Source organism: Protomyctophum parallelum (genome assembly GCF_964188405.1).
Source record: "Protomyctophum parallelum genome assembly, chromosome: 9".
Taxonomy (NCBI): domain Eukaryota; kingdom Metazoa; phylum Chordata; class Actinopteri; order Myctophiformes; family Myctophidae; genus Protomyctophum; species Protomyctophum parallelum.
This window is the reverse complement of record NC_139706.1, coordinates 28,288,001-28,424,726: the sequence shown is the minus strand read 5'-3', so window position 1 is coordinate 28,424,726 and position 136,726 is coordinate 28,288,001. Positions and strand designations below refer to the sequence as shown.

The 136,726-nt window shown below is 38.5% G+C and overlaps 3 protein-coding genes across 6 annotated transcripts in view; all 3 read left to right on the top strand.

Moving 5' to 3' along the window:
- Window positions 1–2,949, top strand: part of postnb (periostin, osteoblast specific factor b) — a 19,404-nt gene extending 16,455 nt beyond the window's left edge. Inside the window, exons 20-22 of one of the 2 annotated variants that reach the window (XM_083773561.1) lie at window positions 1,552–1,638; window positions 1,796–1,831; window positions 1,927–2,949. In XM_083773561.1, coding sequence (XP_083629687.1) covers window positions 1,552–1,638; window positions 1,796–1,831; window positions 1,927–1,973 — 170 coding nt within the window. In that variant the 3' untranslated portion in view covers window positions 1,974–2,949. The remainder of the gene's footprint in view (window positions 1–1,551; window positions 1,639–1,795; window positions 1,832–1,926) is intronic. The other variant, XM_083773562.1, reaches the window with a different exon arrangement.
- Window positions 2,950–31,944: 28,995 nt separating this feature from the next.
- Window positions 31,945–46,057, top strand: spartb (spartin b). Of its 3 annotated transcripts, XM_083772675.1 has the most exons (9): window positions 31,945–32,063; window positions 33,372–34,201; window positions 39,598–39,795; window positions 40,979–41,129; window positions 42,810–43,004; window positions 43,625–43,783; window positions 43,932–44,022; window positions 44,188–44,264; window positions 44,736–46,057. In XM_083772675.1, the coding sequence occupies exons 2-9, from the start codon at window positions 33,374–33,376 to the stop codon at window positions 44,840–44,842; spliced, it is 1,806 nt and encodes a 601-aa protein (XP_083628801.1). In that variant the 5' UTR covers window positions 31,945–32,063; window positions 33,372–33,373; the 3' UTR covers window positions 44,843–46,057. The 3 variants fall into 3 exon arrangements, with proteins under 3 accessions (XP_083628801.1, XP_083628800.1, XP_083628802.1); XM_083772674.1 differs by lacking the exon at window positions 44,188–44,264; XM_083772676.1 differs by having other exon boundaries at window positions 44,188–44,877.
- An 8,820-nt stretch (window positions 46,058–54,877) lies between these two features.
- On the top strand, window positions 54,878–80,662 carry dclk1b (doublecortin-like kinase 1b; the record flags this gene model as incomplete). The annotated part of the gene is made up of 15 exons (XM_083773326.1): window positions 54,878–55,238; window positions 55,540–55,886; window positions 70,145–70,244; window positions 70,584–70,703; window positions 71,641–71,735; window positions 71,879–71,966; window positions 74,377–74,546; window positions 74,814–74,933; window positions 75,034–75,180; window positions 76,386–76,519; window positions 76,917–76,994; window positions 77,638–77,728; window positions 79,545–79,625; window positions 80,020–80,133; window positions 80,418–80,662. 15 exons carry the CDS (start codon window positions 54,878–54,880, stop codon window positions 80,637–80,639), a joined length of 2,268 nt encoding a protein of 755 aa, XP_083629452.1. The 3' UTR covers window positions 80,640–80,662.
- Window positions 80,663–136,726: the final 56,064 nt, after the last annotated feature.

Genomic DNA, 136,726 nt, shown 5'->3' with positions numbered 1-136,726 from the left:
CATATCTTCAGAATCTTGGACCTAACGCCATCCTCCAGGATGCCAACGCTCGCCCCGTAGAGCCAGGATCACAGAGTACCTCCAAAATGTAGGAGTGGAAATGCTGTGAGTCTAGACCTCAACCCAATTGAACACTTGTGGGATCAGCTTGGGCGTGCTGTACGAGTGCATGTGCTGTACATGCAACCAACAGAACCAAGTGTTGTTTTTTCCTTATTACTGTGGGAGAGTGCAATCATCCAATCCACTAAGCAACTCAAAGCAAGGGTTGGTAGACCAACCATTTGCAATTTTGGCACATTGTTTGGGGGCGCTACCCACACGTTTAGCTGTGTTGATCATTCCACGAATGCCCGATTCTTATCGTTGTACAGGTGACAACGACCAACGATTAAAATGATATAAAACACAATACCAAATGGTATCATCAAAGTGGAGAAATAAAGGACCAAAGTTACGTTTCTGAACTTTTAGAGCTTATATTTTTAAATGGTATATCATTTAGGTTTTATTACACAATAGTTATTGATCTTTTTTAATCCTATACCTGACAAATAAACCAAAGTACGAAAAAAAAACTAAACTAAAACTAAACTAAAACTAAACTAAAACTAAGCATTTCAACTAAATAAAAACTAAATAAAAACTAGCAAACCCGCTCTAAAAACTAACTAAAACTAACTGAATTAGAAAAAAACAAGTCAAAACTAACTAAAACTAAACTATAATGAAAAAACCAAAACTATTATAACCTTACGTGCCTTCCTATACAAACCCATTGTATCGTCAAACTCCAATTTAACCATGATAGATTTATCGAAAACTGATATTGGTGACTGATATTGTCCTTCTAACACTTGAGGAGACTGTGTTGTGTTTGTTTCAATTACTTTTTTCGACCCAATGACCTAAAACATCTTAATAAGTTTATAAGTGCCCCTAAAAGAATAAGTTTAGGGGCACGGTGGCACAGTTGGTAGTGCTGTCGCCTCACAGCTAGAAGGCCCTGGGTTCGATTCCAGCTGGGGACGCTGTGGGCACTGGCGGTGTGTTCCCTCCTCCGCGTCATCAGTGCCCATACCCGAGGCGGGGGTTGGCAATAGGGCCTTTCTGTGTGGAGTTTGCATGTTCTCCCCGTGTCCCCTAGGGTAGATACCCTCACAAAAACATGCCGTAATCCTGGTCTCTAAAACTACCTCCCCCTGGCCAGCCGGGGCGGCCTGATGGAGGGGAAAGGAACTGGTCGGAATAACGTGTCCCTTCCACGCGCTACGTCTGGCTGGAGAAATTCCCCTCTGTCAGGTGAAAAGAAGCAGCTTGGACTCCTCATGCATAGAAGGAGGCATGAGGTCAGTCCGCTGCCCCCCCAGGTTGACAGAGGAAGTGTAGCGCCCAGGATTACATTAGATAATTGGCACTGGGTGAAAAGAAAACTGGGTTACAAAATCGTGGGATACATTTTTTAATTAAAAAAAAACTAAAAAAACTAAAACATCTTTGAAAGTGAAATATCCCTTTAAACAATAAATAATGATTACATCTCTCCATAAGGAATTAACCTTTCCCATATCGAGGGGGACTCCGACTCTGGGATGTATGGACATGAGGACTCTGACAAACTTACCAAACTCATCCAAGGTGATAATCTTCATGTTGCATGCACGTCTTGTTGATTGGACAAAAACGAGTCATGGTATGACACATGATACATGTGTATCATGTATCATGTGTCATATATGACACATGATACATGTGTCATATCAGACATATGATACATATGTCTGTTTGCCTATAGGGGGTAATCCAAGAAGGGTGCCTGTCCGAAGACCAGGTAAAAAACATCCAGCCATTGTCAAACCTCAGGAATTGTTAATGTCAACGGAAATGATGATGGTATTGTTTTAACTATTCTGTTTATGACTATAGCTGGTGTCCGGAGGAGAACAAGAATGACTGACAAAAGAGAGCAGTGAACAGGGATACGCCGGAAGACAAGGATAGACTCTACACAACCCAGATGTTCACAGTGATCATACAAATTGAAATTTGTTTTTCAAATATGAAAGAATAAGTTTAAGTGACATACGTACATCAATTTTCATACATAATTCAATGGTGCTTTTCAATATATACATAATAATATTATGTATTTACGTAATATGTCTGTGTCAAATTATGAGGGGGCGATGATGATGGAAGAGAATATTAGTAACTGTCAGTACCTGTAAATAGTGTTCCACTGAGGGATTTTGCAAGACATTAAAGACAAAAGCAAGTCAGGGTAGAAATGAAATATTTCAAAACCAAGCTGTTTTTTATTCTAAGCCATTATTTTGCCTTTGCTAGAGGTGAATGTTGATGCAAGGTGGTTTTTACAAGCTGTTTTGGAATATTTTATACTTTTTTGTAAGAATGATAAGGATTTTGTGTTGCACACACTGCAAAAAGGTCACTGTTTTTTATAACTTCATTCTTTTCTTTGTGTTAGATGTTAATTTCAACATTTTAATCTTAAATGTTTGTATTTGGTCTGGTTTTTGTTTTGTTTTGTTAACACAGTCTTTTCGTAGTTCTACACTTAGTTCAAATGCAATTGGATTCACTTCTTTGTATTTCCAAAATATTTTCCAATAAGGTTTTTATTTTTTGATAATAAAAATGCCAACATGAGAGGAACCTTTAAGGGACATAGTTTAGGAGTCATTTCCAGTTGAACACAATTCAGCAGTAATTCAGTTATGTGAAATTCTTCAAGACAGTCAATATGCAGAGCAGTTGGTGTCTTTAATTGAGTTTAATGTATACGATGTTGCAAAATCCTTTACCGAGCAAGGGAGAGTTTAGGTCAAAGAGTTTGAAAGAAAGAAAATAAATGTCAGTCATTGTGTTATTAACATTAATACAAAATGTCTGTGTTTCACACTTTTAAATAAAAGCTCTGAAAAACAATTAGTCGGTCAGTGTAATCTTTAACTTTTTTTAAAAGTGCCGGTCAATATTTCATCAGGTCTCTTTCTACATAGACATTGACAGTTATGGCAGTTTTGAAGTAGAAATGATGCTAAATCTAAAACAAATGTTTTCATCTGTTGTAATGGTCTGAAAGGACTTCACATTCTTTGAACATGAAGCACCTCTAAATGATGGTCAATGAAGCCTTGATAATAGTGCTGAGAATATTTAGCTCATAGTAAGAGTTAGAGACTCAAAAAGCGTTCTACTACTTATGTGAAACGAGCAAGAGACAATATAGTTCATGCTGTATTTCCCTCATGTTGTGAATGCAGATCTTAGTGCATGAACAGTAATGTTAAAATGATGGTACAACAGTGTCACATACCAAAAGTAGCCGATTTAGGCTAGGATGAAGTATACATTGGACATAAGCGTACATTTGTCAGCATACTGTATAAGGAGTCGAAATGCTGGTCAGGGAGATTTACTGAGTTGGCATGTGTAGACATAGGAAGGTTCTAACTGGGGACTGGCTTCAACCACTTACTGATGGAGCCCATGTGTAGAACAGCGCATTGCAAAGTTTATGACCTTTTGGATGGGTTAAATTGGGTGAATGTATCTGTGATGAAATCAGCCTGCAATGTAAGAAACAATATAACGCAAGACCAATTATTATACATTTGGTTGTAAATCTATTTTAGAAATCGTTGATATTTTTCCAGAATATTAGTTAGGAAGGCTGCAAAAAAAACGACTTCCTTACCTAAATTAGATTAAGATCAAGTGATCATCACTCACTTCATCATTTTAATCTAGCCTGTGCTTCAGTTGTATTGCAAATGCATGTTTTTCCATATGTGGAAATGGTCTGTTTATAAAATCAGTAGCTTGTGGAAACTCTTGTAAGTGAACAGAAAAGGAACTGTGAGGGAAATGCATTTTCACGAAAAAAATACATGAAAAAAATGGCATGCGTGATTCTATTAAAACCTAATAACATGCTATAACAAAAGCAGAATTGTATTTGCATCTTATTGTTGCATTTGCTTCACTACCAAACATCTGTTATTTCAACTATCACAAAGGTAGGTTACAAAGAACATTTACACTAAAAGGCATATTGTTATTAAATGGTGCCTTTGAGTTCATTCTATGCAAATCTTTCAAAAGCTTGTGAGGGCTTCACTAGCTGGCAACCAGCATGAAGGGGTTTCTTTGCATGTCACTGCAAAGAACATCTGCTTTGTGAAATTTGGCATTTTACCAATGAAAATAAATCTAAATCATTTGTATCACATCTACTTTCTATACTACACAAAACTATTCAGATTATTCGTGGAGTGAATAGAGACATATAGCAGGGGGGAAGGAGAATTGAAGTGGTCAAATGCCTATAGAGTTGTAATGGCAAAACATGAATCTGACTAAGTTTATTGTAGTTGATCATTTCTGCATAATCTGAACTCTCTCTGCCGGTGAATTGATCATTTAAAGGTTTAATGTCTCAAGTACAGAATTGTTTAAACTAAATAGTTTCCCAATTGCATTCCTCACCTAGAAAGCATGATTTTTCAATCATGCTTGTTAACAGAAAACTTGATGTCCTCGGATTATATTGCTTGTGGTCAAATGCAACACCTCTTGACTCTCAATAACCATTTGTCTCCATAACAATGGGAACTGTGTACTAATTATTCTATGATAAGACATTATTTTGAATAATAACATTCTGTCTTATGTATCTATGTACATTATCAAGCTAATCTAGTAATGACACACCTCATGTACAATGTAAACATCATATAAACATTGAAGAAAATAGAAATAAAGAATATCCTTCATGAGACTACATGCTGCAAATTTCCTGTGCTAGGAATGGGTTTATCATCAATTACAATTGACTGCAGCTTCACCTTGTGGGCATGTGCACGCACGCACACGCGCATGCACGCGCGCACGCACGCACGCACGCACGCACGCACGCACGCACGCACGCATGCACGCACGCACACACACACACACACACACACACACACACACACACACACACCCACACACACACACACACACACACACACACACACACACACACACACACACACACACACACCTGTTTCTGACGGGTTCAGGTTCAGTCAAGGTCATGCTGTGTTTCTCACTTCATTGCTTGTGTTTGAGATAGGCTTGGGATCAAAAATGCGGGGTGAGGTCACAGGAATCTGGGCTTTTAGGGCTCGGCTCAGGTTGAGACAATTGATATAATCAATCTGATTTAATTTGACTTCAGGTCTTCACTCTTCAGTCAGGCTTAATTAAATCAAGCTACACATGTCTTATATTTATGTCTATGTTATTATGGAGCACTACGGCATAGGAATTTCACAATGAGTGTACGTCCAAAGTGACAATAAACTTTCTGAACTCAGGTCTTACCAGTCAAACATAATTAGTTTCTACGTCCTCATAAAATACGTTTTCCTGCTATTCATTTCAGCCGTGCCCTCACCAATGTGACCTAGGAAGCCTAACAGATCTCAGATGTGATTCTTACAAGCATACCATTTGCACAATATGCAAAACATGGCAATATAGTAACAATTCATGGTCCCATTATTTTTGGAAAGAACTTCTCAAAGTTGTTAAGAATCAACCATAAATGCTTTGTCAGTGGAAGATTCACTCATCCACTCTGGGAACCCATTTAGGTCACATTCTCACCTAATACTTCGTTAGACTCGATGCGAATGGGCGGAGAAGTTGGGATTCTTGCATATTTAATTTGCTGCGGTTTGCCTTCACACTGTCATCCGCAGCAATTGGAAACGCAGCAGGGGGGACCTTTATCAATGTGTTCCATTCAGAAACTAGCCTACACAGTGAAATCTATGGTGATAACATTATACTCATAACGTGCATGTGTCGTGCCGTCTAGGACTGGACCCCCCCCCCTCTCTCACTATACGCACGCAGCCATGCACTGTTCTTTTGGGCATCGAGGCACAGCGCTGAGCGCACTGATATACAGTAACAGACAGACAGACAGAATATTCTATAGGCTATACACTGCAGTGTTTTTATGTGTTTCCTTAAGCAATTGATTAATGTACTATTGTATTCATCCTCATTTCGATCAGGGCTTCAGTCTCCTCATTCGACCACGTCTATCCACAGTAACGGGACATCTTTGCGCTGCGTAAAATATGCCTTCTCCGTCTCCAACTGTGTTCAGCTTCTCACCCACCACATTGTTTGCTTCATTTCCTTTATTTGCTGCGGATTGCATTCCCACCTGCACCGAATCGAAATCAAGTGCGATTGGAAGCGAAGCAAAACCCCCGTTTTTGGTCGAAGTAGCCGACTAAGCCTAGAATGCGGTTCTTTGATGCGCATTAGGATTCGAATGATGCTTCATACCTGCCAAACGAAGCGCAATTCCTGACAATGTGCAGCAGGATTCGTTTTAATCGCAGTAAAGCTTTCTGGTGTGAATGTCACCTTAGTTTTAAAAAATTAATCAGGCCTGGGCTGTGACTCAGCGGTCCAGGCACCTTGGCCAGTAGTCCGAGCCTGGCAGTGTGCCGCAGGTTCGACTCCCGATCCCGACGGCCTTTACTGCATGTCACTCGCCCATCTCTCTCCCCATTTCCTGTCAGCCTACTGTCTGTCCCTCTATAAAAAATATAAAATAAAGGCGAAAGCCTAAAAAAATAAAACAAGAAAATGTGTTTTGAGAGATTACTTTAAAACTTAAGTGTCAGTTGTCAATAGAGCAGGAGACTCGTCAAGTCTGCCACGGTAATGGTCATTTTATACCCAATGGTTGGGTATAAAAGCCATCGGCTGGTATTTCTGTTACATTTAATAGACTGACAAAGCAGCAGACAATCTTAGATTGTGGTCACGACCAGAGATTATTTAAGTAAAATAAACTGTTCCTATAAATCTAACCATAATGGGAATAACGGCAGTGCTTCTGCTAGGAAACACGGATGGCAATATTTACAACTTTCTCAGTTTTTGTACAAAAACACATTTGTTAGAGGATCCATGGTTATGTTTTTTGTTTTAGTTTTCCTTTGACTATCGGCAATGACAATCAATTAGTAATTTATGAGGAAAGATGAGATCACCAACATTGCATTCACAACACATTTTTGTTAATGACTTGGCTTGGCAATTTCCTATGTATGATAGATTCATTTATTTTCCGGGCTGGCATTCTCAGACCCCATTATACTTTGAGACCAGTTGCTATATAAAAATGCCTCATTGCTACTTTCATGCACGTGTGGTCTAAAAAGGCTTAGAGAAGAGGAATCAGGGCTGCCTGGTGGCTCAGCTATGTTAGAGCACTGACCACATGCTCCTTGTGAGTCGTGAGGACCCAAGTTTGAATCCAACTCCCTGTCTTGCATGTTTCCTTTAAATTGGTCTGTGTAATTGTGGATTATCCATCCAGCTGGTGATGGATATGAATGCATAAAGTCTTTCTGGTTTGCGTGCTATATTATCAGCACAGTTGCATCTTAGTTGCATCTAAGTCATTTACCTATTCGAACATACTTTTAACTGAAATAGGTATATGGTATTATGGATAACATGAATAATAATAATAATGTAGGCCTAGTCCTTATATTGTTGGCTATTTGGATAGTCTGTTTCTATCTCAACTCTCCCACAGCCTACAAGAATGGGACTCAAGGATGAGCTCAATGTCTGTAGTTTAATTAGTCCCACATGAACGATATTGGCAAATTGGAGGGACTCATTGGCGCAAGAAATAGTTAGTATTCATGTTTTACAGATGACACCAGGGGTTGCCTCACTATATCTTCGAAGCAGCTGTGTAAATGTAATTAGGTAGCTGAACGTTTAACCTCCCAGCATGCTCCTGGTTCAAAACTCACTGTTGGATGAGGTTCTACAGCGGTGTCATGTAATACCTCAGCAAAACAAAAACAGGAATCCAGTGAGTATAGTATTAACCACTTAAGCTAAGCTCTATCTCACTTTGTCATACAATGGTGTCTTGGGGAAAAAATACAAGCTCACTTCACGTGGCATTGTGAGCTTATAGAACAGCTATTGTTTTATATGAACAATGTGAATAGTGAACACAGTCCCACTGAAGACACAGCTATGGTCAGCTGTGTCTTTATTCAGTTGTGTATTAGTTATATGGTCCATAACTAATATATTCAGAGGGAGGCTTACACAGATCAACAATTGGCAGGTCAACTTATTCTTACCAAAGCTGCACATCATATTATGGCCTACTTTCAACATGTAGTACCGGCTTAGAATTAGACATACTGTTAATAATGCAGTTAATGTAAACAAAATAAAAAAATAAATGTGCGATCTATTGAATGGCATGATTAACCATTATTTAAAACTAGCAGGTAATTATGTAAAATGATAATAATGAAATTGTTTTGACTTAATCTGAGGCTTGCACTGTTTTGCATAGGCCTGTATTCCTAGTTAGAAAACTGAGTCTAGCGACTGTATGGGCAACAGTTAATTCATCATGTAAACTGAGTCTACCGACTGGCCGGGCAACAGTTAATTCATCATGACAACTTCAGTTGAGAAGGACTACAAAAGGTTTTCACATCTGATAAGGATTTATAGAATTGTAACTTGAATGTTCCGTTCCTCTGGCACGTGTCATAGGCTACAGAGAAACAGATCCATGAGTTGCACAACCTATCATGGTCCGACGCATTGCCAGGAACAATGGCCAGATCGAGCAACACAAATTGAACCCAATAAATAACCCTCTCATCAGGCGATTAATGTCTAATTCAAAGGAGGTCTTTACCCTGTTGCTACGTGGCTTAAAATTTGGGTCAGATTCTTAATTTCCTCCTCAAATCTCACGTGATGTTTAAGATGTATTGTTATAACTAATGTTTTCAGTGAATGCTTATTCTTACAAATATCATCAAAATAATCTTGTATCCGAATGTTGACATGGGATCTGATATTGAAACACACGGTAGCTCATACAGTAATATACCAAACACATGTGGGATTAAAGTTGTGTCACAAGGAAAAACATATTTTTTTCTTAATTCACTTTGACAGTCTCCACTGGTGAATGCCAAAATGTTACATAATATTCAGTCTGCTAAAGTCTGCTATGAACATACATCAATGACTTTAAGCACAAGAACACACAACAAACCCCCTCAATACATGCCTCATGGCAAATGAGGAATAACGCATATAACAGAGCAATAGCACACCCCAATGCATGCTGGGAAGTCTCTCCTTAGCCACAAATCACCTAATAAATCATGGACTGGGTCAGTGGAGCCAGTACCCAGGAGCCCTTGACTTGACAACGGCCTGGTTCCGGCGAGCCGCCCCACGTCCGTAATGGTTGAGAACGGTGCATACACATCAAAAGTGGCGGGTTGGCTGGGACGGTGCATACGAGTCCCGGGCGAAACTATTACTTGCACGCTCTGCTTGCGCAAGTAATATGTAATATGTACGCACACACGCGCACCCGCACACGCACACACAGGTGTGCTGCCCCGTGGGAGGTTAGATTTAGGGTGAGGGTTTGAGATAGGTTGTAGTTGTAGGACTAATGACTGTCCTAACCAATGACTAGTGTTGTGAATTATCTCATGCTGTCTGAATGGCAGCCTCTGGTGGACATCTCCCTTTCCCTGCATCCATAATGAGACACCTGATTGCCATCACACCACTCAACTCACTAGCCAATCACAGTTTAGGTGTGCCATTATATAACCAGCAACTCACCCCACACTCACTCAGTCTCCAGCCTTCACACAGGCAACAATGCATGCAGAACCTGCTCTCACTGAGTACTCCACACATCACTTCTATGCAGCCGTGCGTCCTTGAATAATGTAAGCCCTTGTTCTTTGTATCTGCATTGACTATGTGCTGTTTATACTAGTATGTATATTGTCATTCCATATGGTCTACTGTTATGTTCTACTGCTTGTATGATATGTTCTGAGTTTGTTCATAATTATGATGTTTGAGTTGCTAACGCATTCCACCTATTTGCTTTATTTGTAGAAACCACGTCGGTTTCATGGCAAAATAAACTTGCACATTGTTGGATTATACTTCAACTGTTAACGAGATTACACAAAACGGAGGGTGAAGGCGAGATTTATTGCAGACAGATTTATTACAGTATGGAGCTGGGATTGAGTGAATGGACAGAACAGGTGATGCATGATAAACAGAATGATGAGGAGGAGACATGGTGAAGGAGCTTTGGCGTGAGCCCCCGTGGGGACGGGCCGGAGCCTCGGCTCGGATCCTGCCTGGCGAAGGCAGGGGGGCTCTTAAGCCTGCCCCCCTGGGGCCGACCTGGTGGAGCCTGCTGCTGGGCGGCGTCGGGGAGGTGGCGGGTACCTGAACGGAAGTACAGATGAATGATGGTTGGTGTCAAGAAACCGCTTTTATCGGAGAACCTTGGGTGGTCAGCTCACAACCTACTAACAACCAGCAGAGAATATTTAATAACTAGTCTAAACCAAAAACTGTCTAAACTAAGTACTGCACCCATCAAGGAGTGCACCGGCCTTGGTGTCCATATAGCTGGCTATGGTTGTAACAGGCTGTATCAACTCTGTAATATAATAACCTAGATGAGACTGGCGTGTATCCTCATGTGTGGCTTTATTGACAACTCTTATTAATGTAACACCTGAATAGCTGGGTGCACACCTGAATAGCCGTACCTGCACACATAGGTTCCTATGCATATCTCCACAATGGCCATGGAAACAATGAAACATCAACATTAAACAAGGCTGGGTTTATAATTGTGCCTTTTGTATCCCTGGTGATTTTATTGTATACATAAGCTCTGTCAAGGCATCATCATCATCATCATCCTCAGGTATTTGACGTAGAACTGTGTTGGTTTGAAGATGCATTACAAGTTTCTGCAGGAGCAGGACACAGTAGATTTGAGTAGAACATTTTCCAGGATGCCTATGCACGCATAGCAGGGGGGCTGCTCTTTATATCTGCACCAGCACAATTATCCTTGATAGTTTACAACCAACACGGTTGTCATTTTCACCCACAATCTGTAATTACCAAATGTACTTGGCTCACCTGTGTTCTGATGGGCGTTGTTGGTCTTAAAATGAGGTGTGGTCTAGTATAGCCTGGGAGGAATACCATTTTGGGTTTCTGATCCGGTCTGGAGCGGATGATAAGTTACGTCATGTTGTAGCCTGGTTTGTAATCATCTGTCCGGAACCCCCAAACTGGAATCAGAATTACCCAAAATAATTCCCTGCATCATAATTTTAGAGCCTATGGGGGGACCAAAACAAAGCAATGCAGAGTTTTTTCTTCTTCTTTTTGAGGGGCGCTTATCCCTCCTATGTCCAGCTTTGAGGGTTTGTGTAAACACAAACATTGTCCTAAATCAAACATTGAATGCCTTTGACAAAGAATGGCTATAGTTTTGAGTGTTTGTCCGACTCCTAACACAAACATTGAATGCGATTGACAAAGAATGGCCAGTTTTGAGTGTTTGTCCTAATACAAACATTGAATGCCTTTGACAGTGAATGGCCAGTTTTGAGTGTTTGTCCTAACACAAACATTGAATGCCATTGACAGTGAATGGCCAGTTTTGAGTGTTTGTCCTACTCCTAACACAAACATTGAATGCCATTGACAGTGAATGGCCAGTTTTGAGTGTTTGTGTAAACACAAACATTGAAGACGAAAGTGAGGACACATATTGTGATTGGCCGGAACGAGATGATGTATGATGATAAGAGCGCCCCTCAGTTCCCCACTAGATGCGGCATATGAATCTGACAAGTTTATCATATACCGATTTGCTCAGTGACAGACAAAACAAACATTAAACTCTGTTCCTTGTTAATGGCATTTGTGTTAGTGACAAAACAATAAACTCTGTCCATTGTCAATGGCGTTTTTAATGTTTATCTAGGATATAATATCCTAGATATAAGAGAGGCTAGTGCCCCTCAAAAATAAGAATACACACAGTAAACATGTCTGACAGTGTCCTTTAATTATATACTGTATTTTACTTTGGGGCTTATTATTGACCAAGCAGAGCAACCATTGTGTGCCTCATTGTAGATCTTCATGGCTCTTTAGGGGAGATGAATATATCATCGTTCAGCTGCCTCACAGACTCCATGTGGGTGGGATGGGTTGGCTGCTATCTCACCTATAACCACCTCTGATATTTGAAAGATGTCTCTTGTTTTCAATGCTAGACCAGCTGCATCTGATGTGTGCACCATAATTCATGAGGACAGGACTGCATGCTGAGACAAGGATTTTGCACCTTTCAGAGGAAACTGTATGGACCACAGTCCCATTACTGACATGATTCCATTTTATTCTATTTGTCCTAAATCACACTATCCGTCTCTTCAAGCCGTCATTTCTTGATGATATCGTGGGAATTCTTTTCCCCATATTACAGCATGGCTGTATGGCCACTAGCAGCTGCAGCTCTGAGTTTCCCAGATTCCATGGAACAGTTAAAGCTCATAGGGATCAACACAATGTTACAATGTCCAGAACATCTTGTGTGTTAGAGACAGCAGGTGGATAGCAGAGTGTGACATTTTTTATTACATACTGTATGGATATTTAAGAGTGCTATACATGATATCTCTCAAATTGTTTAAGATTACGGTTTAACCCAAGGGAAGGAGGACATACAGTTTACAGACTTTGACAAATACAATATTTACAATAACATTACTAATACAATTATTATAGACATTCAGCAGACAGTTATCCAACCAACAAGATAAATGGTCACGTAAATAGAGTGCAAAGAAAACAATACAGGCGTGCTTCAAAGAAACTAGCACACCAGCCAACATCGGGCGTGGCCCCAAATAATAATAACTCACACGCTTTACACCCATTCACCTATGATGTCACAATAAAGCAGATTCTGATTCCGACTGAGTGAATGATTGTGAATTCCTGTCTGCCACCTGGCAGACAGGAGGTAGGCCATGATGAAAGGGCATTTAAGGCGAGTGTTCAAGTCCGTATTATTCTTGCTCATGCAGTCAATCACACTCAAGCCTAGCTGGTTTAAATCACTGGGCCAATCCAAATACACTGTGAGTTGCATTACTTTATATGAGCCCTGTCTTGGAAGAAGGTTTCCATGACACAGAACAGAGGAGGTTAAGTTATGCAAATAGACAGTCCTTGCATGAATATGACACAGATATTATATGGATGGCCTTAAAGTGACGTACCTCTAGAAGGAAAAATGTCTGTCTGTGTATGCAAGACTGGACGCTCGACTGTAGTGGTATAATATGGTCAATATATTGATTAATAATCTACTCATTCTACTGCCTCATATTCTTACAGTTAGGCTAATGCATAAAATCTCTGTAAGTACTGTAGGCCTACATCCGCCCGTCAATCTATCTGTAGTTCACTTAGTAGCCTAGAAGTAACCATCCGAACGACTGACTTCAAATTTGGCAAGTGTGTCGCGGACAACCTGAGGGACTGTAGAATCTCGGCGTTCAATCGGCTCCCAAGTATATTAAAACTTGTAAAACTGATCTAGTAGTAGGCCTACTTCCTAGAGGAATTTGGTCATTTTAGTGTTAGTCAAGAGAGTCCAGTGTGACGTGCCGTGGAAGATTCCACTTTTCTCTGGAGTTGTGTTAAACTCTCATATACATGATATACTGACTAACATTTAATTTACTGCCAAAAGATATATTGGACTATTGAGACATAACACACTAGTTTTATTGTCTCCACCAGGCCAAGGGCATGGGAAGAGTATGTTTTGCACTCCGTCCGTCCTCTCCGTCTGTGTGTCCGTCCATCCGTCCGTCCGTCCGTCCATCCATGTACAGCTAATCTCCGGCACCGCTTCCCCGGTCGATGCCAAACTGTGTACACACACTTCCTGGGTGCCAACGATGAACCTCTGCCCCAATTTTTCCAGAGCGGCCTGTTATAGCGCCACCATGAGGCAGATTTTTGCAAAAAACATTTCTTTATATTACTTTTACACATTTTATCCATACATCGGGGTGCATACTTAGACTAGTCATTGGTTAGACATGGGTTAAGGTTAGGTTTAGGTGTGCTGCCCCGTGGGAGTTTAGGGGGGTGCAGTACTTAGTTTAGACAGTTTTTGGTTCAGACTAGTCATTGGTTAAATCTGCAGTCATTAGTCCTACAACTACAACCAATCTCAAACCCTCACCCTAACCTCCCACGGTGCAGCACACCCTAACCTTAACCCATGTCTAACCAATGACTATAGTCTAAACTAAGTATGCACCCCGTTTAGGGTTAGGGTGAGGGTTTGAGATAGGTTGTAGTTGTAGGACTAATGACTGGTCTAACCAAATGACTAGTCTAAACTAAGTACTGTCTAAACTATACTGCACCCCATACATCAAGCCAATCTGTATACACCATCTATATAGTCATGTGATCAACACGGACTTGTCCAGCCCCCATATTCCATCCCCAAGATTGCCTTCTAAAGTTTGCAAGATTGGTCCATTTTGAACAAAATGCCTCAAATCATGAACGCAGAGTGCAATTTGAGGGAAACCTTTAATGCACATTCCCACTATGCTAAGGAACAAATGCCACTTGAAAATGTACACATCAGCCTCGTGGTGGCGCTAGAACTGGCCCATTTGTGTTTTTACCGATCTGTATGCACACAACTTATGTAAAACACATTTTTTGTTATTACTCCATTTTATCCAAATATCACGCAAATCGCTACACCTGATCTCTGTAGTCATGTGATCAAGACGGGTCTGTTTTATTTCTCATATTCCATCCTGATTGGCTACGATTGGCTTTCAAAGTTTTCAGGAGTGGCCCGTTTTGTCATGAACACAGCGTCCAATTGGGGTGAAACTGTGCACGCATATTCCCACTAGGCTGAGGAAGCAATGCCACTTGACATTTTCCCCAAAACGCTCCTATCCTGGTGGAGACCTGTTCCCCGAGGGGCATATGTACTGCAATTGGCTAATGTGACACAGTTATGACAAAATGCACAATCCAAATAGATGAAACGCCCACATGCAGTGATGAGGTGCCGGCCAACAAAAACAAGCATAAAGATAATATAGTTGCTCCACACTTATTAAGACATGGATGGATGGATGGATGGATGGATGGATGGATGGATGGATGGATGGGATCGGATGGAATGGAATGGAATGAATGGAATGGATGGACCTGACAAAATATAATTCTGAGCAAGTGAAATAATGGATAAGCTGCATGCAAATTAAAATGATTTGTATGCTGTCCTTACCTCATAGCTCATACCCGTCCTCAGGCGGAAAGCATCCAAACATCTGGTGAGTTCATAAGGTGGCACAACAAGAGCCACATTCTGGCAAAACAAAAGTGAATTGTACGTTATTTAAAAGCAGCACAATAACAATTACCTTTTGGGATCACTAGTCTATAAGGAGGTGGTGTAAACTAATTCTACCTTATATGGTTTGTCTTATGATTTAAGCTGCTGGTAAGTTTACTGTAATTGCTCTTAGTGGCCATAACTCTTCTCCTGGCCACATCTAACCACAGCCATTTCATTAACATGACAGTTTTGGGTTTATTAGAATGAGGTTTTAATTGACATTAATTTGACACTTTCTTCCTTTAGCTTACTTTTACACCATCTACTTTTCACTCGCTTCAATGAAACATGAATGCTTGTCTTTTATTTAACCACATAAATCCTAGCATCCTCTGGGACGAATGTTTGGCAAAACATAGCACTCCTACATGTTGCTATGTTTCACAAAGCTATGCATTTTGAGCTTGTAGATCAGCTATTTTCTGCAAAGACATTAGTGTGAAAATAGAAGAGCGTCTAGTATAGAGCCTGGGGGGACTCCAGTCATCGAAGTGGGCCTACCGGTATATGTTTTTTTTAATGGTTAAATGAGGCATAAAAAAGGATTAGTAAACACACCAGCTTCCCTGACCTGGGAGTGCACAATGGTATTGAGGAGGTAATATGTATTTATTTATATCTTTACGGAAAAGTAAACCATTGTATGCGAGATTGTACAAAATGCTTTGCTCCATTATACTCAAGCCTTTGCCTATGTGTTCTAATGGAGAAAGGAATAGAAAGTAGTCGTCCTACTAGCTATTTTCCGTCAAGAACCAACCCCCGCTGTTCCCAAAGGTTCTGGAAACCATGAGCCACGTAGATGGGATTCCCTGTACAATCATGAGCCAGCTTTCCATTCCTGCTGCTTCCTGCATGGCCAACCGATGTAGTACTCTATGATAGTCCAATGTTTCCCTGTCTACACAGGCAGGTTACAGTCGGAACTACCGGAAACTTGTCTGGCTGTAAAACGCCATGACATAATATTGTTAACCCAACACAAAAAACACAACGCTTTTCCAGTAGTGGTGCCCAACAGGCCCTAATAACATTCTCATAGTTTTCTTTTCCAAATTGATGCATATTATGATATTTTTAATATGTAAGCTGTTAAACATGATAATTAGTTAACAAGAGGCAGTTGTTATGGACAACATGTTTCATTGTTAAAAAAAATAAGAAAAAACAAACAAAACTGTATGTAATGTATTGTAAGGAGCTGAGGACACATGAGGACATTTGAAATAACAAATCCCCCCTGGGATTTTGTCTCACACAAGACATCACGTGTGGGATTCAGAGCAGTATTTAATATATTACCTCATGTGTAGTGTAGTCACAACTTGTCTTGATGTAAGCCTACGGCATAGATACAATTTTCACCCCTGTGCACGCATGCATGCGGGTGGGTGTGTCTTCAGGGATACTCTCACAAACGTCTGTATAAAATACATCAGCACCACATTTCTAATGAACACAGCCAGTAGGCTATAGGTAAATATGGCTGTATGTTCATGGGTAACCAGGACACATATGAGACTCATCTAGAGTTGTGTGAGTATACCTCCATCGCAATTCCTTTTTTCTGTTTTTTCATTTTCTTCAAAACAGACTTTTTGCTACTACTCATACAGATTACTGTATGTGACAGACTGACCGTATGTCCAAAACACATTACTGGATGCCTGGTGGCTGAGTCACTTAGTGCATAGCCACAGTACAGACCATATGGTTTATGCATTGAAAGTCTGTGCAACTCACAGATTCAAACTGTTCTCTCGAATCTGAGAGTCTTCTCTGCACAGCCCTTGGTTTGCTGTGTCTCCAGTCTGACCTATCTGGAAAAAACTAAAACTAAAAAATAATAATAATGGACACATTGTGATGTGACAAACATGAATCGTAAATAACGGTATTTGTCATATCCCACATTGATTGGCTATAATGGCTTCCAATGTTTGTAGGAAGGGCATATTTTTACAAATAAAACGCCACAAATCATGAATGCATAATCTGATTGACCCCAAATTTCACTGTTTGCTGCAGAAACATGATTTCTTTCTACAAATCTTCACCACATTGAATACACCTGATCTAGGAAGTCATGACAATGAGCCTGTGATGCCTGAAATTGGCTCCTAAAATGGTTGCATATAACATAATCAATCAATCTATCTTTCTTTCTTTCTTGAAGTAAAAATTATGTAAATATGATCTTCTTGAAAGGCTCAAATTTGCAGCATTTTATCTGCAGTATTGGCTTTATTTCTGGACCAATGCAACCAAAACAAGAAATGCCTTCCACATCTGTCATTGTCTGTGGAAGGAAATTAATGAACCCCATGTTATTAAGTGGGAGTAGCCAGACAACTATTCCACAATTAAAAAACACATAGGCCAAGGGGGTGCTCACAGGAGATAAAAATGTCTTTAAAGTGTTTGAAGGTGCTTCTAGGATCAGTCTGTGGGAATATAGACATACAACGGAAGAGGACATCCAAGCACTCAAACAATGTGGAGGAGAGGATGTAAAGTTAAAACTAAAAATGCCAACATGTTTCGACTGGTTATGGTCTTCATCAGGGCGAGGAATGGACCAACAAACCGATTAAATAGTGTCTATACACATGACGTTACAAGTGAACAGGCAATTGATAACCACGGTGTCCAAAGATACACCCAACACCGCAAGTGTGTGCGTGTGCAAACAATCAGTTCCTACTCCGGTAGGTCAGACCATGAGCATACTACAAAACAAATAAACCAAATAATACAAGGTAAAGGTATATAATGTCATTCCAAAAATAAAGCAAAATAAATCATAAAAGGGATATAAACAATGCAACAATAATAAGATAGACCTAAAGGAAACACATGGTCAATATTTTGCATTGTAGTTTTTTAATGCGATCTCCATCTCTGGTGAGAGGTTTGATGTTTTTGATTCATGTGTGAAAGGTCAACACTCACTGGACAATGTCCCGACATTATTCCCACCGGAAATGTTCCTGAGCTCAAAGAGCTTTGCACGGTGCTGGTAGCTGGCTACCCGGCCTGACAGTGTTATGTGCTCCATGGAGCTCCCCTTTTGAATATATTAAGTTAAATGAATAATAAACGGAAGTAGGCCTACACAACATACTTCTGAAACAGGGGGATATCAGTTATTTAAAGGAGTAGTTCACACAAACGGACTACGTATTTATTTATCAATTACACAACAGCAGACAGACAGACAGACACATTACATGTACACATTACAACAACAATAATAGTGTTGTAGTAGTTGTAGTAGTAATAACACATTCTGTGAATTCTATAATTTAATGCAGTGGTTCTTTACATTTAACTGACTGTATACAAATGGAACCAAATTGACCCGTTAGTGTTTGTATAGGGGGTTGCAGTGGCTCAGCGCCAGTGGTAGAGTGACCGGATAGGAACCGCAAGGTTCCCAGCTCCAACCCGCGGGCTCCTCCAGAGTTGGTGTTGAAGTGTCCTTGAGCAAGACTCTCAACAGCTAATTGCTCCTGTTGTCCAGGTTGGTGTCTTGCCCTTGTAAGGGAATTCACAAAAAGGAAGCCTGATAGAGGGATCAGCACTAGGGCAACCGCTAGAGGGGATTGTGAAGTGCCTGACCTAGTGCGAAGTGCCTGACGTAACAACTTTACCTTACTGAGGCCTCAGGTTGTTCACTTGTCAGTGTCATGTGTCAGATATTGAGCAATTAATTATAGCCTAAGGTCAACCTACAACCTTTGTAGTTGATTGATTGATTGGGTTTCATTATGTTTAGACATGTACAGTACACACTGATGCTTGTCTCCTCTCTGTTACATGGTTTTATAACTGCAATTCCTCTTTATATAAAATCCTCAGTGATAATGTATTCCATGCATAGCTCTGAGATTGTACAAATGCAACCAAATTGACCTGTAAAACACTGATGATTTTACAGTGTTCTTTGCCAAATCTAAACCAGGCATGGTTGTTAAAATGGTGACAGGGCATTTTCCCAGAAATTATCATCTGAGCATAGTTCAGAGCTTGGCAGTTTCTTGGATTTGGCACAGAAGACGCGTAACATCTCATAACATTAATCACTGAGCAGAGATGGGTTTATGATCCACTGTGCTCCCTTGTACCTCACATAGCATCACCAGCCATACTGTGAATTGTCATCAGATAGATTCCATCATAGGGAAATACAACAGAGACCAATCAACATGAGATCAAATAGAATATAATAACCATATTAATCATTAGTATCTGGTGCCAGCCATTTCATTTATTGGTAACACTATATGGAACTGTTTTGCAAAGCCAAAGTTTGTTAACTGTTTTATCTTGAGGTTCCTTGATCTAGAACTAAACTGGGATATTGTCTTCTCAATTTCATCATGAATCTTGAGGAATATGACAGAATGCATGTATTTTTCCAGTGCAAACAACACATGAGACCAGCTTCACACAAAGCCTGGTAACGCGAGGTTACACCTGTGCTATAAGCCGGGGTATGCACACAATGGCCTGTGACTCTGAGTCAAGACATCAAATCTAGTAATGGCATAACTTTCCTGTCCAATTTGTATCTATAGTTATTGTCTCCACCAGGCCGAAGGCATGTGGGGAGAGTATGTTTTGCACTCCGTCCGTCCGCGTGTCCGTCCGTTTGTGTGTCCGTGTGTCCGTGAACAGCTAATCTCGGCCACCGTTAACCCGGTCGATGCCATATTTTGCACACACACTCCCTGGATGCCAACCATGAACCTCTGCCCCAAACTTTCCAGAACGGCCTGTTATAGCGCCACCAGGAGGCCGCTTTGTGCAAAACAAGTTTTTCCATGCCATATTTTGCACACACACTCCCTGGATGCCAACCATGAACCATTTTTTTCGCCATCGCTTTTTTTTCGCCATCGCTTTTTTCGCCATCGCTTTTTCGCCATCGCTTTTTTCGCCATCGCTTTTTTCGCCATCGCTTTTTTCGCCATCGCTTTTTTTTCGCCATCGCTTTTTTTTGCCATCGCTTTTTTCGCCATCGCTTTTTTCGCCATCGCTTTTTTGGCCATCGCTTTTTTCGCCATCGCTTTTTTCGCCATTGCTTTTTTGGCCATCGCTTTTTTGGCCATCGCTTTATTCGCCATCGCTTTTTTTTGCCATCGCTTTTTTCGCCATCGCTTTTTTCGCCATCGCTTTTTTTTGCCATCGCTTTTTTCGCCATCGCTTTTTTTCGCATCGCTTTTTCGCCATCGCTTTTTCGCCATCGCTTTTTTTCGCCATCGCTTTTTTGGCCATCGCTTTTTTGGCCATCGCTTTTTTTGCCATCGCTTTTTTCAGCTTTTTTCGGCTTTTTTCGGCTTTTTTCGGCTTTTTTCGGCTTTTTTGGCCATCGCTTTTTCGCCATCGCTTTTTCGCCATCGCTTTTTTCGCCATCGCTTTTTTGGCCATCGCTTTTTTCGCCATCGCTTTTTTCGCCATCGCTTTTTTTCGCATCGCTTTTCGCCATCGCTTTTTTCACCATCGCTTTTTTCGCCATCGCTTTTTTCGCCATCGCTTTTTTTTGCCATCGCTTTTTTCGCCATCGCTTTTTTTCGCCATCGCTTTTTTTTGCCATCGCTTTTTTCGCCATCGCTTTTTTTCGCCATCGCTTTTTTGGCCATCGCTTTTTGGCCATCGCTTTTTTCGCCATCGCTTTTTTCTGCCATCGCTTTTTTTTGCCATCGCTTTTTTCGCCATCGCTTTTTTCGCCATCGCTTTTTTGGCCATCGCTTTTTTCGCCATCGCTTTTTTCGCCATTGCTTTTTTGGCCATCGCTTTTTTGGCCATCGCTTTATTCGCCATCGCTTTTTTTTGCCATCGCTTTTTTCGCCATCGCTTTTTTCGCCATCGCTTTTTTTTGCCATCGCTTTTTTCGCCATCGCTTTTTTTCGCATCGCTTTTTCGCCATCGCTTTTTCGCCATCGCTTTTTTTCGCCATCGCTTTTTTCGCCATCGCTTTTTTCGCCATCGCTTTTTTCGCCATCGCTTTTTTCGGCTTTTTTCGGCTTTTTCGCCGAAAAAAGCGATGGCGAAAAAAAGCGAATCGCCATCGCTTTTTTCGCCATCGCTTTTTTTCGCATCGCTTTTTCGCCATCGCTTTTTTTCGCCATCGCTTTTTTTGCCATCGCTTTTTTGGCCATCGCTTTTTTGGCCATCGCTTTTTCGCCATCGCTTTTTTTCGCCATCGCTTTTTTCGCCATCGCTTTTTTCGCCATCGCTTTTTTCGCCATCGCTTTTTTGGCCATCGCTTTTTTGGCCATCGCTTTTTTTGGCCATCGCTTTTTTCGCCATCGCTTTTTTCGCCATCGCCTTTTTCGCCATCGCTTTTTTCGCCATCGCTTTTTTCGCCATCGGCTATCGAAAATAGCCGATCTACAAGCTCACAACGTGAGCTTGAATTTTCACCCGAGTGCAACCAAACATAAAATTACTTGTCTTTTAGCTGTTCTGGATCTCTTCTCCACCAGTAGTCCTACTGTACCTCCCTAACATTTTAGTCTAGTTTTAATTAGTTGACAACATTTTTTAATTTAGGCTTATTTAGTTTTCGTTTTCGTCAGTGAAAATAGGTAGCATTTTTGTCTCCACCAGGCCGAAGGCATGTGGGGAGAGTATGTTTTGCACTCCGTCCGTCCGCGTGTCCGTCCGTTTGTGTGTCCGTGTGTCCGTGAACAGCTAATCTCGGCCACCGTTAACCCGGTCGATGCCATATTTTGCACACACACTCCCTGGATGCCAACCATGAACCTCTGCCCCAAACTTTCCAGAACGGCCTGTTATAGCGCCACCAGGAGGCCGCTTTGTGCAAAACAAGTTTTTCCATGCCATATTTTGCACACACACTCCCTGGATGCCAACCATGAACCATTTTTTTCGCCATCGCTTTTTTCGCCATCGCTTTTTTTTCGCCATCGCTTTTTTCGCCATCGCTTTTTCGCCATCGCTTTTTTCGCCATCGCTTTTTTCGCCATCGCTTTTTTCGCCATCGCTTTTTTTTGCCATCGCTTTTTTTCGCCATCGCTTTTTTTTGCCATCGCTTTTTTTTGCCATCGCTTTTTTGGCCATCGCTTTTTTCGCCATCGCTTTTTTGGCCATCGCTTTTTTCGCCATTGCTTTTTTCGCCATCGCTTTTTTGGCCATCGCTTTTTTGGCCATCGCTTTATTCGCCATCGCTTTTTTTTGCCATCGCTTTTTTCGCCATCGCTTTTTTCGCCATCGCTTTTTTCGCCATCGCTTTTTTTCGCATCGCTTTTTCGCCATCGCTTTTTCGCCATCGCTTTTTTTCGCCATCGCTTTTTTTTGCCATCGCTTTTTTTTGCCATCGCTTTTTTGGCCATCGCTTTTTTGGCCATCGCTTTTTTGGCCATCGCTTTATTCGCCATCGCTTTTTTTTGCCATCGCTTTTTTCGCCATCGCTTTTTTCGCCATCGCTTTTTTCGCCATCGCTTTTTTTCGCATCGCTTTTTCGCCATCGCTTTTTCGCCATCGCTTTTTTTCGCCATCGCTTTTTTCGCCATCGCTTTTTTGGCCATCGCTTTTTTCGCCATCGCTTTTTTCGGCTTTTTCAGCTTTTTTCAGCTTTTTTCGGCTTTTTTCGGCTTTTTTCGGCTTTTTTCGGCTTTTTTGGCCATCGCTTTTTCGCCATCGCTTTTTTTCGCCATCGCTTTTTTCGCCATCGCTTTTTTGGCCATCGCTTTTTTGGCCATCGCTTTTTTCGCCATCGCTTTTTTTCGCATCGCTTTTCGCCATCGCTTTTTTCGCCATCGCTTTTTTCGCCATCGCTTTTTTCGCCATCGCATTTTTTTGCCATCGCTTTCTTCGCCATCGCTTTTTTTCGCCATCGCTTTTTTTTGCCATCGCTTTTTTCGCCATCGCTTTTTTTCGCCATCGCTTTTTTGGCCATCGCTTTTTTCGCCATCGCTTTTTTCGCCATCGCTTTTTTCTGCCATCGCTTTTTTTTGCCATCGCTTTTTTCGCCATCGCTTTTTTCGCCATCGCTTTTTTGGCCATCGCTTTTTTCGCCATCGCTTTTTTCGCCATTGCTTTTTTGGCCATCGCTTTTTTGGCCATCGCTTTATTCGCCATCGCTTTTTTTTGCCATCGCTTTTTTCGCCATCGCTTTTTTCGCCATCGCTTTTTTTTGCCATCGCTTTTTTTCGCATCGCTTTTTCGCCATCGCTTTTTCGCCATCGCTTTTTTTCGCCATCGCTTTTTTCGCCATCGCTTTTTTCGCCATCGCTTTTTTCGCCATCGCTTTTTTCGGCTTTTTTCGGCTTTTTTCGGCTTTTTCGCCGAAAAAAGCGATGGCGAAAAAAAGCGAATCGCCATCGCTTTTTTCGCCATCGCTTTTTTTCGCATCGCTTTTTCGCCATCGCTTTTTTTCGCCATCGCTTTTTTTGCCATCGCTTTTTTGGCCATCGCTTTTTTGGCCATCGCTTTTTTTCGCCATCGCTTTTTCGCCATCGCTTTTTTTCGCCATCGCTTTTTTGGCCATCGCTTTTTTGGCCATCGCTTTTTTGGCCATCGCTTTTTTGGCCATCGCTTTTTTTCGCCATCGCTTTTTTCGCCATCGCTTTTTTCGCCATCGCTTTTTTCGCCATCGCTTTTTTTCGCCATCGCTTTTTTTCGCATCGCTTTTTCGCCATCGCTTTTTTCGGCTTTTTTCGGCTTTTTTCGGCTTTTTTCGGCTTTTTTCGGCTTTTTTCGGCTTTTTCGCCGAAAAAAGCGATGGCGAAAAAAAGCGAATCGCCATCGCTTTTTTCGCCATCGCTTTTTTTCGCATCGCTTTTTCGCCATCGCTTTTTTTCGCCATCGCTTTTTTTGCCATCGCTTTTTTGGCCATCGCTTTTTTCGCCATCGCTTTTTTTCGCCATCGCTTTTTCGCCATCGCTTTTTTTCGCCATCGCTTTTTTGGCCATCGCTTTTTTCGCCATCGCTTTTTTCGCCATCGCTTTTTTGGCCATCGCTTTTTTTCGCCATCGCTTTTTTCGCCATCGCTTTTTTCGCCATCGCTTTTTTCGCCATCGCTTTTTTCGCCATCGCTTTTTTCGCCATCGCTTTTTTTCGCCATCGCTTTTTTCGCCATCGCTTTTTTCGCCATCGCTTTTTTTCGCATCGCTTTTTCGCCATCGCTTTTTTTCGCCATCGCTTTTTTCGCCATCGCTTTTTTTCCGCATCGCTTTTTCGCCATCGCTTTTTTCGCCATCGCTTTTTTTTCGCCATCGCTTTTTTTGCCATCGCTTTTTTTCGCCATCGCTTTTTTCACCATCGCTTTTTTCGCCATCGCTTTTTTCGCCATCGCTTTTTTCGCCATCGCTTTTTTTCGCATCGCTTTTTTTCGCATCGCTTTTTTCGCCATCGCTTTTTTTCGCCATCGCTTTTTTCGCCATCGCTTTTTTCGCCATCGCTTTTTTTCGCCATCGCTTTTTTTTGCCATCGCTTTTTTCGCCATCGCTTCTTTTCGCCATCGCTTTTTTTCGCATCGCTTTTTCGCCATCGCTTTTTTCGCCATCGCTTTTTTTTCGCCATCGCTTTTTTTGCCATCGCTTTTTTTCGCCATCGCTTTTTTCGCCATCGCTTTTTTTCGCATCGCTTTTTTTCGCATCGCTTTTTTCGCCATCGCTTTTTTTCGCCATCGCTTTTTTCGCCATCGCTTTTTTCGCCATCGCTTTTTTTCGCCATCGCTTTTTTTTGCCATCGCTTTTTTCGCCATCGCTTCTTTTCGCCATCGCTTTTTTTCGCCTTCGCTTTTTTTTGCCATCGCTTTTTTCGCCATCGCTTTTTTTCGCATCGCTTTTTCGCCATCGCTTTTTCGCCATCGCTTTTTTTCGCCATCGCTTTTTTCGCCATTGCTTTTTTGGCCATCGCTTTTTTGGCCATCGCTTTTTTCGGCTTTTTTCGGCTTTTTTCGGCTTTTTTCCGGCTTTTTTCTGCTTTTTTCTGCTTTTTTCGGCTTTTTTGGCCATCGCTTTTTCGCCATCGCTTTTTTTCGCATCGCTTTTCGCCATCGCTTTTTTCGCCATCGCTTCTTTTCGCCATCGCTTTTTTCGCCATCGCTTTTTTCGCCATCGCTTTTTTCGCCATCGCTTTTTTCGCCATCGCTTTTTTTCGCATCGCTTTTTCGCCATCGCTTTTTTCGCCATCGCTTTTTTGGCCATCGCTTTTTTCGCCATCGCTTTTTCCGCCATCGCTTTTTTTCGCATCGCTTTTTCGCCATCGCTTTTTTCGCCATCGCTTTTTTTGCCATCGCTTTTTTTCGCCATCGCTTCTTTTCGCCATCGCTTTTTTTCGCCATCGCTTTTTTTCGCCATCGCTTTTTTCGCCATCGCTTTTTTTCGCCATCGCTTTTTTTCGCCATCGCTTTTTTTCGCCATCGCTTTTTTCGCCATCGCTTTTTTCGCCATCGCTTTTTTGGCCATCGCTTTTTTGGCCATCGCTTTTTTGGCCATCGCTTTTTTCGCCATCGCTTTTTTCGCCATCGCTTTTTTGGCCATCGCTTTTTTGGCCATCGCTTTTTTGGCCATCGCTTTTTTGGCCATCGCTTTATTCGCCATCGCTTTTTTTCGCCATCGCTTTTTTCGCCATCGCTTTTTTTTCGCCATCGCTTTTTTTTGCCATCGCTTTTTTGGCCATCACTTTTTCGCCATCGCTTTTTTCGCCATCGCTTTTTTTCGCCATCGCTTTTTTCGCCATCGCTTTTTTGGCCATCGCTTTTTTCGCCATCACTTTTTCGCCATCGCTTTTTTCGCCATCGCTTTTTTCGCCATCGCTTTTTTCGCCATCGCTTTTTTCGCCATCGCTTTTTTTCGCCATCGCTTTTTTTCGCCATCGCTTTTTTCGCCATCGCTTTTTTCGCCATCGCTTTTTTGGCCATCGCTTTTTTGGCCATCGCTTTTTTCGCCATCGCTTTTTTCGCCATCGCTTTTTTCGCCATCGCTTTTTTGGCCATCGCTTTTTTGGCCATCGCTTTTTTGGCCATCGCTTTTTTCGCCATCGCTTTTTTTCGCATCGCTTTTTCGCCATCGCTTTTTTCGCCATCGCTTTTTCGCCATCGCTTTTTTTGCCATCGCTTTTTTGGCCATCGCTTTTTTGGCCATCACTTTTTTCGCCATCGCTTTTTTTCGCATCGCTTTTTCGCCATCGCTTTTTTCGCCATCGCTTTTTTTTCGCCATCGCTTTTTTCGCCATCGCTTTTTGCACAGTACACCTACAGATTTTGTCCAAACATCACGCAAATTGGTACACAGTCTCTCTAGAGCCATTCAACGAAACGGGTCTTTCAGATTTATCAGACTCCATCCTGATTGGTTAAGATTGGCTTCCAAAGTTCACAGGAGTGCTCAGTTTCAAACAAAATGCTGCAAATCATGAACACATCGCGTGATTTCCGTGAAATTGTGCACCCACATTCCCACTAGGCCGAGGACGAAATGCCACATGAACAATTTCAACTCAGCCTCAAGGTGGCGCTATAACTGGCCGAAAAGTGTTTTTACCTCTAACTGCACGGATCTGTGGATAACCTGGTGGAGACCTGTGCCCGGAAGGGCACTTTTTCTAGTTAGTTAGTGTGGTAAGTAGATTCAACCAACTAGCAATAAGCAATACCAGCTTGTTCCCTTCAGGTTATGGATAAACAGCAGACAGGGCCATCCCTCCCGGGTATGGGAACAAAAACAGTGTTGCATACATCTGTATACAAAAAAATTATAATTGTCTCCACCAGGCCGAAGGCATGTGGGGAGAGTATGTTTTGCACTCCGTCCGTCCGCGTGTGTGTCCGTGTGTGTGTCCGTGTGTCCGTGAACAGGTAATCTCGGCCACCGTTAACCCGGTCGATGCCATATTTTGCACACACACTCCCTGGATGCCAACCATGAACCTCTGCCCCAAACTTTCCAGAACGGCCTGTTATAGCGCCACCAGGAGGCCGCTTTGTGCAAAACAAGTTTTTCAATGCCATATTTTGCACACACACTCCCTGGATGCCAACCATGAACCTCTGCCCCAAACTTTCCAGAACGGCCTGTTATAGCGCCACCAGGAGGCCGCTTTGTGCAAAACAAGTTTTTGCACAGTACACCTACAGATTTTGTCCAAACATCACGCAAATTGGTACACAGTCTCTCTAGAGCCATTCAACGAAACGGGTCTTTCACATTTATCAGACTCCATCCTGATTGGTTAAGATTGGCTTCCAAAGTTCACAGGAGTGCTCAGTTTCAAACAAAATGCTGCAAATCATGAACACATCGCGTGATTTCCGTGAAATTGTGCACCCACATTCCCACTAGGCCGAGGACGAAATGCCACATGAACAATTTCAACTCAGCCTCAAGGTGGCGCTATAACTGGCCGAAAAGTGTTTTTACCTCTAACTGCACGGATCTGTGGATAACCTGGTGGAGACCTGTGCCCGGAAGGGCACTTTTTCTAGTTGTATTGTGTTTCTAAACCATTACATGGATTTTGTGTGTTGTGATTGCCATTTGGAATCTCAGTGCTCTGCTTTTGGAAAGGGACCATAACAGTAAACCCTGGATACATCAATAGGAGAGACTGGATAATCAATTCAGTATTGTGAACAATATGGTGATACTCATCTGTGTCTAATTTCTTTCCACAGACCTTTGGCAGTTTGTGGACATGTTGACTTGCCTTTGGCCAAATGGAAATAACAATGCATCATTATATATAACACATAGCTATATCATACTTCACAAGAACAATGTTGGTATAACCAAGATATTTGCTGGGGGAAAAGATGCATAGATGCATTCAACTTCCATGCTCTTCTTAAGTTTTACTTCACCAGGTATTTCTGGCTGGAGGTGCTTCTGGTTCATGGCATAATGCATAGTGACATGAGCCATGATTTACTACTTTTGAGGGGACATGCATACATACTGCACATACAGTACATGCATACACAGGCCTACTGTACATGCTACATACACACCTACCACAGTGAGGAGGACGTAGACTCTATGTGGGAGGAGTAAGACGAAGGCTCTACGTCGTAGAGCCTTCGTCCTACTCCTCTCGCTCAACAGGTGCTGCCCCAGTCGTAGGAGTGCATGCAATGACAAATATTACCTCCCCTGCCTGGCTTCCCTCCCCGAAACAGGGGTCAATTGTGTTCGGCGTCGCATAGATGCCTGAAAAAGCTGCTTGCACCATGGTGGATTCGAACCAACAACCTCTGTGGTGGTGGGGAGGGACCTTAGCACTGCACCACCCAAGCGCCTATGCCCCTTTAATGAACCTTATTTTTCAGTCACTTTTTCTCTAGCCTTCTTGATTAAAAATCGAGGACATTTTGGCCTACTCAGCATTTTTATACATACCACAGAAGAATGGCAGCATGCTAATTGCTTAATTGTATCATGCAGTCCACCTGTAGAAAGCATCTGCATTCATTATGTTTCTCCACTCATTTATTCAGATTTCCCCTTTAATTTGTCACCTGTCTGTATGTTTCAGTGTCAAGTTCACCTTACTGTAAAGCCTCACAATGCAAAACAAATCCTTGACCTCACTTTGCATGTGGTAACAAGTACAGAATAGCAGGAATGATATTACTGAAATATACAGGGCTGATCTGAAGTCACCGTTTTGACAACTTTTTGCTGCCCTTTCTAAACAAAGAATCTCCTCCTATGTATTTTCTATTTTACATTTGTGTCATAGATAGAGACATACAGTACCAAACAAACATTGTTTGTTGAAAACATATTCATTAGAGCTTTTAATGCTACATCTGAGTTGTTTAACTGGGGGTCACCAGACTCCAATAAAGTGCAAGTTCAATCATTGATGAAATACTGGCAGTCAAATTACACACTGGCCTTAAATATAAAGTAAACAAACCTAGACTAGTGCATATGGTGAAGGGGACAACATGAAAATCTGTTTAGTCAATATTTATTCACATTGAAGAAAAAAGAGGGGAAAAAAAGCAATGTCCGATCTATGATTAGCCCATAAAATGCATGAAGCATGTTATCAATAACTAACTAACTTTGGCTTTGACAATATAACGATTTAGAATCAATGAAGAAGGTGGCACAAATTTAGCAGAGATGTTCACGTTGTAATGAATGGCTACCACATGTATTGTATGTGCCTATAGCCTATTTAGTCTGGTTCACACAGCAGTGAGTGTGAAGGATGGATGTCTGGAATCTGTGAGACTGGGGATGCAACTAATATTTAACACATGCCTTTGCCTGGCTTTCTACTAAAAGTTTAAAATTGTGCAGAAAATAACAGCGAATTGAACCATGAATAAAACATTTCACCAGTTATTTTTGTATGTTTTTGTTTTTACTGCCTCTCGACTTGCCATCATGAATCTTTGGACTAAATATTTGTTTCCTAAAGGTCAAAGACAGTTGTGGGACATGCAAACAGCTGAGGCTCTCTAGTGTTATTTCCCAAGTCTAAGCACCCTCTCAACCACCACATTTTTTCCACTTCAATGTGTCATTGATTTTTGTTTTTCCAGTTAGGCAGAAGTTGGCGCCCTCTGCAGTATTTACAACATGGTCCTTTCACAGTTTCTGTTAGTTAGGGCCTAGGCAGCTGTAGTACTTGTTAAAAGCAATTAGGCTACTCCTTCCTCTACTAGAACATATTAGTGGTCACGGCTGGCAATTAATAACCAGTAAAACAAGTAAGCGGACTCAGACTCTGTGTTGTGTATGAACTCTACCCCCACACAACCCATCCTTGCCTTGTCGATGAAAAACCACTTGAGTTTGTGGACGATTTCACTTATCTGGGCAGCCTTAAATTAGTAAGGACAGCGGGGCATCAAAGACATCAAAGCAGGGCTGGGAAAGACTCAGGGTGCCTTCTCCCAACTCCGTTCCATCTGGAGATCAAAACAATAGCTTTACAACAGCAATGTCAAGTCTGTTCTGCTGTATGGTTCTGAGAGCTGGAGAGTGGTCAAAACAGACATAGGAGAATAGAACAGATGCCTCAGACGTATATGTCAGATCTTTTGGCCAAATAAAATGTCAAACAGTGAACTGTACAAACAAACGGGGAGCCGGAGTATGTAAGGACATTTCACACAGACGCCTGCTATAGCTATCAGGTTTCTTGGGACCGATCACAGCTAGTTTTTTTTCATGATCGGCCGATACCGGTACAGAGGGGAAATGTTTAATATTTCCCAAATTATTATAGCCTATATCAAAACCCACGTGTGGGGAGGAAGGGGAGAATGTTTAGGCCTGTCACAAAGATGAATTATATCTGATTGATATTTATACCATAGGGTGTAAAAGATTGGTTTCTCCAGATAGGGTAAATTGCTGATCACCGATCTGATCGGCCAATCACTGATTAGTGGCCGATTATCGGAGGATCTCTATATTTTGCCAATTCATTATTTTTCTCTTCAGAGAGCACCTCTGTGTCCTCAGTATCCGACTTTGATGAAGCCTTTCTCATCACATCCTGAGTAAAGGTGAAATGCAGAAACATTGATTATATTTGTCCAATCAGTACAGGAAGACATGTGCATTTTATTTGTAATTTAGATTATATTTAGACAGATGTCAGGTTAATTTGTTGACTGACATCCTATAGTTTGTCTAGTTCCAATGTACATATTTTTTATATTATGTTTAGAATGATACTTTTACCTTGATCCTAGATTACTGAGGCACTATACACCGTCTCTCATCATTTGATGTATTGCCTTCCTTGTGTTTACCTTGCTTACTGTAAATCGCTCTAGATTAGGAGCAACAATAGTACTCTCATTAGATGCTAACTTTGCCATCTTCAAAATGTTTGTGTGCAAATGTGTGTTGCATTTTTGGAATTTCAGTGGCCAAACGAATCCTGTTTCTACAACATGGACAAGCATAATTAAAAAATGCCTCTAGCTGCCACGAGAGGGCGACACAACCGCACGTTTGTGGCTTTATGCTCAGCTCAGCCCATCGTCCAGAGACTGAGTCCAGCCGTCCAGGGTCCAGACCCTCCTTTTAATACTCTATGGTCCAGACCCATTGTAACTCTATGGAGTATGGACCAGACCGTCAACGTGCACATCTATGGGTGCAGTTTGCAGTATGGTGCAGCAGCAGCACCACAACCTTACCTAAATCATGTGATTACATGGTTTGGTGCTCTTGAAGCTCTTCTCATAATTGACACAAGCTCTGTACACGTAACTGGTCAACCTGGGGGGTTTATTTTATACCTCTAAATAAGGGCCTTATGTGGCAAACCAAAAGTGAAAGTTCGAAGCTGCAAATGTGGTCACCACGCTGGTCATTACAAATAATGACAAACTATTATAAACACGTGACCACTCTCGCGGCCAATGCAATGCAACTTCCTGATTACTCACGATTCGTTCGTTGCCAGGAAGTTTAGGACCAATGAGCTATAGTAGAGAGTAGCAGATCTATAAGTTCACAACGCATTGCGTCGCGACGCGATGTGAGCTTGTAGATCTGCCATCTGTCGTGCGCTACACGGCGCACAAAGAAGTATAAATCATAAGAGGTTGTTGTCAACTGAAGTTACAGTTGTTAGCTATAGTGAGCTCACAGCACTGCAGGATCAATAAGCTATTTTTTCTTGAAAGCGCTTCGTTCTCTGGGGAACGGTAAGTTACAAGGAGGGGAATAGATGAACTATTCTTAATGTTTGTGTTGTGCTGAAACCGTTATGTATGGAGAAATAACCAAGACCTGTCAGCAGCCTAGCCAACCTTGACCACGAATGATAACTATAGTTCGCTAAACATCACATTCTACTCAGTCAGTGACAACATATGGGTGTAGGTTTTAACGGTCTAGGATTCTCGTTGGCTAACCTGCAGTTGTTTACTCCTGCGTGTATCTTAAATTGAGAGGCTGAAACCAACCTGACGTTGGCGTGATAGCATAGCAACCTGTTGCAAATGCCTGTGATACTGGCTGTGTGTCTTTGGTCATCATGGGGGCCCGTGGTGATGTGCATCGTAGTATTTCGTTTTGGTTGGTTTCCAGCAGCAACAAAGTGTTCTGTATTAGAGTTCTGTTTTCATTTAGATTTGCCCTCTTTGAGTCTGATGTGATGAATTGATCATGGTGGACCCTATTGTAAACAAGTGTAATGCTTTATGGTGTCGTCCACAGTTAACAGTCTTTTGTACTGTAATTCTCAAGTCCAAACTGTTAATACATTCTTCAATCAATCAAAGTCTACAGCTGTAAATCTAAATTGGATAATGTCCTGTCCTGACTACAAACTGTCTGACAGACAATTTGTCTGAAATCTGTCTGTGAAAAGGACAGAAAAACTAATGACTGATGATACATATACAGGCAATTTCACAGGATGTATATCAGAATCTTAACGATCACACAAGTTTAGCATGAATACAGAATGCAGATATACAGTAATACATCCATGGTAGAGATGGAGTTAAAGTGTGTGTTTAGAGGACACTAATTTTTGTACTGCATACTTCAAGCTAGAAAAGGAAAGCTTCTTGCTGAATAAGCTTGTGGGTTGTGGATAAGTAGCTTACAATGATGCCATGAGAATGTTAATTAAATGGTCTAGAAGGCATGTGTTGTGATCTACTTTGCCTTTTCCAAGGCTGGAGTGATCTATGTTGCCAATAAAGCTGACAGTGAAATATCCACCACATAGCTACTAATCAGAATAATGCAAATAAAGAACAATTCAATTATTGAATATTAATAATAAATATTTGTGGAGAAAAGTTTATGCATGTCATCAACAAATTAATGGATGACTTTCTCTATTGGCTGCGTACCTCTGACCTACTGTAGTGTAGACTAGAGATGGTGAACTGCCAGAGAAATGTTAATTGCATCCTCAATAAATACCTTAAATCCTTTTAATAGTACCATAAACTTGAACTAATTACAACCCCATCAATTTTTTTTGTTTTTGTTTTTAGGAATGGAGAAAGCGAAACAAGATGCATTTGACAATGCAAGACTTCAAGTAATTAAAGATGGCTATGAAAGGGCCTTTGAGTGCATCAATAAAGGGCTGACTGCAGATGAAGCTATACAGAAGGCACAGGCCTTGGAGTATTACAGACAAGGGCGACAGCACCTTCTCAGGGCCATCAGTGTGCCTTCACAGGGTGACGAGTGTGTTGGCAGCTCCTGGGAGTCAGCCAGACAGATGCAGGAGAAAATGCAAGAGACCCTGAACAACATAACTACTCGTCTTGCTATGTTAGAGACCAGCTCAGACCTGGGATCTACCTCCGCTGGGGTATCTGGAGCTAGCAATGGAGACACACCCTCTGAAAGCTTGTACCCCAAACTCCCTACCAAACAGAAACCAGAGAGGCCTTCACCACCATTGCTTGTCAACAACAGCCAACTGGCTGGTGCCGTAGGAGGTCTGCCTACACGCAACGGTGCGGTCATGCCGCTGTCACCTACGAGACAGTCTGTGGTTCCAGGCGAACAGCCGCCGGCTTATTCTCCTCAGGCAGCTGATGGCCATCTATCCATCTCCTATGGGACAGATGCGGGAGAGATGTCACTGGTAGGGGAAGACTTCTACAGCCATTCGTCCAACTCGTTACCATCAGTCCAGAGCATGGGTGATGAGGCAGAGCAGGTGTTCTTTCTTGCCCATGGTGTGCAGATATTCTTTGTCACACCTGAGGGTCAAGTGAGTGCTCCATCTTACCCCGGCTATCTGCGTGTGGTGAAGTTTACCACTGAGCAGTGCGAGGCGATGCCAAACCGACCACCAGCATTTCTACAGGTGAGAGTTGCTTTGGTATAAAAAACACTGTATTTAACTAGACAGTTCAACACACTAATGCAGTTCATGAGCCAATTTGAATTATCCACATATCATAAGCAAGTCTTCCTCAAGTCTTCTTATGCTCTTTTACCTGATTTCATAATGTTTACCTTGCTTGACAGGACTGAGTCCTCTTTAGTATCCAGAGGGAGAAGATAGGCTTGTTAATGATCTCTACCCCTTGCTCTGTGCACCCCTTGCTCTGTGCACTATCATGTGAGTGTTGACTCAGTGCTCCTAATCCCAACAGATTTGTGGCAGTGATGTCATCCTTGTGATGTCTTAATCTTGTTCAGGTGACAGCTAGAGTTGTGTGACACATCATTGCATCAGCAGCATTGAAACCCTGGGGACCAAATCTGTTTGGATGATGTTCGTGTCGTCATTATAGACCAACTTCATGAATATTACACAAGCACAAACACTTTGCATAGTTTTGTTGATAACATATCACTGTCTTTTCCACTCAGGAAGGTTTGGGGATATCGGATGACTGTTACTCCCAACTATTGATGCGTTTTCTGTAGCCTATATATATATATATAATTATATATATATATATATATACAGTATATATATACACATGTGTGTGTTAGGGTTGGGTGACGATACGAATACATCGTCAATCGCGAATATACAAATCCAATCGCCGAATATTTTTATAAGGCGATTTTTCGGGACGATTTTTAACCTGTAACGTGTGCGCAACATGTGAATCAATTTGGGCCAGGAAAGTAGTAACAGCGGCCGGGTGGAAATCCCCTCCTCCCGTTATAATGGTATGGTCCCGACTCCCAGTCCCCGCAGCCGTGATGCTCAGTTGCTCACTGTGAGCCGAGCCGAGGAAGGCTATTGTTACTGTAGCCTACATGTTGTTTACGCTCCGGAGTCCAGACCCATGCAGTTTAATAATATACAGTCACAACAGAATGCACAATGCTGTCTTGTGTCTCATCACAATCCCAATGCGCCACCCGTGAAGTCAAGAAAAAAAAAGAAAAACAGGCTGATAGTGTTAGTATAGATGAAGTTCAGTGTGTTGAATCAGTAGCTACACGCTAAGCTAAGCTAACGATCCCCGAGCCTATACTGTATAAGCAACAGGCAGGACTCTGCGCCTTGAGAGCCTGTTTATCAGCAGCAGCATGTGGCGACCCTCTGAGCCTCCGACGCCGGTGCGGGGAGGCAAGACTTCTCCAGGAGAAGTTACTAGGGCAGGCAGGCTACATGTTTAACACTGTCACCAGCCAGTGGTTGTGATGTTAGCTTAGCTTGCAGCTGCTTGTCCGTTCCAACTACACTTCATCTAAACTTATTTCTTATTTTGTTACCCTGGCTGCGCAGTTGTGACGGATCTACAAGCTCTCAACGCGTAGCGAACAGAGCTGCAAAAACAGGCAGGACGCGGCGCCTTGAGAGCTTGTAGATCTGGCTTTTTTGCGACCTGCAGTGAGCTGTTCTCACTTTACTTTAATGACACGAATACATCGTCAATCGCCGATTTTTAGACAGACGATTGGCGATTGAAAAGAATTGGCATATCGCCCAACCTTAGTGTGTGTGTGTGTGTGTGTGTGTGTGTGTGGAGCAATTGTTGTGTAAACACTAAACACTGACTATGTAAAATTGTTCTGGCCTTCTCGCAATGTTTTTGAAGACTTGAGTAATGTTTTTGGTCTTTTAGTTTTTGCTCGGGAGAGCTGTTGCAACTGTTACAGATAACTATTATCATTCCTTTTTTTGGACCCCAACAACAACCAAACAAAAGCAACGCACACACAAACACACACACACACACACACACACACACGCAGGTCATGTGTTTTGAAATGCTTTTCCTCGGTGGGGAATTTCCCAAATAGACTAGGCTTACCCTATTGGATGACATCAGTGGTTCCACATCCACAGTGCCAAGTATAATCTATGACCATTTTAGGGCTGTCAGAACGAATTTCATAATATGAAAGAAATTCGAATATTAAAATATATATATATATTCGAAAGCTAAAATTGTAAAATTGCCATTCGAATGGAGCTTTTATCATTTATTAATTCTATTTAATATTTTTATTTTGTTTTATGTTATTTTATCCGCTCACTAAATGTATTGAGTAACGAATCTACCGCTGTGAAATCTCCCCGGCCGCTTCCACTGCATGTGAAGAGCGAATGTGGGCCGGGTTCCGGACCCCGTGGCCTCGCGACCGTAATAGAGACGGCTTAGTGGCCCGGTGATAAATGAGCGGAGACTAGCCAGCTACACGAAGGTGACAAGGGCACCGATTGCAAAGGCTGAGCACGCGGTCAAAAACGTCGAAATGTCTCGAAAATATTTTCGGAGGCTCGATTTTCGTGCGTTCAAGGCCCCGTGGCCTCGCGGTACCGCCGCTGACAAGCCCGCGGTTCCGTGGGTCCTGAGCGGGCCGACGAGGGCTACTCCGCATGGTCAAGCCTGTCGCGCAGAACCCAGGCGGTACCCCCGAAAAGTTCCGAAATGTCCGGAGGAGCGGCGGCGCTTAGAGTGACCGCAATGACATGACATAATGTCCGTGGAAACACAAGCATTCGGTGGGTCTCGCGCTAGGCCTGTCGTTTTACGTTTCACGTTCACTCACTGTAAAATGCATTTGCACTATAGACAGACAACAATCTTACCGTGCTGAGTGCACTGTGCTCAATAAAACAGTTTAAACGCTATTTTGTGCCGTGAAAACCATTATTGCTGTGTGCTGAAACTGAAAGTACTGCTTTGACGTTTGGAAGGGGGGGCCCTCTAGTGGACAGAACGTGCATCGTATTATATTCTGTGTATTATTATAGGCTAAATATGAGCTAAAATAAACAATGTAAATATTCGAATATTTTCGAAAATTACAAATAATGAAGCAATGAAATTCGAATTGGATTATAGATGTGAACTGACAGCCCTAGACCATTTTCACTGTCCCATTTGGCATGCATAGTTACCCTCATTGATAGTGAAAGTGGACATTCAGTGCTCTTGCACATTGTTTATTTATCGCTTTTTTTCTCCTTCTCAATATCAACACTCTAAGCCAGGGGTCTTCAACAGGGGGTCCGGACCCCTAGGGGGGCTGCCAAATCTTTGCGTGATAGGAACTTTATTTTATTTACATTACATTGAACCCTAGAATGCCTTTTTTCAGGGGAACATTAGCCAAAAGTAGCAGAAGCTCACAGCTTGTAGATCGGCAAAGCGGTTTGTTGTAGCGGCAAAAAAGAGCAGATCAAGTACAATATTTCTAAGTATTGAGGGTTTAAGTGGTTAACGGTCTGAAATACACATCAACATGAAAAACACCCTGAAAAACGTTGAGGACCCCTGCTCTAAGCTAAGGCAAGCAAATGTTTTGCAATTGGTTTGTATTTCATATTAACTGTGTAGTTAAGCAGTAAGCCTGCTTTTCTTTTCTTTTTTTTCTTTTTTTTAATATATATTTTTGCGGCTTACGCCTTTTATTGATTTTTGAAGGGACAGACAGTAGGCTGACAGGAAACGGGAGAGAGATGGGGGGGATGACATGCAGTAAAGGCCGTGTCGGGCTCGGGAGTCGAACCCGCGGCACACTGCGACTGGATTACCAGTCAGGTGCCCAGACCGTTACGCCACGGCCTGGGCCTGCTTTTCTTTTTTTTTTTTTTTTTAAGATATTTTCTTTGCGGCTTACGCCTTTTATTGATTTTTGAAGGGACAGACAGTAGGCTGACAGGAAACGGGAGAGAGATGGGGGGATGACATGCAGTAAAGGCCGTGTCGGGTCCGGGAGTCGAACCCGCGGCACACTGCGACTGGATTACCAGTCCGGTGCCCAGACCGTTACGCTACGGCCTGGGCCTGCTTTTCTTTTTTTAAATAACTTTTTATTGAATTTTTACGTTTTCACATAGATGAATCAAGAAAGGTATAAATTATAAGCACAATACAATAATGCAGACAAGAAAAACAAAAAGCACAGAAACAAAACAAAACAAAACAAACAAACAAAAGAAAATGGCGAGCAGCACATACCGTACACAATACAGTCAGTATTCATTAGGGGGAAAAATATATATATAAATACAAATATATACACATATATATATTAAGGTTGGGCGATATGCCAATTCTTTTCAATCGCCAATCGTCTGTCTAAAAATCGGCGATTGACGATGTATTCGTGTCATTAAAGTAAAGTGAGAACAGCTCACTGCAGGTCGCAAAAAAGCCAGATCTACAAGCTCTCAAGGCGCCGCGTCCTGCCTGTTTTTGCAGCTCTGTTCGCTACGCGTTGAGAGCTTGTAGATCCGTCACAACTGCGCAGCCAGGGTAACAAAATAAGAAATAAGTTTAGATGAAGTGTAGTTGGAACGGACAAGCAGCTGCAAGCTAAGCTAACATCACAACCACTGGCTGGTGACAGTGTTAAACATGTAGCCTGCCTGCCCTAGTAACTTCTCCTGGAGAAGTCTTGCCTCCCCGCACCGGCGTCGGAGGCTCAGAGGGTCGCCACATGCTGCTGCTGATAAACAGGCTCTCAAGGCGCAGAGTCCTGCCTGTTGCTTATACAGTATAGGCTCGGGGATCGTTAGCTTAGCTTAGCGTGTAGCTACTGATTCAACACACTGAACTTCATCTATACTAACACTATCAGCCTGTTTTTCTTTTTTTTTCTTGACTTCACGGGTGGCGCATTGGGATTGTGATGAGACACAAGACAGCATTGTGCATTCTGTTGTGACTGTATATTATTAAACTGCATGGGTCTGGACTCCGGAGCGTAAACAACATGTAGGCTACAGTAACAATAGCCTTCCTCGGCTCGGCTCACAGTGAGCAACTGAGCATCACGGCTGCGGGGACTGGGAGTCGGGACCATACCATTATAACGGGAGGAGGGGATTTCCACCCGGCCGCTGTTACTACTTTCCTGGCCCAAATTGATTCACATGTTGCGCACACGTTACAGGTTAAAAATCGTCCCGAAAAATCGCCTTATAAAAATATTCGGCGATTGGATTTGTATATTCGCGATTGACGATGTATTCGTATCGTCACCCAACCCTAATATATATATACATACACAAGTTAACACAACACACATGGGCATATCAAAAGGAAAATTGCAAGAGTACAGCTGGGGCTCTCCAATCCAATGCATCACTTCCTTTATAAATCACAGTAGATGGATCCCTGGGCAAGTAATCTATCAGCGGCTGCCATATATTCATAAAGTTATTTTCCCTCTCTTTTAATTTGGCACTGAGCCTTTCCATTGGAAGTACAGAGAAGGCAGTACGCCTGCTTAATGCTCATCACTGTTGTGGTTGTCTATTTTATTTTTGACTCGTGACAGGTTTGTGACTGGGTGTATCCTCTCATGGCCATGGGCTCCCCAGTATTGCTGTGTAATACTGGGGTGTTTATGTTCCCTGACACGATGGCTCCGGGTCCAGGTTCCTACGTGGGGGTGGTACTATCCTCAGAGTTGCCCACTGCAGACAGAGAGCTGTTCAAGGACTTTCTCTCCCAGATGACGGACCTCAGGGTTCAGGTGAACATTGCAGCCATGTTTTGACATACGTAGAGGGAAAAAAATGTTTTAGAAGTTTTTTTTAACTTTCTCGTATAATGGATAATAGTCCTCCAACCTTGTGTCAGTATTGATTAAGTGGCGAGCTTGAATATAAGCAAAAAAGTATTTCATAGGAACTCCGAATGAGTTCTGAACCATTTCAAACAACATGAGAACACCATTGACAAAGCACAGGCCTTTGACGTAATGACTTCATCGTGGTTTTAAACTAATATGCATCCAAAGAACAGTTATTTAAGGTAACATTAGGTACAAGCTATCCGTAAAAAACAGAGTGGATTTCAGTGTAACTTACAACCATTTATGGGAACACATACAGGTACACTAGTGTATGTGCTATATTGTCAGCTGAGTGAGTTAGTTTGTACACATTTCTGGGTCTTTGCTATTGTTTCTCCCACTTTCTAGAGTGTAAAGTAACATTTTTCCAAAGTTGACAAAGATGGTGCTGACACAAAGTTTCTTGTTAAAGAGTGTATTGACCCGAAATACAAATAAACACAATTTATTCAACTAGTACAGTATGTTATGCAATGCTCAGGAATAGGAATAATCTAACCACCACCTCAGCACTGTAGGGATTTGAAATAGGTAGGGGATGGAAATAGAAGGGAATTAATGACTGCTAATGCTCTTATATCTCTCAGTAGTTAGAATAGCATCGAGCTCAAACACAAGTACTGATACCAACCGTGATGGACACCGACACTGACGGAGAGCGCAACCAAACACGGTCCTCTCTGATGTATAGAGTTATTACAGTATAGTCTTATTACCAGACTAGTCTTCTTTTTCATGGACGGCGTCCATGAAAGTGAGGCCAGCCATCAAGTAAGCAAGTTTATATTGCCTTTGATGTGTCCTAACAAATGGATTTGTGAGCTGGAGATTAATCAGTGCTTCAGCACAAAGAAAGATCTGATTGTATTGTGGCCTTCCATTTTGTAAGGAGGAAAATGGCACATTGTATTGAGCAGCACACAATAATGAGAGGCTGTATTGTGATACCAGGGAGGTTACTTGAAGGCGAGTATCATAATAGGTCTGTATTGCCTGTGTAGCATAGCTTACATAGAAATTGACCAGTTGTTTACGTTCTGCGTGTGCCTACGCCTGACTAACAATGTGCCTCTTTGATCAGGCCCCAGATGAATCTGCAGAGACCATCAATCTTAGTCAGAAGGTACCCATCGCTCCCCCTGAGGATACTGCTGAGGATACCACTGTAGCTACAGCCGAGGAGAAAACACTGCCTGAGTGGAGTGAGAAAGTGTCTAGTGGCATCCTCACAGGTGAGCCTACACACCTTAGACTTAGGTGCTATTTACACGAGGATGGTGTTCATATAAAACGTCAAAATAAAGTATCGTTTGCTGCTGTCATTTAGACGAGAACCGTGTTCTCAGGAGGTGAAAACGCAACGAAGTGAAACCGCCTCCCAGAGTGGAAATCTTTGAGAACACCGTTTAAAATAAAGCCTTGTGATAGACGGCAGCCGCGGCAGCAGCGTTTATGTAGCCTAATGTATTATAATATATATAACCATCCCGTGGCGCTGCCCAGAGCAGTGTTGAGAAGGCTTGCGTGAAGGAGTTCTTCTTCTCGTACGTGGGTGACCTGTCTATTTGGCAGCCCGTTATCGCCACCAGTATAGCATAATAGCACATTATATCATAACGTGTGCGTTCTCGTGTAAAGGGTAAGAAAAAATTAGAACGCAACGGGACTTTGACGTGTTATATGGAGATGGTCGCCGTCTAAAAGAGGCCTTAGGTTGTCTTTACACGAGGATGGTGTTCATAGAAAACGGCAAAATAAAGTAACGTTTGCTGGTGTCCGTTTAGACGAGAATGGTGTTTTCAGGAGGTGAAAGCGCAACAAAGTGAAACCACCTTCCAGAGTGGAAATCTTTGAGAACACCGTTTTATCCCTTCTCCGTGTAAACAGGCAAAACGGTGAATCCGCAAAACTTATGACATCATGGCTCACGTTGGCTCACAGCGCATATTTTTATTACATTAATGCAGAGCCATACATATATATATATATATATATATATATATATATATATATATATATATATATATATATGATATAATGGAGTTCCTGAACAAGCCTCCCTCCCCGCCTACAAAGCGTTGCTCATCAGCGATGGTGAATGTAAAATCATGATGTAAATAAAAAGCCTTGTGATAGGCGGCAGCCGCGGCAGCAGCGTTTATGTAGCCTAATGTATTATAAAATATATAACCATCCCGTGGCGCACTTTGCCTGCACAAGTGTTGCGCGGCACTGTTTTTTGGCAAATCTAAGCTAGCAAAATAAAGACGATCTCTTCAAAATAAGAGTACCCTCTAGAGTATTGAAAAAAAGTTTCATTTGCTCATTAAAACTACATATTAAGCATTTAAATGATGCTATAAGACACACATTATGTTTCTGTGTTATTTAATTACTTATTTTTACACAGAAACATAATGTGTGTCTTTACAATAACTGTAATGTAGTAATAATACTAATAATGTAATGTAATAATTATTTAATTAACAACACTTTTATTCTGAAAGCAACCGGATGTCTTACATTTGCTAGCTCTCAAACAGGAAGTTCTAGATTTGCCAAAAAGACGGAGCCGTGTTGAAGGGGTTCTTCTTCTTGTACGTGGGTGACTGGTCTATTTGGCAGCCCGTTACCGCCACCTAGCGACGTTATAGCGTTTTCATAAAGTGTGCGTTCTCGTCTAAATGGTCAATAAAAATGAGAATGCAACGGGACTTTGCCGTTCTATCTGGAGATGGTCGCCGTCTAAAAGAGGCCTTAGAAATCCTTCTGTTCAGATCATGCTGTTGTAGGTGTTATTGTGGTGTTTTCCATCAGCCACAGTGGACTCATGGATTTCAAAATGTGCTTGCACAAGTTCATATACTAAAAGAACTAAGTGATGTGACCTGACCTTATGTTGTCCCCCCCAGGTGCATCGTGGCTGAGCTGGGGTCTGGTGAAAGGAGCCGAGTTCACAGGCAAGGCCATTCATAAGGGGGCATCTAAACTCAGGGAACACATCACTCCAGAAGATACACCCACCACTGTCAGCCCCACTGTGACCAAAAGCCTCATTGTTGCCAAGCAAGCCACCGGAGGTGCAGTCAAAGTCAGCCAGCTTTTAGGTGAGGAGTTCGTCTTTATCTAGCTCCTTCTCTATTATTTTTATTCTTGTTTATTTGTAAATAAACTTCTTAAGGCAAATTTTTACTTGGCAAAACTCGACAAATGACGACTCGTCAGCCACATGTGTGCATCTAGCATATCTCTGCTGTTGGGCAGAAACCACCTAACTAATATTTTTTCAAGAAATGAAGAAAACCTATTTTTTTTACCCAAAGCAATACTGCCTCATCAAAGTTGTTATTGTGACTTTATATATTGTCAGATACTTGCATTATTATGTTACTCGTTATGTTATCACAACTTTAACGAAATCCAGTTAACGTAGAGTTACGAGGTTTTCTCTGTCATTATCCGTCATTGATAAGATCAGCTGTCAATCTCAAAGCTCACAAAATGCATCGCAACCTGTGAAATAATTATAAAATGGAGTTTGGTGGTTTACGTCCCAACACCGACGATACACAGGTCTGTCGGTGTGTCCAAAACTTGCATGTACCTAAAACAGCCGACATACGTGCCCACAATGTGTCACTTTGCATTGTGAGCTTGTAAATTGTCTATTTTCCGGTGGGCGACAAAGTATAAATCAGGCCTTACTAGTGTCCCTGTGTCCTCGTAGTGGATGGAGTGTGTGTTGTCGCTAACTGTGTGGGTCGAGAGCTAGCCCCACATGTGAAAAAGCATGGAAGCAAGCTTCTCCCAGAATCTATGAAGAAAGATAAGGATGGGCGCTCCAACATCGATGGAGCCATGGTGGTGGCTGCCAGTGGAGTTCAAGGTATAGCAGCTCATTTCATTTACTTGAGAGACATTTTGCTGAAGGAGGTCTAAATGCACATTTTCCTAGCCTTGGCTATCGGCTTCCAGATTTTGGGAATGCCGTTATGGGCAAAACTGTATTAATGTAATACTGCTGCCCCTCCCAGGTTTTGCAACTATGTGGACTGGCTTGGAAGTAGCAGCAAAGAACATCACCACGAGTGTGGCATCAGAAACAGTCACCACTGTAAAGCACAAGTAAGTCCTCTGAAAGCACTTGCCAGTGCTTAGCAATTTTTGGCTCAACTACGTACTTGTTAGACAGGTTTTTGTGTATCTTGCATTTGTGTGCTTGCATTTTACAAGCAAAAACAAATATGCACTTACATATTTGTACCTTTTCCTCTTCCACTTACTTTGCAGATTTAGGGGTCTACAAAAGATCTTAGACCCACCTAATGAGAAGACATGTACTTTAGACCCACCTAAAGAGAAGACATGTACTTTTTCTTAATTCAGCATTAAATTTTCTCTTGATACTGCTGATCACAGGCATGGCCTCATCTGAATGTCACTCTACTATAGAGCACTGTGGAATTGCTATCTGGCACACATAATTCATGGTGTTACTTGAAATAATTTCCCCCAATGTTTACAAGAAAAGTCCTACAATTAACAACCGTATTCTGCATCCTTATGACTTTATACAATCGATTCCCTGTTTCCTACATGTTTGGAACATGTAGAATCAAATTGCAATTTGCAACTATAACAATTTAATTGATTGTATGTATATTAATGTGGGAAAGTGGTTCAAGCTATCAAACTTTGAAATTCTGCACTGCATGGGTGTGCACCTCAAATGCATGTTCAGTTAGCATGTCATCTTTGAAATCTTTACACTCTATTATAATTGTCCCAACTTGCTCTTGCTCTGTCCTCTCACCCTATCTTGATTACTTCTGATTAAGGTATGGGCCTGCAGCAGGCCAAGCCACAGACCACGCTGTCAACTCTGCCATTAATATGGGCATCACTGCTTTCAATATTGAGAACCTGGGAGTCAAAGCTGTGGTGAAAAGAACTGGCAGGGAGACGGCAAAGAACCTTCTGGAGGAGTACAATCTTCAGGAAAGACCAGAGGCTGAGAAGAGAGTGCAGAAAAGGGACAAATAATCTGTGATCTCTTCCTTCAGTTCTCTGTGGCGCCTTAAATCATAATCTACACTACAGTATATTCTCATATGAAATAAATCTATATTTATGATTAACATTTTATATTTTATTCAAGTTGACTTCTTTGCATATATTACAGTTTGATACAGTTGTATAGCACCTTAATCTTAACAGCAGTAGAGGTGTTGCTTTTGTGCAAAATATAATTTGAGATATATCTTGATAAATTATAAAATGGTTGTGTGTATATATTGACTGCAAAATGAGTATTGATATATATTTTTCATAATATAAAGAAAGCATTGAATGGTTTTAACTATGCTCACTAGTGTAAACCTTCCTCATGATTATAATTGTATTTAAGGTTTAAGCTTTTTATGATTTAGAGAAAATGCACTTTATCTGTTGCTTTAAAGAAATTTGGGAAATGCATATCGATACATAATGTGTTCCATTAATGATTTAATCAACAAACGATACAACAGTCTTGTTTGCAATGGCGTTGGGGGGGTGATAAGTGTGCCTGGAATTGTAAAACGACTAGCAAGTTTGTTTTTAAGTCTGTTATGTCTTTTCTTATTGACAAACCCATATACAACTATGCTGTAGCGTAAAAGAGTCCCTAACGGTGTGAAAATAACTATGCATTACTGTTAGCAGCTGCTATCAATGATGTATGGATAACTTATAAACCCACCTGGACAGCAAGTCTGAGGAGTTAAAAAATAAATATCTTTTTCTAACTTTTAACATTTTCCTATTGTAGGAATTAATTTTTCTACCTAACAACTGTGGTGCTGCTCGGTTGCTAATTCTATTATGTAATGTCTTAATTCCAATATATGTTATTTATATCTGTAATTCCTGCTTCATCAATGTTTCTAAATAACTCAATATATATATTTAGTTTTCTAACATTGCAATGTATGGACAACCATTTTAACGAGTAATTAGAAATGTTTTCGGGTGAAGTGGTTCTGTTTTTGAACTCTAGCTTTAAACCTACAGCAGGTGATTGTGAATTTGATGGTGGCTTGGCTTTCCATGTGCTTTAATTGCTGTATGTAAACAGTTATATGAAAAGGAATTGTGACTAAATAAACCTTTCAAAAACGTTTCACTGACTGGGGGTTCAATACATAGGCCTGATATAGATAGATTCAATATATAGATAATGATTTAATGTATATTGTTTTTATCAGCCTGAATGCACAATTTGACTTAAAAACAATGTTCACTAGTTATGTTCTATTGATAATTTGCAGTCACATGTCTCTTACCACAGTCAAATGAGAAAGAAAAACAAGCCATATATATGAAATGTCAATATATAAATAAATCGGAGCAATGGTTTTCCAACTAAAAGTGCCACTTGATTTATCTTTAGTTATGAAGACGTGTATGGAAGGTTTTGATTGCTCTAGGTGCCTAAAAGCTACTACAATCATGTGGCTGTTTTTATCAGCCTGAATGCACAATTTGACTTAAAAACAATGTTCACTAGTTATGTTCTATTGATAATTTGCATCCTCAGTAATGATCTAGTCATCTCATGTTAAAAGCATACGTGTTCATGAAATCATAATGTAGTCAATGTGAAGAAGAATGCTGGCTTGTGGACATTTTTGTCAAAATTTTATAGACATACAAAATGAGTGGGCATTAATATTACCAGAAACACAATGAGATAGCCCTGAATGACCATAACAGGTTTGTAACTGAGTGTACAAACAGAATAGTTCAATTTCTACATTCAATGTGTACATTTGTACCAGAGTACAAATTAGTGGAGGAGCATAGGGAGAGATAAGGGTGATTTCACGCTAATTCGTCTAAAAGCACCACATTTTGCACAGATGTAGCCCAGGGCATGAAAACGATTTAGCTAGGGCGCCCGACCCTGCGACCTTTGGGCCTTAAATCATAACTAGAAAAAGTGCCCCTTGGGGCACAGGTCTCCACCAGGACAGGTCAGGTTGTGGCCTCCTGGTGGCGCTATAATAGGCCAATGTGAAAATTTGTTCTTACACCATTGAAAATGTGTTTTGCAAAAATCAACCTGTTGGTGGTGCTATAACAGGCCAATGTGAAAAGGGTGGGATATATTCCTCAGCCTAGTAAGAAAATGTGTGAAAGATTTCACGTAAATTGCACACTGCGTTCATGATTTGAGGCTTTTGTTCAAAATGGGGCAATCTTGCAAACTTTGAAAGCCAAGTATAGCCAATTAGGATGGAATATGTAATATCGGACAGATCCGACTTGAGCACATGACTATAGAGATACTGTGTAACGATTTGTGAGATTTTTGGACAGAATCTGGAGGAGTAGGCCTAATATTAAAAAATGTGGCCTCCTGGTGGCACTATAAAAGACAGATGCGGAAAATGCAGGTCAAAGGTTTGTCCTTGGCCTCTAGGGAGTTTGCATGCAACGGTTCACGCAGATCGGTGCAGTTTTAGGTAAAAAAAAGTGAAAAGCTGCCTCATGGTGGCGCTATAACAGGCCGTTCTGGAAAATGTGGGGCAGAGGTTCATCGTTGGTATCCAGGGAGTGTGTGTGCAAAGTTTGGCATCGACCGGGTTCACGGTGCCAGAGATTAGCTGATAACGGACAGACGGAAGGACTGACCCTTCTCTTAGATTACATTTACTGTTTAATTTTCCTCTAAAACCTTATATCTAGATTTAAATTACCACTGAACTGTGATTAATATATTAATGAATAGTAATTCATATTTTTATAGGTTGATCCCACCATTATTAAAGTCACTTTACACTTTACTTAAGAGGTCTTTATTTTAGTTTATATGGGACATAATTTTTCTTTTTCTTTACATTTTCAAAAACATAAAATGAAAACCACTGACATAGCATCTCTTTGTTATGCAATGCATTGCCAATTATCAATTAGTCATTTGTAACAGACATGGAAAATACAATAAAACATGACCCAATTAGAATATTGAGCGAACTCATTCACTTTCACCATGTTAGTGTCTAGAAACTAAAGGAGTCACATGTCTCTTACCACAGTCAAATGAGAAAGAAAAACAAGCCATATATATGAAATGTCAATATATAAATTCGGAGCAATGGTTTTCCAACTAAAAGTGCCACTTGATTTATCTTTAGTTATGAAGATGTGTATGGAAGGTTTTGATTGCTCTAGGTGCCTAAAAGCTACTACAATCATGTGACTACACATTACATTATGTCGACTACACCAGCACATCAATCAGTATGGCTCCACTTAATTTGTCCTTTTCAGCACTGCACAACAGGCCTATGTGTATTACAATACTGTATACTTTGTGATTGCAGATTTATCTGTGCATAGAGTTAGACACTGTTAAGGGGATAAATGGATGTTTTCAAGAAAAGGATCAGACAAGCATATGCCATCATTGGTATCTGTCAGCAAATGCAGCCCGAAGGAACTGCTTGTGACCTGTACAAGATTAGTCAAAAGGTTACTGCTAGTAATCTCCAGTGGTGATCGTAAGTTACACACACACTCAGAAATTGGGTCATTTGGCTCTTCTAATGTTGTAACATTGGAACCATTAGTTGCACTGTTGAACATTGATGATGGAAGTAGTGTTTGATGCGTACAATCTACTGTAGATAGAAATTTGTCTTGGCTTACTAGTGTCGAAATAATAGGCAATTGTTCTGTTGGGGCTAAGTAATCATGAGGAAAGCACGCTTCACCCAAACCCACTGATGGGAGAACAACTGAGTTGGATGTGTCCGAGGTGGCATCACATAGCTTCAGTGTATTGACATGGCTTGAAGATGGGTCCAGTCTCACTTCTGGGTAGAAGGTCTGGCTGTTCATTGTTGTTGTGAAGGCAATAGAGGTTGGGCTAAGAAACACTGAGGGAGGTTCTATCCAGTTGTTTTCCACTGAATGAAATGAGGCAGCAGGAAATTGATCCTGGCACACTGGCAGCATTTGTCCCCAAGGAACGGATGATTTGTCCAATAGTATTGGCGGCCCATGGACTGGGATCCCACATGCCAATGGAGAAACCACTTGATCTGTCAACACAGGCCAGGGGTGTCATTATGAAGGATGGCAATCATGGCGCACACTCACTAACATTGATTTAGTACATTTGACACTGTAGGCTTACTTTGTTTAGGTGTTACTATATGTTATATACAGTGGTATAGCAATTTCTACTTTATGTGTTCTGCATCATTAGTACAATTAGATGTACACTAGTGTAGAGTACACAAAATCTTTGTATTGTTAACTGTTAACCCTGAGAGTGTAAGGACTGACCAGTTGGGTCACAATGTAAAATAAGTTGGTGAAAGATGTCATACCATCAGTTAAGTTCTTTGCATCTGGCTTTGCGTGTCCCCTTGGCCTTGGGATACAAATCACCTTTCTATGGATTTAAAAAATAATAAAAATACATCCATTTTGAGTAACCACTAAAAGCATTATTTACTGTAACTTTATTAAAATATAACTTCATCTGACTTTGTACAGTAATTCTATATACAGTATAATACCGTTTCTTTGCTGGTTTTCTTGCTTTCTTCCGGGACACCATGGAATTCTGCTGTACAGCTTTATCAACCTGCAGCACCAAAATCATTGAAGTCACAACAACATTTTCATAGTAGAAAACATCAGTACAGTACATCTACAGTACATAGAAATATGCAATAAACCTACTTTAAAGAGAACGTCCTGAGGCAGCGTCTGCTTCAGGTAGCTCATGTACTCAGCAGTAAGCTCCAATGTAGTTGCTATATCTAATTTGCCATCCACAAAGGGCAGAAGGTCACACAAGCGCTGGCAAGATGTTTTAATTTGAAGCCTGAGAAAACAAATCAGGTAATCTTGATCAAATGTGCTGAGATACAATATCCATCCATTTGAAATGGATTATAATCGCATCTTTGTTGTATTTACAAACTGAACTCCCTGGGCAACCAGTGACTTCCAGGAAAGTCTGGATGGCAACAGAGGAACGTCTGTGGTGCTGGAGAGACAGCTGACCTCCAGGAAAGACTGGCAGGGTAACAGGGGCCAGCAACCCCTGTTGCAGCACTCACAAGAGCGCACCAAGCAAGCTACAGAACGTACAAATGAGCAATACCCCCAGAACCTCCCGAGAGGAGGGGAGGAAGAGACTTGATAGGCAAGATTCAACGACAACAAAAATGACAGTGACACAGACTCAGAGAAGGCTTCCTTGACTCAAATACACCAGAGTAAGGTCAAGTGTGGACAAGGATGGACGCATGCACACCGCACAGACGCACAGTGGGGGGGGGGGGGGGGGGGGGGGGTTGCTGGGGTGTGGTCAGCACTGGTTTGCTGCACCAGGCCAGCAGGACACAGAATTCCCTGTTGGCCGGGTGTGGCCAATGCTATAGCTGGTGCTGGTTGCACTTTGGTGATACAGTAGCTGCGCCTGGGGCGCCCTCTGCGGATTCGTCTATAGCTGGAAGCCTGGAGGAGAGGGGCAGTGACTTGGCCAATCACTGCTGACGCCTGACGCGCCAACTGGAGAGTGTAGTGGTTGAGGGTTGAAACACTCTTAAGAAGGTTGGAGACCACCTGATGACATCTCTTCCAGGCCAATGCTTCATCCATTAGAAATGGATTATAATCGCATCTTTGATGTACAGTATTTACAAACATTCAACTATACTGAAGTATGAGGACATGCAAGTTGTTATGACCAAGCACCTTTTTATTCATTAGCGTTGTTTCATGTTCAGATTGCACTGCTCTGCTCGACTGTCTATTCATTTGATTCAAGTAATGGTTTGAAGGTGTGGAATTAGTTCAAATGCAACAAATTATACTTTTGACTGGTTGACTGGAACATTAGAATGCTGATTAAACCTGTTCATCCACACCACTACTGTTAGAGAGGAAATGTGTGGAATATCACATTTGTGCTGCAGATGTACTAGCTTTGATTTTTCTTTTTTAACAAAACAACATTAATTTCAAGAGATCATCGGTTTCCACTTGCTTTGATAATGACCTGACCTCCGTTTCTTTTCCTTGTCAGAAGGAAGCAATGCCTGAACCTCATTGTCGCTTTGAAGAGAAGAACCACACACAGGGTTGCTACATGTTGGGCCATCTTCAGGATGCTGCTCAGACCTGTAGAAATATAAACAACACAGTGCTGTCACCTTTCTAAATGTACTGATTCAAGAAGTAATCTGAATGTAGCTCTTCTCTTACTGATCCTGTGCTGAGGACCCAGATGATCTGATAGGAGATTGAGTCAGATTTATCTGGTTTCCTGGTGTATCTGAAATAGAAAATGTGGTTACACAATGTAATAATTAACTCGGGTCTTAATTGACATCTTGCATTTGTTACTATTCATTATACAAGGACAGTGGTGGAAAAAGTACTCGAATGTATGCAGTATCAATACTGCAACGTACTCCATTACAAGTTAAAGTCCGGATTTCTAAATGTACTTGAGTAAAGGTACAAAACTATTGGCATCAAAATGTAGTTAAAGTACCTAAAGTAAAAGTATTCATTGTGCAGAATGTTCCATTTAAAGTTTTCAAATGTATAAAAATATTAGCTAGTAAATAAAGGGCTGCAGCGGTTAATGCATGTTTTGTAATAATAAACAATTCTACAAAGTAAGTATAGTAACTAAAGTTTTCAAATAACTGTAGTGAAGTAAAAGTACAATATTTGGATCTGAGATGTAGTGGAGAAAATAAACATATTTGGAAATACTCAAGTAGTACAAATACCTCAAAATTGTAGGCTACTTAATTAAGTAGAGTAATTAAGTAAACACCACTGTAGAAAGAACAATGATTTGTAAATAAAGTAATAAACTGAAGCATATTTGCACAATGTATTCAGATTGTTAATTTTCAGTGATGCTGTTTACAATCTTGGCTCTCTATTTGGAATGTTGATCACGTTCACTTTTATGAATAGGTGTAGGTGGTAATATCAATAACAAATTCAGCTTATGAGTGGGTTCAAGACCTGACCTGTATCATCTTCCCTATTTAATGTAGATGAGTCATTTGACCCTCTTAGTTCTGTATTATTGCAATAAAGCTAGTTCTATCAAATATATCCACAAGTCAGACATTGGTATACAGCTAAATAATTACACACCAAATCATCAGTACACAAAGTCAGATTATTTGTCCAATGTAGGAGGAAGCACAAGTAATTGTCAACTTTCTATCAATAAATTCGGATCATTTTATGTAACAAAAACTTTGCAGATAGAATGAGGATAATTCAAGCTTTCCACACAGCTGCAATGTTGGTGAGTTTAATGTTAATACAATCAGTTTCTGTTTGGATGTATGGGCTGTCAAGGGTTGGTATTTGGTATTGCAACTCTAGATTCCAGATATTAAAAATAGAAATCTAAGAGTTGCTTAGAGAGTGCTACATTGGCACTCAGTTCTCTTCACAGATGAGAGCAGGTTCACACCGCAGTCTGAAGAAACAGGTGATGAATATATGAATGCTGCCTGGAACATCATCCAGTATGACCGGTTTAGTAGTTGGTCAGTGGTGGTCTGGGTAATCATATTCTTCCTTATTCCTTGGATGGTTGAACAGAACTCCATGACATGGCCAATGGTACATAGCAATCAATTGCTCTGAAAATTATTCAGAACAATTATTGTCAGAGCTTAGTGCTTAATGTGACTTGAGTGTGTAGACAGTTCTTGGATGACGAATTGATGCTATCTTTTCCCTGACCTAAATCCAGCTATACAACATTATGTATCAGTTGTGTATCTGACCCTGCCAAGTACCACCACAGCCTGTAAAGGAACCCACTGATGCCCTGATCCAGTCTTGGAGATTCCCCAGCCCCAGGACACCTAGCCTGGCGGCCAGACTCATTCACTGATGTTTCCTCCCACGGGGAGGAAACATCAGGAGCATGCCCAAATATTGTTTCTAGTAGGCTATAGTGCATACAGACATGTGGGATGCTGGGAGCCATTACACAGTAAGAATCAGTCACTTTCTCTGTTGCTATCCATTGACTAACCTACATTTTGTTCTCAACAAATAATATACATCAGTAAACATTTTCAAATTGAATCATTCATCAAACTCTGATGTGTGACTTAGCGTTACTCTATTTATTTATTTATTACAGTAAGCCTATATTTTACAGAACAGGGTACACCGTACTTGCTATTGCTAGTGGTTAAATTATCTATCTATCTATAGTTAAAACTGTTAGATGCAGTTTCATTTTATAAGAGAAAATATAGTGAATTAGTTTGATAATGTTTTTAGCAATCTGACAGGGGGTAGGCCTGCCCTACAGGATAAGTGCATGGGCATTAGGGACATCTGGGCACCAAATATTTGAAAATGTAAGTGTAAAAGTATACATGATGTGAACATGCATGGATGGTACCATGTCAGACTTAATTTTAACCTTCAACTTCTTGTTTATGCAGCAAAATGACTGCATAGGCATACAGGTTTTGTAGCAATTTGTAGAAATATTAGACCTATTGGCAATTGTACTACTTAACCATTTTCAAATATAATTTTTAAAAACATTCTAATTAATGTACTAATATAGGCAGCTTTTCAAAAGCTACGACAGCCAAATTCATTAATTGCTAATTTATTATAGGCTAGCAGCACGTGACTGCGCCTACATCATTGTTGTTTAGGCAATGTGTGCAGGAATATCCAATTCTTCAATGAAGGAACAATAAAACACGTGCAAGTTACCCGCATTACGTGGCGTTCTAATCATTTCGTCCGAGTGAGCAAATGCACTATTCTGAACCCATCCAAGCAAGTCTAATTGAAGATCTAATTCACCTGTTGTAACTTGTTTTTAATGCAAAAGAGCTAGGTCGAAATTTGCCATGGCTGCACTTCCGTATCCGCAGGTAGGGTAGTTCTTTCATCAGGTGTGAACAGTTTGATTTAAGTATTCGCTTTAGTTCTCTCTCTCTCTCTCTCTCTCTCTCTCTCAGCACCACAGTTAACTGCTCAAACAGCAATGTTAAATGAAATAATAAATCATTGTAGGCTAATTAGCCTACAATTTGTGGCAGCTAATGAACGAATTTATAGTTTTTATATTTATAGTTTTTGTTATTTTTTTCATTTTGATCATCGTGTACAAAGCTTGTCATCATAAAATATAATGCATGTATGTTGAAACTATTTCAAAAGATGTGGATCTGGTGAGCATAACCGCGCATTGTTTGCGCGCACGCACGCACCGATGATACGGTGGGCGCGCGCGAGGTAGAAACGTGCTCGAGAGAGGGTTGCACCCAACCCAGCAAAAAAAGAACCGTCCAATGTAAATCACTGCAAGGGAGGGGGAACACCAGCTCAGCCCTGCCTCCTCTGTTTCACACGCAACGCAGACACGGGCAGGCGCACTATCAGGGGACAACAAAGGGACGCATGCATGGTTCATGTGAGGCATCAAATATATGAATGAAAAATTGACACACTGGTTGTTTGAATTGCATCTGCTTTCTCTAGAAGGTAAGAATGCAGTGAACAAGATGCTGCATGCACATTTTCATGCGATATTTTGTTAGTCCCATTTGATTTTGTCATTGTTGTTGCTGTTATTGTTATTCATTTAAAATGTTGTCTGATATTCAATTGGTTCTGGTTATATGGTTGTAATCACATGTGTGATTTTGATTTGTACTGGGCCTATATAAGGATGGAATGAAGTGACAGTGGGGAGCATGAAATGGGTGTGACACGCATGTGTGCAAGTACAGAACCAGTAGCAGCATCAAAGCCTGCAGCATCATCAGTGCCTATAGATGTGTCAGCATCTTCTAGAGACTGCCACAAGACAGTTTGAATGTACTCTGAGCTGTACTAGTGCTTATTCCAAATGTAGTGACTCTGCTTTATTCTCTAGGTGTTACATCACTCAGCAGTAATGGAACTGGAGCACTTTGATGAGCGAGACAAAGCTCAGAGATACACCCGAAGGGGCTCTAGAGGCAATGGACTGCCGAGTCCCACTCACAGTGCTCATTGTAGCCTTTACAGAACCAAAACACTTCAAACTCTGAGCATGGAGAAAAAGGCCAAGAAGGTTCGTTTCTACCGCAACGGAGACCGCTACTTCAAAGGGATTGTATATGCTATTTCTCAGGACCGGTTCCGATCCATAGATGCCCTCCTGGCTGACCTCACCAGAGCTCTGTCTGACAATGTCAACTTGCCCCAGGGAGTGCGGACCATTTACTCTGTGGATGGGACAACTAAGATTACCAGTATGGATCAGCTGGTGGAAGGTGAACATGTGCTCCTGAAGGGGCTTTCCTTGGATTGAATTATTATATTATTAAAAAGTCATTTCACAAAACATGTGCTGTTCCTTCCTGCTTTCGATATGATCAAATAGTTCAAACAGAAAGCAGTGTGGCTTTTCTTTTCTTTTTTCTTTTTCTTGGTCTGTGTACAGGCCAGAGTACAGAAACCTGTACTGTACAAGTTGTACAGTATATTCTACCATTCCATCTGTGCGATCTTGATGGCATGATCTACTAGTCGGTACTTTTGTGAAACCTGATAATGTTTTCCTATTATCTGCAGGTGAAAGTTATGTTTGTGGATCCATAGAGACCTACAAGAAACTTGACTACACAAAGAATGTAAATCCCAACTGGGCTGTTGGAGCCCGGACAGCAGTAACCTGCCGTTCCCCTTCTTCCCTTGGCAGTGCCAAGGCTGAATCCCTTGAAATAAAGGAGAGCAAGGACTTCATTAGGCCCAAGCTGGTGACCATTATCCGCAGCGGGGTTAAACCCCGCAAGGCTGTGCGGATCCTGCTCAACAAGAAGACGGCCCACTCTTTTGAGCAAGTCCTGACTGACATCACAGATGCCATAAAACTGGACTCTGGAGTGGTCAAAAGGCTGTACACTGTGGACGGCAAGATGGTAAGTACTATTTAAATGGTTATTTGGTATTGCATTTTTAACCTCTCCACAGCTGTCCCATTAGTTGAGAACACTTCTGTAAAAGCCCTATAACCTTCTATTATCTTCTTCTGAATACTACTGTACTTTCAAGAACAAAAAGAGTCCGCACAAATTGGTGTACTGTGTACCGCGGTATAGTAGTATAGTATTGTACTATACAACATGTTCCATGCTCCCTAAAAAGTGGGTATGTTATCCTAAACATATTGTCCGTAAGAAGGTTATAAACATGCATCATTCCAGTTGCTCAGCGGGTTCACCTTATTGAAGACATGGAAATCTGCAAAAGGAGTAAAATAAATACCTATGTTAAATACTTAACATATCCCTTACAGTTTGTTATTTCTGTTTGGGAAATCTGCTGCTTTTGGGTTTTTTTTTAAAGGTGAGGCAGAAAGTTCTGTCCTTTTCCTCAAAGGAACCCCATCATTCTGTTGCACATGGTGAGGAGACATTCTGTTAGTCCTTTCCCTGCTGCTATAATTTAGCTTCTGTAATAAAAATCCAAAACACTGCAGCATATTATTATTATTATACATTTTTGAGGGGCGCTAGCCCCTCCTATGTCCAGCTTAAGGCTTTGAGGGTTTGTGTAAACACAAACATTGAAGACAAACGTGTGGACGCAAATTGTGATTGGCCAGAATGAGATGATGTATGATGACATGATGATAAGAGCGCCCCTCACTTCACACAGGTGTGTTTTTTTTAAATTAATAGTAGCCAAAGGAAACATAACTTTTAGAGCTGATCCAAAATGCCGCAGCTCGCTTGGTCTTCAACCAGCCAAAATCCTCACATGTCTCCCCCCTGCTCCGCTCCCTCCACTGGCTCCCGGTCGCTGCCCGCACAGAATACAAAACTCTGATGCTGGCATTCAAAGCAACCAAAGGTATGGCTCCCCCATATCTTGCAAGTATGATCGAACCCTACAAACACTCCCGCGCACTCAGATCAGCCAACGCAGGGAAGCTGGAAGTACCCTCACTAAAAACGCTGGGACAACACTCCACACGTCCCAAACGCTTCTGGCTCCAAAACTGTGGAATGCACTTCCCATTGCAGTCAGAACTGCAGCATCACTCCCAATCTTCCGCCGTAGTCTGAAAACCCACCTTTTCAGACTCCATCATGGCCCATAGCACTTACCCCACCCCCTTAGATAGCATTTCTGTAGACTTGGATAGCATTTGATACAGACTTATAGCATGTTATGTAGACAGCACTATAATTGCATTGTATGTAGTCATAGCACTTCATAGTACATATGTATAGTAGTATAGATGTATAGTTATATATGTTTATATGCTTCATTATATAGATATTCCACTGTTACTTTCTTAGCTTACGCATGTTTCTTGATAAATGTTTTTATGTGATGTATTCCCATGCTTTTTTTGTTCTTGCTTAATGTAAGTCGCTCTGGATTAAGAGCGTCTGCTAAATGCCTAAATTGTAAATTGTAAATTGTAATTGTAGAGGACTGTTATGCAATTTTGCACTGGTGTTAATTTGACTGAGGAAGCACAGCACAGAAGTACTTTGTTGCACTATTAACAGCATTTTAAAGCCTGTTATTTTCATTGAGTGACAGTCATGTGACAAAGTATAACTTTGTGGAGCTTTATACAGTAAACTGTAAAGTGTATACATTTCTCTTATTTTAGACAAAAATAGAATTTTGCCACTGAACTGTCTTTGAAATGAAGGGACGTGTTCCTTTTGTGTCTGTGAGGATATCTTCGTCCAGTGAGACTTGCAGTGTCTGAATAGGCTGGAATGCAATTGACGATATTCAGACATCTTGCCAGCAAGGTGCTAACTAGGTGCAACTTCCCATAGACAGCCCATTCATACAAACAGAAAAGTCCTATCTAATTGTATTAAACAACGTCAACCTTACCAACATTGCAGCTGCATGGAAAGCTTGAATTATCCTCTTTCAATCTGTTTTTTGTTTCATAAAAATCCACCGTAGACATGTTATGAGCTACTTCATGTGAAGAAATTCCTTGCAAGTATTGGAGTTTGGAAGCACTCGTTTTTAGTAAAGCAACCTCCTGCATTATGTGCAAATTCAAAACAGGTGGTACGCACTACGCAGGGCTGTTGAGTGATATACGACGAGCACTCCCAAACTCTGACACTTAAAAAATAAATGGTATAGAATTTCTTTACAGGAAGTAGCTCATAAAATGTCTACGGTGGATTTTTATGAAACAAAAACTTTACAGATTGAAAGAGGATAATTAAAGCTTTCTGTACAGCTCCAATGTTGGTGAGTTTGACGTTGTTTAATACAATTAAATAGGACCTTTCTGTTTGGATGAATGGGCTGTCAATGGGAAGTTGCACCTAGTTAGCACCTTGCTGTCAAGATGCCGGCTGCAGTCTGAATATCATCAATTGGGAATGTTTGTGTAGGCTATGGTGCGTGAGGGACATGAGGGACATTGTGTGCGGCGGTCCGCGGTGTGAAGTGAGAAGCGGGAGGACGCGTTTCAAAGACTGGGGGGGGTGATTGTAGCCCCCAGCCAAGACCCAGCCCGCAACAGCCCTGCCAATCGGGCTCAGCCCTATTGGCACGGTAGGTTGTGCATTGGTCTGGCGAGTTGGAGCCCCGGGTTCAATGACAATCTCCGCTTCCGCGCAATGCTACATTTGCAAGGAGAAATGGGTTTCTGGGACTCAATGTCATAGCAAACAGTAGCAGAGTATTAAATGGCTATTCACTCGGCGGTTGCACACATTAGTGGCTTTAGCCTACAGTAGTTCCAGGCTAAGTCAAGTGATTTGATCTGACAAACAGGATATCCAGTCGAATACCGGAGAACTCGCCAGTTTACCAAGTCACCACATTGAACATTCTTCATCAATGTCTTCATCGTGCAACATGCTGTCTTCCTCAGTGTAGTATGTCAAAATCACAGATGTTATAGTTCATTTCCAAAGTGAATGGTCAAATGATAATGATAAAGATATGTGTATGTGAATACCAATGATAAGTAGGCCTACCATTTCAGGAATTGTTTACTAATTAATTACATTGTTTCTGTACTTTGCTGTTTAAACTTTTAGCATTCCTACTTTCTCTAGTGTTAACTCTAAACTACTATCCTCTCTCTCTCAATTCAATGCAATTTAAATGAAGGTGAAGTAAAACTATACACATATAACGTAAATGCTCCATTCCTTGACAATGGGAATTTAATGTTTGTGTAAGAAGAAAATCTACACTAATAGCTGAATATAGGAGGGGCTAGCACACCTCAAAAATAGTGAGTTCACTCTCTTTTTCCCCCTCCCTCCCCTCTGACGGTTTCTATGGTGACATGGTTTCCAGGCTGGTTGCTAAGGAACAGCCTCTGCGGCAGAGCGGTGCAGTAGTGATGTCAGGACTGTATAGTGTGAGCATAGGTGCAGTGGTTGGTCTGTCACTATCATCATACTGTACACAGTGTTGGCAAAATATTACTTTAACACTAATATACTACTTATTACTTATTACTTTAAAAAAAGTAATAAAGTTACACTACTTATTACTCCCTGAGAAAACTAGTTACTTATTACTTTACTTATTACTTTTTTCTCTCGCCCCCAGTAATTGCATATTTTGTCCCCAAAAGTCTTACTTTGCATTTTCAACATTAGCAGTCCCCCCTCCCCTATTCTGCAGTGTTTATTTAACTCATGATGATGGGTCCATTTGTACACATAGATTAGAAGTAGATTTCGACGTGGAATATAGCTTCTTCCGTATGCACATCTTGCAGCGGACAATAATGTTCATCTCGTCTTGATCACGGACATACTCAAAATAATGCGAATACTTCCAAGTATTGAATGTTATAACGCTTTGTTGTGCCGGTGTTTCTGTCTCCTCCACCTCCTCCATTGTTAGTTTATTTACATCTCTTCTCTCTAACAGTGCAGTCTAACGAGTTACACACACTAGTTTAGGTTGTTGTTCCGTGTTCCAGACGGTTTAAGGCCCGCCCTTCTGCATCCGATACTTCACACATACGTACCGACGAGTGTGCATCGTTTCCGTATCCGCTCTAGAGTCTAGATCTAGAGCGGATCAGCAGTCTGCAAAGCAACTTGACTTCAACCCAGTCTACCATTATGAATAAACACTCAAACCCACAGTTCCACCAAGGCTCGTGAAAATAGTAATAATATTACTTTTGAAAAAAAGTAAATGTAATATTATTACTCAAAATGTGAAAGTAACTAGTTAAGTTACATATTACTGGAAAAAAGTAATAATATTACTGAAAGTAGTATATTACTTAAGTTACTTGCCAACACTGACTGTACATATGGTGGCAAGATGATAAGATCCCATGAGTCTGGACATGGCTCAGATTGAGTTCCTAGATACTGTAGTACACATTACACAACACTTCTGTGTAGAGGCACTGTATAGTGCTTTCACTTTGCTTTCTGTCTTTTCCAATATATTTCCTAATGCAAACTGCTTTTCTAGTGATGCATACTTGTACATATGAAGATGTTCTTTCTTCATATTGGTTGAATCATTTTGGTTTTGCCTCATTTTATCGACCCTGTGCACTCGGTAGTCCACCACATTCACACAGTAGCTCAAAATGTAACTGGTTGCCACTGATGATGCTGCCAAGAATCTGCCTGTCAAAAAATATCTGCTGTTGTAAATTGTCTTTGCTTCTTCAGCTAGACGATGTTAGTGGTCAACATAATTTCCTAATAAGCTGTGGCCAGACCACGGGATTCTTTGCTCTACTTTTCACCCTCTTGTGGTCATGGGGTGATTCCATCTGGCTAGATAATCACCTTCCTTTGGCAACAGAGGTCCTGTTTTCATGGGTCTTTACCCCTAAGTGACCTCCCCGCACTGTTGGTCCCGAGACAAAAGCACAAACAAACCTAGAAACAATTACCATAAATAACAGTGATTATGTCTGACAGCAACATAGCCAGTGATTTTGTTATTGAAAACATTATAGATGTTGCATGTAGTTAATAAAATACTCACATTTATTTAGATTATTTCATTGATTCAGTGTATTTGTATTTATTCTAATTTGTTCACAACCATTGGTATCTTTGTTAATTGCATAAAAACTCTTAACTGAATTGTACCCTGATTTTGTAAGATGGCTGGCCCTGAGTGCAAGCTGTTCTGTAGCAATGACTCATGATGACAGTACAGCTCCTCATGGTGATCACACTGCTAAGCAGGCTGTAAGGCGTATATCTATTCTACGTCTGAGCATAGACATGGTAACACCCTGCCTGCCTCTGATTGGCCTACCGACACTGCCGGCCGCACCAAAGTTTCCTCCGAGGTGGAAGATACATGCTGGATGAAATAAATAAATAATAAAAGTACGATATAATACAAGAGAATGACAGCTTGGCACGCGCGACGTGCATATTGTTGTTTATGCCGTTGGCCTGTTTATTTGGGGGTCATACCTATGTTCCCTCAGCCCTATGTTCCCTCAGCCCCGAGGTGCGCTGCGGGTCGGGAGAGGGTTGCGGTTAGGTTTAGGTGTCTGCCCTGGGGGTGCGCTGCGGGTCGGGAGAGGGTTGCGGTTAGGTTTAGGTGTCTGCCCCGGGGGAGGTTAGGGTTAGGGTGAGGGAGGAGGTAGGTTGTCGTAGGCTGAGGGAACATAGAGCTGAGGGAACATAGGTACGGTCCCTTTATTTGTATACATGTGTAAACTTGAAACTTGTACTGTAAAAAAGGTCTCTTTTCCCTTGATCTTTATATTTTTTAGTATAACAGTATTAGTTTACTATAATTAGATTAATACCTTGATCTTTATCTTTTTTAGTATAATAGTATTATAGTTTACTATTATTAGATTAATACACGATAATCAACACTAACACTTTATTCAATCAAAGCAAACGGCACAAACAATATTAGTTTGTCTCTTCTCAATGTAAGTTACTGTCGTGTGTTGCCATTCTCTTGTTTGTATTATTTCCCACCATGGAGTACCCTTGCATCTCGGAGGACAGGCAAGACGGGCAATCAGAGGCAGGCAGGGCGTTACCATGTCTATGCTCGGACGTAGAAAAGATATACACGGCTGCAAGACACGCACACATGCACGCACGAGTCGAAAAGCATACAGGGGCCCATTCCACGAAACTTGGATTAGAGATTAAGCCGGCCTTTAACACATATCCTGGCTTAATATATCCTGGATCAGTGATTAACCGGTTTCATGAAAGCTGGTTGATCTTGCCAGATTAACTTAACCAGTTAACCTGGATATGTTGAGGCTTGATTCGGTTTCATGAAAGTGATGCTACATTAGTTACCATGGAAACGAATGCTTTGGATTTAGCCTGCTCCGGACCAGGCTAACAGCCAGGTTTAACCTAATCCTGATGTCTTTACTGTTCATTAAGCAGTCAAACTGATCACAAAACAATGATGTTTTCCAGATTTATTCAATTATTATGGGTTTATGTTGCCTTATTTGTATCGGTCTGCATTAAAGGACTAATTTAAGCACTATATAAAATCAAATAACCAAAATATATAGGCTGCACAACATCATCACAGCTTGTGAGCTTGTAGATCAGCTGCTTTTGGTGAATGTTCCCCATGAATAGGTTTGCTGTCGTGCAAGTGCACGGTTAAGAAGAATTATTATATTATATTATTATTCTTTTTTTTTGTAAAAGTGAAAACCTCAAAATATTACCATTACTCATTGTTTTACAACATATTACCATTGTAACGTTTCACCCACTACTAGTCCTACATACTTACACCTAGAAACCCCATTCAAACCTATTTAGGTTCATCCTACAGTGCACATGTGTGCCTGAAAAGGAATCTTTGAAATGTTTCATAGTTTTAGAAATATAGTGCTTTCAAATTTGAGACATTTATAGGCAGATAGTGGCACTTCAAAAAATCACTTTCACCTAGAAACTCCATTCACACTTACTGTGGAGACACATGCTGGAACTTTTTACTTTGAAATGTTTTGTAATTTCTGAGCCATAACTCCCTCCTCAGAGGAGGGAGTTATGGCAAAATATCACAATGCGACAATATCATTATGCTTACAATATTAAGAATTCTGTTTTAAGTTAATATTAGTGGTAAAATGTAAACTATATTTTTGGGGTAGTTAATCATTCAGTCTATCCACTATTGAGAGTATGTTTTTTCTTTAATTACAGCAGCAGTATTTATTTTAGAAGCTTAAGTCCTTGTATCAGTAAGTCTTGAATAGATTAGTAAAGATACTGAGATATACAGAAGGGGGCTGTAATGCAACTATTAAGGTTGCAAACTGCCTTAATACCCCATGAAGAAGAAGGATCAGTAAATCTGTGATCCACATAATGGGTCTAGAGACAAAAAGCCAGACTGTCTATTAAGCCAGGCTTGCTGATCCCGGCTCGCCAAATCCGCCAATTCTGAGCCTCGCTTGGCTTTAGTGGAACGGAATAAACCAGGCTGTAAAGATCAGGATTTAAAAAGCCTTGCTTTGGCCTAAATCCTGGATTAGTTAATCCAAGTTTCGTGAAACAGGCCCCAGGTTATGTACTGTATGCTTTTTGTTGTTATATCATGCATAAAATAATGAGTGGCTTGTAAGCACTCAATGGAATAAATTGAAGAAGACAGGAATGTCTGGCTCTCCCGGTCTACTGCTGTTTAGTCTCTCGAGACAGACTGTTGACTCACACAAATTGAAAGGAAAAGAGGGTGCTGTTTTACCTTTGTTTTGCTGATGGGTTCTGTTGTTGACTTCAGTGTACCTCTTCCTTAGAGTTTGAGATTTTCTCTTCAGTATCCAAAGTTTCAGGGGTTTAAGATTAAATTCTCTTCAGTATCCAAAGTTTCAGCGGAGGACCGTTCCTCATGATAAAATGACAGCATGCATTTCTGCTAATATTGGTTACATTCAGTAATTAATTGTAAATCCCTTGTGTAGTGTAGTGTGCCTCATACGTTCATTTTAAGTTTAAGCTGCACTTTAAGCTGTTAGCTGGAAGGTGGATCTTCAGTATTTTCAGTTAAATATTTCAAGACGGCTCTTTAGCAAAGCTCATTTTCTAAACTGAGACGGCATAGAAGGTTAGGCAAGCAATCATTGTCATGATTTCAGGAGGCTTAATTATAGCAATAGCAATGGATTCGACTGCTTGAAAGTGCCTGGCTTTTATTGTATTTGAGTCCACAGGGAATGCACTACAAGCTGTTGATCGGTAGGTGTGTCCTGAATGGAGCTGTAAGTGCATCAATTCATAACGCTGACTCGCACTCATGAAATCACTCACAATGCTGCAGCTGCAGTTATGTAACAAATAAAGTGTCCTAAGTGTCTACTACTTTGCCTCTTGCTGGCTCATTTTGGTGGCATTGGGGAGGGTAGGATTAGTGGAGCTGATGTGTCACTGAGCCAGCAGGGATAACAGATCAGCATGAAACAGGTGAGATATAGTTAACTGTTTGACAAACAAGGGGTATGAATGTGAGCATTCATACCCACGCACCTTTTCGGGGTCTGCCTTTACCTGGCCGCTCTCAATGATGAACCCGAGGAATCTAGTGGACTGAACATGGAACTTTAATGTAGAGAATTTGTCAGAATTGTCAGAATGTTATTGAGAGGATGGCCCCTTGAGATGCACCATCATTCTATACATACAACTACGACATTACAGCAGTGCAAGTACACAGTACTAAAGACACATAGGTGTCCACTGTCCCCTGTCCCAATGTTTTTTTTTGTTTTGTCTGCCTGTCAGTTTGGTAAAGTATGTTTTTTTTGTAAAGGTTTGTAAAGTAAATATTAAAATATTTTAAAATATTAAAAACCAATACAAAATATTAAAACAAAAGACACATAGGTGCAACATAACATACAGTACAAATACACAGGACACATACAGGTACAGTTAGCTTGCTCCCCTGACTCCGACTCATTTACATATGGAAATAATGGAGAAAACAGTACTATAACCAGTGTCAAAGTTAGAAGTAAACATGTGTGTACACAGTATTAGAAGCATGAACAGGTTGTTTGGAGATGTGAATACAGGGAAGTCCTGAAGCGGCCAAGAGAGGTAATTGATCTGAGTGAAAGCGGAAGATATTGTTCCAGTCCGAGCTTGTTCTCCAGAACCTCTCTGACATGACCCACATGTTTTTCCAGGTTCCGTGAGAAGATCAGGATTGCCATGTTTTGGCAATCCAGAGTGGCTCTAGATTGAGACCAACAATTTGTATCTGGCTCCAGTCATACCGTTAGTCAATAATCCTTGTTTTGTCATAGTTTAAATACATTACAGAACTTACTGCTGTGATGTGGAGCAGGAGCTATGCCTGTGATTAGGGGCTGGCTCAGAGACATTCTATGAATGTCCAATAGCCACTGTCTGACCAGACCACTAAACCTGTGACCACAATCAATATATTGTATATTATTTACAGAACAGGGCAGATGCAGAATATTTGTATCCAAATTCTTAACTAGATTGCTTCTGAAGACTTCATACCCCCTACAGTGCTACTAGTGCTGTTTGATGTCTAAAACAGACCTGCAAATGGCTCTGTCATTTTCATTGTCTCAAATGCAGCTGGGATCTTGTCAGGTTGCCTTGGTGATGACTGTGCAGGTCCCTATGGAATCACACTGACTGGGACGGGTGGTGGGGGCAGGGACAGTTTGCCAAGAGAGGTTGCAGAGAAAATAGCCATTTGTGTTGACGTTAGAATGTTATGGTTGAAATCACAATGGAAACTCATGCCACTCTGCTGCTAACCACCCACTGTCACCTTTTTGCTTATTGAAACAATACAATTGAAGATGATTTGGGAACAAAATCTAGACAAAGCAAATAATGTAATATTATATCCTTATTACTGTATTGAAATATTACTAGTGACAGCTCACTGCTGTTTTATTTCTTCCTTTTATCATACATTAGTAAAGTTGTAAAGGAAAAAGAAGCAGGCTATATAATTACCTGCAGGAAGAATGGGAGTGTTTATTGACTGCATTATGAGATGAGATTCAATTTATTGTCAATGTACAGTACAAGTACAGCACAGCGAAAAGTATTTTCGCATCTCACCAATGGTGCAAACATGTCAGTAAGGAGGATACATTATTTACAGTAATACAGTAGTAACAGTAGAATGGGCTGAGCAGTAGTAATTTAAATAAATAAATAATGATATGAAAGGAAGAAGAAAAACATGATCTGCCCATATTGCACGTAGCCCTTATTGCACATGGCCCAATGCACAGAGTGCTAAACTAAGGTCCAGAGACCATGTTCCACAAGTCCAGTGGCCATATCACACGAGTCCACATAGTGTTTATAGACTAGGATGTGTCCAGAGTCTCGGATACGACAGGGATGGTTTTGATTGATTGATTGAAATATTTATTAACAGTTTGTAGAATTTACAGTACATTTTAAGCACAAACTCAATACAAAGACTGTCAACTGTGAGTGGACGACCCAATTAAGCATTACACTTGTTTACAGGGTCCACATTGTTCAATTCATCAAATGGTGGATGGGTTGGGGGGTGAGGATGCTCTCGATGGCACATTATCTGCTCACTATTATCGTATTGTTTGGTCTACTTTATGCCTTTTATAAATGAAGCCATAGTGATGTTTTGGTATTGTTTTGGTGTAAACAGTTGAGTACTATAATACTAAATACTTTGACACTACATTACTGTCATTTCAAAATGTAAGCCCGGAACACTACATTACTGTCCTTACAAAAATAATCCCTACCATCCCCAAAACACAAATCTTCCACTCACATTACCCCCTTTTCGATCTATTCTTTCTGACCATTAATTGTGTAATAAACTTAAAAACAGGACTCCGATTAGAGCTGTTAATTACTTGTTGTCTACCATAATTAAATATTCAAATTGGTTTGTCACTTCACTCTCACAGGTACAATGATTACAAATATTAGTGTGACATGCTCTGCAGACTGTTAACGACCATATATAACCAGTAAGACGCCTGAGGGCGAGAAGTGACCTAGGTCGTGTGCACTCACCCACCTGGGTGATAGCAGACTGCTGGGCAAGCGCTGGCGCTTTGGAATAGGGGGTCAGATCAACATATCCACCTGGATGATAGCAGACTGCTGGGCAAGCGCTGGCACTTTGGAATAGGGGGTCAGATCAACATATCCACCTGGGTGACAGCAGACTGCTGGGCGAGCGCTGGCGCTTTGGCATGGGGGGTCAGATCAACTTATGCATGAATTCTGTACTGGCCATATATGGAGCGTGTCTTGAGTGTACAGGGTTTGATGAGGTCAGATCAACATATGGAATGTCAGAACAGGTCAGCTCCATATATGGAGATCTAATAGTGGCAGCGGGGGCAGGTAGGGCCGGCCTTAATCCAAAATCGGTAAACCAAGAGGATATTATGTTCTATTGTTCTTGTTCCTGTCTGCTTCTGTGATTTGTCCTGTAATGTATCTTTTGTAATGTATTGTGTCTGTCTTGTCTGTATCTTGAACGGTGACATCATGGACGCAAAACAAATTTCAGTGAAAGCTGACAATAATGTTGTATCGTATCATATCATATGTGAAAATCCTCTGTTCCAATTGAAAACCATCGCAAAAAGGCCATGTCACGGGGAACCCGTGCCCTATATACAAAGACACATGAAACTGCTTTCTATAACATGCAAGGACTAATGTTTTAAACTTGTGTATGGAAAACTGTGTTCACTGATTCTTTGCTTTGTCTCTCCTGCACTGCTGGTGGCATTTCCCTTGATTTAGGAAGGGGCCAAGTGCTATGCAGGAGAGGGGTGTTTCTCCTTATGCTTTGAGTAATTGTCATTGAGTTTTCATTCTGATTTATACTTGTGTTTAATTGTAACACATTATTGAGAATGTTTAGGTTACTGTTTATTCAAGGTGGTTGATGAAGTATTTATATTAGTATTTGAGAAGAAATGGTGCTAATTGATTCTGTGTCCTGTGGTAGGATCCACTCCTATTTAAGGGAGGCTGCAGGATCAGACTAGTCAGTTAGAACTAGAAGTGGGCAATGACACAGGTAACATCCCTGAGGGAGAGCTACAGGGCCTTGTGTGATCAGGGTACAGCCTGAAGAGAGCTCTTATCCAGTTGGGTTTTGTTCGTAGTGTTTGCTCAAGTGTTTCATTTCATTTCTCAGTATTATTATTATTGTTATTTTCCTGGTTTCACATTGTTGAATCTGTACTGGACTTTGGTGGGGGAGTTTTAGGGAAAAATAAAGACCCTTAAACTGCATTACTGACTGTTCTTGGAGCCTTGGCCGTTCGGGAAACTTCACAGGCCATATAGGCCAAACTCTGGTGTGTCCGTATCGTTATACTTCATCGTATGACCATGTCTCATGGTGTGGTTTAAATCCTCAGAAAAATCATCTCTGTTCCATAAATGTATTCCTTTCACGTCTTTTTGTTGTGGTTTTACGGCAATGGTTTTCATTGGGAAAGCTGCGCAATGGCAACAAAACACTATTCCCAATCAAAACCATTGTAAAAAAGACTGCCACATAGAGGCAGAACAGTTAGTTGTGTTAGGTGTGACTGTACCCTAAACCAGGGAGCTTTACAGTGCCCTTTTCTTTGCTCTATTTTTGCCTTCATTTAGTATCCCTTCAATTATGTAGAAGTTTCATCCACCAGAACAGAATCCAACAAACACACAGTGATGAAAGCAACAAGCAAGTCACTTACAGTAGGCTACCATTTATTGACAGGAGGATGGTGTTGCGTTACATTTTGTATCATAGATGTCCTTGCATACTTCCTCATGGATTTTGCTGCAGTTGGTGAGGCTTGGCTTTCGGTGTGTTACTGTACATCACATCGTTGGCATTCCTTGCATAAAACCTTTCTCTGAAGATTAGATTTTAGTCATAAGGCTAGATTCATGCTTTGGAGAAAATACCAGTATTTACATTTACAGGACATTATTATTACCCATTTTCAACCTATCTTCATGTAATTGGTATTTGGTCCTCATTAATACTCATAAGTGTATTGTCCCAGAGGACAGTTTAGAAACCTGCTTACCAACTGTACTGTCCACAGCCCTCCTCTGAGACACAAACTGAGTAGACAAAAATGGTACCATCTTATGAGTATTAGCGAGGACCAATTATACGACGATAGGTTGAAAATGCTTGAAGTGGTCCTTTAAACTTCAAAAAGAGGTTAAACTAGATAAAGTGCCAATCGGCACAGGTCTCCACCAGGATTCTTCCTCAGCCTAGTGGGAATATGCGTGCACAGTTTCATCGCAATCGCTGCGTTGAGGAGTTGTGGCGATTTGTACAAAGCGGGCTACTCCTGAAAACTGTAGGAGGCAATCGTGGCCAATCAGGATGGAATATGAGAAATCAAACAAACCTGTCTTGATCACATGACTATGGAGATCATGTGTACGGATTTGCGTGAAATTTGGATAAAATGTGAAGGAGTAATAATAGAAAATGTGTTTTACATATGTCGGCCTCCTGGTGGCGCTATAAAGAGCAGATGTGAAAAATTCCAGGCAAAGGTTTTTCCTTGGCCTCTAGGGAGTTGGCATACAAAGTTATCCACAGATCCGTGCAGTTAGAGGTAAAAACACTTTTGGGCCAGTTATAGCGCCACCTTGAGGCTGAGTTGAAATTGTTCATGTGGCATTTCGTCCTCGGCCTAGTGGGAATGTGGGTGCACAATTTCACGGAAATCACGCGATGTGTTCATGATTTGCAGCATTTTGTTTGAAACTGAGCACTCCTGTGAACTTTGGAAGCCAATCTTAACCAATCAGGATGGAGTCTGAGAAATCTGAAAGACCGGTTTGGTTGAATGGCTGTAGAGAGACTGTGTACCAATTTGCGTGATGTTTGGACAAAATCTGTAGGTGTACTGTGCAAAAACTTTTTTGCACTTTTATTGGCATCGACCGGGTTAACGGTGGCTGAGATTAGCTGCTCACGGACGGACACACGGACACACGGACGGACGGACGGACGGACGGAGTGCAAAACATACTCTCCCCTAGCCTTCGGCTGGTGGAGACAATAAAACTGGGTGTGGGTCTTTAGACCTGATGTTTTTTTAAATTGATACTTGGCAATTGGCAAAGTATTCTTTACAAAAGCACCAAATGTATTGTGACTGACAGGTAGTTCCTTTCATCTTTTCCAGGTGGCATGCCTTCAGGACTTCTTCGGAGATGATGATATATTCATTGCATGTGGCCCTGAAAAGTTCCGCTACCAGGACGACTTCCTCTTGGATAACAGTGGTAAGTGTTCTCACAGTGGTGAGCCCTATATACGCTATTCGTCGTACAAAAAAGTTTGAAAGTTTTGTCCTTTTAATGTATGTCCAGAATAGGGCCATCAGGTCTATTCTCATAATTTCATTTGATATATTGATTAAGAATGATTACTTAATTTTGGCTAAATTAAATTACAATCTTCAATTGACAACTGGTTATAGCCAACAAATGACCTTTACTGTACAGTACCTGTGATTTGCTGCCTGCTGCCAGTGCTGCCTGCTTTTGGCAGCGGAGCTGTACAAATAATCAAATCATTGATGGTATCATTTGGATTTTCTTTCCTTATGACTTTCTCTACAGAGTGCAGAGTGGTCAAATCCACATCATACGGGCGAATCTCATCAATGCAGGGTCGCTTATCACCTAGAAGCAGTGGAATATCACGATGCAGGAGCAAGTCTCCTTCATCTATTGGTTCAGGTAGAGAGAGAGAGAGAGAGAGAGAGAGAGAGAGAGAGAGAGAGAGAGAGAGAGAGAGAGAGAGAGAGAGAGAGAGAGAGAGAGAGTGTGTGTGTGTGACTGTGTGTGTGACTGTGTGTGTGTGTGTGTGTGTGTGTGTGTGTGTGTGTGTGTGTGTGTGTGTGTGCACGTGTGTGCACGTGTGCAGCGTATATCTCGTTTGTGTCCGAGCATAGGCATGGTAACGCCCCGCCTGCCTCTGATTGGCCTACCGACACTGCCCGTCTTGACTGTCCTCCGAGATGCGAGGTTACTCCGTGGTGAGACATAATACAAGAGAATGACAGAATGCAGCCTTGTAACTTGTAAGTTTTTCTGTAGAAGAGGCAAACTAATATTGTTTGCTTTGATTGAATAATTGATTGAACGCGTACGGTGTACTATATGGTTTGATTTAGGTGTGTTCTAAATAAAGTGTTAGTTTTGATTACCGTGTATTAAACTAGGCCTAATTATAGTAAACTAATACTATTATACAGTACTAAGAAGGATAAAGATGAAGGGAAAAGAGCCCTTTTTACAGTACAATAATGTTTCAAGTTTACACTGTATACAAATAATGTATACAGTTCAATCAATTATTCCATCAAAGCAAACGGCATAAACAATATTAGTTTGCCTCTTCTACAAAAATAAAAGTTACAAGTTACAGTTCTCTTGTGTCATACTCATACCGTACTTGTAACCTCGCATCAGACATAGCTATATCCACCTCGGAGGACAGTCAAGACAAGACGGGCAGTGTCGGTAGGCCAATCAGAGGCAGGCGGGGCGTTACTATGCCTATATATGCTCGGACACAAACGAGAAATACGCGTGCGTGCAAGTTATGCAATTCATTTTCTATACCACTGCATCACCATTTTGATTATTTGTAACATTTGTGCTGTCTCTCTAGCTAATGGGACTGCAGGCAGTCAACTGTCCACCCCTCGATCAGGCAAATCACCCAGCCCCTCTCCAACCAGTCCAGCTAGCCTTAGACGCCGCCGGGTAAGGAAAATAAATAAAATATACAAAACATGTTTCAGACGCCATGGTCAGGATAGCCTAGTCTGACCAGCGCCGCACTGACACACTCAAAATAACTATAATTAGAACTAGAATTCACTTGTTTGTGTTTGTGATCCCATCAGGGATCTCAGCACAGTGGCTCATCTCTGTCTCTAGCATCTACAAAAGTGTGCAGCTCAATGGATGAGGGCGATGGAGCTGGCAGTGAAGGTATGTGTTTTTTGTGTGAATTCTTATCCAGAGTTTGTTGAAACCTTAGAGAAAAGAAAACCGATTCCACACAGACATGATGAAGTCTGATGGACTGAATTGAGCCAAGACATAGGAGTCTATACAGATAACCTATATGGGTATAGAGATATCCTGTGTTTGTGTAACATTCATGAATGTATCTTCAAATAAGAATTACACTCATGCATTGCAATATTAGAATATTACTCATGCTATACTATGTAGTCATAAAATAAACAAGATGGGGTCCAATTACGTCATGGCTCGTGACACACTGTCATCAATACATCTGAATGTCTATACTATAATATAAACTAGTATAGATATTTCTAGTAATACTATTACTATACTATTATACCATTTCAATTATCACATTATCCGCATCTGGGTGGCACAGGAGTAAAGTTCCTGCCCATCACTATAAAGATTAGGGTTCAATTCCTCCTTCCTTTTTTTCTCCACCATACCATACGATAGTCAGTAAAACCAAGACCTACTGTATATACTATTGTATGTGTTTCACAACATGTAGGAAAAGGAAAATGGTACATTTTAAAGCGATATCCTGATCTCTTCATTGGGTGACAGCTATGTATGCCATTTTCTGTGAAGATAGAATTATTTTACAGAGGTGTCATCATGACTGTCACGGGGCAGCCCGTGCCCTATACACACACACACTGATTAAGGACATTGCATGCACGCACACACACACACCACACAGACTGTGGGTAGTGGGGCAGACAGGTCCTATCATATAATGTCAATAATGTTGAGGAATGCATTCACAATTTATTCAGGTTTCATAAGGATGTACAAAGGAAATGACACGTTCAGTTTATTGTAACCTGTGGTTAGCTCAGTGTTTGTATGGCCTCTCCAGTGCTGGCACTTTAAGAAGGGGGGAAGGTGCCAAGTACTGTTGAGGAGTAGGGGTGTTTCACAATGTAAATTATCAAAGTATGTCTATTATCTGGGGAAATGAATGTAACCCCATATGATGATTAATCTAAAATAAAACATCTAGGTAGGGGGTTACTTATTCAGGTTCAGCTGATATCTGTGAGCTTGTAGACAATTTAGGAGGGTTTGTAGGGTTCAATCATACTTGTAAGATATGGGGGAGCCATACCTTTGGTTGCTTTGAATGCCAGCATCAGAGTTTTGTATTCTGTGCGGGCAGCGACCGGGAGCCAGTGGAGGGAGCGGAGCAGGGGGGAGACATGTGAGAATTTTGGCTGGTTGAAGACCAAGCGAGCTGCTGCATTTTGGATCAGCTGGAGAGGCTTAAGTGCACATGCTGGTAGGCCAGTAAGGAAGTGTCGAGTTTTGACAAGACTGTTGTCTGGATTAGGAGCTGGGCTGATTCCTGGGTGAGGAATGGTCTAATTCGTCGTATGTTATAGAGTGTGAACCTACAGGATCGAGTGACAGCTGTGATGTGAGCTTTGAACGAGAGCTGACTGTCCAGGACAACACCAAGATTCCTGGCTGTTGGGACAGACGTTACCAGGGCGTTGTCTACGGAAATAGTTAGCTCCCGCATAGGGCAGGACTTAGCTGGGAAGAAGAGAAGCTCAGTCTTGTCTGGGTTCAGCTTGAGATGGTTGGAGGACATCCACTGTGAGATGTCAGCCAGGCATGCAGTGATGCGCTCTTCCACCTGAGTGGTAGAGGGGGGGAAGGATAGGAACAGTTGTGTGTCATCGGCGTAGCAGTGATAGGATATATTGTGAGCAGAGATCAGTAGATAAGCTGTGTATGGTTAATTGCTTCTCTGTGGGTGGTAGGATCCTCTCCTATAAAGGGGAGACTGCAGGCAGAGCTAGTCAGTAAGTTAATTGGTGCAGCAGAGGATAATACGGGGAGAGGCACGGTGATCAGGTTTATGAAAGAAACTGGGTTATGGGATAGACTGTAAATGAACGAGAGTAACAGAAGGGGGCGGTAATGCAACTATTTGGATGCCAACCGCCATAAAACCCCATGAAGAAGAAGAAGAAGAGCTAGTCAGTGTCATGCTCGGGCAGGCATCATGCTGACAGCCCAGTGAGAGAGCTGCTAGGGCCCATGTCATGGGCATAGCCTAGTGCAGTTTGGTTATTTTTCCTTTTTCCTACGTTGTGCGTTAAGTATTTTTCAGTTCTTTGTTTTGTATTTGGCCAGTATTATTTTAGCTGTTTGATTTTTCCGTTCCGCACTGGAGCTGGAATTTTGGAGAAATAAAATTCACCAAAAAGCATCGCTTTTTGGAGCCTTGGCCCTCGGGCAACTTTACAATGACCATGAAATATTTTAGAACCAGTGATATACAGTAATGTACCACATTATACGTAAGTCTACAAAGCCTATCCTTTAACCTTCTTTCTATTTTGTTTGGGATCTGCAGCTGAGTTTATGGATGAGTACCCCTCAGTTCCTGCCACCATTGCAGAGAGATACAAAGTTGGGAGGACATTAGGGGATGGGAACTTTGCTGTTGTCCGAGAATGTATGGAGAGGGCCACTGGACGAGAGTATGCTCTGAAGATCATCAACAAAGGCAAATGCAGGGGAAAGGTGCATGAGATCTCTTTACTAATTTCACTAAGATTGAGTGACTGCATTTTTTATTTAAGTTTACTTAACTTGATCTAAAATAAACAATACAAAATACTCACAATAAAGCAATAGACAGTTTTATATTGAAATGACGTGTGTGTGTGTGTGTGTGTGTGTGTGTGTGTGTGTGTGTGTGTGTGTGTGTGTGTGTGTGTGTGTGTGTGTGGCACGCACAGTAGCTTAAACTCTTTTATTTTTGTAACGCTGACTATTGCTCTCATCCAGGAGCACATGATCCAGAATGAAGTATCAATCCTTCGGCGAGTGAAACATCCTAACGTTGTGCTATTGATTGAGGAGATGGAGACTCAGAGTGAGCTCTATCACATCATGGAGTTGGTTAAGGTATATTCCTAACATAAATGAAAAGTCAGAAAACGTGTCCAGAAAATGTTTTGATGTAACATATGCGTCAAATTTCAAATGTGAATTGTTCTATCCTCAGGGGGGAGACTTATTTGACGCTGTAACCTCATCCAGCAAATACACAGAGCAGGATGCCAGTTCTATGATGTTCAATCTGGCCAGTGCCATCAAGTATCTGCACGGCCTCCACATTGTCCACAGAGACATCAAACCAGAAAACCTTCTGGTATGTCTGGGTCTTCAAGAGTATAACTTCAAATACCCTACAGCAGTGGTTCCCAACCCGTTTAATTTCAAGGACCCCCAGTTTGACATGAATTAGGCTACAGACCCCCATCAAATGGCATTTCTATCTCTGACCACAATTTATATTGTAAAATCAATGTTAATTTAAGTGAGAGTGTCCATCTGTACACTCTCTGAGTTACAGACCCATAAGGGTCCATTTGGTTCCAAAATTTAGCTGGGGACCCCCTGCAACTCCCTCAGGGACCCCTGGGGGTCCCTGGACCCGACTTTGGGAACCACTATAGAGCGTCGCAGTCCCTCCCCCTTTCAGAACGACGAGTGGCCCAGGAAATTAAATGCAATGCATTTCTCCCATAGGATTTTCTTTAAGTATTTATTTATAGACGGTTACGCTGCGGACAAAGCCAACTCGGATCGTGACAAATCATGACAATGAACACAATGTTTTGGGCCGATCAAATAATTTATAAGAAGAAAAACAAAACAAATAGTGTTGTCTCCTGCCTTTATTTTCTTCTTTCTAATGATTTGATCGGCCCAAAATATTGTGTTCATTGTCATGATTTGTCACGATCCGAGTTGGCTTTGTCCGCGGCGTAACCGTCTTTAAATAAATACTTAAAGAAAATCTTATGGGAGAAATGCATTGCATTTCATTTCCTGGGCCACTCGTCGTTCTGAAAGGGGGAGGGACTGTGACGCTCTATAGGTCTAGTAGTGGTACAGAAAGAAATTTGAATGGGAACACTAATAACGATATTTGAGTAAAAGAAAATCTTTCTTTGAGAGCAATTAGGGCCTTTCAGGACTATTTAAAATATAGATACAGTAAAAAGAAACATCAGCCTAAAATAAGAGATTTCCTCTTATACTTATCCTCTTGTACTACAACAACTACACTGCAGTATAGTTTTTACATTGTGTTATCTCCCATTTCCCAGTTTTCTATTTAGAGTAAAATAATAATAATCTTCCTAAAACATTATTGTCTCAGCCTACATGACAATTACTCCATGTGAAGTGAAGGTTCCCAGATGAATGAATGGTCTGTTTTCAATACAAGTTTTCAATGAGGATGTTGCACAATCCTTCAATAGAAACCCTCTGCAGATTTTGAGCACTGCAAAGGTCCTGCATTTATAGGGTCATGAATGTCTTTTTGCCCTGCTGTATTTAACTCAGGTATATGAGCACCAAGATGGCAGTAAATCTCTAAAGCTGGGAGACTTGGGCCTGGCTGCGCTGGTTGATGGGCCCCTCTACACTGTGTGTGGGACTCCAACTTATGTAGCACCAGAGATCCTTGCTGAGACGGGGTGAGTCCCAGTAGAGGAGCGTACTCAGTCTGAACCTCAGTGTGACACAATGTTATTATAGGGCCGTTTAACCCATTTTGACCTGAGATCAGATTCTAAAAATGTCTTCTACATCCTGACAGTTTTCTGAAAAAGCTATGTTTCCATGTCAGTCGTTCTTCGATTTTTCAAAAATAGCAGACCTACAAGCTCATAGCGCACCACTCGGTGGCGCGCTATGAGCTTCTATTTTTCAATAGCTAAAGCATAACATGATGCTAACACCAAAATGGGTTAAATAGTGGGGGACAACTAAGTCAATCATAATCACAATTGAAAAGAAAACAAGACCTGATTCAGACACACACACACTGATGATATTTCTTATATATTGTTTTCATCCAATGTGTTAAAACAGATATGGCATCAAGGTTGACATCTGGGCAGCTGGTATCATCACTTACATCTTGCTGTGTGGCTTCCCTCCTTTCCGTGGGTAAGTGTGTCTGGCTATATTTTAGAGCAGTGATTCTAAACCTGTGGGCCAAGAGGATATTGCAAGTGGGCCTTGTATTGATAATATAACATGAAAATAAATTTATGTGAAAAAGGGTCATAGTATGTTTTCATTGTGATACCAATAAATGGGAACTTAAAGTATGTTAGGTTCATTGATCCAAGCTGGAAAACAGTCGATTAATGGATGATTAAAATAAACATGCTCTGAATATTTATACTGGTTCTTGGAAGTTGTTCTGTGACTAATACATTATTAGGCTACTTCTACAACACACAGAAGAGGATTCACTTGCTTGTACTGTATACTGTATTCTGTCCTATGACTGCTTCAAACTGGTTTGGCTGCCAGGATGTTGGCGTGCAGTCTATTGTGTTGACCTGCCTGTATTAGTGACTTTGTAGTTTCTTAATATGTATTGACCCTGAGCAATAAACTAAAAATACAGTATTTATTTTTTAAATAGGTTGTACCCTTTGAGTTAAAAGGACTTTGCCTCCCTCTTGTGGCCACAAATCAAATGGCATTGCTTGTAATCCGTTCATGTCGTTATCTTGCAGACGACAATAATTATATTGATCATAATCAAAGACCTTTGGTTCTTCATTTCCTTGTGCACCAGTGAAGACCAGGATGTTCTCTTTGACCAGATAATGAAGGGTCAACTAGAATTCCCTTCACCTTACTGGGATAATGTATCAGACAAAGCCAAGGTGAGTGGCTGGGAGTGCTATTTTTAATTGTCTGTTCCATTTTTGAGGGGCGCTAGCCCCTTTTATGTCCAGCTTTGTGGGTTTGTGTAAACACAAACACAAACATCGAATGCCATTTGATTCCAAAAGCGTGGAAGACCTTGCTTATAGTTCCAGTGCCGAAAATGTCTAATCCCAAAGTCTTTAATGACCATCGGCCAGTTGCCCTGACAACATTGATAATCAAAGGTTTGGAGCGCATTATTTTAAATGACCTCTTCAGTAATGTCCAACATGAAATGGACCTCGTCACTAGAAAGGGTGACTGATGACACTCCTCTTCTTATGCTTAATAAGATCTACCATCTAGATAAACCTAAAAAGAAACGATATGCTAGGGTACTCTTTGTAGATTTCTCCTCTGCATTTAACACAATGAGACCTCATGTTTTGATGAGGAAACTGTATGATATGGGTGTTAACACCAATATCATCAGGTGGGTGGAGTCATTCCTGACTGAGCGGGTACAACATGTCAAGGTGAATAAAGCAATATCTCTCCCCATTACGACCAACACGGGGGCTCCGCAAGGGATCGTAATTTCACCTGTATTGTTTACGCTGTATACAAGCGACTGTAGGAGTGACTCAGACAACACCTGTATTGTTAAATTTGCAGATGACACAGATATCGTTGGTCTGATTCAGGATGATGAGATAAGCTATCGAAGAACAGTGGACGAGTTTGCTGGTTGGTGCAAGAGTAACTTCCTTCAGTTGAATATTAAGAAAACTAAGGAGGTCACATTTGACTTTAGGATTGGTGCTCATGCACACCAGGAAATAGTCATTGATGGGGACGAGGTAGTGATTGTGGAGGAGTACAAGTATTTGGGTACAACAATTGATTCCAAGCTGACATGGAATTCCAACACTCATGCCCTCTATAAGAAAGGTCAACAGAGGCTGCATATTATGCGCAGACTGAGACAGTATAACGTGGACAAAATGTCCACGTTATATCAAGATGCCTCTTGGAACTATGACTGGTTGCCTTTTGTTAGCGTTTGTTTATTTAATTGTCAATGTATTGTGTGATCTGTTTGTATTTTGTATGTGTTTTTGTATCCTGATGACTGCTTTGCACAAAACTAATTTCCGAAAGGATGCAAATAAAGTATCTATCTATCTATCTATCTATCTATCTATCTATCTATCTATCTATCTATCTATCTATCTATCTATCTATCTATCTATCTATCTATCTATCTATCTATCTATCTATCTACCGGTATCTATCTATCTACCGGTATCTATCTATCTACCGTAATACTAATTTCCGGACTATAAAGCGCACCTGAATATAAGCCGCACCAGCTAAATTTAGGGAAAAAAACAAATGTGTACATATACAAGCCGCACTGGACTATAAGCCACATAGAGGCCAAAGAGATAGATTTAGAAGGTCCCCTAGTGGACGTTGGCTGTAAAAATCCATAGTACATGTTTTTGTAACCTGATGACTGCTTGGCAGTGGCACAAAACGAATTTCCGAAAGGACAAATAAAGTATCTATCTATCTATCTATCTATCTATCTATCTATGAATGGCCGGTTTTGAGCCTTTGTGTAAACACAAACATTTAAGACGAAGGTGCACTGAGGACGCAAATTGTGATTGGCCGGAATGAGATGATGTATGTTGATAAGAGTTCCCCTCACTTCAAACGGGTGTGATTTTTCTTTTAAATATTGATATTTTAAATTGAAACCGTCTCATGTCTGTGCTGCTGATCACAGGTTATTTGACTATCTACTCATGTCTCATGTGTCTTCAGGGGCTTATCACTGGGATGCTGCAGGTACAGGCTGACCAGAGGTACACGGCTGTACAAGTCCTGGAGCACTCCTGGGTCAAGGTATGTTTAAACGCTATTACACCGGAATGACAAGGGGCTCCACCATGAATTTAAAATCAAATGTATTATATAAATGTTGCCCTTTAATACTTTTTTATATACACTGAAGCCTAAACAACCACTCAGATAATTCATTTTCATCGTCTCTCAGGATGCTATTCCAAGGCATTACAGCTGCAATACCAGAAATGTCCACACCCGCGCTAAACCACTAAAGTGTTTGTTTGTTTTCGGTCATGTGATACAAACGCGTGACATCATCGGGTTGGCCGGTGGAAACCATGTATCTCTTAAAAGTTATAAAAAAATGGTGATTAAAACATACAAAACAAAAGTCGGGAATAGCGAGGGAAAGACAATGGGAACTTTTTACTATGTTGTGCTTGTTTTCTAGGATGAAGGGCTGTCAGAAAATGAGCACCAGCTACATGTAGCTGGGAAGATCAGGAAGAACTTCAACACTGGACCAAAACTTAGTGTCACTTCAGCAGGAGTGTCAGTTATTACAGTAAGATACTTTGATATGTCAGACTGAATTAAATACATATTTTTAATAATTGCAAATAGAAGATCTACAACTCACATTGCGATGCGACACACTGTGAGCTTGTAGACTAGCTATTTTCACTGTATTCTTTTAGGGCTTGAGAAAAAGACCGCACTCATTTATAATTACACTTATTAATACACAGAGCTCCTGGTTTTGTAGTGGAAACGCCACCCTTATTGGCTTTGTGTTCCTGTGGAGAACAAAATGACTGTTAACTCTACCCTGTTGTCGCACTCTCGCAGACCACCCCACTTGATAAGGAGAAACAGGGCTTCCTAAAAAGACGGCATCGGGACATGAAGCCAAAGCCCCACCCGGCTCTGCAAAGTGGCTTCCCCGTTGGCTCCGGCGCCACCCACAGTGTCGACACCAGTGGTGTCTCATCCACCGAGTTCACCTCAGAGTCTGAGGACTACTCCCCGAGCTCAGCTGACACCGTCCGCTCGCCCACTTCCCCATTCTAGAAGCCCCAATGCAGCACACACCTACAGGAACCTTCCTGTAGGTGAATCACCTGTAGGTGATTAGAACCGACGGTATTCCCACAGCGGACATTTATGTTTAGAGTACGATGTAAAGGCAAAAATGGACAGTGTGTGAATTGGGCTTTCATTTTGATTAATTTAATCTGTCTTTGTGACAAAGCAGGTTATGAATGAGCTCTGTGCTGACCTGAGAGTATACCCTATTTAAAAGCATGTTGATGAGAAGAAGAAAGAAAAACATCTGGGTGTTACAGGATCCTTTTTTCAGGCTGTCATAAAACCGTTTTTAAGTATTTCTTTATATCAAGCATTGCTCCACTGTATTATGTAAGGAGACTCTAGGTGCTGGTGTATTATTGTACTTTGCAGAGCTGCTACATACATGAGTCACTTAACAACACTGACGGACCATGTGAATATTTCAGTTAAACTGCAACTGGTATGAAACCTTGGCTTTTGTCCAATATTGGTACAAATCTTCCAACTCAGTCTTCAGTTTTGGGTGGTTTTAATTAATCCAGGGCATATTGTATTCCTAATATAACAAATTGGTAACTCCCAGTCAAATAATTAGTAGGTAGTGTTTACTGTTTGTACCCTGTGCTAACTACACTCTGAAAAGACAAAGTGTCAAGATGTGCTGCTATATTATTTCTTAAGCAATGACATGACAAATGTGTTGCCATTTTCTGTTGTGCAAGACAGTTCATATACGTCGTGAAATGCGTGCTGAGCTGCTCATACACTACATGACTGTGTATGTGCTGTGATGAGATTTTGTTGTTCTCAAACTTTTCCCCGAAATAATATGCATTTGGCTGTGCACCCCCATCTGAAAATATTTTGTGCCATGGCTGCCAATACAAGATTTGTGTTGTTAAAATGTTTCATAAATATTCAAACATTTCAATTTTTTCTTCTTTTAAAGATTTATTGAAAATAGATCAGTAAATCAGTAGATCAGTAAATGTAGGGTTAAACTTCTGGATGTTACATGAATTAATTCAGCTGAGGACCCCCTGGAACCCGGGGGGGACCCACTTTCAGAACCATTGACTTACATGCAGACAAGACATGTCTTATCTGCTCTTACAGAAAGATGTCTGAAACATAACTTTTGAATTCATTAGCAGTGACACAGATGAATGTTGATCGAAGCACATGCATAAAGACTCAGCACACTTGGATTAAGTGCAATTAGTTGTAATGCCATGACCGCAGAGTAAGATTCATCCTTACAATGATTATTAGTGAGGATATCTGCATGCCAGCATTGTGGGCAGCCCATAGACACATTTTTGGATTTTATAATTCATTGTATTAAACATACCCTAAAGAAATTAAATTATGCAAAAAAGTTGCAATGTGCTTCCAGTTCAATCAAATCTTTGGGTTTCTTTCAGTGACTCAAAACTAATGAGTGTATATACTGTATGATCTCTGAAGAAATTAATATATTGGTCATACCCACTGAAAAGGTCCACTACTGTATAGTCCAAATATTCATGGCTACTATGTCCTTTTTTCATACATAAGATGTTGTAATCTGCATGTGTCCTACAGTATACTGTATGCTGAAATGTTCTAGTGTTCTGCTGTTCGATACACTCGTCAGTTTTAATATTTACAATATTATATAAAATATATAATATATGTACAATATTTCTGTTGCTGCATCTGTCTAGTTGAATGTAATTCAGTGAGAGCGGGTTTTGTCGTCGTGCCACGACTACGTCAAGCAATGTAAATATGTATTGTAAAAGGTTACAATCCTATTGACAGTGGCCTGGACTGAGGTCTCCTGATGACTAGTAACTGTAATTAGAAAGAAGAAACCAAAAAGCACAAGTAGGGAGCATGTTCTGACGATGCTGTGTAGAGAATGTTTTAGGTTAATTTTCATCTCCTTTCGGGGATATGAAGAGAAATCATCTGAAGTGACTAAGGTTCAGTTTTGATAGAAAAAGGATTTGCGTTCCTCTGCTAACTGCAAAAGATAACTTGGGGATCTCATTTGAAGTATGGGAATGTTGTATATTCATCCATATCTCATTACATATAAAGAAAGACATTAGGAAATTATCTAAATAAGGGCAAGCATCAGTAGCACACACACACACACACACACACACACACACACACACACACACACACACACACACACACACTACATTATAGGCCATAGGAAAAATCTAAACCACTATTGTCTTGAAAACTTGAATACTACAATAATATACCTGATAGAAAGTGAAACCCTTGAATAAATGATTTGATCAATTTCTGAGTCATTTACTTACTGTATATTTCCACACTCACTCCAGAGGGCTACTATATTTCACTATATTTCACTCACTCTACTTACAAAACCTTGGTTTCTAAAGAAACCTCTTCGTTTTGTTAAGTATTCGTTCACGAAATACTTCACTCTATGGGATGTTTCCCTTTGCCCCTTTTGCTCCGCAAAGGGAAACATCCCATAGAGTGAAGTATTTCGCTCACTCTACTTACAAAACCTTGGTTTCTAAAGAAACCTCTTCGATTTGTTCGATTTGAGATTTGTTCGTTTTGAGATTTTGTTCGATTTGAGATTTTGTTCGATTTGAATTTGTGAGATTTGTGAGATATGTTCGATTTGTCACACACGTTACCGCAGTGAGATTTGTTCGATTTGAGATTTGTTCGATTTGAGATTTGTTCAATTTGAGATTTGTTCGATTTGAGATTTTGTTCGATTTGAGATTTGTTCGATTTGAATTTGTGAGATTTGTGAGATTTGTCACACACGTTCGACGTTCGATGTTCGATTTGAGATTTGTTCGATTTGAGATTTGTTCGATTTGAGATTTGTTCAATTCAATTTGTTCGATTTGAGATTTTGTTCGATTTGAGATTTGTTTGATTTGAGATTTGTTCGATTTGAGATTTTGTTCGATTTGAGATTTGTTCGATTTGAATTTGTGAGATTTGTGAGATTAGTTCGATTTGTCACACACGTTACTGCAGTGAGATTTGTTCCATTTGTCGATTTGAGATTTGTTCGATTTGAGATTTGTTCAATTTGAGATTTGTTCGATTTGAGATTTTGTTCGATTTGAGATTTGTTCGATTTGAATTTGTTCGATTTGTTTGATTTGTCACACACGTTCGACGTTCGATGTTCGATGTTCGATTTGAGATTTGTTCGATTTGAGATTTGTTCGATTCGATTTGTTCGATTTGAGATTTGTTCGATTCGATTTGTTCGATTTGAGTTTTGTTAAGTATTCGTTCACGAAATACTTCACTCTATGGGATGTTTCCCTTTGCGGAGCAAAAGGGCCGAAACTTCATTCATGAACTCCCCAGGGCATATGCTCCTAAAATATGCCCTGTGGGTTTAAGAGCGATGACGTAGATGCCCTGCTTCTCGAAGCATCTAGGCTGCGTCTACGTCACAGCGCGCTCATTCGCTTTTCCTCTGCCGAGCTGAAAGGACAGACTTCTGTTACTAAGTCAAGTGTTTAGGGCAATTAATACCTTATAAATCGGACAAGAGTGCAACTCGAGTACCGTGAGGTTCCCTGATACTTGGACTTTTCTTCCGACAGAATCTTTCGCAAAAACTCTGCAGAAACAAAGCTCCTAGACGGTTCGTAAGTTCTATTACCAGAACATTTCGAAAAGACCGCCAATTCAGAAATAGGGGGGTAACAACTAGCTTACAGCTAGCGCCGCTTAGCGGTTAGCTTAGCAAGGCGCTACCTTCTATTTTGCTATCTTTCTCGTCTCGGGGCCAACAAGCCCGCTACGGTTAACATAGCCTCAGTCTCACGAAGGTGCTACCTTTTCTAGCGAGCTAGCTCGCTCTCGTAGTGTTACTCACTAGCTTAGCGCTAGCATAGCACCTTCAACGTTAAACTAGCCGGTGTTTTACTGGGCCTGTAAGCCAGTTTTCGCTAGTCTAGTTTTTCACCTAGAGACTATACGATAAGCTACCTGGTGCTTTACGAGGCCGGTAAGCCCGTTTTTCGCTAGTCTAGCTTTCACCTAAGCTACACGGCCTAGAAGCCCGTAACAAATTAGCTTTCTTCACGTTCGTGGCCACAAAGCCCTTTCACAAGTTAGCTAATTCCTGGTCCCCCTCTCGACGGAAAGCTACAAGCATGTCTTCCCCGGTGAGGGAGACCGCCGCCGCAGCTAGACGACGCCGAAGAGGCATCATTCTCGAGCCACAGAAGAGGTGCACTGTGGCGGGATGCGGCAACAAGATGTCCGGCACCGACAGACACGAAGTATGTCTGTACTGCCTCGGCGTGGATCATGCACGCAATGCGCTTCTCAATTACAACGACCTATTTGGTTGCGAAAAATGCAGAAGTATGGACTACACCCACCTACGAGGTAGGCTGAGGCGCGTCGATGAGTTCTACAAGCAGTACACACTCGACGACCGCGAGCACGAGCACTATGGACCGAGGCAGAAGCTGGACTATACCCCAGCTCCGCCTCGCACAGCCAGAGGCTCCACTCAAGAGCGACAGGGGCGGCCTATACCGGCCCCCCGTAGCCGCGCTACAGCCACGGTCTCCTCCCAAGCAGCGGCAGACAGGGCCTCCGCAGCCCGCTACGAAGCTGACGGAGCCAGACCTAAGAGCGGCTCTCGCCCTCTGATACCTCGTCAAGTGAGTACACCAGAGGAGCGCTCCGCCAGGCCGATAGCGAAGCCTCGTCTCCGCACTGCGGTCTCTACTACCATGGCAACCCGCTGGGCTGCCGCTGAAGAAGGGGAAATCGACTACGACGAACTCCCCTCCTTCCAGGAGAGAGGCGACGAGCGCTATGAAGTCTTAGACGAGGGCAACTATCAAGAGAACGACTCGTCAGAGGCAGACGAGTACACTCGCCGCCCTTTCCAGGATAGTGAAGACGACGAGGTAGAGGAAGTTCCTCCCCCCGTCGACAGACAGGTAACACCCCCACCTCAGCCTCGCTTTGTTCTCCCCAAGGATAATTCAACCTTGATGGAGATCTACAAAAGGGCTGCTATCCGCTGTGACCACGCCTGGGAGGAGATCCCCAGCGAGACGGTGAAATGGGATGGACGCAGTGATGAGTACGTCCCCCCTCCTGTACCAAAGAAGCAGGCCATTCCTCAGGCCTCAGGCTTTGAGACCTTGCTCAGCAAAGCCTGGACCAGCCCTGTAGTCAGGGTAGAGGCCATCCACCGCCATGGCAAAAGGGCGGCCACCGAAATGAAGGGCATGGAGAAGCTCAACCTGCTCAAAATGCCCTCCATGGACAGAGCCATGGCCTCCTACCTGGCTAACCCCCAAGCCCCAACTGTGATCCCACAGGACAAAGACCCAGTCTTCTCCAGTGCGGCAGATAAAGAAGGGTCTAAGGTCAACAGGTGGCTGTATGACCACATGACCTACGTCGCCAGGGGGCTCAACGCAGGAAGCCTTCTGCATGGATCCATGAGGGCTCTCCTGCTAGAAATGGGCAACACACCCACCCCAGAAGAACTGGCTGAGATGTGCCGCCTCGTACACGAGCTGGCCCAGCTCCAGTATGATGTCACCAAGCACACTGGAGCAGCTCTGGTGGCCTCCATCCTCCAGGAGCGGATGAGGTGGGTGAACCTCGCCCCTCTCCCCGATTCAGTGAAGAGGGACATGGTGGGGAAGAACATATCACACGAGAGCCTCTTCCATGGGGTTCTCGAAGACATGTCGGTCTCCATCCAGCAGGCAGAGACCTCCACCAAAACGATGAAGGCTCTTCAGCCACTGGCTGCCAAGGCTCCACCGGGCCGCGGCAGGGGCAAGCGTGCCCCATGGAAGCCCAGGACGTCCAGCAAGGACCCACCCGGGCCCCCGAGGGACTACTCCGGGGACAGACAGCGTCCACCGCAGGGTCCACGCACCGACCATCGCCGCTCCCCCCCGCCCTACAAGCCCAGAGGAGGAGCGTCCAGGGGCCGAGGCGCTGGGAAGCGGAAGTGACCTACATGGCAGGTCCCAGAGGGGGGTCCTAGCCTCACCCCCCCGTTCTCTCCCACAGAGTTCAAGGCCGGAGGCAGTGGTCACGGACCTCGCCTCCGAGCCGGCGTTAAAGCGCTTAAGGACGAGTGTACAGACTGCCACGGGCAGCAGTGTACACACGTACCAAAATGTTGTTATGTGCAATTCACAAAGTGTCATTGTTTTTGCTTCAATAAAGTTTCAAAAAAACAAAAAAACACAAAAAACAACACAACGAACTCTGAAGGGCACAAGCCCAGCCATGGGAGAGATAACCCATACTGTAACAGCACAAGCTGTTACAGGCCGGGACCACCACGCCAAAAATTTTCTTCACTACCCGAAGAATCCACTAGAGGGAGACATTCCACACAAGGTGAGTCTTCCCCTAGGCAAACCGTCTTCATGTACCCACAGGCCACAGAGAGACGTCACAATACAGGCGGGTCTCCCCCCACACACGGGGAATCCCCTGTCACGTCATCTGTCAAAATGGCGGGAGTGCAAAGCATCATCATGGATCATGCGCACTATAGCGACCGGATACAGGCTCCAGTTCGTGTCGAAACCGCCCACTTTCGAGAGGATCTTATTCTCTCAAGCGAGGGGACAGGAAGCAGGCATCTTACAGGAGGAGATCAAATTCCTCCTGCAAAAAGGTGCCATCACGGAGGTTTCTCACAACCAGGCAATGAACGGGTTTTACTCCCGCTACTTCCTGGTGAAAAAGAAAGGCGGAGGGCTCAGACCCATTTTGGATCTCAGAGCTCTCAACCGCTATTTAAAAACCTTCCGCTTCAAAATGTTGACGCCACCAGTCCTACTGCGATCAATCCGCAGAGGGGACTGGTTCACGTCAATAGACTTACAGGACGCATACTTTCACGTTCCAATATACCCACCGCACAGAAAATTTCTGCGCTTCGGGTTCAAGGGGAAAGTATACGAATACACAGTACTTCCCTTCGGAATGTCCCTGAGTCCGAGAGTCTTTGTGAAATGTACAGCAGCGGCGATAGCCCCACTGCGACAACAGGGTCTTCGTCTAGCAACCTATATAGACGATTGGCTCCTATCCGCAGACTCTCAACAAGAGGCGCTGTCACACACACACATAGTGCTCAGCCACCTCCGCTCTCTCGGATTTCAAATCAATTACGAGAAGAGCATGTTAACGCCGACACAGTCAATAGACTTCATCGGTATAACGCTAGACTCAGTCTCTTACAGAGCTCGCCTGAGCCGAGAGAGAATAGACGCAATGATACAATCGGCAACGTCTTTCAAGAAAGGACGCTCGATTCCTTTCCACATATGTCTCAGGATGGCGGGGCTAATGGCTTCCTCAATCCATTTAATCCGCCTGGCCAGGCTACACATGAGACCATTCCAGCTATGGATGAACTCTCTGCGTGTACCTATGTACCGTCGCCACCAACGGGTAGAAGTGACGTCACACTGCATACTAGCCCTACAATGGTGGATAAACAGACGGATCCTTTCAGAAGGAGTCCCCATGGGGAGACCTCTGATCAGGAAAGTGGTCACCACAGACGCAAGCATGACAGGCTGGGGAGCCACGCTGGAGGGTGCCACAACCAGGGGGGTGTGGTCAGAGCACCTACGCTCCTCCCACATCAACTATTTGGAACTGATGGCGGTTTTCCTCGCTCTGAGGCAATTCGAACCGCTCATACAGGGTTGTCACGTGCTGGTGAGAACAGACAACACAACGACGATGTGTTACATAAACAAACAAGGCGGTCTCAGGTCCCCCCGTCTTCATCAGTTAGCTCGAGAGCTCATTCTATGGAGCGACTCTCGGCTTCTGTCCATCACAGCATGTCACGTCCCCGGTATTCTGAACACAGGAGCAGACCTGCTGTCCAGAGGACCTCTCCGCTACTCAGACTGGTCTCTACACCCACAGGTGGTCACACAGATCTGGAGCAAGTACGGGACACCCGAAGTGGACCTATTCGCCACAGAAGGGAACACGACGTGCCCCCTCTTCTTCTCGATAGAGGGGCCATCGACGCTGGGACTAGACGCCCTGTCACACCGATGGCCCAAAGGCCTACTCTACGCATTTCCCCCACTGACCCTCATTCCCCCCACTCTGGACAGAGTGAGGACTCAGGGTCTGACAATGCTACTAGTAGCCCCAGCCTGGGGGGTCTGGAGGTCGGAGATAACTCACCTCCTCTACGACCAACCTTGGCAACTCCCTCTACGAGTGGATCTCCTCACTCAAGCAGGTCGGGAGATTTTTCACCCTCGCCCCCAGGACCTAGACCTATGGGTTTGGCCCGTGAGAGGGTGATGTTGTCCGACGTAGGCCTCCCTCCGAATGTCATAGCCACAATTCAGAGGGCAAGGGCTCCATCAACAAGGGCCCGCTATGATACGGCATGGCACGTCTTTGAGCAGTGGTGCTCAACACGGCCTACTCAAGTGGTCCCCTACCGAGCGTCAGTAGTGGACATTTTGACTTTCCTACAAGAGTTCCTAGACAGGGGACTAGGTCTCTCCTCGGTCAAAAACAACTTGGCAGCAATCTCAGTCTGCCATGTGGGGTTTGAAAACGAGACGGTATGGAAACACCCCCTAGTTAGGCAGTTCGTTAAGGGCGTACGAAGGGAACACAGGATCAACAGATCCCTGGTCCCCTCCTGGGATCTAACCCTAGTCCTGGAGGCCTTAACCAAGGATCCCTTCGAACCACTGACGACAGTTAGTTTGAAGAACCTGACACTGAAGGTAGCCCTCCTAGTTGCCTTGACAACTGCTAAAAGGGTCAGCGACCTACACGCCCTCTCGACCTCGCCAGAGTGCATGAGGTTCGATGACAGGTCAACCAAGGTCACTATCAAGCCCAACCCAGCCTTCATCCCCAAGAACGCTCTCTCCGTGTGCGTTCCAGTGGACCTACAGGCTTTCCACCCCCCTCCTTTTGCTTCTAATGAAGACAGGAGGTTAAACTGTCTCTGTCCAGTGAGAGCTTTACGAGCATACGTGGACAGGACGGCCCCCTTCAGGATAGGGAATCAACTATTCGTATCCTGGGGTACCAGGACCAAAGGAAAGCCTGTCACAACGGTCAGCATCTCCAATTGGATAGTGCAGACCATCCGCCTGGCTTATACTAGTCAGGGAGTGGAGCCCCCACAGGCGCTGAGGGCTCACTCCACAAGAGGCATGGCAGCATCCTGGGCACTCTGTAAGGGTGTCCCAATCCAAGAGGTCTGTACCGCAGCGAGCTGGTCCTCTCCCTCAACATTTGCCACATACGTACTATAACCTAGACGTGGCAGCGCCCTCTGTGGCGCACGCAGTGTTGGGGGCTGCCGCACCATAATGGACCTATTAGGCCATTAAACCATGTGTAATCACATAAGTCTAGATGCCCTGGATATACCAGGCCTACATGAAGCATCTACACTGAGAATGTATATCAGCCCGAGGCTACTACCATTCTCCACCGGGACCGGGCTATCAACCAGAGGTTGCCCAGCCCTCATTAGGTTACTTTATATAGCCCTGAACACACTTGACTATTTTCAAGACACGGGAGTTCATAAGGTCCCATAGAGTGAAGTATTTCGTGAACGAATACTTAACAAAACGAAGAGGTTTCTTTAGAAACCAAGGTTTTGTAAGTAGAGTGAGCGAAATACTTCACTCGAAACACCCTTCTGTCTTGGCCCGGCAGAAGGAAAAGTGTTCGAATGAGCGCGCTGTGACGTAGACGCAGCCTAGATGCTTCGAGAAGCAGGGCATCTACGTCATCGCTCTTAAACCCACAGGGCATATTTTAGGAGCATATGCCCTGGGGAGTTCATGAATGAAGTTTCTGCCCTTTTGCTCCGCAAAGGGAAACATCCCATAGAGTGAAGTATTTCGCTCACTCTACTTACAAAACCTTGGTTTCTAAAGAAACCTCTTCGATTTGTTCGATTTGAGATTTGTTCGATTTGAGATTTTGTTCGATTTGAGATTTGTTCGATTTGTCACACACGTTACCGCAGTGAGATTTTGCAGTTTTCTGCAGTTGCAGTACCGAATCCATCCCGTACCGAATCCATATCAGATAGTGCGCAGATGCCCCTGCATAGACCTGTCTCATATAGAACTGGCCGTGCATCGTTGATGATATAGCATCCACCATTAATCCATAAAAAAGTCGCGCGCGAACAAATCTCGCGCACATTCTTGATCCAGGATGCTTGTCTCATCTCAGTCTGAGCAAGATAGTTCTTCGTCACAATGTGACTAGGATCCTATTTCCATCATGAGTATAGCCCATACCGTACGGCATACTATAGCACGCCGTTTTTCATCATTTTTGAGGATTTGAAAAAAATGGAAAAAAAATAGACGTCTAAAACACGTCTATTTTTAGACGTGTTTTAGACATCTATTTTTAGACGTTTTCTATCCCATTTTTAGACGCTTGTCTAATAGCCCATATCGTACGGCATACTGTAGCATGCCGTTTTCATCATTTTTGAGGATTTGAAAAAAACGATGGGTTATAGCCCATCGTTTTTTTGATTTTTTGATTTTTTTTTAATCCTCGTTTTTCATCATTTTTGACCATCCCACTGAGCAATAGCCGGCTATTACACGTGCGTCTAAAAATGGGATAAAAAACGTCGAAAAATAGACGTCGAAAAACGTTGAAAAATAGACGTCTAAAACACGTCTATTTTTAGACGTTTTTTATCCCATTTTTAGACGCTCGTCTAATAGCCCATATCGTACGGCATACTGTAGCACGCCGTTTTTCATCATTTTTGAGGATTTGAAAAGAATGGAAAAAAAAGATGGGTTATAGCCCATCGTTTTTTGAATTTTGAATTTTTTTTTAATCCTGGTTTTTCATCATTTTTGACCATCCCACTGAGCAATAGCCGGCTGTTAGACGTGCGTCTAAAAATGGGATAAAAAACGTCGAAAAATAGACGTCTAAAAACCGTCAAAAAATAGACGTCTAAAAAAGGTCAAAAAATAGACGTCTAAAAAACGTCTAAAAATAGACGCCTAAAAAACGTTTAGAAATAGACGTCTAAAACACGTCTATTTTTAGACGTGTTTTAGACGTCTATTTTTAGACGTTTTTATCCCATTTTTAGACGCTCGTCTACCTCGATAGCACGACAAAAACTTGCACTTTCTCGATAGCGCGACAAAAACTCGCGCTTTCTCGATAGCGCGACAAAAACCTGTGCTTCCTCGATAGCGCGACAAAAACTTGCGCTTCCTCGATAGCGCGACAAAAACTCACGCTTCCTCGATAGCGCGACAAAAACTCGCGCTTCCTCGATAGCGCGACAAAAACTTGCGCCGTCTATTTTTAGACGTGTTTTAGAGGTCTATTTTTAGACGTTTTTTATCCCATTTTTAGACGCTCGTCTAATAGCCCATATCGTATGGCATACTGTAGCACGCCGTTTTTCATCATTTTTGAGGATTTGAAAATAATAATAAAAAAAAAACGATGGGTTATAGCCCATCATTTTTTGAATTTTTGATATATATTTTTATCCTGGTTTTTCATCATTTTTGACCATGGGCTATAGCCCATACCGTACGGCATACTATAGCACGCAATTTATCATCATTTTTGAGGATTTGAAAAAAACGATGGGTTATAGCCCATCATTTCTTTAATTTTTGATATATTTTTTTATCCTGGTTTTTCATCATTTTTCACCATGGGCTATAGCCCATACCGTACGGCATATATAGCACGCCGTTTTTCATCATTTTTGAGGATTTGAAAAAAATGGGAAAAAATCGATGGGTTATAGCCCATCGTTTTTTAGATTTTTAGATTTTTTTTTATCCTCGTTTTTCATCATTTTTGACCATCCCACTGAGCAATAGCCGGCTATTAGACGTGCGTCTAAAAATGGGATAAAAAACGTTGAAAAATAGACGTCGAAAAACGTTGAAAAATAGACGTCTAAAACACGTCTATTTTTCGACGTTTTTTATCCCATTTTTAGACGCTCGTCTAATAGCCCATATCGTACGGCATACACGCCGTTTTTCATAATTTTTTAGGATTTGAAAAGAATGGAAAAAAAAGATGGGTTATAGCCCATCGTTTTTTGAATTTTGAATTTTTTTTTTAATCCTGGTTTTTCATAATTTTTGACCATCCCACTGAGCAATAGCCAGCTGTTAGACGTGCGTCTAAAAATGGGATAAAAAACGTCGAAAAATAGACGTCTAAAAACCGTCAAAAAATAGACGTCTAAAAAACGTCAAAAAATAGACGTCTAAAAAACGTCAAAAAATAGACGCCTAAAAAAACGTTTAGAAATAGACGTCTAAAACACGTCTATTTTTAGACGTGTTTTAGACGTCTATTTTTAGACGTTTTTATCCCATTTTTAGACGCTCGTCTACCTCGATAGCACGTCAAAAACTTGCACTTTCTCGATAGCGCGACAAAAACTTGCGCTTTCTCGATAGCGCGACAAAAACTTGTGCTTCCTCGATAGCGCGACAAAAACTTGCGCTTCCTCGATAGCGCGACAAAAACTCACGCTTCCTCGATAGCGCGACAAAAACTCGCGCTTCCTCGATAGCGCGACAAAAACTCGCGCCGTCTATTTTTAGACGTGTTTTAGAGGTCTATTTTTAGACGTTTTTTATCCCATTTTTAGACGCTCGTCTAATAGCCCATATCGTATGGCATACTGTAGCACGCCGTTTTTCATCATTTTTGAGGATTTGAAAAAAAAAAAAAAAAAAAAACGATGGGTTATAGCCCATCATTTTTTGAATTTTTGATATATATTTTTATCCTGGTTTTTCATCATTTTTGACCATGGGCTATAGCCCATACCGTACGGCATACTATAGCATGCCATTTTTCATCATTTTTGAGGATTTGAAAAAAACGATGGGTTATAGCCCATCATTTCTTTAATTTTTGATATATTTTTTTATCCTGGTTTTTCATCATTTTTGACCATGGGCTATAGCCCATACCGTACGGCATATATAGCACGCCGTTTTTCATCATTTTTGAGGATTTGAAAAAAATGGGAAAAAATCGATGGGTTATAGCCCATCATTTTTTTTTTTTTTTTTTTTTTTTTTTATCCTCGTTTTTCATCATTTTTGACCATCCCACTGAGCAATAGCCGGCTATTAGACGTGCGTCTAAAAATGGGATAAAAAACGTCGAAAAATAGACGTCGAAAAACGTTGAAAAATAGACGTCTAAAACACGTCTATTTTTCGACGTTTTTTATCCCATTTTTAGACGCTCGTCTAATAGCCCATATCGTACGGCATACTGTAGCACGCCGTTTTTCATCATTTTTTAGGATTTGAAAAGAATGGAAAAAAAAGATGGGTTATAGCCCATCGTTTTTTGAATTTTGAATTTTTTTTTTAATCCTGGTTTTTCATCATTTTTGACCATCCCACTGAGCAATAGCCGGCTGTTAGACGTGCGTCTAAAAATGGGATAAAAAACGTCGAAAAATAGACGTCTAAAAACCGTCAAAAAATAGACGTCTAAAAAACGTCTATTTTTAGACGTGTTTTAGACGTCTATTTTTAGACGTTTTTTATCCCATTTTTAGACGCTCGTCTACCTCGATAGCACGACAAAAACTTGCACTTTCTCGATAGCGCGACAAAAAGTCGCGCTTCCTCGATAGCGCGACAAAAACTCGCGCTTCCTCGATAGCGCGACAAAAACTCGCGCCGTCTATTTTTAGACGTGTTTTTTATCCCATTTTTAGACGCTAGTCTAATAGCCCATACCGTACGGCATACTATAGCACGCCATTTTTCATCATTTTTGAGGATTAAAAAAAAAAAAAAACGATGGGTTATAGCCCATCGTTTTTTGATTTTTTGATTTTTTTTTAATCCTCGTTTTTCATCATTTTTGACCATCCCACTGAGCAATAGCCGGCTATTAGACGTGCGTCTAAAAATGGGATAAAAAACGTCGAAAAATAGACGTCGAAAAATGTTGAAATAGACGTCTAAAACACGTCTATTTTTAGACGTTTTTTATCCCATTTTTAGACGCTCGTCTAATAGCCCATATCGTACGGCATACTGTAGCACGCCGTTTTTCATCATTTTTGAGGATTTGAAAAGAATGGAGAAAAAAAAGACGATGGGTTATATAGCCCATCGTTTTTTGATTTTTTTGATGGGTTTTTTTAATCCTCGTTTTTCATCATTTTTGACCATCCCACTGAGCAATAGCCGGCTATTAGACGTGCGTCTAAAAATGGGATAAAAAACGTCGAAAAATAGACGTCGAAAAACGTCGAAAAATAGACGTCGAAAACACGTCTATTTTTGGGCGTTTTTTTTACCATGGGCTATATAGCCCATACCGTACGGCATACTATAGCACGCCGTTTTTCATCATTTTTGAGGATTTGAAAAAAATGAAAAAAAAAAAAAACGATGGGTTATAGCCCATCGTTTTTTGATTTTTTAATTTTTTTTATCCTCGTTTTTCATCATTTTTGACCATCCCACTGAGCAATAGCCGGCTATTAGACGTGCGTCTAAAAATGGGATAAAAAACGTCGAAAAATAGACGTCGAAAAACGTCGAAAAATAGACGTCTAAAACACGTCTATTTTTAGACGTTTTTTTATCCCATTTTTAGACGCTCGTCTAATAGCCCATATCATACGGCATACTGTAGCACGCCGTTTTTCATCATTTTTGAGGATTTGAAAAGAATGAAAAAAAAAAAACCGATGGGTTATAGCCCATCGTTTTTTGATTTTTTTATGTTTTTTTTTAATCCTCGTTTTTCATCATTTTTGACCATCCCACTGAGCAATAGCCGGCTATTAGACGTGCGTCTAAAAATGGGATAAAAAACGTCGAAAAATAGACGTCTAAAAACCGTCAAAAAATAGACGTCTAAAAACCGTCAAAAAATAGACGTCTAAAAAACGTCAAAAAATAGACGTCTAAAAACGTTTAAAAATAGACGTCTAAAACACGTCTATTTTTAGACGTGTTTTAGACGTCTATTTTTAGACGTTTTTTATCCCATTTTTAGACGCTCGTCTACCTCGATAGCACGACAAAAACTTGCACTTTCTCGATAGCGCGACAAAAACTCGCGCTTTCTCGATAGAGCGACAAAAACTCGCGCTTCCTCGATAGCGCGACAAAAAGTCGCGCTTCCTCGATAGCGCGACAAAAACTCACGCTTCCTCGATAGCGCGACAAAAACTCGCGCTTCCTCGATAGCGCGACAAAAACTCGCGCCGTCTATTTTTAGACGTGTTTTTTATCCCATTTTTAGACGCTAGTCTAATAGCCCATACCGTACGGCATACTATAGCACGCCATTTTTCATCATTTTTGAGGATTAAAAAAAAAAAAAAAAAAAAAAAAAACGATGGGTTATAGCCCATCGTTTTTTTTTTTTTTTTTTAATCCTCGTTTTTCATAATTTTTGACCATCCCACTGAGCAATAGCCGGCTATTAGACGTGCGTCTAAAAATGGGATAAAAAACGTCGAAAAAGGCCCAGGCCGTAGCGTAACGGTCTGGGCACCGGACTGGTAATCCAGTCGCAGTGTGCCGCGGGTTCGACTCCCGGACCCGACACGGCCTTTACTGCATGTCATCCCCCCATCTCTCTCCCGTTTCCTGTCAGCCTACTGTCTGTCCCTTCAAAAATCAATAAAAGGCGTAAGCCGCAAATAAATATCTTAAAAAAAAAAAAAAAAAAACGTCGAAAAATAGACGTCGAAAAACGTTGAAATAGACGTCTAAAACACGTCTAAAAATAGACGTGTTATAGACGTCTATTTTTAGACATTTTTAGACGCTCGTCTAATAGCCCATACTGTACGGCATACTATAGCACGCCGTTTTTCATCATTTTTGAGGATTTGAAAAAAATGGAAAAAAAAAACGATGGGTTATAGCCCATCGTTTTTTTTTTTTTTTTCAAATCCTCAAAAATGATGAAAAACGGCATTTGAGGATTCGCTATAGTATGCCGTACAGTATGGGCTATAGCCCATGGTCAAAAATGGGATAAAAAACGTCTAAAAATAGACGTCTATAACACGTCTATTTTTTGACGTGTTTTAGACGTCTATTTTTAGACATTTTTATCCCATTTTTAGACGCTCGTCTAATAGCCCATCCTGTACGGCATACTATAGCACGCCGTTTTTCATCATTTTTGAGGATTTGAAAAAAAAGAAAAAAAAAGAAAAACGATGTATCGTTTTTTTTTCAAATCCTCAAAAATGATGAAAAACGGCTTGCTATAGTATGCCGTACAGTATGGGCTATAGCCCATGGTCAAAAATGGGATAAAAAACGTCTAAAAATAGACGTCTAAAACACGTCTATTTTTAGACGTGTTTTAGACGTCTATTTTTAGACAATTTTATCCCATTTTTAGACGCTAGTCTAATAGCCCATACTGTACGGCATACTATAGCACGCCGTTTTTCATCATTTTTGAGGATTTGAAAAAAAAGAAAAAAAAAGAAAAACGATGGGTTATAGCCCATCGTTTTTTTTTTTTCAAATCCTCAAAAATGATGAAAAACGGCTTGCTATAGTATGCCGTACAGTATGGGCTATAGCCCATGGTCAAAAATGGGATAAAAAACGTCAAAAAATAGACGTCTATAACACGTCTATTTTTAGACGTGTTTTAGACGTCTATTTTTAGACATTTTTATCCCATTTTTAGACGCTCGTCTAATAGCCCATACTGTACGGCATACTATAACACGCCGTTTTTCATCATTTTTGAGGATTTGAAAAAAATGGAAAAAAAAAAAACGATGGGTTATAGCCCATCGTTTTTTTTTTTTTTTTTTTTTTTTCAAATCCTCAAAAATGATGAAAAACGGCTTGCTATAGTATGCCGTACAGTATGGGCTATAGCCCATGGTCAAAAATGGGATAAAAAACGTCTAAAAATAGACGTCTAAAACACGTCTATTTTTAGACGTGTTTTAGACGTCTATTTTTAGACAATTTTATCCCATTTTTAGACGCTAGTCTAATAGCCCATACTGTACGGCATACTATAGCACGCCGTTTTTCATCATTTTTGAGGATTTGAAAAAAATGAAAAAAAAAGAAAAACGATGGGTTATAGCCCATCGTTTTTTTTTTTTCAAATCCTCAAAAATGATGAAAAACGGCTTGCTATAGTATGCCGTACAGTATGGGCTATAGCCCATGGTCAAAATGGGATAAAAAACGTCTAAAAATAGACGTCTATAACATGTCTATTTTTAGACGTGTTTTAGACGTCTATTTTTAGACATTTTTATCCCATTTTTAGACGCTCGTCTAATAGCCCATACTGTACGGCATACTATAGCACGCCGTTTTTCATCATTTTTGAGGATTTGAAAAAAATGAAAAAAAAAAAAACGATGGGTTATAGCCCATCGGTTTTTTTTTTTCAAATCCTCAAAAATGATGAAAAACGGCTTGCTATAGTATGCCGTACAGTATGGGCTATAGCCCATGGTCAAAAATGGGATAAAAAACGTCAAAAAATAGACGTCTATAACATGTCTATTTTTAGACGTGTTTTAGACGTCTATTTTTAGACATTTTTATCCCATTTTTAGACGCTCGTCTAATAGCCCATACTGTACGGCATACTATAGCACGCCGTTTTTCATCATTTTTGAGGATTTGAAAAAAATGAAAAAAAAAAAAAACGATGGGTTATAGCCCATCGTTTTTTTTTTTCTTTTTTTTTTTTTTCAAATCCTCAAAAATGATGAAAAACGGCTTGCTATAGTATGCCGTACAGTATGGGCTATAGCCCATGGTCAAAAATGGGATAAAATACGTCTAAAAATAGACGTCTATAACACGTCTATTTTTAGACGTGTTTTAGACGTCTATTTTTATACATTTTTATCCCATTTTTAGACGCTCGTCTAATAGCCCATACTGTACGGCATACTATAGCACGCCGTTTCTATCGCTCTCTCTCTATCGCTCTCTCTCTCTATCGCTCTCTCTCTCTATCGCTCTCTCTCTATCGCTCTCTCTCTATCGCTCTCTCTCTATCGCTCTCTCTCTCTATCGCTCTCTCTCTCTATCGCTATCTCTCTATCGCTCTCTCTCTCTATCGCTCTCTCTCTCTATCGCTCTCTCTCTCTATCGCTCTCTATCGCTCTCTCTCTCTATCGCTCTCTCTCTCTATCGCTCTCTATCGCTCTCTCTCTCTATCGCTCTCTCTCTCTATCGCTCTCTCTGCCGTACAGTATGGGCTATAGCCCATGGTCAAAAATGGGATAAAATACGTCTAAAAATAGACGTCTATAACACGTCTATTTTTAGACGTGTTTTAGACGTCTATTTTTAGACATTTTTATCCCATTTTTAGACGCTCGTCTAATAGCCCATCCTGTACGGCATACTATAGCACGCCGTTTTTCATCATTTTTGAGGATTTGAAAAAAAAGAAAAAAAAAGAAAAACGATGTATCGTTTTTTTTTTCAAATCCTCAAAAATGATGAAAAACGGCTTGCTATAGTATGCCGTACAGTATGGGCTATAGCCCATGGTCAAAAATGGGATAAAAAACGTCTAAAAATAGACGTCTAAAACACGTCTATTTTTAGACGTGTTTTAGACGTCTATTTTTAGACAATTTTATCCCATTTTTAGACGCTAGTCTAATAGCCCATACTGTACGGCATACTATAGCACGCCGTTTTTCATCATTTTTGAGGATTTGAAAAAAAAGAAAAAAAAAGAAAAACGATGGGTTATAGCCCATCGTTTTTTTTCTTTCAAATCCTCAAAAATGATGAAAAACGGCTTGCTATAGTATGCCGTACAGTATGGGCTATAGCCCATGGTCAAAAATGGGATAAAAAACGTCTAAAAATAGACGTCTATAACACGTCTATTTTTAGACGTGTTTTAGACGTCTATTTTTAGACATTTTTATCCCATTTTTAGACGCTCGTCTAATAGCCCATACTGTACGGCATACTATAACACGCCGTTTTTCATCATTTTTGAGGATTTGAAAAAAATGAAAAAAAAAAAAAACGATAGGTTATAGCCCATCGTTTTTTTTTTTTTTTTTTTTTTTCAAATCCTCAAAAATGATGAAAAACGGCTTGCTATAGTATGCCGTACAGTATGGGCTATAGCCCATGGTCAAAAATGGGATAAAATACGTCTAAAAATAGACGTCTAAAACACGTCTAAAAATAGACGTCTAAAACACGTCTATTTTTAGACGTGTTTTAGACGTCTATTTTTTGACATTTTTATCCCATTTTTAGACGCTCGTCTAATAGCCCATACTGTACGGCATACTATAGCACGCCGTTTTTCATCATTTTTGAGGATTTGAAAAAAATGAAAAAAAAAAAAAACGATGGGTTATAGCCCATCGTTTTTTTTTTTTTTTTTTTTTTTTTTTAAATCCTCCTTTAAATCCTCAAAAAAAAAAAAAACGATGGGTTATAGCCCATCTTTTTCTTTTTTTTTTTTTTTGTTTTTTTAAATCCTCAAAAATGATGAAAAACGGCTTGCTATAGTATGCCGTACAGTATGGGCTATAGCCCATGGTCAAAAATGGGATAAAAAACGTCTAAAAATAGACGTCTATAACACGTCTATTTTTAGACGTGTTTTAGACGTCTATTTTTTGAAATTTTTATCCCATTTTTAGACGCTCGTCTAATAGCCCATACTGTACGGCATACTATAGCACGCCGTTTTTCATCATTTTTGAGGATTTGAAAAAAATGGAAAAAAAAAAACGATGGGTTATAGCCCATCGTTTTTCTTTTTTTTTTTTTTTTTTTAATCCTCAAAAATGATGAAAAACGGCTTGCTATAGTATGCCGTACAGTATGGGCTATAGCCCATGGTCAAAAATGGGATAAAAAACGTCTAAAAATAGACGTCTAAAACACGTCTAAAAATAGACGTCTAAAACACGTCTAAAAATAGACGTCTAAAACACGTCTATTTTTAGACGTGTTTTAGACGTCTATTTTTAGACATTTTTATCCCATTTTTAGACGCTCGTCTAATAGCCCATACTGTACGGCATACTATAGCACGCCGTTTTTCATCATTTTTGAGGATTTGAAAAAAATGAAAAAAAAAAAAAACGATGGGTTATAGCCCATCGTTTTTTTTTTTCTTTTTTTTTTTTTTCAAATCCTCAAAAATGATGAAAAACGGCTTGCTATAGTATGCCGTACAGTATGGGCTATAGCCCATGGTCAAAAATGGGATAAAATACGTCTAAAAATAGACGTCTATAACACGTCTATTTTTAGACGTGTTTTAGACGTCTATTTTTATACATTTTTATCCCATTTTTAGACGCTCGTCTAATAGCCCATACTGTACGGCATACTATAGCACGCCGTTTCTATCGCTCTCTCTCTATCGCTCTCTCTCTCTATCGCTCTCTCTCTCTATCGCTCTCTCTCTATCGCTCTCTCTCTATCGCTCTCTCTCTATCGCTCTCTCTCTCTATCGCTCTCTCTCTCTATCGCTATCTCTCTATCGCTCTCTCTCTCTATCGCTCTCTCTCTCTATCGCTCTCTCTCTCTATCGCTCTCTATCGCTCTCTCTCTCTATCGCTCTCTCTCTCTATCGCTCTCTATCGCTCTCTCTCTCTATCGCTCTCTCTCTCTATCGCTCTCTCTGCCGTACAGTATGGGCTATAGCCCATGGTCAAAAATGGGATAAAAAACGTCTAAAAATAGACGTCTAAAACACGTCTATTTTTAGACGTGTTTTAGACGTCTATTTTTAGACATTTTTATCCCATTTTTAGACGCTCGTCTAATAGCCCATACTGTACGGCATACTATAGCACGCCGTTTTTCATCATTTTTGAGGATTTTTTAAATCCTCAAAAATGATGAAAAACGGCTTGCTATAGTATGCCGTACAGTATGGGCTATAGCCCATGGTCAAAAATGGGATAAAAAACGTCTTTTTTTTTTTTTTTCAAATCCTCGTTTTTCATCATTTTTGACCATGGGCTATAGCCCATATCATATGGCATACTATAGCACGCCGTTTTTCATCATTTTTGAGGATTTGAAAAAAAAAAAAAAATCAAAAAGTTGGGTTATAGCCCATCGTTTTTTTAATTTTTGAAAAAAAACATTATCCTCGTCTTTCATCATTTTTGACCATGGGCTATAGCCCATATCGTATGGCATACTATAGCACGCCGTTTTTCATCGTTTTTGAGGAATTGAAAAGAAAATCAAAATTTCAAAAAGTTGGGTTATAGCCCATAGTTTTTTGAATTTTTGAATTAAATTTTTAGCCTCGTTTTTCATCATTTTTGACCATGGGCTATAGCCCATATCGTATGGCATACTATAGCACGCCATTTTTCATCATTTTTGAGGATTTGAAAAAAATTAAAAATTTAAAAAAGTTGGGTTATAGCCCATCGTTTTTTGAATTTTTGAAAAAAAAAATTATCCTCGTTTTTCATCATTTTTGACCATGGGCTATAGCCCATATCGTATGGCATACTATAGCCCGCCGTTTTTCATCATTTTTGAGGATTTGAAAAAAAAGAAAAAAAAAGAAAAACGATGGGTTATAGCCCATCGTTTTTTTTTTTCAAATCCTCAAAAATGATGAAAAACGGCTTGCTATAGTATGCCGTACAGTATGGGCTATAGCCCATGGTCAAAAATGGGATAAAAAACGTCAAAAAATAGACGTCTATAACACGTCTATTTTTAGACGTGTTTTAGACGTCTATTTTTAGACATTTTTATCCCATTTTTAGACGCTCGTCTAATAGCCCATACTGTACGGCATACTATAGCACGCCGTTTCTATCGCTCTCTCTCTATCGCTCTCTCTCTCTATCGCTCTCTCTCTCTATCGCTCTCTCTCTATCGCTCTCTCTCTATCGCTCTCTCTCTATCGCTCTCTCTCTCTATCGCTCTCTCTCTCTATCGCTATCTCTCTATCGCTCTCTCTCTCTATCGCTCTCTCTCTCTATCGCTCTCTCTCTCTATCGCTCTCTATCGCTCTCTCTCTCTATCGCTCTCTCTCTCTATCGCTCTCTATCGCTCTCTCTCTCTATCGCTCTCTCTCTCTATCGCTCTCTCTGCCGTACAGTATGGGCTATAGCCCATGGTCAAAAATGGGATAAAAAACGTCTAAAAATAGACGTCTAAAACACGTCTATTTTTAGACGTGTTTTAGACGTCTATTTTTAGACATTTTTATCCCATTTTTAGACGCTCGTCTAATAGCCCATACTGTACGGCATACTATAGCACGCCGTTTTTCATCATTTTTGAGGATTTTTTAAATCCTCAAAAATGATGAAAAACGGCTTGCTATAGTATGCCGTACAGTATGGGCTATAGCCCATGGTCAAAAATGGGATAAAAAACGTCTTTTTTTTTTTTTTTCAAATCCTCGTTTTTCATCATTTTTGACCATGGGCTATAGCCCATATCATATGGCATACTATAGCACGCCGTTTTTCATCATTTTTGAGGATTTGAAAAAAAAAAAAAAATCAAAAAGTTGGGTTATAGCCCATCGTTTTTTTAATTTTTGAAAAAAAACATTATCCTCGTCTTTCATCATTTTTGACCATGGGCTATAGCCCATATCGTATGGCATACTATAGCACGCCGTTTTTCATCGTTTTTGAGGAATTGAAAAGAAAATCAAAATTTCTAAAAGTTGGGTTATAGCCCATAGTTTTTTGAATTTTTGAATTAATTTTTTAGCCTCGTTTTTCATCATTTTTGACCATGGGCTATAGCCCATATCGTATGGCATACTATAGCACGCCATTTTTCATCATTTTTGAGGATTTGAAAAAAATTAAAAATTTAAAAAAGTTGGGTTATAGCCCATCGTTTTTTGAATTTTTGAAAAAAAAAATTATCCTCGTTTTTCATCATTTTTGACCATGGGCTATAGCCCATATCGTATGGCATACTATAGCCCGCCGTTTTTCATCATTTTTGAGGATTTGAAAAAAATTCAAAATTTCAAAAAGTTGGGTTATAGCCCATCGTTTTTTGAATTTTTGGAAAAAAAAATTATCCTCATTTTTCATCATTTTTGACCATGGGCTATAGCCCATATCGTATGGCATACTATAGCACGCCGTTTCTCATCGTTTTTGAGGAATTGAAAAAAATTCAAAATTTCAAAAAGTTGGGTTATAGCCCATCGTTTTTTGAATTTTTGAAAAAAAACATTATCCTCGTTTTTCATCATTTTTGACCATGGGCTATAGCCCATATCGTATGGCATACTATATATAGCACGCCATTTTTCATCGTTTTTGAGGAATTGAAAAAAAAAATCAAAATTTCAAAAAGTTGGGTTATAGCCCATTGTTTTTTGAATTTTTGATTTAATTTTTTAGCCTCGTTTTTCATCATTTTTGACCATGGGCTATAGCCCATATCGTATGGCATACTATAGCACGCCGTTTTTCATCGTTTTTGAGGAATTGAAAAAAATTCAAAATTTCAAAAAGTTGGGTTAGCCTATAGCCCATAGTTTTTTGAATTTTTGAAGAAAAAAAAAATCCTCGTTTTTCATCATTTTTGACCATGGGCTATAGCCCATATCGTATGGCATACTATAGCACGCCGTTTTTCATCGTTTTTGAGGAATTGAAAAAAATCTAAATTTTAAAAAGTTGGGTTATAGCCCATCGTTCAAAAATGATGAAAAACGAGGTTAAAAAAACAATTCAAATTTTCAAAAAACGATGGGCTATAACCCATGTTTTTTGAAATTTTGAATTTTTTTCAAATCCTCAAAAATGATGAAAAACGGCGTGCTATAGTATGCCGTATGGTAGGGGCTATAGCCCATGTTTAAAAATGATGAAAAACGAGGTTTAAAAAAAAATCTAAATTAAAAAAAAACGATGGGCTATAACCCATGTTTTTTGAAATTTTGAATTTTTTTAAATCCTCAAAAATGATGAAAAACGGCGTGCTATAGTATGCCGTATGGTATGGTCTATAGCCCATGGTCAAAAATGATGAAAAACGGGGATATCTTTTTTTTTTTAAATTCAAAAAACGATGGGCTATAACCCATGTTTTGTTTTTTTTTCATTTTTTTCAAAACCTCAAAAATGATGAAAAACGGCGTGCTATAGTATGCCGTACGGTAGGGGCTATAGCCCATGGTCAAAAATGATGAAAAACGGGGATATCTTTTTTTTTTTAAATTCAAAAAACGATGGGCTATAACCCATGTTTTGTTTTTTTTTCATTTTTTTCAAAACCTCAAAAATGATGAAAAACGGCGTGCTATAGTATGCCGTACGGTAGGGGCTATAGCCCATGTTTAAAAATGATGAAAAACGAGGTCTAATTTTTTTTCAAAATTTAAAAAAAACGATGGGCTATAACCCATGTTTTTTTTAATTTTGAATTTTTTTCAAATCCTCAAAAATGATGAAAAACGGCGTGTTATAGTATGCCGTACGGTAGGGGCTATAGCCCATGTTTAAAAATGATGAAAAACGAGGTTTAAAAAAAAAAGTCAAAATTTCAAAAAAACGATGGGCTATAACCCATGTTTTTTGAAATTTTGAAATTTTTTTAAATCCTCAAAAATGATGAAAAACGGCTTGCTATAGTATGCCGTACAGTATGGGCTATAGCCCATGGTCAAAAATGGGATAAAAAACGTCTAAAAATAGACGTCTAAAACACGTCTATTTTTCTTTAAAAAAGAAAAACGATGGGTTATAGCCCATCGTTTTTTTTTTTCAAATCCTCAAAAATGATGAAAAACGGCTTGCTATAGTATGCCGTACAGTATGGGCTATAGCCCATGGTCAAAAATGGGATAAAAAACGTATTTTTTTTTTTTTTTCAAATCCTCGTTTTTCATCATTTTTGACCATGGGCTATAGCCCATATCATATGGCATACTATAGCACGCCGTTTTTCATCATTTTTGAGGATTTGAAAAAAAAAAAAAAAATCAAAAAGTTGGGTTATAGCCCATCGTTTTTTGAATTTTTGAAAAAAAACATTATCCTCGTCTTTCATCATTTTTGACCATGGGCTATAGCCCATATCGTATGGCATACTATAGCACGCCGTTTTTCATCGTTTTTGAGGAATTGAAAAGAAAATCAAAATTTCAAAAAGTTGGGTTATAGCCCATAGTTTTTTGAATTTTTGAATTAATTTTTTAGCCTCGTTTTTCATCATTTTTGACCATGGGCTATAGCCCATATCGTATGGCATACTATAGCACGCCATTTTTCATCATTTTTGAGGATTTGAAAAAAATTAAAAATTTAAAAAAGTTGGGTTATAGCCCATCGTTTTTTGAATTTTTGAAAAAAAAAATTATCCTCGTTTTTCATCATTTTTGACCATGGGCTATAGCCCATATCGTATGGCATACTATAGCCAGCCGTTTTTCATCATTTTTGAGGATTTGAAAAAAATTCAAAATTTCAAAAAGTTGGGTTATAGCCCATCGTTTTTTGAATTTTTGGAAAAAAAAAATATCCTCGTTTTTCATCATTTTTGACCATGGGCTATAGCCCATATCGTATGGCATACTATAGCACGCCGTTTCTCATCGTTTTTGAGGAATTGAAAAAAATTCAAAATTTCAAAAAGTTGGGTTATAGCCCATCGTTTTTTGAATTTTTGAAAAAAAACATTATCCTCGTTTTTCATCATTTTTGACCATGGGCTATAGCCCATATCGTATGGCATACTATAGCACGCCATTTTTCATCGTTTTTGAGGAATTGAAAAAAAAAAATCAAAATTTCAAAAAGTTGGGTTATAGCCCATTGTTTTTTGAATTTTTGATTTAATTTTTTAGCCTCGTTTTTCATCATTTTTGACCATGGGCTATAGCCCATATCGTATGGCATACTATAGCACGCCGTTTTTCATCGTTTTTGAGGAATTGAAAAAAATTCAAAATTTCAAAAAGTTGGGTTATAGCCCATCGTTTTTTGAATTTTTGAAAAAGAAATATCCTCGTTTTTCATCATTTTTGACAATGGGCTATAGCCCATATCGTATGGCATACTATAGCACGCCGTTTTTCATCGTTTTTGAGGAATTGAAAAAAATTCAAAATTTCAAAAAGTTGGGTTATAGCCCATCGTTTTTTGAATTTTTGAAAAAAAAAAATATCCTAGTTTTTCATCATTTTTGACCATGGGCTATAGCCCATATCGTATGGCATACTATAGCACGCCGTTTTTCATCGTTTTTGAGGAATTGAAAAAAATCTAAATTTTAAAAAGTTGGGTTATAGCCCATCGTTACATTTATTTTTCAAAAATGATGAAAAACGAGGTTAAAAAAACAATTCAAATTTTCAAAAAACGATGGGCTATAACCCATGTTTTTTGAAATTTTGAATTTTTTTCAAATCCTCAAAAATGATGAAAAACGGCGTGCTATAGTATGCCGTATGGTAGGGGCTATAGCCCATGTTTAAAAATGATGAAAAACGAGGTTTAAAAAAAAATCAAAATTTCAAAAAAACGATGGGCTATAACCCATGTTTTTTGAAATTTTGATTTTTTTTAAATCCTCAAAAATGATGAAAAACGGCGTGCTATAGTATGCCGTATGGTATGGTCTAAAGCCCATGGTCAAAAATGATGAAAAACGGGGATATCTTTTTTTTTTTTAATTCAAAAAACGATGGGCTATAACCCATGTTTTTTTTTTTTTTCATTTTTTTCAAAACCTCAAAAATGATGAAAAACGGCGTGTTATAGTATGCCGTACGGTAGGGGCTATAGCCCATGTTTAAAAATGATGAAAAACGAGGTTTAATTTTTTTTCAAAATTTCAAAAAAACGATGGGCTATAACCCATGTTTTTTTAAATTTTGAATTTTTTTCAAATCCTCAAAAATGATGAAAAACGGCGTGTTATAGTATGCCGTACGGTAGGGGCTATAGCCCATGTTTAAAAATGATGAAAAACTAGGTTTAAAAAAATTTCAAATCTTCAAAAAAACGATGGGCTATAACCCATGTTTTTTGAAATTTTGATTTTTTTTCAAATCCTCAAAAATGATGAAAAACGGCGTGTTATAGTATGCTGTACGGTATGGGCTATAGCCCATGTTTAAAAATGATGAAAAACGAGGTTTAAATTTTTTTCAAAATTTCAAAAAAACGATGGGCTATAACCCATGTTTTTTTTAATTTAATTTTTTTTCAAATCCTCAAAAATGATGAAAAACGGCGTGTTATAGTATGCCGTACGGTAGGGGCTATAGCCCATGTTTAAAAATGATGAAAAACGAGGTTTAAAAAAATTTCAAAATTAAAAAAAAACGATGGGCTATAACCCATGTTTTTTTAAATTTTGAATTTTTTTCACATCCTCAAAAATGATGAAAAACGGCGTGTTATAGTATGCCGTACGGTAGGGGCTATAGCCCATGTTTAAAAATGATGAAAAACGAGGTTTAAATATTTTTCAAAATTTAAAAAAAACGATGGGCTATAACCCATGTTTTTTTTAAATTTTGATTTTTTTTCAAATCCTCAAAAATGATGAAAAACGGCGTGTTATAGTATGCCGTACGGTAGGGGCTATAGCCCATGTTTAAAAATGATGAAAAACGAGGTTTAAAAAAAAAAGTCAAAATTTCAAAAAAACGATGGGCTATAACCCATGTTTTTTGAAATTTTGATTTTTTTTTTTAATCCTCAAAAATGATGAAAAACGGCGTCCTATAGTATGCCGTACGGTATGGGCTATAGCCCATGGTCAAAAATGATGAAAACCGAGGTTTAATTTTTTTTCAAAATTTAAAAAAAACGATGGGCTATAACCCATGTTTTTTGACATTTTGATTTTTTTTCAAATCCTCAAAAATGATGAAAAACGGTGTGTTATAGTATGCCGTACGGTAGGGGCTATAGCCCATGTTTAAAAATGATGAAAAACGAGGTTTAAAAAAAAAAGTCAAAATTTCAAAAAAACGATGGGCTATAACCCATGTTTTTTGAAATTTTGATTTTTTTTTTTAATCCTCAAAAATGATGAAAAACGGCGTCCTATAGTATGCCGTACGGTATGGGCTATAGCCCATGGTCAAAAATGATGAAAACCGAGGTTTAATTTTTTTTCAAAATTTAAAAAAAACGATGGGCTATAACCCATGTTTTTTGACATTTTGATTTTTTTTCAAATCCTCAAAAATGATGAAAAACGGTGTGTTATAGTATGCCGTACGGTAGGGGCTATAGCCCATGTTTAAAAATGATGAAAAACGAGGTTTACAATTTTTTTTAAATAAAAAAAAAAAACGATGGGCTATAACCCATGTTTTTTGAAATTTTTAATTTTTTTTAAATCCTCAAAAATGATGAAAAACGGCGTGTTATAGTATGCCGTACGGTAGGGGCTATAGCCCATGTTTAAAAATGATGAAAAACGAGGTTTAATTTTTTTTCAAAATTTCAAAAAAACGATGGGCTATAACCCATGTTTTTTTTTATTTAAATTTTTTTCAAATCCTCAAAAATGATGAAAAACGGCTTGTTATAGTATGCCGTACGGTAGGGGCTATAGCCCATGTTTAAAAATGATGAAAAACGAGGTTTAAAAAAATTAAAAAATTAAAAAAAAACGATGGGCTATAACCCATGTTTTTTTAAATTTTGAATTTTTTTCACATCCTCAAAAATGATGATAAACGGCGTGTTATAGTATGCCCTACGGTAGGGGCTATAGCCCATGTTTAAAAATGATGAAAAACGAGGTTTAATTTTTTTTCAAAATTTAAAAAAAACGATGGGTTATAACCCATGTTTTTTTAAATTTTGATTTTTTTTCAAATCCTCAAAAATGATGAAAAACGGCGTGTTATAGTATGCCGTACGGTAGGGGCTATAGCCCATGTTTAAAAATGATGAAAAACGAGGTTTAAAAAAAAAAGTCAAAATTAAAAAAAAACGATGGGCTATAACCCATGTTTTTTGAAATTTTGATTTTTTTTTAAATCCTCAAAAATGATGAAAAACGGCGTCCTATAGTATGCCGTACGGTATGGGCTATAGCCCATGGTCAAAAATGATGAAAACCGAGGTTTAATTTTTTTTCAAAATTTCAAAAAAACGATGGGCTATAACCCATGTTTTTTGAAATTTTGATTTTTTTTCAAATCCTCAAAAATGATGAAAAACGGTGTGTTATAGTATGCCGTACGGTAGGGGCTATAGCCCATGTTTAAAAATGATGAAAAACGAGGTTTACAATTAAAAAAAAAAAACAAAAAAAAACGATGGGCTATAACCCATGTTTTTTTATTTTTTTTATTTTTTTTAAATCCTCAAAAATGATGAAAAACGGCGTGTTATAGTATGCCGTACGGTAGGGGCTATAGCCCATGTTAAAAAATGATGAAAAACGAGGTTTAAAAAAAATCAAAATTTCAAAAAAACGATGGGCTATAACCCATGTTTTTTGAATTTTTTTATTTTTTTTAAATCCTCAAAAATGATGAAAAACGGCGTGTTATAGTATGCCGTACGGTAGGGGCTATAGCCCATGTTTAAAAATGATGAAAAACGAGGTTTAAAAAAAAAAGTCAAAATTAAAAAAAAACGATGGGCTATAACCCATGTTTTTTGAAATTTTGAATTTTTTTTAAATCCTCAAAAATGATGAAAAACGGCGTCCTATAGTATGCCGTACGGTATGGGCTATAGCCCATGGTCAAAAATGATGAAAACCGAGGTTTAATTTTTTTTCAAAATTTCAAAAAAACGATGGGCTATAACCCATGTTTTTTGAAATTTAGATTTTTTTTCAAATCCTCAAAAATGATGAAAAACGGTGTGTTATAGTATGCCGTACGGTAGGGGCTATAGCCCATGTTTAAAAATGATGAAAAACGAGGTTTACAATTAAAAAAAAAAAAAAAAAAAAAACGATGGGCTATAACCCATGTTTTTTGAATTTTTTTATTTTTTTTAAATCCTCAAAAATGATGAAAAACGGCGTGTTATAGTATGCCGTACGGTAGGGGCTATAGCCCATGTTAAAAAATGATGAAAAACGAGGTTTAAAAAAAATCAAAATTTCAAAAAAACGATGGGCTATAACCCATGTTTTTTGATTTTTTTTTTTTTTTTTTAATCCTCAAAAATGATGAAAAACGGCGTGTTATAGTATGCCGTACGGTAGGGGCTATAGCCCATGTTTAAAAATGATGGAAAACGAGGTTTAAAAAAAATATCAAAATTTCAAAAAAACGATGGGCTATAACCCATGTTTTTTGAAATTTTGAATTTTTTTCAAATCCTCAAAAATGATGAAAAACGGCGTGTTATAGTATGCCGTACGGTAGGGGCTATAGCCCATGTTTAAAAATGATGAAAAACTAGGTTTAAATTTTTTTTAAATTAAAAAAAAAACGATGGGCTATAACCCATGTTTTTTGAAATTTTGATTTTTTTTTAAATCCTCAAAAATGATGAAAAACGGCGTCCTATAGTATGCCGTACGGTATGGGCTATAGCCCATGGTCAAAAATGATGAAAACCGAGGTTTAATTTTTTTTCAAAATTTCAAAAAAACGATGGGCTATAACCCATGTTTTTTGAAATTTTGATTTTTTTTCAAATCCTCAAAAATGATGAAAAACGGTGTGTTATAGTATGCCGTACGGTAGGGGCTATAGCCCATGTTTAAAAATGATGAAAAACGAGGTTTACAATTTTTTTTAAATAATAAAAAAAAACGATGGGCTATAACCCATGTTTTTTGAATTTTTTTATTTTTTTTAAATCCTCAAAAATGATGAAAAACGGCGTGTTATAGTATGCCGTACGGTAGGGGCTATAGCCCATGTTAAAAAATGATGAAAAACGAGGTTTAAAAAAAATCAAAATTTCAAAAAAACGATGGGCTATAACCCATGTTTTTTGAATTTTTTTATTTTTTTTAAATCCTCAAAAATGATGAAAAACGGCGTGTTATAGTATGCCGTACGGTAGGGGCTATAGCCCATGTTTAAAAATGATGAAAAACGAGGTTTAAATTTTTTTCAAAATTTCAAAAAAACGATGGGCTATAACCCATGTTTTTTGATTTTTTTTTTTTTTTTCAAATCCTCAAAAATGATGAAAAACGGCGTGTTATAGTATGCCGTACGGTAGGGGCTATAGCCCATGTTTAAAAATGATGAAAAACGAGGTTTAAAAAAAATATCAAAATTTCAAAAAAACGATGGGCTATAACCCATGTTTTTTGAAATTTTGAATTTTTTTCAAATCCTCAAAAATGATGAAAAACGGCGTGTTATAGTATGCCGTACGGTAGGGGCTATAGCCCATGTTTAAAAATGATGAAAAACTAGGTTTAATTTTTTTTTTAATTTTCAAAAAAACGATGGGCTATAACCCATGTTTTTTGAAATTTTGATTTTTTTTCAAATCCTCAAAAATGATGAAAAACGGCGTGTTATAGTATGCTGTACGGTATGGGCTATAGCCCATGTTTAAAAATGATGAAAAACGAGGTTTAATTTTTTTTCAAAATTTCAAAAAAACGATGGGCTATAACCCATGTTTTTTTTAATTTAATTTTTTTTCAAATCCTCAAAAATGATGAAAAACGGCGTGTTATAGTATGCCGTACGGTAGGGGCTATAGCCCATGTTTAAAAATGATGAAAAACGAGGTTTAAAAAAAAAAGTCAAAATTTCAAAAAAACGATGGGCTATAACCCATGTTTTTTGAAATTTTGAATTTTTTTTAAATCCTCAAAAATGATGAAAAACGGCGTCCTATAGTATGCCGTACGGTATGGGCTATAGCCCATGGTCAAAAATGATGAAAACCGAGGTTTAATTTTTTTTCAAAATTTCAAAAAAACGATGGGCTATAACCCATGTTTTTTGAAATTTTGATTTTTTTTCAAATCCTCAAAAATGATGAAAAACGGTGTGTTATAGTATGCCGTACGGTAGGGGCTATAGCCCATGTTTAAAAATGATGAAAAACGAGGTTTACAATTTTTTTTAAATTAAAAAAAAAAACGATGGGCTATAACCCATGTTTTTTGAATTTTTTAATTTTTTTTAAATCCTCAAAAATGATGAAAAACGGCGTGTTATAGTATGCCGTACGGTAGGGGCTATAGCCCATGTTAAAAAATGATGAAAAACGAGGTTTAAAAAAAATCAAAATTTAAAAAAAACGATGGGCTATAACCCATGTTTTTAGAATTTTAAAAAAAAATTTAATCCTCAAAAATGATGAAAAACGGCGTGTTATAGTATGCCGTACGGTATGGGCTATAGCCCATGGTCAAAAATGATGAAAACCGAGGTTTAATTTTTTTTCAAAATTTACAAAAAAACGATGGGCTATAACCCATGTTTTTTGAAATTTTGATTTTTTTTCAAATCCTCAAAAATTATGAAAAACGGTGTGTTATAGTATGCCGTACGGTAGGGGCTATAGCCCATGTTTAAAAATGATGAAAAACGAGGTTTACAATTTTTTTTAAATTAAAAAAAAAAACGATGGGCTATAACCCATGTTTTTTGAATTTTTGAATTTTTTTTAAATCCTCAAAAATGATGAAAAACGGCGTGTTATAGTATGCCGTACGGTAGGGGCTATAGCCCATGTTAAAAAATGATGAAAAACGAGGTTTAAAAAAAATCAAAATTTAAAAAAAACGATGGGCTATAACCCATGTTTTTTGAATTTTTTAATTTTTTTTTAATCCTCAAAAATGATGAAAAACGGCGTGTTATAGTATGCCGTACGGTAGGGGCTATAGCCCATGTTTAAAAATGATGAAAAACGAGGTTTAAAAAAAAAAGTCAAAATTTCAAAAAAACGATGGGCTATAACCCATGTTTTTTGAAATTTTGATTTTTTTTTTTAATCCTCAAAAATGATGAAAAACGGCGTCCTATAGTATGCCGTACGGTATGGGCTATAGCCCATGGTCAAAAATGATGAAAACCGAGGTTTAATTTTTTTTCAAAATTTAAAAAAAACGATGGGCTATAACCCATGTTTTTTGACATTTTGATTTTTTTTCAAATCCTCAAAAATGATGAAAAACGGTGTGTTATAGTATGCCGTACGGTAGGGGCTATAGCCCATGTTTAAAAATGATGAAAAACGAGGTTTACAATTAAAAAAAAAAAAAAAAAAAAAACGATGGGCTATAACCCATGTTTTTTGAATTTTTTTATTTTTTTTAAATCCTCAAAAATGATGAAAAACGGCGTGTTATAGTATGCCGTACGGTAGGGGCTATAGCCCATGTTAAAAAATGATGAAAAACGAGGTTTAAAAAAAATCAAAATTTCAAAAAAACGATGGGCTATAACCCATGTTTTTTGATTTTTTTTTTTTTTTTTAAATCCTCAAAAATGATGAAAAACGGCGTGTTATAGTATGCCGTACGGTAGGGGCTATAGCCCATGTTTAAAAATGATGAAAAACTAGGTTTAAATTTTTTTTAAATAAAAAAAAAAACGATGGGCTATAACCCATGTTTTTTGAAATTTTGATTTTTTTTAAAATCCTCAAAAATGATGAAAAACGGCGTCCTATAGTATGCCGTACGGTATGGGCTATAGCCCATGGTCAAAAATGATGAAAACCGAGGTTTAATTTTTTTTCAAAATTTCAAAAAAACGATGGGCTATAACCCATGTTTTTTGAAATTTTGATTTTTTTTCAAATCCTCAAAAATGATGAAAAACGGTGTGTTATAGTATGCCGTACGGTAGGGGCTATAGCCCATGTTTAAAAATGATGAAAAACGAGGTTTACAATTTTTTTTAAATAATAAAAAAAAACGATGGGCTATAACCCATGTTTTTTGAATTTTTTTATTTTTTTTAAATCCTCAAAAATGATGAAAAACGGCGTGTTATAGTATGCCGTACGGTAGGGGCTATAGCCCATGTTAAAAAATGATGAAAAACGAGGTTTAAAAAAAATCAAAATTTCAAAAAAACGATGGGCTATAACCCATGTTTTTTGAATTTTTTTATTTTTTTTAAATCCTCAAAAATGATGAAAAACGGCGTGTTATAGTATGCCGTACGGTAGGGGCTATAGCCCATGTTTAAAAATGATGAAAAACGAGGTTTAAATTTTTTTCAAAATTTCAAAAAAACGATGGGCTATAACCCATGTTTTTTGATTTTTTTTTTTTTTTTCAAATCCTCAAAAATGATGAAAAACGGCGTGTTATAGTATGCCGTACGGTAGGGGCTATAGCCCATGTTTAAAAATGATGAAAAACGAGGTTTAAAAAAAATATCAAAATTTCAAAAAAACGATGGGCTATAACCCATGTTTTTTGAAATTTTGAATTTTTTTCAAATCCTCAAAAATGATGAAAAACGGCGTGTTATAGTATGCCGTACGGTAGGGGCTATAGCCCATGTTTAAAAATGATGAAAAACTAGGTTTAAATTTTTTTTAAATTTTCAAAAAAATGATGGGCTATAACCCATGTTTTTTGAAATTTTGATTTTTTTTCAAATCCTCAAAAATGATGAAAAACGGCGTGTTATAGTATGCTGTACGGTATGGGCTATAGCCCATGTTTAAAAATGATGAAAAACGAGGTTTAATTTTTTTTCAAAATTTCAAAAAAACGATGGGCTATAACCCATGTTTTTTTTAATTTAATTTTTTTTCAAATCCTCAAAAATGATGAAAAACGGCGTGTTATAGTATGCCGTACGGTAGGGGCTATAGCCCATGTTTAAAAATGATGAAAAACGAGGTTTAAAAAAAAAAGTCAAAATTTCAAAAAAACGATGGGCTATAACCCATGTTTTTTGAAATTTTGAATTTTTTTTAAATCCTCAAAAATGATGAAAAACGGCGTCCTATAGTATGCCGTACGGTATGGGCTATAGCCCATGGTCAAAAATGATGAAAACCGAGGTTTAATTTTTTTTCAAAATTTCAAAAAAACGATGGGCTATAACCCATGTTTTTTGAAATTTTGATTTTTTTTCAAATCCTCAAAAATGATGAAAAACGTTGTGTTATAGTATGCCGTACGGTAGGGGCTATAGCCCATGTTTAAAAATGATGAAAAACGAGGTTTACAATTTTTTTTAAATTAAAAAAAAAAACGATGGGCTATAACCCATGTTTTTTGAATTTTTTAATTTTTTTTAAATCCTCAAAAATGATGAAAAACGGCGTGTTATAGTATGCCGTACGGTAGGGGCTATAGCCCATGTTAAAAAATGATGAAAAACGAGGTTTAAAAAAAATCAAAATTTAAAAAAAACGATGGGCTATAACCCATGTTTTTTGAATTTTTAAAAAAAAAATTAATCCTCAAAAATGATGAAAAACGGCGTGTTATAGTATGCCGTACGGTATGGGCTATAGCCCATGGTCAAAAATGATGAAAACCAAGGTTTAATTTTTTTTCAAAATTTACAAAAAAACGATGGGCTATAACCCATGTTTTTTGAAATTTTGATTTTTTTTCAAATCCTCAAAAATGATGAAAAATGGTGTGTTATAGTATGCCGTACGGTAGGGGCTATAGCCCATGTTTAAAAATGATGAAAAACGAGGTTTACAATTTTTTTTAAATTAAAAAAAAAAACGATGGGCTATAACCCATGTTTTTTGAATTTTTTAATTTTTTTTAAATCCTCAAAAATGATGAAAAACGGCGTGTTATAGTATGCCGTACGGTAGGGGCTATAGCCCATGTTAAAAAATGATGAAAACCGAGGTTTAATTTTTTTTCAAAATTTCAAAAAAACGATGGGCTATAACCCATGTTTTTTGAAATTTAGATTTTTTTTCAAATCCTCAAAAATGATGAAAAACGGTGTGTTATAGTATGCCGTACGGTAGGGGCTATAGCCCATGTTTAAAAATGATGAAAAACGAGGTTTACAATAAAAAAAAAAAAAAAAAAAAAAACGATGGGCTATAACCCATGTTTTTTGAATTTTTTTATTTTTTTTAAATCCTCAAAAATGATGAAAAACGGCGTGTTATAGTATGCTGTACGGTATGGGCTATAGCCCATGTTTAAAAATGATGAAAAACGAGGTTTAATTTTTTTTCAAAATTTCAAAAAAACGATGGGCTATAACCCATGTTTTTTTTAATTTAATTTTTTTTCAAATCCTCAAAAATGATGAAAAACGGCGTGTTATAGTATGCCGTACGGTAGGGGCTATAGCCCATGTTTAAAAATGATGAAAAACGAGGTTTAAAAAAAAAGTCAAAATTTCAAAAAAACGATGGGCTATAACCCATGTTTTTTGAAATTTTGAATTTTTTTTAAATCCTCAAAAATGATGAAAAACGGCGTCCTATAGTATGCCGTACGGTATGGGCTATAGCCCATGGTCAAAAATGATGAAAACCGAGGTTTAATTTTTTTTCAAAATTTCAAAAAAACGATGGGCTATAACCCATGTTTTTTGAAATTTTGATTTTTTTTCAAATCCTCAAAAATGATGAAAAACGTTGTGTTATAGTATGCCGTACGGTAGGGGCTATAGCCCATGTTTAAAAATGATGAAAAACGAGGTTTACAATTTTTTTTAAATTAAAAAAAAAAACGATGGGCTATAACCCATGTTTTTTGAATTTTTTAATTTTTTTTAAATCCTCAAAAATGATGAAAAACGGCGTGTTATAGTATGCCGTACGGTAGGGGCTATAGCCCATGTTAAAAAATGATGAAAAACGAGGTTTAAAAAAAATCAAAATTTAAAAAAAACGATGGGCTATAACCCATGTTTTTTGAATTTTTAAAAAAAAAATTAATCCTCAAAAATGATGAAAAACGGCGTGTTATAGTATGCCGTACGGTATGGGCTATAGCCCATGGTCAAAAATGATGAAAACCAAGGTTTAATTTTTTTTCAAAATTTACAAAAAAACGATGGGCTATAACCCATGTTTTTTGAAATTTTGATTTTTTTTCAAATCCTCAAAAATGATGAAAAATGGTGTGTTATAGTATGCCGTACGGTAGGGGCTATAGCCCATGTTTAAAAATGATGAAAAACGAGGTTTACAATTTTTTTTAAATTAAAAAAAAAAACGATGGGCTATAACCCATGTTTTTTGAATTTTTTAATTTTTTTTAAATCCTCAAAAATGATGAAAAACGGCGTGTTATAGTATGCCGTACGGTAGGGGCTATAGCCCATGTTAAAAAATGATGAAAACCGAGGTTTAATTTTTTTTCAAAATTTCAAAAAAACGATGGGCTATAACCCATGTTTTTTGAAATTTAGATTTTTTTTCAAATCCTCAAAAATGATGAAAAACGGTGTGTTATAGTATGCCGTACGGTAGGGGCTATAGCCCATGTTTAAAAATGATGAAAAACGAGGTTTACAATAAAAAAAAAAAAAAAAAAAAAAACGATGGGCTATAACCCATGTTTTTTGAATTTTTTTATTTTTTTTAAATCCTCAAAAATGATGAAAAACGGCGTGTTATAGTATGCCGTACGGTAGGGGCTATAGCCCATGTTTAAAAATGATGGAAAACGAGGTTTAAAAAAAATCAAAATTTCAAAAAAACGATGGGCTATAACCCATGTTTTTTGAAATTTTGAATTTTTTTCAAATCCTCAAAAATGATGAAAAACGGCGTGTTATAGTATGCCGTACGGTAGGGGCTATAGCCCATGTTTAAAAATGATGAAAAACTAGGTTTAAATTTTTTTTAAATTAAAAAAAAAACGATGGGCTATAACCCATGTTTTTTGAAATTTTGATTTTTTTTTAAATCCTCAAAAATGATGAAAAACGGCGTCCTATAGTATGCCGTACGGTATGGGCTATAGCCCATGGTCAAAAATGATGAAAACCGAGGTTTAATTTTTTTTCAAATTTTCAAAAAAACGATGGGCTATAACCCATGTTTTTTGAAATTTTGATTTTTTTTCAAATCCTCAAAAATGATGAAAAACGGTGTGTTATAGTATGCCGTACGGTAGGGGCTATAGCCCATGTTTAAAAATGATGAAAAACGAGGTTTACAAATTTTTTTAAATAAAAAAAAAAAACGATGGGCTATAACCCATGTTTTTTGAATTTTTTTATTTTTTTTAAATCCTCAAAAATGATGAAAAACGGCGTGTTATAGTATGCCGTACGGTAGGGGCTATAGCCCATGTTAAAAAATGATGAAAAACGAGGTTTAAAAAAAATCAAAATTTCAAAAAAACGATGGGCTATAACCCATGTTTTTTGAATTTTTTTATTTTTTTTAAATCCTCAAAAATGATGAAAAACGGCGTGTTATAGTATGCCGTACGGTAGGGGCTATAGCCCATGTTTAAAAATGATGAAAAACGAGGTTTAAATTTTTTTCAAAATTTCAAAAAAACGATGGGCTATAACCCATGTTTTTTGATTTTTTTTTTTTTTTCAAATCCTCAAAAATGATGAAAAACGGCGTGTTATAGTATGCCGTACGGTAGGGGCTATAGCCCATGTTTAAAAATGATGAAAAACGAGGTTTAAAAAAAATATCAAAATTTAAAAAAAACGATGGGCTATAACCCATGTTTTTTGAAATTTTGAATTTTTTTCAAATCCTCAAAAATGATGAAAAACGGCGTGTTATAGTATGCCGTACGGTAGGGGCTATAGCCCATGTTTAAAAATGATGAAAAACTAGGTTTAAATTTTTTTAAAATTTTCAAAAAAACGATGGGCTATAACCCATGTTTTTTGAAATTTTGATTTTTTTTCAAATCCTCAAAAATGATGAAAAACGGCGTGTTATAGTATGCTGTACGGTATGGGCTATAGCCCATGTTTAAAAATGATGAAAAACGAGGTTTAATTTTTTTTCAAAATTTCAAAAAAACGATGGGCTATAACCCATGTTTTTTTTAATTTAATTTTTTTTCAAATCCTCAAAAATGATGAAAAACGGCGTGTTATAGTATGCCGTACGGTAGGGGCTATAGCCCATGTTTAAAAATGATGAAAAACGAGGTTTAAAAAAAAAAGTCAAAATTTCAAAAAAACGATGGGCTATAACCCATGTTTTTTGAAATTTTGAATTTTTTTTAAATCCTCAAAAATGATGAAAAACGGCGTCCTATAGTATGCCGTACGGTATGGGCTATAGCCCATGGTCAAAAATGATGAAAACCGAGGTTTAATTTTTTTTCAAAATTTCAAAAAAACGATGGGCTATAACCCATGTTTTTTGAAATTTTGATTTTTTTTCAAATCCTCAAAAATGATGAAAAACGGCGTGTTATAGTATGCCGTACGGTAGGGGCTATAGCCCATGTTTAAAAATGATGAAAAACGAGGTTTAAAAAAAATATCAAAATTTCAAAAAAACGATGGGCTATAACCCATGTTTTTTGAAATTTTGAATTTTTTTCAAATCCTCAAAAATGATGAAAAACGGCGTGTTATAGTATGCCGTACGGTAGGGGCTATAGCCCATGTTTAAAAATGATGAAAAACTAGGTTTAAATTTTTTTAAAATTTTCAAAAAAACGATGGGCTATAACCCATGTTTTTTGAAATTTTGATTTTTTTTCAAATCCTCAAAAATGATGAAAAACGGCGTGTTATAGTATGCTGTACGGTATGGGCTATAGCCCATGTTTAAAAATGATGAAAAACGAGGTTTAATTTTTTTTCAAAATTTCAAAAAAACGATGGGCTATAACCCATGTTTTTTTTAATTTAATTTTTTTTCAAATCCTCAAAAATGATGAAAAACGGCGTGTTATAGTATGCCGTACGGTAGGGGCTATAGCCCATGTTTAAAAATGATGAAAAACGAGGTTTAAAAAAAAAAGTCAAAATTTCAAAAAAACGATGGGCTATAACCCATGTTTTTTGAAATTTTGAATTTTTTTTAAATCCTCAAAAATGATGAAAAACGGCGTCCTATAGTATGCCGTACGGTATGGGCTATAGCCCATGGTCAAAAATGATGAAAACCGAGGTTAAATTTTTTTTCAAAATTTCAAAAAAACGATGGGCTATAACCCATGTTTTTTGAAATTTTGATTTTTTTTCAAATCCTCAAAAATGATGAAAAACGGTGTGTTATAGTATGCCGTACGGTAGGGGCTATAGCCCATGTTTAAAAATGATGAAAAACGAGGTTTACAATATTTTTTAAATTAAAAAAAAAAACGATGGGCTATAACCCATGTTTTTTGAATTTTTTTATTTTTTTTAAATCCTCAAAAATGATGAAAAACGGCGTGTTATAGTATGCCGTACGGTAGGGGCTATAGCCCATGTTAAAAAATGATGAAAAACGAGGTTTAAAAAAAATCAAAATTTAAAAAAAACGATGGGCTATAACCCATGTTTTTTGAATTTTTTAATTTTTTTTTAATCCTCAAAAATGATGAAAAACGGCGTGTTATAGTATGCCGTACGGTAGGGGCTATAGCCCATGTTAAAAAATGATGAAAAACGAGGTTTAAAAAAAATCAAAAAAAAAAAAAAACGATGGGCTATAACCCATGTTTTTTGAATTTTTTTATTTTTTTTAAATCCTCAAAAATGATGAAAAACTGCGTGTTATAGTATGCCGTACGGTAGGGGCTATAGCCCATGTTTAAAAATGATGAAAAACGAGGTTTAAATTTTTTTCAAAATTTCAAAAAAACGATGGGCTATAACCCATGTTTTTTGATTTTTTTTTTTCTTTTTTCAAATCCTCAAAAATGATGAAAAACGGCGTGTTATAGTATGCCGTACGGTAGGGGCTATAGCCCATGTTTAAAAATGATGAAAAACGAGGTTTAAAAAAAATATCAAAATTTCAAAAAAACGATGGGCTATAACCCATGTTTTTTGAAATTTTGAATTTTTTTCAAATCCTCAAAAATGATGAAAAACGGCGTGTTATAGTATGCCGTACGGTAGGGGCTATAGCCCATGTTTAAAAATGATGAAAAACTAGGTTTAAATTTTTTTAAAATTTTCAAAAAAAACGATGGGCTATAACCCATGTTTTTGAAATTTTGATTTTTTTTCAAATCCTCAAAAATGATGAAAAACGGCGTGTTATAGTATGCTGTACGGTATGGGCTATAGCCCATGTTTAAAAATGATGAAAAACGAGGTTTAAATTTTTTTCAAAATTTCAAAAAAACGATGGGCTATAACCCATGTTTTTTGAATTTTTTTATTTTTTTTAAATCCTCAAAAATGATGAAAAACGGCGTGTTATAGTATGCCGTACGGTAGGGGCTATAGCCCATGTTTAAAAATGATGAAAAACGAGGTTTACAAATTTTTTTTAATTAAAAAAAAAAACGATGGGCTATAACCCATGTTTTTTGAATTTTTTTATTTTTTTTAAATCCTCAAAAATGATGAAAAACGGCGTGTTATAGTATGCCGTACGGTAGGGGCTATAGCCCATGTTTAAAAATGATGAAAAACGAGGTTTAAAAAAAATATCAAAATTTCAAAAAAACGATGGGCTATAACCCATGTTTTTTGAAAGTTTGAATTTTTTTCAAATCCTCAAAAATGATGAAAAACGGCGTGTTATAGTATGCCGTACGGTAGGGGCTATAGCCCATGTTTAAAAATGATGAAAAACTAGGTTTAATTTTTTTTTTAATTTTCAAAAAAACGATGGGCTATAACCCATGTTTTTTTTAATTAATTTTTTTTTCAAATCCTCAAAAATGATGAAAAACGGCGTGTTATAGTATGCCGTACGGTAGGGGCTATAGCCCATGTTTAAAAATGATGAAAAACGAGGTTTAAATTTTTTTCAAAATTTCAAAAAAACGATGGGCTATAACCCATGTTTTTTTTAATTATTTTTTTTTTCAAATCCTCAAAAATGATGAAAAACGGCGTGTTATAGTATGCCGTACGGTAGGGGCTATAGCCCATGTTTAAAAATGATGAAAAACGAGGTTTAAATTTTTTTCAAAATTTCAAAAAAACGATGGGCTATAACCCATGTTTTTTTAATTTTTTTATTTTTTTTAAATCCTCAAAAATGATGAAAAACGGCGTGTTATAGTATGCCGTACGGTAGGGGCTATAGCCCATGTTTAAAAATGATGAAAAACGAGGTTTACAATTTTTTTTTAATTAAAAAAAAAAACGATGGGCTATAACCCATGTTTTTTGATTTTTTTTATTTTTTTTAAATCCTCAAAAATGATGAAAAACGGCGTGTTATAGTATGCCGTACGGTAGGGGCTATAGCCCATGTTTAAAAATGATGAAAAACGAGGTTTAAAAAAAATATCAAAATTTCAAAAAAACGATGGGCTATAACCCATGTTTTTTGAAAGTTTGAATTTTTTTCAAATCCTCAAAAATGATGAAAAACGGCGTGTTATAGTATGCCGTACGGTAGGGGCTATAGCCCATGTTTAAAAATGATGAAAAACTAGGTTTAATTTTTTTTTTAATTTTCAAAAAAACGATGGGCTATAACCCATGTTTTTTTTAATTAATTTTTTTTTCAAATCCTCAAAAATGATGAAAAACGGCGTGTTATAGTATGCCGTACGGTAGGGGCTATAGCCCATGTTTAAAAATGATGAAAAACGAGGTTTAAATTTTTTTCAAAATTTCAAAAAAACGATGGGCTATAACCCATGTTTTTTGATTTTTTTTTTCTTTTTTCAAATCCTCAAAAATGATGAAAAACGGCGTGTTATAGTATGCCGTACGGTAGGGGCTATAGCCCATGTTTAAAAATGATGAAAAACGAGGTTTAAATTTTTTTCAAAATTTCAAAAAAACGATGGGCTATAACCCATGTTTTTTGATTTTTTTTTTCTTTTTTCAAATCCTCAAAAATGATGAAAAACGGCGTGTTATAGTATGCTGTACGGTATGGGCTATAGCCCATGTTTAAAAATGATGAAAAACGAGGTTTAAATTTTTTTCAAAATTTAAAAAAAACGATGGGCTATAACCCATGTTTTTTTTAATTAATTTTTTTTTCAAATCCTCAAAAATGATGAAAAACGGCGTGTTATAGTATGCCGTACGGTAGGGGCTATAGCCCATGTTTAAAAATGATGAAAAACGAGGTTTAATTTTTTTTCAAAATTTCAAAAAAACGATGGGCTATAACCCATGTTTTTTGATTTTTTTAATTTTTTTTTAATCCTCAAAAATGATGAAAAACGGCGTGTTATAGTATGCCGTACGGTAGGGGCTATAGCCCATGTTAAAAAATGATGAAAAACGAGGTTTAAAAAAAATCAAAATTAAAAAAAAACGATGGGCTATAACCCATGTTTTTTGAATTTTTTTATTTTTTTTAAATCCTCAAAAATGATGAAAAACGGCGTGTTATAGTATGCCGTACGGTAGGGGCTATAGCCCATGTTTAAAAATGATGAAAAACGAGGTTTAAATTTTTTTCAAAATTTCAAAAAAACGATGGGCTATAACCCATGTTTTTTGATTTTTTTTTTTTTTTTTCAAATCCTCAAAAATGATGAAAAACGGCGTGTTATAGTATGCCGTACGGTAGGGGCTATAGCCCATGTTTAAAAATGATGAAAAACGAGGTTTAAAAAAAATATCAAAATTTCAAAAAAACGATGGGCTATAACCCATGTTTTTTGAAATTTTGAATTTTTTTCAAATCCTCAAAAATGATGAAAAACGGCGTGTTATAGTATGCCGTACGGTAGGGGCTATAGCCCATGTTTAAAAATGATGAAAAACTAGGTTTAAATTTTTTTTAAATTTTCAAAAAAACGATGGGCTATAACCCATGTTTTTTGAAATTTTGATTTTTTTTCAAATCCTCAAAAATGATGAAAAACGGCGTGTTATAGTATGCTGTACGGTATGGGCTATAGCCCATGTTTAAAAATGATGAAAAACGAGGTTTAAATTTTTTTCAAAATTTCAAAAAAACGATGGGCTATAACCCATGTTTTTTTTAATTTAATTTTTTTTCAAATCCTCAAAAATGATGAAAAACGGCGTGTTATAGTATGCCGTACGGTAGGGGCTATAGCCCATGTTTAAAAATGATGAAAAACGAGGTTTAAATTTTTTTCAAAATTTAAAAAAAACGATGGACTATAACCCATGTTTTTTTTTATTTTGATTTTTTTTCAAATCCTCAAAAATGATGAAAAACGGCGTGTTATAGTATGCCGTACGGTAGGGGCTATAGCCCATGTTTAAAAATGATGAAAAACGAGGTTTAAAAAAAAAAGTCAAAATTTTTAAAAAAACGATGGGCTATAACCCATGTTTTTTGAAATTTTGATTTTTTTTTAAATCCTCAAAAATGATGAAAAACGGCGTCCTATAGTATGCCGTACGGTATGGGCTATAGCCCATGGTCAAAAATGATGAAAACCGAGGTTTAATTTTTTTTCAAAATTTCAAAAAAAACGATGGGCTATAACCCATGTTTTTTGAAATTTTGATTTTTTTTCAAATCCTCAAAAATGATGAAAAACGGTGTGTTATAGTATGCCGTACGGTAGGGGCTATAGCCCATGTTTAAAAATGATGAAAAACGAGGTTTACAATTTTTTTTTAATTAAAAAAAAAAACGATGGGCTATAACCCATGTTTTTTGAATTTTTTTATTTTTTTTAAATCCTCAAAAATGATGAAAAACGGCGTGTTATAGTATGCCGTACGGTAGGGGCTATAGCCCATGTTAAAAAATGATGAAAAACGAGGTTTAAAAAAAAAATCAAAATTTCAAAAAAACGATGGGCTATAACCCATGTTTTTTGAATTTTTTTATTTTTTTTAAATCCTCAAAAATGATGAAAAACGGCGTGTTATAGTATGCCGTACGGTAGGGGCTATAGCCCATGTTTAAAAATGATGAAAAACGAGGTTTAAATTTTTTTCAAAATTTCAAAAAAACGATGGGCTATAACCCATGTTTTTTGATTTTTTTTTTTTTTTTCAAATCCTCAAAAATGATGAAAAACGGCGTGTTATAGTATGCCGTACGGTAGGGGCTATAGCCCATGTTTAAAAATGATGAAAAACGAGGTTTAAAAAAAATTTCAAAATTTCAAAAAAACGATGGGCTATAACCCATGTTTTTTGAAAGTTTGAATTTTTTTCAAATCCTCAAAAATGATGAAAAACGGCGTGTTATAGTATGCCGTACGGTAGGGGCTATAGCCCATGTTTAAAAATGATGAAAAACTAGGTTTAATTTTTTTTTTAATTTTCAAAAAAACGATGGGCTATAACCCATGTTTTTTGAAATTTTGATTTTTTTTCAAATCCTCAAAAATGATGAAAAACGGCGTGTTATAGTATGCTGTACGGTATGGGCTATAGCCCATGTTTAAAAATGATGAAAAACGAGGTTTAAATTTTTTTCAAAATTTAAAAAAAACGATGGGCTATAACCCATGTTTTTTTTAATTACATTTTTTTTCAAATCCTCAAAAATGATGAAAAACGGCGTGTTATAGTATGCCGTACGGTAGGGGCTATAGCCCATGTTTAAAAATGATGAAAAACGAGGTTTAAATTTTTTTCAAAATTTCAAAAAAACGATGGGCTATAACCCATGTTTTTTGAATTTTTTTTTCTTTTTTCAAATCCTCAAAAATGATGAAAAACGGCGTGTTATAGTATGCCGTACGGTAGGGGCTATAGCCCATGTTTAAAAATGATGAAAAACGAGGTTTAAAAAATATATCAAAATTTCAAAAAAACGATGGGCTATAACCCATGTTTTTTGAAATTTAGAATTTTTTTCAAATCCTCAAAAATGATGAAAAACGGCGTGTTATAGTATGCCGTACGGTAGGGGCTATAGCCCATGTTTAAAAATGATGAAAAACTAGGTTTAAAAATTTTTTAAATTTTCAAAAAAACGATGGGCTATAACCCATGTTTTTTGAAATTTTGATTTTTTTTCAAATCCTCAGAAATGATGAAAAACGGCGTGTTATAGTATGCCGTACGGTAGGGGCTATAGCCCATGTTTAAAAATGATGAAAAACGAGGTTTTAATTTTTTTCAAAATTAAAAAAAAACGATGGGCTATAACCCATGTTTTTTTTAATTTTGATTTTTTTTCAAATCCTCAAAAATGATGAAAAACGGCGTGTTATAGTATGCCGTACGGTAGGGGCTATAGCCCATGTTTAAAAATGATGAAAAACGAGGTTTAATTTTTTTTCAAAATTTTAAAAAAACGATGGGCTATAACCCATGTTTTTTTAAATTTTGATTTTTTTTCAAATCCTCAAAAATGATGAAAAACGGCGTGTTATAGTATGCCGTACGGTAGGGGCTATAGCCCATGTTTAAAAATGATGAAAAACTAGGTTTAATTTTTTTTCAAATTTTCAAAAAAACGATGGGCTATAACCCATGTTTTTTGAAATTTTGATTTTTTTTCAAATCCTCAAAAATGATGAAAAACGGCGTGTTATAGTATGCTGTACGGTATGGGCTATAGCCCATGTTTAAAAATGATGAAAAACGAGGTTTAAATTTTTTTCAAAATTTCAAAAAAACGATGGGCTATAACCCATGTTTTTTTTTATTTAATTTTTTTTCAAATCCTCAAAAATGATGAAAAACGGCGTGTTATAGTATGCCGTACGGTAGGGGCTATAGCCCATGTTTAAAAATGATGAAAAACGAGGTTTAATTTTTTTTCAAAATTAAAAAAAAACGATGGGCTATAACCCATGTTTTTTTAAATTTTGATTTTTTTTCAAATCCTCAAAAATGATGAAAAACGGCGTGTTATAGTATGCCGTACGGTAGGGGCTATAGCCCATGTTTAAAAATGATGAAAAACGAGGTTTAATTTTTTTTCAAAATTTAAAAAAAACGATGGGCTATAACCCATGTTTTTTTAAATTTTGATTTTTTTTCAAATCCTCAAAAATGATGAAAAACGGCGTCCTATAGTATGCCGTACGGTATGGGCTATAGCCCATGGTCAAAAATGATGAAAACCGAGGTTTAATTTTTTTTCAAAATTTCAAAAAAACGATGGGCTATAACCCATGTTTTTTTAAATTTTGATTTTTTTTCAAATCCTCAAAAATGATGAAAAACGGCGTGTTATAGTATGCCGTACGGTAGGGGCTATAGCCCATGTTTAAAAATGATGAAAAACTAGGTTTAAATTTTTTTCAAATTTTCAAAAAAACGATGGGCTATAACCCATGTTTTTTGAAATTTTGATTTTTTTTCAAATCCTCAAAAATGATGAAAAACGGCGTGTTATAGTATGCTGTACGGTATGGGCTATAGCCCATGTTTAAAAATGATGAAAAACGAGGTTTAAATTTTTTTCAAAATTTCAAAAAAACGATGGGCTATAACCCATGTTTTTTTTAATTTAATTTTTTTTCAAATCCTCAAAAATGATGAAAAACGGTGTGTTATAGTATGCCGTACGGTAGGGGCTATAGCCCATGTTTAAAAATGATGAAAAACGAGGTTTACAAATTTTTTTAAATTAAAAAAAAAAACGATGGGCTATAACCCATGTTTTTTGAATTTTTTTATTTTTTTCAAATCCTCAAAAATGATGAAAAACGGCGTGTTATAGTATGCCGTACGGTAGGGGCTATAGCCCATGTTAAAAAATGATGAAAAACGAGGTTTAAAAAAAATCAAAATTTCAAAAAAACGATGGGCTATAACCCATGTTTTTTGAATTTTTTTATTTTTTTTAAATCCTCAAAAATGATGAAAAACGGCGTGTTATAGTATGCCGTACGGTAGGGGCTATAGCCCATGTTTAAAAATGATGAAAAACGAGGTTTAAATTTTTTTCAAAATTTCAAAAAAACGATGGGCTATAACCCATGTTTTTTGATTTTTTTTTTTTTTTTTCAAATCCTCAAAAATGATGAAAAACGGCGTGTTATAGTATGCCGTACGGTAGGGGCTATAGCCCATGTTTAAAAATGATGAAAAACGAGGTTTAAAAAAAATATCAAAATTTCAAAAAAACGATGGGCTATAACCCATGTTTTTTGAAATTTTGAATTTTTTTCAAATCCTCAAAAATGATGAAAAACGGCGTGTTATAGTATGCCGTACGGTAGGGGCTATAGCCCATGTTTAAAAATGATGAAAAACTAGGTTTAAATTTTTTTCAAGTTTTCAAAAAAACGATGGGCTATAACCCATGTTTTTTTAAATTTTGATTTTTTTTCAAATCCTCAAAAATGATGAAAAACGGCGTGTTATAGTATGCTGTACGGTATGGGCTATAGCCCATGTTTAAAAATGATGAAAAACGAGGTTTAATTTTTTTTCAAAATTAAAAAAAAACGATGGGCTATAACCCATGTTTTTTGAAATTTTGAATTTTTTTCAAATCCTCAAAAATGATGAAAAACGGCGTCCTATAGTATGCCGTACGGTATGGGCTATAGCCCATGGTCAAAAATGATGAAAACCGAGGTTTAATTTTTTTTCAAAATTTCAAAAAAACGATGGGCTATAACCCATGTTTTTTGAAATTTTGATTTTTTTTTCAAATCCTCAAAAATGATGAAAAACGGTGTGTTATAGTATGCCGTACGGTAGGGGCTATAGCCCATGTTTAAAAATGATGAAAAACGAGGTTTAAAAAAAATCAAAAAAAAAAAAAACGATGGGCTATAACCCATGTTTTTTGAATTTTTTTATTTTTTTTAAATCCTCAAAAATGATGAAAAACGGCGTGTTATAGTATGCCGTACGGTAGGGGCTATAGCCCATGTTTAAAAATGATGAAAAACGAGGTTTAATTTTTTTTCAAAATTTCAAAAAAACGATGGGCTATAACCCATGTTTTTTGATTTTTTTTTTCTTTTTTCAAATCCTCAAAAATGATGAAAAACGGCGTGTTATAGTATGCCGTACGGTAGGGGCTATAGCCCATGTTTAAAAATGATGAAAAACGAGGTTTAAAAAAAATATCAAAATTTCAAAAAAACGATGGGCTATAACCCATGTTTTTTGAAATTTTGAATTTTTTTCAAATCCTCAAAAATGATGAAAAACGGCGTGTTATAGTATGCCGTACGGTAGGGGCTATAGCCCATGTTTAAAAATGATGAAAAACTAGGTTTAATTTTTTTTCAAATTTTCAAAAAAACGATGGGCTATAACCCATGTTTTTTGAAATTTTGATTTTTTTTCAAATCCTCAAAAATGATGAAAAACGGCGTGTTATAGTATGCTGTACGGTATGGGCTATAGCCCATGTTTAAAAATGATGAAAAACGAGGTTTAAATTTTTTTCAAAATTTCAAAAAAACGATGGGCTATAACCCATGTTTTTTTTAATTTAATTTTTTTTCAAATCCTCAAAAATGATGAAAAACGGCGTGTTATAGTATGCCGTACGGTAGGGGCTATAGCCCATGTTTAAAAATGATGAAAAACGAGGTTTAAATTTTTTTCAAAATTAAAAAAAAACGATGGGCTATAACCCATGTTTTTTTAAATTTAGATTTTTTTTCAAATCCTCAAAAATGATGAAAAACGGCGTGTTATAGTATGCCGTACGGTAGGGGCTATAGCCCATGTTTAAAAATGATGAAAAACGAGGTTTAAAAAAAAAAGTCAAAATTAAAAAAAAACGATGGGCTATAACCCATGTTTTTTGAAATTTTGAATTTTTTTTAAATCCTCAAAAATGATGAAAAACGGCGTCCTATAGTATGCCGTACGGTATGGGCTATAGCCCATGGTCAAAAATGATGAAAACCGAGGTTTAATTTTTTTTCAAAATTTCAAAAAAAACGATGGGCTATAACCCATGTTTTTTGAAATTTTGATTTTTTTCAAATCCTCAAAAATGATGAAAAACGGCGTGTTATAGTATGCCGTACGGTAGGGGCTATAGCCCATGTTTAAAAATGATGAAAAACGAGGTTTACAAATTTTTTTAAATTAAAAAAAAAACGATGGGCTATAACCCATGTTTTTTGAATTTTTTTATTTTTTTTAAATCCTCAAAAATGATGAAAAACGGCGTGTTATAGTATGCCGTACGGTAGGGGCTATAGCCCATGTTAAAAAATGATGAAAAACGAGGTTTAAAAAAAATCAAAATTTCAAAAAAACGATGGGCTATAACCCATGTTTTTTGAATTTTTTTTTTTTTTTTAAATCCTCAAAAATGATGAAAAACGGCGTGTTATAGTATGCCGTACGGTAGGGGCTATAGCCCATGTTTAAAAATGATGAAAAACGAGGTTTAAACTTTTTTCAAAATTTAAAAAAAACGATGGGCTATAACCCATGTTTTTTTTAATTTAATTTTTTTTCAAATCCTCAAAAATGATGAAAAACGGCGTGTTATAGTATGCCGTAGGGTAGGGGCTATAGCCCATGTTTAAAAATGATGAAAAACGAGGTTTAAAAAAAATTCAAAATTTAAAAAAAACGATGGGCTATAACCCATGTTTTTTTAAATTTTGAATTTTTTTCACATCCTCAAAAATGATGAAAAACGGCGTGTTATAGTATGCCGTACGGTAGGGGCTATAGCCCATGTTTAAAAATGATGAAAAACGAGGTTTAATTTTTTTTCAAAATTAAAAAAAAACGATGGGCTATAACCCATGTTTTTTTTAATTTTGATTTTTTTTCAAATCCTCAAAAATGATGAAAAACGGCGTGTTATAGTATGCCGTACGGTAGGGGCTATAGCCCATGTTTAAAAATGATGAAAAACTAGGTTTAAAAATTTTTCAAATTTTCAAAAAAACGATGGGCTATAACCCATGTTTTTTGAAATTTTGATTTTTTTTCAAATCCTCAAAAATGATGAAAAACGGCGTGTTATAGTATGCTGTACGGTATGGGCTATAGCCCATGTTTAAAAATGATGAAAAACGAGGTTTAAATTTTTTTCAAAATTTCAAAAAAACGATGGGCTATAACCCATGTTTTTTTTAATTTAATTTTTTTTCAAATCCTCAAAAATGATGAAAAACGGCGTGTTATAGTATGCCGTACGGTAGGGGCTATAGCCCATGTTTAAAAATGATGAAAAACGAGGTTTAAATTTTTTTCAAAATTTAAAAAAAACGATGGGCTATAACCCATGTTTTTTGAAATTTTGATTTTTTTTTAAATCCTCAAAAATGATGAAAAACGGCGTATTATAGTATGCCGTACGGTAGGGGCTATAGCCCATGTTTAAAAATGATGAAAAACGAGGTTTAAACTTTTTTCAAAATTTAAAAAAAACGATGGGCTATAACCCATGTTTTTTTTAATTTAATTTTTTTTCAAATCCTCAAAAATGATGAAAAACGGCGTGTTATAGTATGCCGTAGGGTAGGGGCTATAGCCCATGTTTAAAAATGATGAAAAACGAGGTTTAAAAAAAATTCAAAATTTAAAAAAAACGATGGGCTATAACCCATGTTTTTTTAAATTTTGAATTTTTTTCACATCCTCAAAAATGATGAAAAACGGCGTGTTATAGTATGCCGTACGGTAGGGGCTATAGCCCATGTTTAAAAATGATGAAAAACGAGGTTTAATTTTTTTTCAAAATTAAAAAAAAACGATGGGCTATAACCCATGTTTTTTTTAATTTTGATTTTTTTTCAAATCCTCAAAAATGATGAAAAACGGCGTGTTATAGTATGCCGTACGGTAGGGGCTATAGCCCATGTTTAAAAATGATGAAAAACTAGGTTTAAAAAATTTTCAAATTTTCAAAAAAACGATGGGCTATAACCCATGTTTTTTGAAATTTTGATTTTTTTTCAAATCCTCAAAAATGATGAAAAACGGCGTGTTATAGTATGCCGTACGGTAGGGGCTATAGCCCATGTTTAAAAATGATGAAAAACGAGGTTTAAATTTTTTTCAAAATTTAAAAAAAAACGATGGGCTATAACCCATGTTTTTTTAAATTTTGATTTTTTTTCAAATCCTCAAAAATGATGAAAAACGGCGTATTATAGTATGCCGTACGGTAGGGGCTATAGCCCATGTTTAAAAATGATGAAAAACGAGGTTTAAAAAAAAAAGTCAAAATTTAAAAAAAACGATGGGCTATAACCCATGTTTTTTTAAATTTTGATTTTTTTTTTTAAATCCTCAAAAATGATGAAAACCGAGGTTTAATTTTTTTTCAAAATTTCAAAAAAAAGATGGGCTATAACCCATGTTTTTTTTAAATTTTGATTTTTTTTCAAATCCTCAAAAATGATGAAAAACGGTGTGTTATAGTATGCCGTACGGTAGGGGCTATAGCCCATGTTTAAAAATGATGAAAAACGAGGTTTACAAAAAATTTTAAATTTAAAAAAAAAACGATGGGCTATAACCCATGTTTTTTGAATTTTTTTATTTTTTTTAAATCCTCAAAAATGATGAAAAACGGTGTGTTATAGTATGCCGTACGGTAGGGGCTATAGCCCATGTTAAAAAATGAGGAAAAACGAGGTTTAAAAAAAATCAAAATTTCAAAAAAACGATGGGCTATAACCCATGTTTTTTGAATTTTTTTATTTTTTTTAAATCCTCAAAAATGATGAAAAACGGCGTGTTATAGTATGCCGTACGGTAGGGGCTATAGCCCATGTTTAAAAATGATGAAAAACGAGGTTTAATTTTTTTTCAAAATTTCAAAAAAACGATGGGCTATAACCCATGTTTTTTGATTTTTTTTTTTTTTTTCAAATCCTCAAAAATGATGAAAAACGGCGTGTTATAGTATGCCGTACGGTAGGGGCTATAGCCCATGTTTAAAAATGATGAAAAACGAGGTTTAAAAAAAATATCAAAATTTCAAAAAAACGATGGGCTATAACCCATGTTTTTTGAAATTTTGAATTTTTTTCAAATCCTCAAAAATGATGAAAAACGGCGTGTTATAGTATGCCGTACGGTAGGGGCTATAGCCCATGTTTAAAAATGATGAAAAACTAGGTTTAATTTTTTTTTAAATTTTCAAAAAAACGATGGGCTATAACCCATGTTTTTTGAAATTTTGATTTTTTTTCAAATCCTCAAAAATGATGAAAAACGGCGTGTTATAGTATGCTGTACGGTATGGGCTATAGCCCATGTTTAAAAATGATGAAAAACGAGGTTTAAATTTTTTTCAAAATTTAAAAAAAACGATGGGCTATAACCCATGTTTTTTTTAATTTAATTTTTTTTCAAATCCTCAAAAATGATGAAAAACGGCGTGTTATAGTATGCCGTACGGTAGGGGCTATAGCCCATGTTTAAAAATGATGAAAAACGAGGTTTACATTTTTTTCAAAATTAAAAAAAAACGATGGGCTATAACCCATGTTTTTTTAAATTTTGATTTTTTTTCAAATCCTCAAAAATGATGAAAAACGGCGTGTTATAGTATGCCGTACGGTAGGGGCTATAGCCCATGTTTAAAAATGATGAAAAACGAGGTTTAAAAAAAATATCAAAATTTCAAAAAAACGATGGGCTATAACCCATGTTTTTTGAAATTTTGAATTTTTTTCAAATCCTCAAAAATGATGAAAAACGGCGTGTTATAGTATGCCGTACGGTAGGGGCTATAGCCCATGTTTTTTGATTTTTTTTTTTTTTTTCAAATCCTCAAAAATGATGAAAAACGGCGTGTTATAGTATGCCGTACGGTAGGGGCTATAGCCCATGTTTAAAAATGATGAAAAACGAGGTTTAAAAAAAATATCAAAATTTCAAAAAAACGATGGGCTATAACCCATGTTTTTTGAAATTTTGAATTTTTTTCAAATCCTCAAAAATGATGAAAAACGGCGTGTTATAGTATGCCGTACGGTAGGGGCTATAGCCCATGTTTAAAAATGATGAAAAACTAGGTTTAAATTTTTTTAAAATTTTCAAAAAAACGATGGGCTATAACCCATGTTTTTTGAAATTTTGATTTTTTTTCAAATCCTCAAAAATGATGAAAAACGGCGTGTTATAGTATGCTGTACGGTATGGGCTATAGCCCATGTTTAAAAATGATGAAAAACGGCGTGTTATAGTATGCCGTACGGTAGGGGCTATAGCCCATGTTAAAAAATGATGAAAAACGAGGTTTAAAAAAAATCTAAATTTAAAAAAAACGATGGGCTATACCCCATGTTTTTGAATTTTTTTATTTTTTTTAAATCCTCAAAAATGATGAAAAACTGCGTGTTATAGTATGCCGTACGGTAGGGGCTATAGCCCATGTTTAAAAATGATGAAAAACGAGGTTTAAATTTTTTTCAAAATTTCAAAAAAACGATGGGCTATAACCCATGTTTTTTGATTTTTTTTTTCTTTTTTCAAATCCTCAAAAATGATGAAAAACGGCGTGTTATAGTATGCCGTACGGTAGGGGCTATAGCCCATGTTTAAAAATGATGAAAAACGAGGTTTAAAAAAAATATCAAAATTTCAAAAAAACGATGGGCTATAACCCATGTTTTTTGAAATTTTGAATTTTTTTCAAATCCTCAAAAATGATGAAAAACGGCGTGTTATAGTATGCCGTACGGTAGGGGCTATAGCCCATGTTTAAAAATGATGAAAAACTAGGTTTAAAAAATTTTCAAATTTTCAAAAAAACGATGGGCTATAACCCATGTTTTTTGAAATTTTGATTTTTTTTCAAATCCTCAAAAATGATGAAAAACGGCGTGTTATAGTATGCTGTACGGTATGGGCTATAGCCCATGTTTAAAAATGATGAAAAACGAGGTTTAAATTTTTTTCAAAATTTAAAAAAAACGATGGGCTATAACCCATGTTTTTTTAAATTTAGATTTTTTTTCAAATCCTCAAAAATGATGAAAAACGGCGTGTTATAGTATGCCGTACGGTAGGGGCTATAGCCCATGTTTAAAATGATGAAAAACGAGGTTTAAAAAAAAAAGTCAAAATTTCAAAAAAAACGATGGGCTATAACCCATGTTTTTTGAAATTTTGAATTTTTTTTAAATCCTCAAAAATGATGAAAAACGGCGTCCTATAGTATGCCGTACGGTATGGGCTATAGCCCATGGTCAAAAATGATGAAAACCGAGGTTAAATTTTTTTTCAAAATTTCAAAAAAACGATGGGCTATAACCCATGTTTTTTGAAATTTTGATTTTTTTTTCAAATCCTCAAAAATGATGAAAACGGTGTGTTATAGTATGCCGTACGGTAGGGGCTATAGCCCATGTTTAAAAATGATGAAAAACGAGGTTTACAATTTAAAAAAAAAAAAAAAAAAAAACGATGGGCTATAACCCATGTTTTTTGAATTTTTTTATTTTTTTTAAATCCTCAAAAATGATGAAAAACGGCGTGTTATAGTATGCCGTACGGTAGGGGCTATAGCCCATGTTAAAAAATGATGAAAAACGAGGTTTAAAAAAAATCAAAATTAAAAAAAAACGATGGGCTATAACCCATGTTTTTTGAATTTTTAATTTTTTTTAAATCCTCAAAAATGATGAAAAACGGCGTGTTATAGTATGCCGTACGGTAGGGGCTATAGCCCATGTTAAAAAATGATGAAAAACGAGGTTTAAAAAAAATCAAAATTAAAAAAAAACGATGGGCTATAACCCATGTTTTTTGAATTTTTTTATTTTTTTTAAATCCTCAAAAATGATGAAAAACGGCGTGTTATAGTATGCCGTACGGTAGGGGCTATAGCCCATGTTAAAAAATGATGAAAAACGAGGTTTAAAAAAAATCAAATTTTCAAAAAAACGATGGGCTATAACCCATGTTTTTTGAATTTTTTTATTTTTTTTAAATCCTCAAAAATGATGAAAAACGGCGTGTTATAGTATGCCGTACGGTAGGGGCTATAGCCCATGTTTAAAAATGATGAAAAACGAGGTTTAAATTTTTTTCAAAATTTCAAAAAAACGATGGGCTATAACCCATGTTTTTTGATTTTTTTTTTTTTTTTCAAATCCTCAAAAATGATGAAAAACGGCGTGTTATAGTATGCCGTACGGTAGGGGCTATAGCCCATGTTTAAAAATGATGAAAAACGAGGTTTAAAAAAAATATCAAAATTTCAAAAAAACGATGGGCTATAACCCATGTTTTTTGAAATTTTG

Bases quoted from the DNA above. Each gene is read 5' to 3' on its own strand.
- spartb (XM_083772674.1), top strand. From the start codon at position 33,374: ATGGAGAAAGCGAAACAAGATGCATTTGACAATGCAAGACTTCAAGTA. The intron at 34,202-39,597 runs GTGAGAGTTGCT...GACTCGTGACAG, and splicing joins GACCACCAGCATTTCTACAG to GTTTGTGACTGGGTGTATCC. The intron at 43,784-43,931 runs GTATAGCAGCTC...TGCCCCTCCCAG, and splicing joins GGCTGCCAGTGGAGTTCAAG to GTTTTGCAACTATGTGGACT.